Source organism: Zootoca vivipara, chromosome 13, assembly GCF_965207765.1.
Source record: "Zootoca vivipara chromosome 13, rZooViv2.hap1.1, whole genome shotgun sequence".
Taxonomy (NCBI): domain Eukaryota; kingdom Metazoa; phylum Chordata; class Lepidosauria; order Squamata; family Lacertidae; genus Zootoca; species Zootoca vivipara.
In genome coordinates, this window is record NC_142596.1 from 23,610,821 (window position 1) to 23,723,525 (window position 112,705).

The 112,705-nt window shown below is 45.1% G+C and overlaps 1 protein-coding gene, 1 long non-coding RNA gene and 1 other non-coding gene across 13 annotated transcripts; all 3 read right to left on the reverse strand.

Annotated features, from left to right (window-relative positions):
• Positions 1–3,752: 3,752 nt before the first annotated feature.
• On the reverse strand, positions 3,753–71,948 carry CHD2 (chromodomain helicase DNA binding protein 2). 10 transcript variants are annotated; one of them, XM_088656584.1, is made up of 40 exons: positions 71,402–71,948; positions 70,922–71,060; positions 55,293–55,500; positions 54,092–54,178; positions 50,852–50,966; positions 47,327–47,388; positions 44,729–44,854; positions 43,710–43,859; positions 41,664–41,797; positions 40,735–40,960; positions 39,565–39,665; positions 39,255–39,299; positions 38,943–39,118; positions 37,955–38,079; positions 34,910–35,126; positions 33,826–33,915; positions 32,072–32,262; positions 31,003–31,191; positions 29,711–29,873; positions 28,449–28,601; positions 26,766–26,837; positions 25,866–26,015; positions 24,517–24,665; positions 24,272–24,368; positions 21,141–21,233; positions 19,447–19,620; positions 17,781–17,956; positions 17,354–17,395; positions 16,153–16,292; positions 15,859–15,997; positions 14,503–14,653; positions 13,031–13,153; positions 12,423–12,551; positions 11,386–11,526; positions 11,050–11,184; positions 9,996–10,174; positions 8,081–8,180; positions 7,019–7,232; positions 5,764–6,013; positions 3,753–4,524 (listed from the first exon to the last, which is right to left on the reverse strand). In XM_088656584.1, exons 5-40 carry the CDS (start codon positions 50,924–50,926, stop codon positions 4,191–4,193), a joined length of 5,211 nt encoding a protein of 1,736 aa, XP_088512710.1. In that variant the 5' UTR covers positions 50,927–50,966; positions 54,092–54,178; positions 55,293–55,500; positions 70,922–71,060; positions 71,402–71,948; the 3' UTR covers positions 3,753–4,190. The 10 variants fall into 10 exon arrangements, 9 of the variants coding, with proteins under 9 accessions (XP_088512710.1, XP_034987924.2, XP_034987923.2 ...); XM_035132033.3 differs by lacking the exon at positions 50,852–50,966 and adding an exon at positions 53,368–53,433; XM_035132032.3 differs by lacking the exon at positions 70,922–71,060.
• On the reverse strand, positions 57,554–57,627 carry TRNAK-UUU (transfer RNA lysine (anticodon UUU)). The gene has a single exon. It is a non-coding gene; the product is annotated as a tRNA-Lys (tRNA).
• Positions 71,949–74,038: 2,090 nt separating the features above from the next.
• LOC148683652 (uncharacterized) lies at positions 74,039–90,770 on the reverse strand. 2 transcript variants are annotated; one of them, XR_015946778.1, is made up of 5 exons: positions 90,644–90,770; positions 87,816–87,885; positions 87,089–87,157; positions 83,174–83,224; positions 74,039–74,405 (listed from the first exon to the last, which is right to left on the reverse strand). It is a non-coding gene; the product is annotated as an uncharacterized LOC148683652 (long non-coding RNA). The 2 variants fall into 2 exon arrangements; XR_015946779.1 differs by having other exon boundaries at positions 89,398–90,770.
• Between the last annotated feature and the right edge of the window lie 21,935 nt (positions 90,771–112,705).

Sequence of the window (112,705 nt, forward strand, 5' to 3'; positions counted from 1 at the left end):
AATGCCTCCCACAGACCCAACAGGTTTCAGATGAACTCTCCCTCCTTGAATAATACCCCCCCCCCTTCTCTTACAGTTCTGGGCCTCCTTGCGAAACCAGACTGCTCGCCCTTGCCAAGACTCTTGGAATAAATGGCTGAGTCAGTGCTTCCATTATAAAATCTGTCTCTATGGGGAACACGTCTCAGCTGTGAAATTTCACTCCTGGTTCCAGTGCTTACAGGTGTGGAAAATCCTTTGTTCGGCTCTCTCCTCCTGTCCTCTCGCCATGAAGGACCTGCTGCATGAAAATGCTTTTGTTTCTGCTCTTACTCAACTCTGAGGAATCCCAGGGTGTAAGGCAGAGCCCCAGCAGAGGAAGCTTCACGCAAGACGGGAAGCAGCCAGGCAAGTTAAGCACCTGTGTGAGTTGAGCAACAGGGCAAGGCCAGTAAATCCCTTTTGGTCTCAACAAAGCCAGGTTTCCAAGAAAACAAGCCCAACCAACAACCAAACAAAACTGTTTCTGAAGGCAGAAAGCCAGTTAGTTGGAGGTGGAGTTCCCCCATCTGTTGCGCAGAGTGCCCTATGTACAGCTGCCCAAGGGACAGAAGTCAGAGGTGTGTGTTCCGTAAAATGCACTGGCCTGGAGAGGCTAAGTAAGGCAGAAGATTAAAGACCAGGGCTGCCAGGATGTAATCGAGGCATCCTGCACCCCTGCTGAGCGCTGCTCCACTGTCACTTAAGAATGCGTCCTGTTGGATCAGGCCAAAGACCCATCTGGTCCAACATCCTGCCACTAAACCTTAAAGTCTCTGTTACCAAAAGTGATGGGGAAAGACAGTTCTAGCCAGAAAGAACCAACTCCTAAAGCATTCCCTTCCCCTCCAGGCCGTTAATGGCTGCCCCTCTCTAAACCTACATATACTTGTCAATGCAGGGTGACGTTCCATGTTATCTGAAGTAATGATTGATGCAGGAAAGCTAATGCCATAGAGTCACAGAATTGTAGAGTTGGAAAGGACCTCGAGGGTCATCGAGTTCAACCCCCTGCAATGCAGGAATCACAACTCTAGGATCCTTGACAGAAGGCTATCCAACCTCTGCTTGAAAACCTCCAGCGAAAGAGTGTCCACTAAATTCCAGCTTAATGGAAGCCTGGTAGCCAAAGCCCACAAATCTAAATCTAAAACTCTGGAATCTAAAACTCTGAACTGGGACAAGCCAAACAAGTTAAGATTCTAAAATATTGCCATAAGTAGACATACAACATGCCATCATATCATAACTGTCGTCTTCTATATCAACGGATTCATTTATCACATTTTTGGCTGACCCCATGCAGTCATCCAAGCTGTTTTTCAGCCTGAGGGCCGCAATTCTCTAGCCTCAATCCCGGCAGGCAAAAAGCAATGTTAGAATTCAAGCACACAGGCCAGCCAGGCAAAAAAAAAAAAAAACCAGGAAAGCGCAAGGCAGGGCAATTTTGTGTGTGTGTGTGTGCTCACGCACGCACGCTTCAGAGTCCCGAGGGCCATATAGAGATGGACTTGGAGGCCACACTTGGGGCCTAAAGTCGCCCATTCTGACAAGGTTCTCCATCCTGATCTATTGAATTGCAGTGTACCGGTATTTATTTACAGGCCTCTTCAGCATCTGGGAATTGAGCCAGTTTGCTCAGATACTAGCCAGGAGACAACACCCATGCAAGGTCATTTGTCAGGCAAGCTTTATACAGATGTAGCGCTTGCAACACAGACAGTGAGTTGGTGCAGGATCTGATGAAAAGGTCAGATTCAAGAATATTCCGCAGCTTGGAGCTTGAGCACATACAAACAATTTAAGGACCACTTTTAAAGATTCTGGCAGGCAGAATACCCCTTGCTCATCACCCCGCTGTTACATGTGCACATAAAATGAGGGTTTTTAATGAAGTGGTGAGCCTCATTTTGGAAAACGTGTGCCTACATGGTGGGTTCATCCAGAAAAATGTTGTCCTGCGTTTTCTGCACAGGAAGTAGCAGGGAAGACCAAGATTTATATCCTGCCTTTCACGCAAGGAAACAGAGCATTCTCTCCCTCGCTGAGTGCTTCATGGGTGAGAGAATGTATGTGTGTGAGAACATGTGCGCGCGCATGCAGAACTGAATGTGAGAGTGAGTGTGTTTGGACATGTCTGCTGTAGCCTGGAATCAGTCCAGATAAGCCAAACCTCAAAACCGTCCAACAAACCGACACAAGGAACTCATCGCGCAGCAGTAGAATCCCTCTCTTCTTTTTCAAGGGCAGCAAACAGAAAACAAGTAGTCGGTCAGATTTCTGAAAATGTCCATGTCACATTTTAATATACAAGAATCCAAAGTACAGCCTACAATGTAGGAAAATTTTTTAATACATACTCTATAAACAAACATATTTACATCAGAAATCACTAGGACAGTGGCGATTCTTTTTCCCCACAAATATAAATTAATAATAACTGGTTGCTGTTGTTGTTGTTTTTCTTTTAGCCGGTGGGGTAATGTTCTGTTTCTCGCTCCCCCCTCAGAAATCCATAGCTTAGTCCTTCCAGCCTGTAGATATTGGAGAAAATGTGTGGGGGACAATACTGCCATGCAGATGTTGGGAATGGACCCCAGAAATAATATTCCTCCCCCATTCCCAAATCCATCAATAATTCATCCAAACTGGGATCCAAACCCAGCGCTACTTCCTTAATCCTGGCACACACCAGACAATACAGATTCTAACGTGTGCAGTTAATATTCTTTCCTGGGGAAACTAGAAATGAGAAGCGACCTGCAGTGGGGGTGTGTGTGTGAGGGAGTGCATTCCCCCCTGGGGTTTCAGTAACAGGACCTGAACATATGCAAGTCTCGGGCACCTACAGTTGGGGATGTTAAAGTCCTGCAAGTCTCGGGCACCTATGGGTTTGCCCCTGTTGAACGGTGGAGGTTTGATGGCTGCCTGAGGCACAGACAGAGGAAAAAGACTGTATGGCCTCACTGAGGAGATCAAAGTCGTTGGCTGGGATGGAGAATGGGAATGGAGGTGCTGGCCTGAGCGGGTTTGCCCCTGTTGAACGGTGGAGGTTTAGCATAGGGGTGAGGGAGGGGTGGGGGTGGGGAACAAGGGGTGGGGGTGGGGAACGTATGCATCAGTTGGTGATGCCAAAAAATAAACATTTGTCCTTGGGGAGATGCCCTTTGAATGGGCTCAGCGGAGGCTTAGTGAAATGAGGAAGAAACACGGAATTCAACACGCACACAGCCTCACAGCACAGTCACGCAGCCCAAACCCTTTCGAAAAACTGGGACACAATACTTGGAAGTTTCAGTTTCTCAAGATGGCTTTGCTGAGGGATGGTATTTCCAGGTGAGAAATCCTCAGCACTTCACGGCAGAGGAATGGAGAAGAAGCAGAGCAGAAACTATCCCTCAGCAAAGCTATCTTGAGAAACTGAAACTTCCAAGTATTGTGTCCCCGTTTTTGAAAGGGTTTGGGCTGCGTGTCTGTGTGTGAGGCTGTGTGTGTGTTGAATTCCATGTTTCCTCCTCATTTCACTAAGCTTCCCCTGAGTCCACTCAAAGGGCATCCCCCAAAGTACAAATGTTTATTTTTTGGCATCACTAACTGATGCATATGTTCCCCACCCCCCACCCCTTGTTACCCACCCCCACCCCTCCCTCACCCCTATGCTAAACCTCCACCGTTCAACAGGGGCAAACCCACTCAGGCCAGCGCTTCCATTCCCATTCTCCATCCCAGCCAACGACTTGGATCTCGACAGTGAGGCCATACAGGTCTCTTTCCTCCGTCTGTGCCTAACTGGACTCCCACGGACATTTCATGGAAATAGAATCGATTCAAGGTCCATGAAATGTCTGTGGGAGTCCAGTTAGGCCTTGAGACACAGAAAACAAAACAAAAACCCAGGGTGAGTGTGGCCTTTCCCCCGCAACAGGTCACTCAGGTGAAGGGAAGTCAACTCCCCAAACATTTGGCCAGCAGGATTATGGGGGGGGGGGAGATTGGGGCAGAAATCCAGGCAACCCCCCCACGATTGGTCCAGCTCCTATGATCCTTCTGCAAATGTAGGACCCAACAGCAGCAGGTTCAGAGTCTCTGGTTATGAACCACAGCGGCTGCCATTTTAGCACAGGCCAAATTACCTCAGATGAGGTTCTCTCCTGACCTTCCAACCATGAATTCTAAGTTTTCCGGCTGCTCCAGTTATAATCTGGATTGTTCTTCTGTTCTAATGACCTGTCTAGGGGTGACCGGTGATCTAGAGGGGACTTGGTGTCGTGTGGGGATTTCTGTGAGGGTGGGGAGCGAGGGTCCGAGACTTGGGAGTGAGGAGGGGGGAGAAGCTGTTTGTAATCCGGCGATTTGTCCAGGTGGAAAGGCCGGTAATGGTCTGAGGGGCCCTGGCCATGGTAGCCCATGGAAGGCCTGTGGTCAGGCATCCTCCTGAAGTCCTGCTGGTGGTAATTCTGAGACCGGAACTCATCTGATCTCCGTCGCTTCGAATCGTGGTGATGCCTAGGCAGAAGCAAGCACAGAGAGCAGTCAGCTCAGAAGTGGGGACTGAGGAAACATCCCATTCCCAGGTGGCTGGGGCTGGTGGGAGCCATAGGCCAAGATACCTGCAGGGCACCAGGTTGGTTTCTCAACATGGTTTGTTTGGAGAGAAGCAAATCACAGGCCCACGTCCGCATGCAATGACCCACCTGCAGACCATAGGGACCTGGGGCAGTTTGTATGGGAGAAAGCAGTCCCCCTAGTCTCCAACTAGCTCTGCCCTCGCCTCTTTTGGGAAGTGTAGGGAGAAAAGGGGACACAGTCCAAAGGAGGGCTCCATGTCTCCCAAAACACGACTATGTCCAACCCATTCAAATAATCAAGAAAACATTTCGAGTTCCAGCCAATGTTAAGAGACAGTTGCCTTCCCCTGATCTTAGTTGGCCTCACTCTGTAATGGTGTTCAGACTGCCCCCCCCCCCCAGTTCCTCAAGACACAGTAATCGAAAGGAGAAAGCTGAGAGCAGGAGATAATCCTATTGCTGGTCTACACGCAGCACTGCTTCCAGTCCACTGCAGGTCGTCTTCTGCCCAGAACCATGTTATTTGTCTGATTGTGGTGAAATTACACGACTGACGTTATTCCACCCTTCTTGTTTCAATGCAAAGTAAATTCAGTGCATAAAGGGGGGGAAAGTAATCTAATGTTTGTCTTTAGTGACCGGGGGGGGGAGGGATTGTTCCACCAAGTGAGTGCATGTGCTTTTTGCAGTCAGACAAAGAAAACGATGTTACCTTGTACGTTTCTCTACTGCACTGACTGACAGGAAATTAAGAGCCAAGCTTGTGTCTCAAGTCTGTCTTTTTTTCTCTGTTTTGGCTTACAGCTAAACAAAACTGTTCCTACTACTACTACTAATCAACTGCGTATGGTTTGTGAACTGAAAACCAAAACAACAGTGAATACAGATTGTATTTACTGGATTGATTTCTGTCCTGAACGTGGGATGAATAAGCAAACACTGGCCATCTCCACTCCCGTTTCTCCCATTTTTGTTGGAATAATGTGATGTCGCTGCTCAATGCTGGGGCCTGGCTAGAAATTAAGTTGTCACCTCATTCAACCAAGCCAGGCCTCCACCTAGTGGCGAGTCATGGGGGCGAGGAGGACATGAAACAGTTCAGGGCAGAGCTGAAGAGGCCTGGTTGCTGAGTGCAGGGAACTGGCTACCCGAGCAACTTCTGCTGCTGGTGGCTCACCTGTCGTAATAGTCTCTGTGGCCCCGGTGATCTCGGTCGCTGTTGTACTGCTCATAAGGCCGCTTGCGGCTTGGGTTGTTCAGCCTGTAGTTGCGAGGTTCGCCACGAGGCTCGCCACGCGGCCGGCGGTCTCCGTAGTGGTGCTCTTTGTACCAATGCGGTTCATATTGATGATGCCGTTCTCCGCCCCACACTTGGTTGCTGTTGCCGCCGTAGCTGAATTTGCGGTCTCTCTGCCAGTCGCCTCGATCTGCGCAAACGGAAGGGAGGGAAAGGCTCGACTCGGTTTCACGAAACGCCCTTGAATGGTTAGGACAGGATCCCTAGGGGTCCCTGGAAGCTGATGCGTGGTGAGGGTTCTCCACGATCATATCAGTCCTGGGGGGGAATGTCACAATGGACTGTACAAAGCCTGCCTGTCCCTCTGTACAATCCCTTAAGCCAAAATGTTTTATACTTCGTGAAGCACTTATAAGGCTTGTTTTGCATTTAGCGGTATAAGGTTACAGGTAAAGGACCCCTGGACAGTTAAGTCCAGTCAAAGGGGACTATGGGGTTGCGGCGCTCATCTTGCTTTTAGGCTAGCTGGCATTTGTCCACAGACACCTTTCCAGGTCATGTGGCCAACATGACTAAACCGCTTCTGGCACAACAGGACACAGTGACGGAAACCAGAGCGCATGGAAACGCTGTTTACCTTCCCTCCACAATGGTACCTACGGTATTTATCTACTTGTACTGGTGTGCTTTTGAACTGCTAGGTTGGCAGGAGCTGGGACAGAACAATGGGAGCTCAGCCTGTTGCGAGGATTTGAACCGCTGACCTTCTGATCAGCAAGCCCAAGAGGCTCAGTGGTTTAGACCACAGCGCCACCCACTCCCTTAAGCGGTAGACAGCTAAATAAACACAATTTCTGAACTTGAAGGCATCTTTAAAAAATTTAAGGACAATAATAAGCTCAGAGCCTCCTGCCCCTAACAGCATTCTTGCCACGCTATTTCACACTAGTTGCAATTTCCAGACTGCCTTCAAGGGCTGACCTACATAGATTGCATTATAGTAGTCCAGCCTGGAGGCTGATGGTTCCTCCCTGTTAAGTGGCCATACTGGCTGGGGCTGACAGGACTTAAGCAATATCTGGAAGAAGCCAGGTTGGGGAGCAATGGCCGTCCACTCAATCTGGAGGGAGGGAGAAGTTCTACCCAGAGGAGTAAGGAGAAGAGGCTCTTAGTGGGCTCCTGCTTGGCCTCTGACCTGCACTGCTGAAATGCCTCTTGTTTGGGTGGTTGTAGTTCTCCCGCTGGTGCCCGTGCATTTGGGAAGGATGCGGCGATGGAGGCTGGTGGAGCTTCTGAGCATGAGGTCCATGAGGTATCTGAGACATCACGGAATCTCGGCTGGACCCGGATGCCTCCGACCGGAACGGTTTCTTGCCTCCCAGGGCTTCCTCCCTTTTCCTCTGTTCTTGCTGAGGATGACAAAGGGAGCAGTTAATTCACAATAAAAGGCTCCTGGCATTGACTGAGTCACCTGAGGACAGCACAAATGGGCCTTTCCCACACAAATCTCGTCACGAGAACATAGGAAGAACCTGAACTGGATCAGGCCACGGGCCCTTCTAGTACAGGATCCAGTTCTCACAGCAGCCAACCAGAGGCCTCCACGGGAAGCCTCAAAGCTGGACTTCAGTGCCACAGTAGATCTCCCCTCCTGTGAGCCCCAGAGACTAGTATCCAGAGGCATACGGCCTGACTGCGGAGGCAGAGCATAACCATCATTGCTAGTAGCCATTGTCAACCCACAAATTTGCCCAATCCATCCAAGTTGGTGGCCAATCTGCCTCCTGTGGAAGTGAGTTCCACAGTTTAACTATGCTGTTGAAATTTAGCAGGGCAAATTTAGCAGGGGATCAAATACCCCCCCCCCGTCACTGTACATCTGCAGACCAAATCAAGAAAGCTTTGTCCAGGCTCCTTCTGGTTTCTAAGGGTGTATCACAGATTCACAGAACTACAGAGGTGGAAGGGACCCCAAGGGCACTGCCTATTTTCTACAGCAGCATTCACCAACCTGGTGCCCCCTCCAGATGTTTTAGACCACAACTCCCATCAGCCCCAGCATCACAGAGCTAGCTGTCCGGAGTTGTACTCCAAAACATCTTGAAAACGCCAGGTTGGCGAAGCCTGTTCTACAGGACAAATATTCTATGCTTATTTTTTTTAATTAGATTTGTATTCTGCCTTTCAGTGACAAGAGCCAAGCGTGCACTCTCTCTCCCAACCACCAACCACCCCTCTCTCAGTTTTTCAGACTCACCTCCTCATCCTGCGACCGCTTCTTGTGAGCCATCTTGTACAACTTATGCAACTTTCTTGCGTCAAATTCTGTGAACTTGGACACAAATATCCACAGGTTCCTGGAAGGAGGCAAATGGAGTTCATTTTTTCATTTCTCCCCTTTAGTGAACTGACAGAACAGCAATTTGCTTACCCCTTTCCTCTATCAGTCTAGCCCGGATGAGGCCCTATCCCTTGATTCCACGTGAATGCAGTCTATTTGGAGATCACCAAGCTGAGACTGGAGAGGCACACTCTGCATATGCTCAGGAGGCATCTCTTCTCTTTGGGATTACTTTGCACATTCAAGGCCTGAACCATGCAGAACCTCAAAACAAATATAACCCAAGAAATCCAGCCTGCTGTGCTGTGCTGTGCGTGGCAGTAATGTTATAGTTTTTATTCTTATAAAACTAAATCTAAATCACCCCCATCATTTTTATTAAACCTCCAAAATATTCCAGAATGTTATACATTTTTAAAGCTGTTTCTTCTTGACTTCCTACCCTGCCCTTCCCTGATGTTTGTTTGTTTTTTACTCCATTTTATTAGCTGTTTACAACACATGTTTTTACTAACTAAACTCCGGTATCGTTACCACTTTCATTAAAAAAAAACCTAAATCTAAATTCTAAGCCAAAGCAACCGATATTTTGCAACATATTTTGCAATGTAAAAGCTCAGCGGGAGAGCATTTGTTTTGCATGCAGACGGTCCCAGATTCAATGCCCAGCATCTCTACGTAGGGGCATGATGCCCCCTGCCTGAAACCCTGGAGAGCTGCTGCCAATCAGAGAAGATGATGCTTAGCTAGATGGACCAATGGTCTTACTCAGTATAAGGCAACTTCCTACATTTTGCACTACCTATATTCATACCTGCCAAGTCTCTTGCTGAAAAATGCGGGATCAGCAGCGGTGTAGCAGCGGAAGTTGCGTGGAAGCAACTTCCGGGGCCGCTCTGACCATGTGTGGGCACCGGAAATAGGGCAGAGCGGCACCGGAAGTCACTTCTACGCATGCCTGGCGGCCATCTTGGTGGTTGCCGCATGGTGGCGGCCATGTTGGTGACGGCTGCCGCCATGCAGCCACCACCAAGATGGCCGTCGGGCATGCGTAGAAGCGACTTCTGGTCCTGCTCTGCCCTATTTCCGGTTCCCACACATGGTCAGAGCAGCCCCCAAAATGGAGGCTCCGTGGCAGGTAGGAAATCCGGGGGATTTCCGGGATTTTTCTCCATTTGGGAGAACAGCGGGAAACGGATTAAAATCTGGGGGTTTCCCGCGAAAAACGGGATATTTGGCAGCTAAGCCCATATTACGTTTCTGCCAGGGTAGCTTACAGCACAGGGTGCACTGTATATCTTTTCCTTGCTGTAAGTTGCTTGAAGACCTTCAGGTGACGAGCAACTAATAGGTCTAATAAATGAAATGAATAGGAAGATTCTTTATAAAAGCAGCAGACCACTGATCCTTCTACCTGAATATTGCCCACACTGACCGGCAGCAGCTCTCCAGGGCTTTAGAGAGGCAGTCTTTCCAAGCCCTACCAGGAATAGCTGGGGGTTGTACCTGGGGATTTCTGCACACAAATTGGATGCTCTTTCCCCCAAAGGTATAGGGACCGAAGAAACAACCTCATACCAAGTCAGATCTATGCTCCACCAAGGTCCATACGAACCGGCAGATCTCCTAGGGATCAAACCTGGGACCTTCTGCATGAGGGGAGCAGGTGTTCCTTGCAGTGCCGCTGCCAGTCAGGGTAGACAATACACAGCTAGGTGGGTCAAGGCTGTAAGCCAGCTTCCTTAAACCTGACCTCAGTAGCTTATTAGCGTGAGAGCACAGTGGAATGCCTGACAGGCAGGAAGGCAGGCGGGTAGGCGGAGTTGGTTACCTTCTCCAGAGCTTGATGAGCTCCTGGTCTGAGTAGGCTTTCAGGCACTCCGAGATGCGGTCGCCGATCTTCAGCAGGCAGCTCCGCGTGTGCTCCAGCTGTTCCTGCACCGTCAGTCCCTTGTCTGGCTTGTCCAGCTGCTTCAAAGCCTTTTTGACAGGCCTCATCCGCTCTTTGCACTTAGAGGGGAGCAGCAGAGAGAGCAAAGCGACACGTTATTGAGGATTTTTTTACTTCCTTCCTACAGCCAGCCCGGGGGGGGGGGGTGCCCCAGCCATCTTTGGAAAATTGTGAATTCGGGATTATTCGTGCTCATGCCACCACATATGGGACGGAACTTCCAGCATTCATTCTGCCTTTTCAACATTTCCCACAGCTGGTGCTCTCCAGATGTTTCGAACTACAGCTCCCATCAGCCCTGGCCAATGCATGCTGGGAGTTGTAGTCCAAACCACCCGCCATAAACCCAACCTGCTCATACCATTGCCTACTGTGCCCGGCTTAAGGGTTTCTTGAAATACAAAGCAGTATATACAGGTGAAACTCAGAAAATTTGAATATCGTCGAAAAGTGCATTTATTTCAGTAATACAACTTAAACGGTAAAACCAATATATGAGATAGATGCATGACATGCAAAGCAAGATATGTCAAGCCTTTATTTGATGTAATTGTAATTATTTGTCGGTAGGCGGGTCAATTATAAATGCAATGTAATTAATGAAATGTAATAGCGATGTTTATTTTTGTATTTTTGTAACTATTTGTTTTATTACTGTGGAATTTCCAAAAGAAAGCATTTGTAAAAATAAAAATAAAAAATAAGTTGCATTACTGAAATAAATGCACTTTTTGACGATATTCTAATTTTCCGAGTTTCACCTGTAAAATGCTTCTAAATGAATGAATGAAAAGGTACATACTGCTGACTTGAATAAAGTAGCTTGCAAAAATTCTGAAGCCCAAAGATGCAAGAGATCAACTAGTCTAAACCACACGGGGCTGGAATGACGAATGGGACCCCTTCCTCTCTGACCCCATGAGGCAATACTTACTATGCTGAAGGTTTCCTGGTCCAAGTCATCCTCTTCCTCTTCTCCAATGGGGATGGGCTCACTCCCAGCTGTGATGTGGACGGGGCCCTGAGATCTCTTCCCTTTGCCTGCAGTTTTGGCATCGCTGCCTTTGGCCTGCAAAAAGACAAAAGGAGGCATGGCAAACATAAAAACAAAGCACGGCATTTGCAGCAATTTCACACAGGAGAGAGATGAGGCCAGGCTGAAGTTCCTGATACAGTTCTGCGTGCGAAATTATTACTCAGTATCTCACCCAGGGTTGCTAAACTGATTCCTATGTGACTTTTCCTTGTGCGGCAAGACAATCTCCGGTACCTTTTCTCTTTTGCCCTTTGTTTTCCTCCTATCTTTCTCCTCTTCCTTTTCTTTCCGGCTTGCCGTCTGCTTTATCTTGTTTTCTTTGTCCTCTTTCTTCTTCTGCTTCTTTCTCACAGGGCTGCTATCTAAGCCATCCTCCTGCAAGGAAAGGGGGGGGGAATCAAACCCATTTCATTTATTTCAGTGCTGAGGGCCCTCTGCGCCTCTGTATCAGGCCCTAGTGACTCAACCCAGGCCCCTCTTCTACTCCAACCCTCTCTTCCTCACCAGCCCTTAAGTGCAGGCATCCCCAAACTGCGGCCCTCCAGATGTTTTGGCCTACAACTCCCATGATCCCTTGCTAACAGGACCAGTGGTCAGGGATGATGGGAATTGTAGTCCAAAACTTCTGGAGGGCCGAAGTTTGGGGATGCCTGCCTTAAGTGCTTCTACCTAGCTGGAATGAATCCTTCAACTGTTATAACGCCTCTGGCTGTGGATGATGGAAGTTGTAGTCCAAAATATCTGAAGGGCCAATTTATAGTCTATACAAGCCATAATCTGAATGGAACAGCAATGGCATGGATCATCTACATGAGGCTAATGTGCACAGCTATTACGGGTTGGTTTGTTTGTTTTTAAAAAACAAACCTGATTTTCAAAGCTATCTATCATTGTGGGGAGCGGAGAAAGACTACAGAAGGGGCCCTGCTGGCTGTGCTTGAGGTGAGGCATCTGGGAAACATAATCTTAGCCACCGGCTCCTGATGGAATTTTTTTTGGGGGGGAGGGGATACATTTTTAAAGGAATACAAAAATTAGTATCAAATACCTTTTTATCAAAGCTAAATAGCTGATCTAAATAAAAACACAGACCAGAAAAGGAGAGAGAGAGGAAGAGAGAATTGGGGGGGGGGGGACAGAAAAAAGAGAACTTCTGATTCTTCATCTACCAGCTGTATATAAAAAAATTATTCAACACAACAGAATCTTCACATCAGATATTGCACAGGTGGGCATGTGGAATCACAGGAGACCTGCCAAACCGGGCTTACCTTGACCTCTCCTTCTTCTGAGGGGTTGTCTGAGTGTCGAGGAGAGGAGACCTCATTCCCATGCTCATCTCTCCCTTTGAGAGACTTGTTTTCTTTCTTTGCGCGGGGCTTCCTCTTTTTCGCCTTGGTCTAAGGCGAGAGGAGAAGAAGTCCGTCAAGAGCAGGAGAACTGCAACTTTTCAAGGAAAGCTTCACCCCCAGATGACACACAGACAGATATGTAGCGCACGGTGTGTTCTGCTAACCTGGTGCCCCCTTTGTGAGTGCTGGACCAGCTATTACTCACATCAGCCCTAGGCTGCATGATGCTGATGTTAACAGAAGCACAGTTGTGCTGGCTGGGGCTGATGACCTGTGGTCCAAACTAGAAGGCACCTGGTTGGCATATGCTGCCTTAAAACACCTGGGGGTCCTATTCAGCCCTCACTCTGGTTTGGGAGGTTTTGCAAAGCCCCCTCCATGTGTTTCCAAAGCATGCATTTGCCTCCACAGGGACTGGAAAGCTGACCTGTGCACTACTGCAGTGCCAAGTCAGATGTGTGAAATGCACACAGCCTGGTCTAGTGACTCTGCCTTTCCTGCTGCAATTCATCCATGGTGGAACTGACCTCTTCCACCTCTTTCGTTCCGTCCTTTTTCTCCATGTCCTTCTTGAGTAGTTTCAGCAAGTAGTCGGCTCGTGCCTGGAGCTGCTTCCCCTGAGGCTTCTTGTCTGTCTCAACAGGAAGGATCTTTGGGGGTGTGGGGTGGGGGACAGAAATGTTTTTAAGGACATGGGCATAAACGGAAGCAAAGGTCTAACACCAAGAGCCCACACGCATGTACTGCTTTCCAAATATAAGATACAGAAAGCTACAACTAAGAAAATGGGGAAGTGGACTAAGAATTCAAAGTGGGGGGAAATGGGACACCCATCAGTAATCCAAACACTAGAGCAGTGTTTTCTGCTCTAGGAGGCAGCATTCTTTAAGAGGATAAATAAATGGCCAGGTCTGGTGCAATATCTGCCTGCACAAAAGCTCACCCCATGTCATCATCAAAGCAATCAGAAACCCTCCCTCCGCTTCCTATTTCCTTGTTTCTTTTTCTTCTGCCCAGCTTTTCCATGAGCCTTGCAGGGTGTAAAAAAGGTAAAGGGACCCCTGACCATTAGGTCCAGTCGTGACCGACTCTGGGGTTGCGCGCTCATCTCGCATTATTGGCCGAGGGAGCCGGCGTATAGCTTCCAGGTCATGTGGCCAGCATGACAAAGCCACTTCTGGCAAACCAGAGCAGCACATGGAAACGCTGTTTACCTTCCCGCTGTAGCGGTTCCTATTTATCTACTTGCATTTTGACGTGCTTTCGAACTGCTAGGTTGGCAGGAGCTGGGACTGAGCAACGGGAGCTCACCCCGTCACAGGGATTCGAACCGCCGACCTTCTGATCAGCAAGCCCTAGGTTTAACCCACAGTGCCACCTGGGTTGCAGGGTGTAGTCAACAGCAAAATACATTGCCAGTTGAACCACAGAACTTATACCCAGTTTCCCTGAGTACAACAGACTTCCAGAGATGTTGTTTTGCACCATGATTGCCATTGCTTGTTTTGATTTAAGGCTGGTTGCTCAGTGGAGGGTTGGAATTGACTTTGGAGGAAGCCAAACACTTGGCTGCAGACACACACACACTGCCTGCGTTCACACATGGTGGTATGCCATGGTTTGTTCTAGCTGTGGCTCGTTCAACAAACCATGTTCACAGATCTGCAAACAAGGTGCATCTTGTTTCTCCAAAGCTTTCGTTTTCCAGCTAGCTTTGCCTTCACAGCTTAGTGAGCATCTAGTGCGGAGTGGCCTAACAAACCATGGTTAAGCAAGGCTATGGTTTCAAACATAACACTAAACCATAGCCATAACATGTCACAGTTTGTAAGCCAACAGCAAATTGTGGCGTCACGTTGTGGTTTGGCTGGGAGAAAACAAACCTCAGTCAGTCTGTTGGCTGAGTTTACACAGCCAAACGAACCACTCTTTGGCTAAACTAACTGTGGCTTAGTGCTATACATGCAAACCAGGCCTCTGCCTGTGAGGTTTCTTGTACCTTGTCGGTTAATTTCAGTTCTGGGTCCGATTTGATGAGCTCCCAGTTCCCGTAGCCATGTTCATATACTCCCACCAGCAAGCGAGAGTCATCTTCCACACTCCAGTCCACATCAAAATGGGCAGCTTTCACACGGCAAGTCAGGCAGAACCTGCAATTTCATGGGAGAACAGAAAAACAAATAAGAGATTTTGTTGTTTGTTTGTTGCATTTATATCCCACCTTCCTTCCCAAGGAGCTTAAGGTGGTATATATGGTTTTACTCCTTCCCCATTTTATCTTCATAACAACCCTGTGAGGTAGGCTAGGCTGAGGGTGGCTGGCCTATGGTCACTCATGGCTGAGCAGGGATTTGAACACTGGCCTGTCAGGTCTAAATCCAACACTATAACCACTAAACTGCACTGTCTCTCTTCACTTTTTACATCAGAGTTCTTTTTCTATGCCCCTAAAGACAGCAGAAGGGGGACAGGGAAAGAGAGAAAAGGCACAAATGTGTGTCTTTCTCATCTAAACTTTCCAGTGTTTTATGCTTCTTCACCCATCACATTGAGCTGCAAGCTTTCTCCACACATGTACAAGTGCTGGTGTGTGAAAGAGTGTACACTTGTTGAGTGCAGCTCCAATATGGTGCACACAGCTACATGCATTGAATGTTACATGCAAATAACCACGAGTCTACAGCTCAACTATTGTGCACTCCTACTAGCTTGTGTCCAGGGACGCGGGTGGCGCTGTGGGTTAAACCAATCAGAAGGTCAGTGGTTCGAATCCCCGTGACAGGGTGAGCTCATGTTGCTTGGTCCCTGCTCCTGCCAACCTAACAGTTCAAAAACACATCAAAAAGTGCAAGTAGATAAATAGGTACCGCTCCGGCGGGAAGGTAAAGAGTGTTTCCGTGTGCTGCTCTGGTTCGCCAGAAGGGGCTTTGTCATGCTGGCCACATGACCCGGAAGCTGTACGCCGGCTCCCTCGGCCAATAACACGAGATGAGCACCGCAACCCCAGAGTCGGTCACGACTGGACCTAATGGTCAGGGGTCCCTTTACCTTTACTAGCTGTTTCCAGAGATGGTACACTGGTTTGAATGTAACATGCAATGAACACCCCTTCTGAGAGGCAGGGCCTCATTCTGAACCCACCAAGGGCTCCCTTGTGAATATTCTCTTCTGCCTATCTCATTCAAGAAAGGAAAGTGGGCTGGGAGCCTGAAGATGAAGGGTGAGCCAGAAGCTCAATGAGTCCCATTAATTTACAGGTAAACCGAAGCTGCAATCTGGAAAGCAGCTGAAAGTCACGCCACTCTCACCTCCTTGTGCTCTTCTTCCCTGTGTCCCCAGGAACCTTCAAACTCACCTTGCCCTCTCCTCCAGGTCCGTTGGGATGGTCTGGTGCAGCACTGCAAAATCCTCTTCGTGCTGAATGATGGCTTTCACGTTCACCTGGACGCCAGAAATCTTAATGGTGGGGCCTCTTCTCTTCCCTGGCCCTTTGTCTGGGGGGGGGGGAAGAACCACAGAGGCTTCAGCTACAAGCAATGGGGGGGAAGGGGTGAGTTGCTTATCTGAAAAGTATGAGAATCCAAGTGCTTTAACCAATCCTTTTTTCCTGGGTGGCATGGCCAAGGAGGCAAGGCTCTTCCCCACTTACTTTCTGCAGGGTTCTCTTTCAGGTGCTCTTCGTACTCCTGCATGGCCGAAATGCAGCTGTTGTGAAGAAGCTCCCCGAGGCGTTTCAAGTCGGCCACCGATTTGTCGACCAGCTCTGCATCTCGGGCAATGCACTCCAGCCTGGAGGAGGGAGAAGAGGACAATGAAATGAATGGAAACGCAGCTCCCTCGTAGCGGCAGATTGTTTTCATAACCCAGGGCCACACTGGAAATCATCAGAAGTTCCTCTGCCAGAGGCATCGTTTATCAATGTATGGGATGTGGCTTTAACTGAACATCTGGTCAGGCATAGACGTGTAGTCTGGGGCAAAGCCAAATCAGACAGTTTTGATGCAGACAGGTCTCCACTTTTTTAAAAAAATTATATAAATAGGGAGAGCCATAGCTGTACTCCTCCTATGACTCACTCCTGGGCTATCTTGACGCGTCTTAAAAAACTGGCTATATTTAACTGCATCTCTTTAATTTGACTTATATACTGAATATGCTCCATGTATCATTCTGTTATGGTTTGTATCATGTGTTAGTCTGTACCACATGTCTATTGATAAATCAATAAAAATAAAATAATGAAATGAAATGCCACATCCTACAGCTTTCCCCCAAAGAATCCTGGGAGCTGTAGTTTGTTAAGGGTGCGGAGAGTTGTGGGGAAACCCCCATTCTCATCACAGTGTGACAATTCCCAGAGGGGTTTAAATAATCAATCCTTATTCCCAGGGAACTTTGGGAATTACCCTCCTTAGTGTGGTATGTCTGCCTCCATCATTATCAACTCTCAGGCAGATTGGGAAAACATTCCAGTCTACCCAGAAATTTGGTGGCCCACAAATGTTGTGGCAACCTCAAGATCATTGGATGGAAGAATGTTTTTAAATTGCAATTGCTGTTGTTTATAATTTATAAAAAATATTTATATACTGCTATATCGTAAAAAAAATAGTAATCAAGGTGGCTTATAAAAAATAAAAAAGAATGTTTCTAATTGTTTTAACTTGTTTTTTAATTGTTTTTAGAATATTTTAATCTGTTTTGTAATGTTTTTGTTTTAAAAATGTATTGTTTGCTGCCCTGGGCTTCTTGGGGAGGAAAGCCATGATGAGAAATCCAATAAAATAAAAAATAATAACAGTACCCTCAGCGTAATCCCTTGCACCCCAACTAAATAGATCAGCACTTACCGTTCCAGGGGAACTCCAAACTTTTTGTAGGCCTTGATAAACCTGCAGGATTCGAAGAAAAAAATGGGGCAACAGCTGTCAAAAGAGTTCCAGCGAGTGCATTCCTACTTGAATAAACTTGTTCTGTGGAGCTGGTCACATAACTATGGCAAAAGGCAGTCAGGGATCCTGCTAACTCCAGCTCCCAAATCATGATTGTGCCACCATCCCAAGAGTACCACAGTCTCCCTGGAACTCCAAGGGTTATCACAAAACTTTGCTGGGCTGCCAAGTAAATAAGGTAATTCTGGATTGTAAAACAAAAAACAATGGGCTTTTTCGCTTAAATGAAAATGAGTATCGGAACCTGCTCAAGACTCCTGGGCAGGGGGAGGAATAAATGCCGATGAAACCCCACCAGGCAGCTGGAGCGGGGCTCAGTGCTGACCTCCTGATTTCTGTGTCTGTGAAGCCTTCCACCATGTCCTTCCGGACGCTGCGGGGTCGCCCTCTTCGTTTGGGCCTCTTATCATCATCCGAGTCCTCTGTCTCGCTCTCCGAGCCGGACGACCCCTGCAGCTTTTTCTTCATCTCAACATCCGAATCGCTGTCATTGGCCTGAGCCTATGGGGGCAGAAAGGACAACAGATCAGCCAGGCTGCTTGCTTGCAGCAGGAGGTATCTTAGTCCCTGAGCTCTCTTCACTTCAGGGTGCCCCATATATTTTGGCAGATGAGGAGGGTGAAAGGCTTCCAGTGTCCTGCTGGATCTTTGATATGCCAGCTATTGCCTATAAAAGCAGACCCACTTGTTCAGGAAGGGCCATTGTTTGGTGGTAAGCATCTGCTTGCATGCAGAAGGTCCCAGGTTTGAGACCAGCTAGGGCTGGGACTGCCCCCTGCCTGAAACCAGTGCTACCAATGGTCTGACTCAGTTTAAGGCAGCTTCCTTTGCTGCTATTCAAATCAGCCCTTTATTCCGAACCACGAGGAGCGGCACAGCTGCCAAGTCTCCCGTACTCCCCGGGAAACCCCCGTTTTTCCAGCTGTCCCCAGCCAAAAAAACAGATTTTTTTGTTTTTCCCCGGTTTGTTCTGGCGCGGCGGCCATCTTGAAACTGGGCGGAGCATGCTTAGAAGCGACTTTTGATGCTGCTTTGCCCAGTTCCAAAATGGCTGCAGCGTGACTTCTGGTGTGGCGGCCATTTTGGAACAGGGCAGAGCAGCATCAAAAGTAGCTTCTGAGCATGCTCTGCCCAGTTCCAAAATGGCTACAGCGTGACTTTTGGTGTGGTGGCCATTTTGGAACAAGGCAGAGCAACATCAAAAGTAGCTTCTGAGCATGCTCCGCCCAGTTCCAAAATGGCGGCAGCGCTACTTCCGGTCTGCTACTTCCAGTCCAGTCCCTTATTTCTCAGGCCGGAACTTGGCAGCTATGAGGAGCGGAAACTTAATCCTTAAAGGGACGGGACCACAGCTCAGTGGTAAAGCATCTGCTTTGCAGGCAGAAAGTCCCAGGTTCAATCCCAAGGCTCGGAGAGATCAGTCTGAATCCCTGGAGAGCAGCTACCAGCCAGGGTAAGTGATACTGAGCTCGATGGTCTGGCTCAATATGTCAGCCTCCTATGTTCCTTCCCAACGAGGGGCCCTGCTTTGCATTTCAAAAAGCAAGAGTTTGCAAGAGGGAAACTGAAATCTGCAAGGGAACCTATTTAACCCACTCTGCAGTCTCCAATCCTGCATCGCCCTCTCTCACACCTCGTAGTCCAGCCTCCGATGTACCCAACTTCCTAAATTTAGAATGTAAACCCTTTGGGGGAAAGCACCTGCCTTTGCTTATGACCCTCCATCAAGCACCCCACACTGCAAAGAGAGCACAAAGGAAATAATAAATGCCATATGTCCCTCACTGAAGCAGCAGGCTCTGTGTGAATGCCTTAAATGAAGAAAGGATGAGCATTGCTGCACTCAGCTCCAGCATGCAGGCTTCTCCCAAAGGTACCCGAGTGGCTGCAGGGGGACTAGAGGGACTTTTGGCCTGAATGAGTTGGCTCTTCTTACGGCAGTGGTTGGTCTGGGTTCAAATCAAGGAGGACACACCCTGCCCTGGCCATACCTTTTTAGCCGAGCTGCGGATTCTGGGAAGCATGTAGATCTCCTCTAGTTCCTTCTGCCGCTCCTCCTCCTCCGCCTTCTTTCTCTGCTCCTCCGGGATGATATCGTCCCAGTCCTTCTGAGACTTCTCCTCGAGCGGGGCTTCCTCCTCCTCCATCGTTGTAAAGTTGGCTACCTACAAAGGATAAAACACCCACCAGGTTTCATTCCTCATTAGCAGGTTAAAAAATATTTCGAGCCAATCCCATGGACTGTGTGTTTGTGTGTCCTCACAATGACACCGTGTGAGTAGAACCCGCTAAGACAAAGGGAAACTGAGGCTGCGAGTGCATGCCTTCTCCAAGGCCACCGGGACCGTGCAGGAATTTGAACCCGGGTCACAATCATGAGTGTCTGCATAAATTTTTCCGGAGTGAGGTGGGGACGAAGTAAAACACTGAAGTGGGGGAAGGCTAATTTCACATGCACAAAATGGGAAGACTACTGCCTGCATGCTTTGCCCCATATCTCAGGTTCTACAAATGCTAAATTGTTTCTGGGGCCAATCAGCCAATCAGAAACCGTGCCTTGGTTTGCAAATGTTTTGGAAGTCGAACGGACTTCCGGAACGGCTTCCATTCGACAACCAAGGTACAGCTGTAGTGTGCAAATTCTGTTATGTACAATGGACCTTTAAGGAAAACGCAACTCAAGTCCATCCAAAATAAGATGCTGGAGCACTCCAAATAATTTGCTCATGTACATATATGCACATAAGTAAATTAATCTAGCTAAAAGGTGACACATGGAGATATACACCGGTACCTTGGTTTAAGAACAGCTTAGTTTATGAACAACTTGGATTAAGAATGTTGCAAACCCAGAAGTAGGTGTTTTGGTTTGTGAACTTTGCCTTGGAAGCAGAACATGTTCCGCTTCCTATTGGGTGTGTTCCATTTGTAAACTGAGTCCCCTGCTGCTATGGGAAAGCACACCTTGGTTTAAGAACGCTTTGGTTTAAGAACAGACTTCCGGAACGGATCAAGTTCATAAACCAAGGTAACACTGTACACTGGTCCTTTCAATGCACCCCTAATTATTATCACTGCATAACTGTACAATTCTTATTTAAACTAAGGTTGTATAATCTCAGAAAAGGTGTAAAGTGTGACTGTCACAAAGGGACTTCTGAATCTGCCACCACACTAGTGCTTGTTTAATGGATTTGAATGCCAAGGGGCGTGTTTTTTCTGGGGGTGGGGAGAGCATTCTTACAAGGTGGGTGAAGGAGGACTCCAAACCAGCTGAAGTCATTTGGAAATCAAGCCTGAAAACCTGGAGAGACGCTTCCAGTTGATGTGTAGACTGGGGACGGGGACCCTGCAGGAGATGCTCAACTGCAGCTCCCACCTTCCCTGACTATTGCCTATGCTAGCTGGGACAGATGGAAGCTGGAGCCCAACCATTCCAGGTGGGGATGGGGCACAGGTTCCCCACCCATTGGGTAGGCAGCCTTCAGCTAGGTGGACCAATGCTCTCATTCTGCACAAGGTTGTTCCCTACACTGCTAGCCTCTGGCAATAATGCAAACCTCTATAGCCACTGTTTTATCCTCTGCCCCTGGGTTCCTTGGGGAGGAAGGCTGCGATAGAAATTCAATAAATAACTGAAAACATGCTAACTTTTGCTTTCTGCTCCACCCGCACAGGTCCATACCTTGAACTGAGACAGAAGTTCATCTGTGGCGCTCGTGGACGCTTCGTTCTCTCGGGTTTCGGCCAAGCGCAAAATTTCCTCGATGTCCATTTCCTGGAAGGGGTGGGGGAGACAGGAGGGAATCACAGCCCATAAGAAATGAGAGAGAGTCTGCAATAACCGAATGCTGAGTAAGAATGAACTCAGTGGGGTGGGATGTGGGAGAAGTGTGCTCAGTGCTTTAGAGAGATGGAAGGAGATGGGATAGCGTCCAGCATTTCCCAAACTTTCTAAAACCAAAGACACCCAGTTTTTTGCTTCTTTCAAAAAGTACAGTCGTACCTTGGTTCTCGAACAGAATGTGTTCGAGACTCCCGTAACTGTTCAAAAACCAAGGCACAGCTTCCGATTGGCTGCAGGAACGTCCTGCAGCCAATTGGAAGCCACACCGGACGTTCCGTTTCTGAAAATTGTTCAAAAACCAGAACACTCGCTTCCGGTTTTCGGTCGTTCGGGAGCCAAAACGTACAAGTTCCAAGGCGTTTGGCAAGCAAGGTACGACTGTACAGGAATGTGCCCCTTTCAACACCGCATGAGATTCACAACAAATAATTTTTTGCATTGCTCACAGAGCAACTACTACTAAGGCCCCAAATATCTGAAAGATTGTCTCCATCCCTGCCTACAGGCCGTCTCAGGCTACCGGCAGAGGAGTACCTCAGTGTCGCTGCCTCATCTTCAGAAGTGTTGGCAGTTGTAGCCCGGGAGAGGGATTTCTCTGTGATGGCCCCTCAGTTCTAGAACACCCTCCACCCACAGTGCCTGACATCATCGTTCCACAGCCTCCACCCAATGCTGAAGACACACCTCTTTTACCCTGCCCCTTGGGAGTTAAGGTATTTTGTTTTGGGGGATACACTTCTTTTTGTTGAATTTAAAGTCCCCTGTTCCATTTAGAATGGTCTTGGTAGTTTTAAGATCATAAAATGATTCATTTGATTTTATAACTGTATTATTATATCGTCGTAACCTGTCCTGGGACCTTGCGGTGAAAGGGGTAGGTAAGGTAAAGGTAAAGGGACCCCTGACCATTAGGTCCAGTCGTGACCGACTCTGGGGTTGCGCGCTCATCTCGCATTATTGGCCGAGGGAGCCGGTATACAGCTTCCAGGTCATGTGGTCAGCATGACAAAGCTGCTTCTGGAGAACCAGAGCAGCACACGGAAACGCCATTTACCTTCCCGCTGTAGCGGTACCTATTTATCTACTTGCACTTTGACGTGCTTTCAAACTGCTAGGTTAGCAGGAGCTGGGACTGAGCAACGGGAGCTCACCCCGTCGCAGGAATTCGAACTGCCGACCTTCTCATCGGCAAGCTCTAGGCTCTGTGGTTTAACCCACAGCGCCACCTGTGGAATAGAGTAAAGGAATAAAGAATGAAATCAATTTATTCCTTGTGGGACACCAGCTTGGGAACTGGTATGGGGAAGTGTGGGGTTGTTCACCTCTGTTGATATCACAGGAACATACAAGCTTGTATCAAAAATTAATCCTGCTCAAAGTAAACCCACTGAAATTAATGAACACAACTATCTTAGTTCTAATAATTTGAGTACTGGTCATTGACTGTAACAATAAAGATTTGATTTGGGTGCAGTGGGAAATGAAGAACCAGTTCCTGCGGATAAAGGAAAAGAATCCAAAGAAGAGGAAGAAGAAAGAGCCCAACAAGGAGAGAAGACCCACCAAGAAGTACCATGGAACTTTATTATTTTAGAGATGGAAGAACAAGAACTACCTTTGGGATTGATCTTAAGGGAAACCAGGGAAAATGTAATGATTTGGGTCTGGCAAGGGAGAGAACTTTTGCAGTTTGGGGGGGCAGGGGGAGTAGAGGACAAAAATTTGGGTTGCAAAACATGAGAGATTGGGAGTGGGATGAAAAAGGAAATTGTGGTTCTTATAGGGCTGGATAAAAATGGGATTTGAATTCGGGCTACATTATGGAATTTGTTGTATCGACTGGGGGAAAGAAACCGGGGGGGGGGAGGCAGAGAATAAATGGTAAAAATTAAAAAGGTAAAAGTTATATGTGATTTAAGGAATGAGTAATTGTATGAAGTTTTTCTTGGAGGAAATATTAGGCTAGGGAAGGAAAAGTATGATATATGTGGGGGAAAATAGGTAGAAATATGAGGAATTGAGAAATATGTTTAGGATAGCTATATAGAAATTGTATGTTTAGGTAGATGGTTGGGCGGCCCGCTGCCTTTGTCCCCCCTCTTCATCTTGGAGCCTCTTGGTGGCAGGGGGAGGTTCTGGGGGGGAGGTGGGGGGGAGAAGCCTAATCATAAAATGGACCACCTTTGACTGTCTGTTCACCCTGGGGCCTTCTAGTAGCAGGAGGCGGCCTGGGGAGGGGGGATAGGAGGAGGAGGATAGTAAGATAAAGAGAGAGAGAGAGAGAGAGAGAGAGAGAGAGAGAGAGAGAGAGAGAGAGAGAGATGAATGTTTTGGCAATATGAATGGCTGAGAAAATATTGGTTGATTTCGATGATAATGGAATTTAGATACAGTATATGAAAATTGCTAAGGAGCAAAATGATCTCAAAAAATGAAAATCAGAAGGGAGGGATCTGAGGAAGTCCGTAAGACAATGTTAAGCAAAGTATGATAAGTGTTTATTTTTTGTTATTTTTATTTTTGTTTAGTGATGTATATGTTTTGTTGTGTTTTTGTTGTATGATGTCTTATTATAAAATGAATAAAAACTATTGGGGGGGAACAATAAAGATTTGATTTGAATTGATTTATGGGCCTGGTCTGGGTAGGAATACAGTGGCACCTCGGTTTTCGAACGTAATCCGTTCCGGAAGACCATTCGAGTTCCAAAACGTTCAAAAACCGAAAACTCAGTATGGAAGCCTCAAAACAGAAAACTCAATATGGAAGCAGCATTTCCAGTTCAAATTCTGAGGCATGTTTGAAAACCGAAGCATTTACTTCTAGGTTTACGGTGTTCGAAAACCGAAATGTTCGTCAACGGAGATGTTTGAAAACCAAGGTACCACTGTAGCTTTGAATACAACTTTCAGAGGGGGAACCATCTCTAACCAAGTGTGCCAACCAAAAACCCTTCCGGTTGGGCTCACCTGTGGCTCAGATTCTTCCCCTTCCTGCTCTTTGAACAGGTCTTCCGCACCGAACTTCAAGATGGCCGTCAGCTCCTCTTTGTTGAAAGGGTTTGTGCTGCAAGGGAACAAGAAGGAAGTAGACGTTGGACCTACTGGAGGGCAGCATCTCACGGAAGACTGATATACACCCAAGAGATACTAGTTGGTTTGGATCAAGTTAGTCCTCAAGAGAACCTGTCCCCATCCTCCCTCATCCCCCTTACTTGGATCTGCCAGAGTTGTTGTCCAGAACAGTTCGGCCTGTGGTGTCCATGCGCTGTATCACTAGATGGTCTAAAACCATCTTCTTCTTGGCTCTTTCGATAATCTCTTCTTCCACCGTCCCCTTGGTAACCAATCGATAAATATTCACCTGCCCGGGGGGGGGGGGGAGGGTACAGATAAAAGCCCATTTTCCAGAGATTCAGATCACGGTTCCTCTCTTACCCCAGAGCATCTAAGCCAGAAGCTTTTCGTTCTCCCTTAAATGCAACATCTTTTTAATTGGAGAGAGGTCCTTCTGCCTGCCAACTCCTGCCCTGCAAGCCAGAGGAGCTCGAAGGAGGTGCCACATGTAAAAAAAGGTTAGAGGTTTTGTTTCCCCTTAATGCCTTAGAGCTCTATACGACTGTGGCTGCTTCTAAAGTAGAGGTCCGAGCCAACTGTGGAATTACCTCTCTACAAAGGCTCCCTCCCGTCTGCACCATACATTTAAACCCACTATGATACCATTTTAAATGGTCATGGCTTCCCCCAAAGTATCCTGGGAAGTGTAGTTTGGTAAGGGTGCTGAGAGTAGATGGGAGACCCCCTATTCCAGGCATGGCCAAACTTGGTCCTCCAGCTGTTTTGGGACTACAACTCCCATCATCCCTAGCTAACAGGACCAGTGGTCAGGGGTGATGGGAACTGTAGTCCTCAAACAGCTAGAGGGCAAAGTTTGGCCATGCCTGCCCTATTCCCTTTACAGAGCTACATTCCAGGGAGCTTTAACAATCAATCCCTCTTCCCAGAAAACTCTGGGAATATAGCTCTGGGAGAGAAATAGGGGGTCTCCTAGCAAACTGCAGCTCCCAGAATTCTTTTGGGAGAGCCACGACTGTTATTAGATGATTTTCAAATGGTTTTTTTTTTAATTGGTCTTCATATTTTTTTAAAAAAACCATTTAAAAACTCCTCCTCCATGAATCTGTCCGATCCTCTTTTAAACTTTTAGGTGTTTGCCACCCTGGGCATCCTTGGGAGAAAGGACGGGATAGAAATTAAATAATAACAATGAATAACAGCATCTTATTAAACCTCTAAGAAAAATAGCAAATAGGGTCCCATGATTGAAATAGGGCAGAAAAATATCCCTTCTCCCTGGTGTTACCTCAAGTGCTATCTTTCCGTCTCCCTCTCCACCTACGGAATGAAGAAAGCAACCGGCATAGAACTAAGAGGTAACTGTCATGTCTGAAGAAAAACAACGCAGGAAAACGGCCTGCAGGAACTCTGTGGGCATTCCAGAATCTTAGGGGCTGCTGCCCCCCATCCATGGCTGCAACATGAGAGCTTCGGCTCTTTCTCTGACCTGCTTCTTCTGCCCTATCCGGTGAGCCCGGGCCTGAGCCTGCAAGTCATTCTGAGGGTTCCAGTCCGAGTCGAAAATGACCACCGTGTCGGCAGAGGCCAAGTTAATCCCAAGGCCACCAGCTCGTGTGGACAGGAGGAAACAGAAGTCCTGAGGAGGAGACAAAAGGGCCTCAGTGCTAAGCACAGGAATTGCTTCCCTGAGGCATTCCAAAGTGATTTGCAATACAATAACCACACACATAGACACACATATTTTTTTGGAGGGAAGCCCTTTGGGGAACTAGAGGGCAGATTTCTGCACAGTGATGTTTCTGATAAGAGGCTGGAAAAAAGATCTGGCCGGCTAGCCAGGGACAAAGCTTGGATAGAAAGGAAAAGTTTCAATCCCCCCCAAAAAACGCTTTGCAAAATGTTGGCAACGATATCCCCTTTCTTTTTTTCTTCCTATTATTTTTTTTTATTCAGCTTTACAATATGCATTTGAATTTAAACATTAATCATAATCATAAACATATAGGATTCCCTGAACCCTTACGAGTTCCCTCCATGGTTTCCATTGTCAAACTTTTTTTTTACTGCATCTTATAGTATCTCCCTTTGTCTTAAAAATCCTTTTTGTTACTATAATCCCACCAAAGTTTTTAGTTGTTTACAGTGTTCTCTTAGATAACTTCTAAATTGTCCTCATTCCTTGTTAAAAGTTTCTGTCTTCCTGGTTTCTGATATTCCCGGTCATTTTCGCCGTTTCGGCCTAACCCAACATCTTTTATCAGAGACGAATGGCTGATAAAGATGAGGAATATGACACCCCCTTTCTTGTAGTACTCGCTGCGTCTCCTCAGAAGACCCCGCCAGCTGCTGCCCTCCCTCTGAATGGGCAGGTCACAATGATCATTACCTCCGAGCCTTCGGCATTGAAGTGATCCAGCGCCTGCTTTCGGATCTCGCCTTTGATCGAGCCGTCCAGGCGCTGCAAAAAACAACAGTGATTAAATCAAAGGACACTGGTGGAATCAAAACACACACACACACACACACACACACACACTGGGTACTGCTGCAGCGGATGGTTCAGAAACTCAAATCCCTGTCCAGCTTCTACCAGCCTGGAGCAAGGCAACACTTTAAAAATAACAGTGATTAAAAATAACCTTGTTGCCACAGGGGACAGTGGCCGGGAAGCATTAACAGGCACCAGGTGACTCCGCAGCTCCCATTACAAGCCCTGAGCCAGGAACGGCTTGTAGAAGTGCTTACGGTATTTTAAAAAATACATGAGGGGGCATAAGACACGATGCCACGTGGAAAGGGCAAAGCTCAGTGGCAGATTTCAGTGCAGAGCATGTAAGAAGAGCCTGCTGGATCAGGTCCGTGGCCCATCTAGTCCAGCATCCTGTTCACACAGAGGCCAACCAGAGGGCTGTGGGAAGCAGGACCCAAAGCCAAGAGCACTCTCCACCCTGTGGCTTCCAGCGACTGGCTGCTTCTGACCATGGAAGCAGAGCATAGCCCTTGCGGTTCGTAGTCATTGATAGCCTCATCCTCCATGCATTTGTCCAATCCTCTTTTAAGGCCATCTGATCACTGCCTCCAGCGGGTGGCGATCAATGCCTCCAGTGGGAGTGAGTTCCATAGTTTAATGATGTGCTGCATGAAGAATGACTTTCTTCTATCCACCCTGAATATTCCGACATTCAGCATCAGTGGGTGAAGTCCCAGGCCAAACCAGCAAATGTCTCCAGTTAAAAAGTACTTTTGCCAGGCTGAGATGTGCCCCCTGAACAATGTAAGGACTAGAAACTCGCTTGCTTTGAAATATATTCTCAGGAAACCAAACTACACTTTCTCCGTATGCCCGCAGTATCTTAACATGAGAGGGAAGTCCTCTGCAGACCTATGCTTGATGCATAAGGAGTACATGGGTTCTTCGGGGAGGAAGGGTGGGGTATAAATTCAACAACAAAAATACAAAATGCATCATCCCCTCCTTTTCTTTTCATGCACCTTTGATGTCAGGGGATTGTTGCGGCTACTCTTGAGTAAAGACGCTCCAGTCCGCTCTGTCTTTAACAGCTTTATTGTGCATATTATTTACAGTGCAGAGATATCAGAAAACATGGCTGCCTAGTCCGATTCAGAACCCGGCAATGGCTTCCGTCACGTCTTGGACCAGCATAAAAGCCTGGGCACCCCAAAGCACCGCCCCCTAGCCCTGCATGTGGGCGCGCCTCAATTCGGGCGCGGGAAGGGGCTGCATTCCTTCTCCCGTCCTTTGGCTGGAGCGTTGCAGAGGCTCCAACACCTCGCTGCACTGTCCTTCCACCTCTGGCCAGCTGGGTCGGTGTCGAGGCTCTGACACGTCTGAGAGCCCCCTCTCCACTCCGCTCCATTCCTCATTCCCTCCTCCTGACCCGCTGCTAGCGCTATCACTGGGCGAAGTGCTGGTCAGGATGACTGGGGGAGGTTCCCTGTAGGGAGTCCCCCTGACATCCGGTTTCCACATCTGAAGCTTATCTGAGACTGTCCCCTTTGAACCAACCACGCCAGCAGCTCGTGCCTGTTTCACCCCTGGCAGCCTCACCTGGAAAGGGTAGTGCTTGATGGCCAGATACTCTGCCAAGATGTCCAGCATTCTCACCATCTGGGAGAAGATGAGGACTCGGTTCCCCCTCTCGCGCAGCCTGCTCAGCAGTTTGTCCAGGAGGATGAGCTTCCCGCTGCTCCTGATTAAAGACTGAAGGGGACATGGTGGTCATTCGCAAATGGCGCTTCCAACCTGGACTGAGCCCTACAAATCAGGAAGATCCCTCGTTTGAATCTCGCTGAGTCAGCCATGAACTGATATGGGGGGAGGATTCAGGCACGCCGATCTGTCTGCGCCTCAGTGTCTCCATCTGTAATATGGGTGACAATGCTGCTGGCTTAACTTACAGCAGGGGTGGATAACTTAAGAGCCAGGGGCCAAGTATGACCCTCTAAGAAAATCTATCTGGCCCTTAGGACTCGCTCCAGGCCACAGACCTCACATATCCTGCATGGCTGGATATGTACGTCTGTATGGCTGGAAAGCATTCTTGCATTGTGATTCTGCTTGCTTGGATGAAGAAATCAGGTGTGTGGAAAACTCTGGGGTCATGTGGGGCTACTGGATTGTTGCCTAACAGAGCTCTCCCGTGGATTACAGCTAGACAATGCACGTGAAGGATTTCAAACACTTAAAACTGCTATACAAATGTTACACATCTGTACACAGGTGTCCAGAAGCAGTGTGCAACGGGAAACATAAGAAGGGCCTACTGGATCAGGCCGAAGGGCCATTTAGTCCAGCATCCTGTTCTCACAGATTGCCTGTGGGAAACCGTCAACCAGGATTCAAGCACAAGAGCACTCTCCCCGCCCCCCTGTGGTAAGAAGCATGACTGCTGAGCATAGCCGCTATGGCTAGTACCACTCATAAGTCTACTCCTCCATGAATTTGCCCAGTCCTCTTTTAAAGCAATCCAAGTTGGTGACCATCACTTTCTCCTGTGGGAGGGAGTTCCACAGTTTAACTATATGCTGCATATTGTATAAACGTCTATCATGTTGCCTCTTGCTTGTCTTTAAGGTTAAAAAAGCATCCCAAATGCAGCAATCTTTCCTCATAGTGGAGTTGCTCCATGCCCTTGACTGTTTGGGTTTGCCCTTTTCTGACCCTTCTCCAACTCTGCAAGACCTTGCAGAAGTGAAGCTGCTGTGCAGCAAGCTTTCTGAATGCAACCACACCACAGGCTTATGTAACCAGCACATGGGCCAATGTGCTCCCTCCTTCCGCCCCCCCCCCACTCCCTCTATGTTACCCACCAGCAGCAGCTCCTGCCTGTTCTCTCTCTCGTTCTCCTCGGGGGCCTTGATCAGATAGCAGTGGTTGCAACACTTCTTCAGCTCCATCACGATGTTCAGGAAGCCGGACGTGCTCCCGCGAGTGCCTTTAGAGAGCGCTCTGTAGTTGCGCGTTAAAATCCACCTGCAGAGCAAGCGGGGAACGGGGCGTCAGGCGGCCTGAACTCCCAACTGCGCTATTTCCAAGGGTGGATAGCAAGGGGACTTGGGGAGACGATCCTAACCAAGTGGGCATGCTGCGAGTTCAGAGACTGAGCACAAGGGAAGTAAGGAATTCATATGTGAGCACGGGTCCCAAATTCAGCCACAATTGTAGCAATCATGCTCAAAGCAAAGGTATCATCAGGAGGTTTACAAAAGTAAAAAAGATTATACTTAGGAGGAAAACCCTCAAGGGATTTGAGGTGGTGGGGGGAGGACCCTCCAAATGAGAACTATGAAAACAGAACAAGTGCCACAAGCGCAGAAATTTGATGAGCTGTTGGGACGATACAAAGGGGGCAGGGGAGAATGGAATGGAGTATCCTGGAAGAGGGTGTGGCTGACCGGGCACACTCCATGCTGCAACATTTTGCTGCAGATTTCACTTATAACTATGAAAGCCATTCCCTGCTTCCTAATGGTCCTGGAATTTAAAGACACCCACAATGCAGCTTTTTGCCACTTGCAATTTAAACACCCTGACGTTACACAAACCCAGTGTCTTCTAGAAAGCGGAGGGCCTCATTGGTTCTGAATTAAAACTCAAGAGGCCACTCGTAAAGCTGAAAGGGTGTTTGTGCTTCTGTCAACCTGCTGCCCTTCAGACAGTTTGGACCACAGGTGGCTGAAGCTGGTGGAACTTGTGGCCCAAACATCTGGAGGGTGACCAGGCTGGCAAAGAAGGATGCCAGGAGCAAAAACTACTACTATTGGAGGAAGCTGCCTCCTGTGCTCTTACACGAGTCACTGGCCTGGATAGGACTCTGGCAGTGACTCATGCAGAGATGCAACAGGGAACCTCCTGTGGGTAGCTAATGCTACTCTATCTTTGCATCAGGAGGGATACAAATGCTCCAAATCACAGGCAGAGATGGGGAAAGGATAAATCACACAGAGATACATCAGGCAAACACTTCGGGCTGTGGGGTGATCTTGGGGTTCACAGGGGCCTTTATCTAATAACCATATTCCCCATGGTGCATTGAGGCGTACTGAGAATCTTTCTTGCAGCACAGCCTCTGAGAAGTCCTGCCGTGACACCAGGTACCTACTTGTAATACTGTTTCTGCAAGGCAGACATCTCCACCCGCAGGATCTGTTCCACTTTGGCAGGGAGGGACTTCTCCACATCCTTCTTCACCCTGCGCAGGAGAAATGGCTCCAAGACTTTGTGGAGGCTCTGGTAGCCGTTCTCGCGCCCTTTCCCATGGTCGTCTTCAAAATCTTCCCACAACTCAAACCTGGCAGCAAGAACAGGGCACAAAAAAAGGGGCGGTGGAAAGGAGCTGGCAGGAATCCCTCCTCTTCCTCCTCTTTCCGACCCACACACCCTCAAAAAAAGGCTACCCAAATTCTGCACTAGTTTGCAGGTTCAGAACAGAATTGCTTTCAAAACCATCTGCAGCAGATTCTCACTTTGTATTGGCAAGGAAGTGAAGAGGCTGCAGGGTGGAGATGAATGGGGAAGGTGCTGGGTATCCTCCCCAAGTCTGCACACTCGCATATATGCACGCTCGTACTCACAGGCACACACACTTGGGTTCACACTCACTTGGGGACATGCTCTCTCTCACACACACCCATGTCCATGCATGCACTCACACTCAGCTACAAACCCCTATGCCATTTTCTGTGCTTGGAAGAACTGGAGTTCTATTGAGTACATTTGCATCTTTTAAGAAAATCTTATTCTCTATTTTTCTTCTGCTGCTAATCATGGGGGTCAGGGGGCAAGGAGCTCTGTACAGTACCCTGGCCGGTACGGAGCTCCCTGCCCAGCCACGTTAAAGGCTGCACTGGCAATGTCCTTTCAAGCCAACCCCCGCTGCTTTAAGGACTAGAAGCATGGAAGTTCACTTTTGAAGTTAGGTTCTAGAAACCCTTTCCAAAAAAAAAGAAGGAAGGAAGGCAGGCTTAAGAGACTGCTCAGAACACCCATCCCTGCACTTTTGGTGGCTCCCTCTGCAGCATCTCGTAAGGCACCCCCACCCCCACAGCTTCTTCCAAACCCTCATGCTCCTACTGCTCTGCGCCCTTTGTGTATCTTGCCACTGGTCTAAAAGAGACAACCTTTGCCCTGGAGGCAGGCATAACTTTCGATGCACAGTAAGGAGGGCTTACTTCTCTGGCATGATAAAATGCAGCAGGGACCAGAGCTCTTTGAGAGAATTCTGAAGGGGCGTCCCAGTGATGAGCAACCGGTGGTTCGACTTGAAGTCAATCAACGTCTTGTACAGCAAGGAGTCGTCATTCTTCAAGCGATGAGCTTCGTCCACACCGAGGAAGGCCCAGTTAATGCTCCCCAGAACAGTCTAGAGCAACACATCAACAAGGACTTTTTCAAACCTGCTAGCTCTTCCGGCAAGCTCCTTTCTACCATCTGCCAAAGGAACTCTGCACACTGGCCCCATGGAAAATTGCAGGCCCCATCTCCATTTAAAGCACTATGATACCACTTTAAACAGTCTTCCCCAAAGAATCAGGGGAGCCGTAGTTTGTTATGGGTGCTGAGAATTGTGAGGCAACCCCTACTATCCTCACGGAGCTACAATTCCCAGAACGGTTTAACCATCAGTCACTCTTCCCAGGGAACTCTTGAGAACTGTAGCTCTGTGAGGGGACCAGGGGTCTCCTAACAACTCTCAGCACCCTTAAGAGACTGCAGTTCCCAGGGTGCTTTAGGGGGAAGTCCTGACTGTTTAAAGCAGGCATCCCCAAACTGCGGCCCTCCAGATGTTTTGGCCTACAGCTCCCATGATCCCTAGCTAACAGGACCAGTGGTCAGGGATGATGGGAATTGTAGTCCAAAACATCTGGAGGGCTGAAGTTTGGGGGTGCCTGGTTTAAAGGGATAGGATACTGCTTTATAATGCAGGTGAGGCCACAGTGTGTTGCAGAGGATTCTGGGGAAAGTTCTAGGCTACACACTCTGACCACATACCAACAGCAGTTCTATCCTGCTCTGAATTTTCTACTCTGACTGGTAGCAGCTCCTTGTAGTCTTGGGCAGAAGGAGAACTTTCCCATCCCCTGCAACCAGCTTGTATTTTTAACTGCAAATACCAGGAAATTGAGCTGGGGATTTTCTGTACGCAACTCATCTGCTCTGCCGCTGAGACCTGCTGGTCCCCTTCCCATTTCAAGAAAGCTGGAGACCCTCAAGCACATGAGCACTCTCTCCCCTTCCAGCATATTCAGAACTGACCTGCCTCTGACGGCAGCAGCAGAGCAGAGCCCTTGAGGCTAGTTGCCTTATCCTCCATGTCTGAATGGCAACTTCAGAGCAGGGCAAAACTTAAGTGCTGTGTCTTTGGGAGCAAGGAGGAGATCTATGGCTATCTCAAGGTGTCTTGAGGGACACAAAGCAAGCAAGCCGCTTTTTACGGAGGGTACTTGGGCCCCCAAGTATTGCAACCCAGGAAGGAGCTGCATGGAAAGAAGGAAGCTACGTTAACAAATCAGAGTCCCTTGTGGCCCAGAGGGCCGGAAGACCCAGGTTAAAATCCTTGCTCCGCAATTCATTTAACATGCCCTGTTTTTAAGCTGAAGATGTACCATTGAACACAGACGTTTTGCAAGAGGAGAGCCAATAATAATAATTTATTATTTATACCCCGCCCATCTGGCCAGGTCCCCCCGCCACTCTGGGCGGCTTCCAACACACATTAAAATACATTAAAATGTCACAGATTAAAAACTTCCCTAAACAAGGCTGCCTTTAGGTATTTTCTAAATGTCAGGTCGTTGTTTATCTCTCTGACTGGTAGCAGCTCCAGCCCCAGAAAACAAGGAGGAGGTTCTTGTCACCAGTGGTACGAAGGAGTGCCCATTTCCAACGAGAAAGACAAGAGTCCTGCCCTCGCCTATGCAATCACCTTGTCCTTCAGGAGAATCTCGTATGTTGTGATGAGCACGTTGAACTTCAACCGCTTGGTCTGCGCGTGGATCCACTCATACTCACGGATCTGAGGAGGAACCAAAAGTTCAGGCATGAGCTTCATCTGCAAGGCACGTTCTCAGGTGGGGGTCTTTCCTAGCTCTACCCAGAGAGGCCAAGGACTGGAACTGGGATCTTCTGCATGCAAAGCAGCTGCTCCATCAGTGCGAAAGGAAAGCAGTGCTAGCACGATACCGAATTGGCCTGAATATAAGCCACACTTTTTCCCCGAAATTCCGACCACGGAAAGTTAAACTGCAGCTTAAATTTGCAACCTTACAAAAATGGGCTTTTATGATATAGCTGCTGAAACAGACATACAGTAAAATGGAATGTTTTATTGCCGGTTTGAGAGCTTGAAACTGTTGTGCAATTAACCCATGGTATTTTCTTCTACATTTGCCATTTATGGGTGCGAGTGCCTGCAGAATTGTAGCAATTGAATAGCGATTTGCGATTTTAGCGATCGTACGGTAACTTTTGCAGGCTTGCAAGATCAAAGGCTTAAATTGGCTTGGAGTTACAATTCTACCAACCACAGCAATTTTCAACCTGTAACCCAATTTTAAGGGAGCGGCTTATATTCAGGTTATAATTCAAGGGGAAAAATTATAAAGGTGCAGCTTATTTGCGGGTCCGGCTTATAGTCGGGCCAATACGGTAATTAGGAAAACTAATGCAATATTCCCCACATTTGAATGCATGCCAAGATTTCTAGTGGGGCTTCAACACTTTCTTACAACTAAGGAGAAAAGAGAAATAATGATTGCACATCCAATATAGGCTTGCCTTGGGGGGAAGATTCAACATTCACTTTGCATTACTACTTCTTTAGAAAAGCCAAATACATGGACATGAAACAGTTTGTAGTTATTACAAATTTAATTATCTGTTCAATGCACTGGCAGCCCAGTCCTTCAGGAATGCTGAGGATTTTTTACCCTGTGTTTGCAAAACCCACCCCGAGATACGCTCCCATTTGCATGTTCTCTGTTAACCCAGCTTCTTGGGCTGTAGCTTACAGCGTTCCTGCTCATCTGATCTCCGATATAGACGACCACGTTGATCTCCGGCGCCCAGATCTCAAACTCCCTCTGCCACGAGGTCAGCGTCGACAAGGGCACCACGATCACGAAGGGGCCGTACAGCTGGTGCTGATGGAAAAGGTAGGAGAGGAAAGAGATGGTCTGGATGGTCTTCCCTAAGCCCATCTCATCTGCCAGGATGACACTGTTGCTCCTGAAAGGACACAGGAGAGAGGAGGAAACGATCAATGCCCATTACTCGCTGGTCAGCTCACATTTCCAACGCATTTCTGGTATAAGCCAGGAGGTTTATGCTGCTTCTTCATGCATGTCATCCTAATCAAAACATTGTCCTACTTGAGTCCATGAATAACCATAGTTTAGAGGTCCTGGGCCCTAAGGAAGTCACGACTATCCTCCACCAGGGCCAGGGCCTTTTCAGTGATGGCTCCGACCTGGTGGAATGCTCTGTCCCATGAGACTAGGGCCCTACTGGATTTAACCTCCTTCCACAGGGCCTGTAAGACAGAGCTATTCCCTATTTAAACTCAGCCTGATCTTTTATTTCCCTTCTCTTCCCCCCCTCCCCTTTTTATGAAGATTACCTGCTCTGGGACCCCACAGCTAATTCTCCCCTGGCCTCCTTGCTGGCCCAAGTAGGTCTAATTTAGCCAGCTAGCCCTGGTGACTACCTAATGTTTATTGGATGGATTTCCCCCAAATTGATTTTTGAACTTTGAATTTTATTGCTATTTATGCTTTTATACTGTATTTTATGGTGCTTTTATGTTGCATTACAATTAAGTGTTTTAAATTTGTTGTTAGCTGCCCTGAGCCTGGGTTTCTGAACCGGGAAGGGCGGGGTATAGATAAAAAATTATTATTATTATTATTATTATTATTATTATTATTATTATTATTATATTACTTATTTTCCTCTTTTAATTCAGATTTACCGTTTTTGTGGAAAATACAGAACGGGTTTTTTGTTTCGTTTTAACACAACTCTGCAGAAACATTTTGATGAGGACAACATTGTGTGGATGCCACAAGAATCTTGCACACGTGAGTAGCAGCGTAAAAGAATCTGCAATAAATCCACCAACTGATTCCTATGGACCAAGCCAATAGCCCGAGGAGCCATTTCTTGTTTTCCAGGAAAGGGAAAGTGGGAGGGAAGAGATTTTAGCAGGGTCCTGGTGAGGCTTCAAGACCTCCACAAAGTTATATTAAAGATTGCATTGCAAATGCAAAGTATGTTAAGAACATTCTTTTGGAGGATGGATGGCGGCTAACAGATTGAGGTTGAATCCTGACAAGACAGAAGTACTGTTTTGGGGGGACAGGAGGCGGGCAGATGTGGAGGGTTCCCTGGTCTTGAATGGGGTAACTGTACCCCTGAAGGACCAGGTGTGCAGCCTGGGAGTCATTTTGGACTCACAGCTGTCCATGAAGGTGGAGGTCAATTCTGTGTCCAAGGCAGCTGTTCATCAGCTCCATCTGGTACGCAGGCTGAGACCCTACCTGCCCGCAGACTGTCTCACCAGAGTGGTACATGCTCTAGTTATCTCTCGCTTGGACTACTGCAATGCACTCTATGTGGGGCTTACCTTTGAAGGTGACCCGGAAACTACAACTAATCCAGAATGCGGCAGCTAGACTGGTGACTGGGAGCGGCCGCCGAGACCACATAACACCGGTCTTGAAAGACCTACACTGGCTCCCAGTACGTTTCCGAGCACAATTCAAAGTGTTGGTGCTGACCTTTAAAGCCCTAACCAGGCAGAGGGCCTTCTCAGTAGTGGCACCCGCCCTGTGGAATGCCCTCTCACCAGATGTCAAAGAGAAAAAAACTACCAGACTTTTAGAAGACATCTGAAGGCAGCCCTGTTTAGGGAAGCTTTTAATGTTTAATTATTATTGTATTTTGTATTATTGTATTTTAATATTCTGTTGGTAGCTGCCCAGAGTGGCTAGGGAAAACCAGCCAGATGGGCACAGTATAAATAAAATAATAATAAATATATTATTATTATTATTATTATTATTATTATTATTATTATGGAATAGACTGAGTTTCTCATCAGATCAAAATACTGTAGTAGAAACAGTACATTAGTATTACAGATTTGGGGGAAGAGGGCATCTTCCTTTAAGAGCATGTCTCATGCTTACTGTTAAAAAACCTTTTAACAGCTATATAATGTTCTGAGCACAGGTCAAAGTCTCCTTTTCTTTTTTAAGAAAACAGATTTGCACATTTAGCAGGTACATTTAGTTTGTTCATTATTTGCTTTTTTATCCAAACCATCCTGCAAAGAACTCAGGAAATGGCAGACACTTCCCATCCACCTCCAACGATTATATCCAAAAAACAACTCTGCTCAGTGGGCAACTATTAAAAAAAAATTAAATGGGCCCCAGTCACTGAAAATACAGAAGTAGTGTATTTTTTCAGAAACGTACGTGCTTCAGAAGGGTAATCACAAAGGAAGCTGACTCTATCTTGCTCAGCATTTGTCTACACCAGGGATGGGGGATCTTTTTTCAGCTGGAGGGACACATTCCTTCATAGGTAACCTCCCAGAGGCTGAATGCCAGGGGCACAACAAAAGGTGAAGTTACAGTAAGTGGACCATAGGCATGGATAGGAACACATCCCAAATCTCGGCTTTGGCCTGTAGCTCCGTGACAAAGCATCTGCTCTGCATGCAGAAGGTCCCAAGTTCAATCCATGGCATTTTCAGATATGACTGGGAAAGACATACACACACTGTTCGGAAACCCCAGAGAGATGCTGCCAGTCAGTGTAGACAACTCCGAGCTAAATGGAGCAAAGGTCTGACTTGGAATAAGGCAGCCCCCCTCTGTTCTGATGACAACAGAGGATGCCTGTGATTTGCAGGTGAACCACCTCCACCAGCCCAGGTTGAACAACACAAAAGCCAAGGAAAAGGGTCCCGAAAAGATTGGCTTCACTCTCAAGTTCAAACCCAATCATCCCTCCAGCCATCCTGGGCAGGCCGAACTCCTTTCACCTACTTGCACCATGAGTGAGCCAGCCAGTTGAGGCCTTCCAGCTGATAGTCTCGGAGCTCCAGGTTCTCATCACCAATGTAAGGTGGCTGTTTCTTCAAGGCAACAAATCGAGGCCTCTGCTTCAGCACCTAGGAAGGCAAGATCTTGGTCAACTGAATAAAACTGGAGGGTTTGAAAGTTGGAAAGGGCAATCAGGTTCTCCAAGTCTTGATGCTGACCTTTAAAGCCCTAAACGGCCTCGGTCCAGTATACCTGAAAGATCGTCTCCATCCCCATTGTTCTGCCTGGACAGTGAGGTCCAACGCCAAGGGCCTTCTGGCGGTTCCCTCACTGTGAGAAGCCTTCTGTGAGTGGCCTTCTCAGTAGTGGCACACGCCCTGTTGAATGCCCTCCCATACGATGTCAAAGAAATTAACAACTATATGACTTTTAGAAGACATCTGAAGGCTGTTTAGGGAAGCTTTTAATATTCAATGAATTATTGTATTTTAATATTTTGTTGGAAGCCACCCAGAGTGGCTGGGGAAACCCAGCCAGATGGGCGGGGTATAAATAATAAAATTAGTAGTAGTAGTAAAATTTATGAAAGAAACCATGTGGTTTTTCCAGCTGGCGACTGTCCACTGGAGAGAAATCAAATCTATTTTGTGTGTGTGTGTGTGTGTGTGTGTGTGTGTGTGTGTGTGTATACACAGTGGTACCTCTACTTACGAATTTAATGCATTCTGAACACACATTTGTAAGTCGAAAAAAATTGTAAGTCGAATCCCATAGGAATGCATTGGGAGAAAAAATTCGTAAGTAGAAGCAAGCCTATCTAAAAATTCGTAAGTAGAAAAAATCCTATCTGAACCACATCCAAGATGGCGGACGGAGCTCCATTCATAAGTAGAAACATTTGTAAGTAGAGGTACCACTGTATATATATATATATACACACAGAGAGAGAGAGAAAACAAAGACCAGAGAGGCAAAGGAAAAGCAGACAAACCTTGCAATCCCGGGTGGGCATCGTTTTGGAGTTGTTCCTACTGTTGAAGCTGTCAATGCAGTGCTGGAATTTTTTGCTTATCAAGGCCTCATCCTCCCAGCTACAATCTGCATATGAAAGCCCCATCCACTTGCAAAGGTATTCGGGATCGGTGGAGGAGGATTTGCGGTTGTGAGCTACAGGTGTTGAAACAAAACAACAAACCAGGAAAGGCCTGGTGTCATCTTTGAGAGGTGCTACCCTACACGAGGCCCCTTCTGAAAAAACTGGCGTTGTTTTTTCAGTGAAGCCATTAAAAGCGTTAAAAGTTACCTGGAAATTCAGACCCAGGGATTGCCGATTTGCTCGTCTTCACAGCTGCGGATCAAGAACAGAACAGCACCAATAAATACAGCGATGTAGAACCGTGAAGACCATCAAAAGAATGTAATAAGAGCCCTGAAGAGGGATCAGGCCAAAGAGGGACCATCTAGTCCAGCATCCTGTCCTCACAGTGGCTAAAGGCATCCACTGGATGCTCAGAAGCAGGACTCTAGTGCAAGAGGACTCTCTCCCCACCTGCAACTCCTGGTAACTAGCATTCAGTGGCATACCTGGGGCAAACACAGAGCTCTGGACTCACCAATCACTCTCTCCACTATCTGGTACTGTTTGTTCAACTCGGAAGCCAGCTCTTGCTGGCAGTTATAGTATTCCACATCTTCGGGAGTCACCTTTGCCAGCCTGTGCAGGAAAGAGACAGATAAAGGCCCTTTGCAGAGTGCGTGCAGATAAAAGCTAGAACAGGGGGGTGCCAATGTGCTGCCATGAGGTGCCCACATAACTCCTCAGAAATTCACAATGTGAAAGACATTGTTTGCTCTTCCTGCTCAGTTCCTGTTTGCACTGGCTTAAGTCTCTCTTACACTGAACACACCACTCTTAAACATGACCATTTTCTACTGGGTGCCAGTACTGAACGCCCACCCTCTCTTCTATTCTAAACAGAGAAGAGGAGCTCCTTTCTGTAAGAGAAGTGGCTGGCAATAGGTGCCTTTCACCCTCACCAGTGAGTGTGTTTGATTTGGTGGGGGGGGTGTCTTGCACCATTTTGTATCCTTCTCTCCCTTTCTGCTCTTTCAGATGTGGCAGCCATCTTGTGTTATGCCACGATCCCAGAGAAGACATGTTGCGTTATGCCACACCCCTACAGAAGCCATCCTGCATTGTGCCATGCCCCCAACGACAGCCGTCTTGTGTTACGCCACGCACGCTGTGGCTGTCATCTTGTGACTGGCACCCATGGCACTTCAAAACTCCAAATGTGGACATTGGCCCCAAAAGGTTGGCGACCCTTGAGAGCCAGAGAATCCGAGCACTATCCTGCCCATACTATTCCATGAAGATTCTAAAGCCACTTTAAGAGCTGAAGCAGGTTTCAGAGCCTGAATTTCATATCTGGAAGCGGGGGGCAGTGTTACACCCACTTCAGGCATGATACTGATAGCTGATCCCACAATTCCTCCAAAGGGAGCTCACATTGACACACAGGCTCCCCGCCCAATCTCCATTTGATCCTCATTTAACACCCGTGTGAAGCTAAACTAAACTAAGGGTGCGTGACTGGGCCAAGGTCACTCAGAGAGCTCACAGACAAGTGGGGATTTGAACCCTGGTCTCCCAGGTCGTAGTCTAACCACTACACCAACATGGAAGTGGTGTGGGAGCTAGCTCCGTGTGGCTAGACCTGCATCCTGCTTCGTGCAGATGTCCTTCCTAGGGAAGAGGACCCCTTTATACAGAGGAGACGTACCACTGCTTGATCTCATCCTCTTTCTTCTTGAAGTTCTCCAACTTCTTCAGCCCTTTGACCTTCTGCTGCTGCAGGGAATCTTCGCTCTCCCACGTGCTGTGGATGTACGACCAGCCTTTCCACTTAATCAGGTACTGGGGCTCCCCTTCCTCCTTCTCAGGATCAAAGTCGGCACAAGGGTCCCCGTTCACTTCTGTCGCATAGACAGTGGTGGAAGCACCAGTGGCTGTCAAAGAGACAGCAGAAGTTAATCAACGTAGAAGAGCCCGCCGGGTCAGGGCAATGGCCCATCTTTGTCTTGCATCCTATTTTCTCAGGAGTCAATTCAGATCCCTGTGGGAAACCAGCAAGCAGGATGCAGCACAAGACCACTCTTTCCCCACCAACCCCTTTGGTTTGCAGTATCTGGTATTCAGAAGCATTACTGGCTCCAACCACAGCATAGCCGTTGGCTAGTAGCCATAGACACCCTCGTCCTCCGTGCATTTTGCCCAATCCACTTTCAAGGCCATCCAAGTTGGTGGCCATCACTGCCTCCTGTGGAAGTGAGTTTTGCAGTGAGAAAACTTAAAACCTGCAAAAAATGCTTGGGAACTCCCTCCCGTTAAATACCAGACGGGCGCCTTCTCTGTTGTCTGTTTGGCCCCTTCTAAAATCTTTATCCCAGTTTGGTATCTGTGTTTTTTTGGCCAGACACCCCAGCACATTGAACAGTGGTTTTAAGTTCTTGTTTTATAATTCAGTTGCTTAAATAGCTGTGGCACTGTTTTTTGCGTTTATGTTGTTTTATTTCTGAACGCTATTGCATGGGGGGCTTTTTTTGCTATCTGTACCCGTGCATCACCCTGTCGGGAGTTGACCAAGCTTAGCTAAATATACCAAGTGAGACCACTGGCACAAGGCAGGTGCCCCTGCTTATAGACACTCACCTCCTTTCTTGCCCACCCTGCTGTCTATCACTTTCTCGATGGTCTCGCTGTTATCCTGCTGTTCCTCAATCCCTTCTCCTGTCATTTCAATCAGGTCGTCCGAGTCCGTCTCAAAGTCATCGTCTTCCTTGTAACTTCGGGCAGGACCAAAAAGGCAACAGCATAAGTCTCTTTCTTTCTTTATATATATATAAATAAATGTGTTTATATTCTGCTGTGCTGTGGGGCTCCAATCTGTCTTGGAGGGGCGAGGTCACAAGGCAGTGCTGGGTTCAACCCCCATGGCTGCTGACATGTTGGGTCCCCCATCTGACTTAGCATGAGAGCATGGCACCCCAAAATGTGCAAGATCGTGGCTGGACACACGGCCCAAGTGAGACTGTGGTAGCCAAAAACACTCATTTTGGGGGTGTCACGCTCTCGCATGGGAGTACGGCCCAGGTTTGCGCTGAGATGTGTTGGAGGTTATGGAGGCACCATTCACATAACAAAAACTACCAAAATTGTATAAACATCTTCAAAAGCAGGGGGCCCATGGCTTGGCTTTTGAAAAACGGGCTCTGCAGTACTTAGCTAATTGGGAACCACTGATGTAGACAGTACTGAGCTACATGGACTAGTGATTTGACACAGTGTAAGGCACCTTCCGACTTGATACACAAAATGTTCCTGCAAGAGGCCACTCATTTTTTCTTTCTTTTTTTGAAATTTCATTATGCTTTATTATACAACTGTACAACATAAACTTGAGTTCATTGTTACCAATAAACTGATACAAAAAGGAGGGGGAACCTAACATTTTAACATAATTTTTCTTCCAAAGCGTCAGACTTCCCGTCTTTTCCATGTTTTGTTTTGTTGAAACCTATTGCATAGATTTGTCCATTTGTTTAGTAATAAAGTACAGTGGTACCTCGACTTAACGAACAACTCAACAACCGAATTTTTCGACTTACGAATGGGGGTACTGGCCGCACGCTTACGAATGTCTTGACATCCGGAAAAAACCTGCAGTGGTTTTAGATAGGGATTTTTCGACTTATGAATTTTTAGATAGGATTGCTTCAACTTACGAATTTTTCCGTTCCAATACATTCCTATGGGAAATCGTGTTTCCAATGGTGTTTTTTGACTTACAAATTTTTCGACTTACCTTCGGTGACTTCGGAACGGATTAAATTTGTAAGTCGAGGCACCACTGTACAAATAATTATATCATTCTATTTTTGTAAGAATTTATTACAGAGGTTATTCAAAGGCTATTACAGAATTTAAGTCACAGCATCTGTTCTCAAGCTATTTCTTGAGAACTTCCCAATTTGAGATGAATTCCTGCTTTGGCTTATCTTTGATCCTTCCTGAAAGGTTATCTAAGCTCACCATATTCTACAAGTTTCAATAGCCACTCTGATTTGGAGGGGAATTTGTCGCTCTTCCAATGTGTAGCAATAAGTATCCTTGCAGCTACTGAAGCATACAGTGGTACCTCCAATTGCGGACAGGATCCGTCCCGGAGCACCGGTTGGATCCCGAGGTTTCCGCAACTGGAGGGACCGCTTCTGCACATGCACACACGGTGAAACACTTCCAGGTTTTCCGCTTTCACAACCCAAATTTTACTTTACCCTCCGAGGTATAGGAAAACCTTTCTTGCGTTCCGAAGAATGTCAGGGCCTGTTATACTGAGTAGAAATGATTCTGGGTTTTTTAAAGAAGGGGTAGCTTTAACATTTTTTTTTAGTTCCAAATAAATATCATTCCAAAATGTTTTAATCTTTTTACACACCCACCACATATGGGACATACTGGAACCTAGTTCCCCACATCTCCAACCATTATTTGGGACACTGTTGTACATTTTTTATAATTTCCAAGGTGTCAAATGCCATCAATATAACATTTTTTGGGAATTTTCTCAAGAGGCCACCCTTAGTAGAGGACTGAAGACAACACAGGGATTCACATGCAGAAACTGGTCTGCTTCTGCCCGTATACAAATCTAGAAATGGTCGCTCTCCGTGCACCAGGGCTCCTGCCCGCCGTTACCTGACGTTTTTGGCTGCTCTGCGCCGGGTCTGCCTTTTGGGTGCCTCGTCATCTTCGTCATCATCTTCGTCCTCAGATGACTCCGTTTTCCTCCGCCTCTTCCCACGCTGGGGCTTGTGGACCTTTTTCGCAACGGCTCTGCTCGGTGCTCTAAAAAACGAGCATGAAAACAGACCACGGTGTGTATTATACAGACCCTGGGATACAAAGGGAGCAGCCGAGCCAGGACAGCCTTTCCCAACCTTGGTGCCCTCTAGATCAGGGGTAGGCAAACTCTGGCCCTCCAGATGTTTGGGACTACAACTCCCATCATCCCTAGCTAAGAGGACCAGTGGTCAGGGATGATGGGAATTGTAGTCCTAAAACATCTGGAGGGCCGGAGTTTGCCTATGCCTGCTCTAGATGTTATTGGCACTATAACACTCATCACCCCTGGCTATTAACTGTGCTGTCTGGGGCTAATGGGAGTCCAACAATTGTTTCAACCATTTTAAATTTGTGTGGGGTTGTTGTTGTCGGTGGTGGTTTCTATTGAGGGGAGGTGTGTCGGGGAGGAGAGGAGCTGGGGAGAGGAAGGGGGCCCAACTGCGGTGGTTCAGGATAGGGGGAGGTAAGCCCAGTCTTCCCTGGGAGCCTCAAGCCCAGCCATGGAAGGACAGGAAAACTTTCATTTCCTGAAGATATGTAGCTCAGGCTGCTTGTTAAAAAGGGTGTGGACTTGATATCCCACCTTTCACTCCCCTTAAGGAGTCTCAAAGCGGCTAACAATCTCCTTTCCCTTCCTCCCCCACAACGAACACTCTGCGAAGTGAGTGAGGCTGAGAGACTTCAGAGAAGTGTGACTAGCCCAACGTCACCCAGCAGCTGCATGTGGAGGAGCAGGGAAGCGAACCCAGTTCACCAGATTACGAGTCCACCGCTCTTAACCACTACACCATGACCAGAAGCAAAGTCTAAGGGTAGGTGAGGGAAGCATGGCAAACCCAAGGAAGGCAGCACCCCCACGAATCCCTTCTTACCTCCTCAGGACAGGTCTCCGAGCTCTTATTTTCTTCTGCTCTGGTTCGCTTTCTGCGCTGGTGCCTTGTTCCTGTCCATCTTCCTCCTCACCATCGTCCTCAGAGCCCTCCCCCTTCCATCGTTGCCTAGATTTATAAGCAAAACGCCAACAAAGGTTATCATTATAATGTCCGGTTCTGGAGGGAACACACTTTTAAAACAACATACCAGGAGCACAAGCAGCCCTGCAGCTCTAGAGAGGTTGAGTCGGTGACCCAAGGTCTTCCTTGCTTTGCTCCTTTCTACTGTGATGCACAACAAAACATCCTCTTTCTCAAACCTGCCAGGATGATCAGATGCATTTCATGTCCTTTTGCTCCTCTCACATCAAAAGGCATCTATCACTCTCAGTGTGGCCAAGTACTAAGCTGCAGCAAGGAAAAACCCACCAGGAACTGACCCCAGACATTTTGCCTCTTTGGAGTTTGTGATGTGAACAGAGCAAAATGTTGACACTCATTTTATTTCATTCTATGTGCGGGTGGCACTGTGGGTTAAACCGAATCCCCGCGACGGGGTGAGCTCCCGTTGCTCGGTCCCTGCTCCTGCCAACCTAGCAGTTCGAAAGCACGTCAAAGTGCAAGTAGATAAATAGGTACCACTAAGGCGGAAAGGTAAACGGCGTTTCCATGTGCTGCTCTGGTTCGCCAGAAGCGGCTTAGTCATGCTGGCCACATGACCTGGAAGCTATACGCCGGCTCCCTCGGCCAATAGCGCGAGATGAGCGCTGCAACCCCAGAGTCGGTCACGACGGGACCTAATGGTCAGGGGTCCCTTTACCTTTATGCTGTCTTTATTGACTTAATTTTACTCTTTACCCTATTATACACATTAGGATAATGTGCTCTATGTGCCTCTTGATATGATATCATTACACTAAAAAATATCACTGATACAGAGCTTCTGGTCTTCAGCCAGAGGCTCAGCACTCCAAAGCAGGTCACAGCTTGGCGTGGGTGGAAGAGTGCACTGAAGAACATTACCTCCATTCCTTTGGCTAGAACTTCCCCCCTGCCTTTTTCCCCTTTTTAAAACAACAACAACAACAACAACAACAATGGCCCTTTGCTTTTAACAGTTGTGCAGAAGAGGGGGGTTAAGCAGATACAGCTTGCTCCAAAGGAGTGAGGAAAAGTTGCATCATCCAAAATTCTCTCTTCTGTGCAACTGTTACACAGATGTCCCCTTTTGCGTCCTCTAGAGCATGAATGGAGACCTGTAGCCTTCCAGATATTGTTAGACTCCAGCATGGCCAACGGTTGAAAGGATAGTGGGAACTGTAGCCTGAAAACATCTGGAGGGCTATTTGACCCCCCCCTGCCCTGGAGAAGGAGAGAAAGACATATAAGGCCGAAACATTAAAAACATTATAGCCCATGTTATAGGCTATCACACCTAAAAATGCTTGACTGGCGTCCCTGCAGAACAGGGGTGACTAATCTGTAGTTCCCCAGATGTTTCTGAATTCTAATTCCCATCAGCCACAGTCAGCACATCCAATGGCCACGGATGGTGGAAGCTGAAGTCTAACATCTGGAACAGGGTTTCCCAAACTGGGGTTTCCAGCTGTTTTGGACGACGATTCCCATCACCCCTGACCACTGGTCCTGCTAGCTAGGGATGATGGGAGTTGTAGTCCCACAACAGCTGGAGAGGAGACCTAAGTTTGGGAAACACAGGCTAGCCACCTTTGCTCTAGAGCAGGAATAGCCAAAGTGGTGCCCTTCAGTTGTTGATGGGGTGCAACTCCCGCCAGCCTCAGCCTGCATGGCTATTGGTCAGGGATGATGGTAGCTGTAGTCTTACAACATCTGGAGGACCTGGCATTGGCTACCTCTGCTCTAGAATGCCCCAAATGTTGCTCTGAGTAGACACACAATTCATATGTGGGCTGCACAGAGGACACGAAGAATACGGCCATGTGCATTGCAATGCCCTCTGGATGTTGCTGGACTACAATGTCCATCATCCCTGACCACTGGTCATGTTGGTTGGGGCTCATGGGAGTTGGGAGTCCAGCAATATCTGGTGGGTAGAGTTTGAGGGTGGCTGCATTAATCTCAGGGTTGTGGGTTTGAGCGCCCTGTTGGGCAAAAGATTCCTGCATTGCAGGGGGCTGGACTAGATGATCCTTGTGGTCCCTCCCAACTCTACAATTCTATGATTCTACTATGTTCAAGAGGGATTAACATTTCAAGCATAAAAGGTTGGCAAGAGCCCTCCTAAAAAGGGAACTCAGCGAGCACAGTGTTTAGTGTGACCACCCATGTTTTGTGGAACAGCATTCCTGTTGAGATATGACAGCCCACTCCCCGCCTAGCTGTATGGATGTCCCAACAGGTTTTCTCAGCTGGACAAATGGGCCTTTGCAATGAGGATCAATTTGTTAGGGTTTTAGTCTTGTTATAAATGCATTTGTTGTTTTTTGTGTTCTTAACTGTTTTTAATATTCTTATGCGTAAATAACCTTGAGGTGGTGGTTTAGAATGTGAATAATCAATCACTCAATCAGTCATAGTAATAAGGATGCAGAGTTTTGCAGGGCCCTCAAAACTTACGTTCTCTTCATTTGCTTTTGGCCTCTTCTTTTGGGGCTTTCGCTCTCAGAGTCGCTATTTCCCTTAAACGAAAAAGGAGAGAGGAAGGGGAACCATGAACGAGGCCGGTCGCAGGAGGCCAACCTTGCTGCTGCTGAATGCTCACGGCCAGCTAACAGTGGTCGGACATGCAAGTCGTTCACACTCAAACTCCAAAAGCAGCAACACCAAACTACTTGGGACTAAATGCTAGTAAGATGGCTCTCCTTGCCTAAGCAAAAAAATAAAAAATCTGCCATTTGGGCAAGCACCTTAACGCCTGCAGCCCTGACCCAAAAAGAAGGTCCATTCTGCTACAGGTGCACAAATGGGTGAAAAAGGGAGTACATAACAAGGAATAAAAACCCCAAAAGGTAAGGAGACTAAAATGAGTAACAAAACAGAACCAAGTCCACAAGGCAATCTATCAATAACCTTCCTGAAATGCCTGCCGCTGCTATGGCAGTCAGAAAGGGATGGAGTGGGGACATACAAAGCTGTCTTGTACCAAGTCAGATCCCTTGGTCCATCTCATTCAGTATTGTCTGCAATGACTGGCAGCAGCTCTCCATGGTTTGAGGCAGCAAGCATTTCCAGACCTATCTGGAGATACCGGGGATTGAACTTGGGACCTTCTGCATACCAAGCAGATGATCCACCACTGAGCTATGGCCCTTCTCCATGCGTGACTCTGAAAACCTCTCTAAGGGGCATGGGTTTCCATGTCTAAAAAAGTTTGCGACAGGCTAGGCTCTAGATCAGAGCTGGCCCGATTCAGTCTCCCAAGCAATCTGTTTCCATTGCCTCTCTTCCCTTCTCCAGTAAGAACACACCAATTTTGTCAGTGGCAGCAAAAATAAGTGCAAAAAGAGTACTAGGGTAGGCAGAAATATCACCACCCAGTGGAGCACCCTGATTATGCAACTTTACCCCCTCCCCTGTCATGAGATGAATCATTTGATGAGCAAGAGCGAAAAGGAAAAACCCTCCTCAGTTGATCCACAAAGATGAGGAGGGCAGCTGTGTTTCTTGTGTGCTTGTGTGTGAGCTCACATCCATCACTAGCATGTAGCCCCCAAAGGCTTTTCCAAGGCTGAATTTTGTCCCTTGGGAAGAAGAGGGTTAGCCACCCCTCTCCAGAAAGTTCCAACCGTTGTTCTGCAGGACCCCAAAGAAGGGGGCCTGTGTTACATACAAGTGCGAATTGCAATTAAAAGGCAAAGAGAAGTAGCTTTTCAACAATGGGCAAACACACAGCACCATGGCAAGAAAACATCCCTAGTTGCCCCAGTACCGGCAAGATCCTTGAGAAAGCAATCAACAACTGGGGGGGGGGATTGAAGAGGGGCAGAAGCAAGAGCCATAGGACAGGGGATGGGGAGACGGGGGTTGAGAAGGGGGGGTAAGAGCTCAGTGTTGTCTGCACGGGTAGGCAGCAGCTCTCCGGAATTTGAGGCAGGCTTATTCGCCGTCACTTACACCCTCGATTTCGGCGTTGAGCTGCTGGACCCTTGAAGTCCTTTCCAACCCTACAGTTCCACGGCTCTGCGATGTGAACCATTTGCTTACTTTAAGCAACCTTCACCTCCCAAGAACCCCCTAATGCTTGACATGTCAGCCAACCCTAAGCAAGCCCCTTTTTGCAAACACCAACATGCAAAAACATACAGGCCAAGGCTTGTCAACTTCCATGCTCCCTGCCCCAAAACACGAGGCAGTCCCACCTGCCAGCCACCGATCACCACAAAGCTTCTGTGCTGTGCTGGTGGGCATGTCTCACCCTTCGTTGGGACTCTCTGCTGCAGATAAGAGCCTCGTCAACAAAAGCCAGTCTCAGGCGAAGGTTTGCTTCAGGTCCTGGCTGTCTAAGGCAACTCCTATCATGGAGTAGTCATCCAAAATACAGTATCTGGAGGCCAGAGGCTGAACTCAGAGCTTTGTCATCAGGCAAGGAGCCTAGTAGGGCATCTCGTGCCCGATCTGTCCTAAGATGGCACTCGCAGAATCCTGCCAACCGCCAACACCCACACAAAAGTGGAGGGTCACGTCACTATGGGTTGGGCAGGAGAGGAGAGGAGAATAAAGTGGCAGCCATGTGGCAAGTGTGGACCTGAAAACCTTAGAGGTCCTGAGGTCTAATCCAAAACATACCAGCAAAATGAAACCACTGCTAGTGGACATGGAAGAGCCTAGTTTCATTCTGTGGCTTATTTTGGAGAGGGGCCCTGCCCCATTTCCCCCAATATTCGCCTACACATCTGTTGTGTCTATTTCAGACTTTTTCACACCAAAACAAGAGGCCTCGTTTCCACCCGTACGACTCCTCGCCTGCTTGTACGTGTTGTCTCCTTCATTTTTTTTTGGTGTATATTACAATGAAGAAAAGAGCACCTTTTTTAAATGACAGACAAACTAGGTAAGACAGAAAGGGATCTTCTAGGATTACATGGGCAAAACAGCAGCGGGAAATGGACTGGGGGGCAATTTCACTTAGAAAGTTGCCCAAGGGGGGGGGAGGTTTAAGTGCCCCTTTTTGTCCTGCTCCAATCAGATAAGAAGACCATCCTGATAGTGAACCTGGGGGTGGGAGACAGCTAAGAGAAGACTGAATATGTATTCCCCAGCATCTCATCTATGTCCCAGTTAGAAAGAGGTTTCATGACTTTGGGGTTGTGTGCAAATTGATGCAGGTGAAGGTGTTCCTTCGCTGAGTGGTGTTGGTTTAAAAAACATAAAGTGAGACCAAATTCCCAGAACAGCCTAAGAAGAAATGCCTCTTGTTTAGCAACCACAGTGTCCACAGGCAGAAATTTTGCATCAGCTCTGTTTAACTGATTTGAACTCCATCCGTGGCTGAAGGAGGCTGGTGTAACGTACTGGCCTGGTTCCCACACAGTGCTGGGACAAACTATGGCTTAATGTAGGCGAGCAAGCATGCTGGCGCAGAGTGACAAAACTGCAGCCACATCACTACTTGCACAGGTTGGGCTTAGCGCTATGTCCCAACCCGGCACTGGGCTTTGTCTTGCTCCAAACAAACCACAAGTTGCAACCAAGATTTGTTCTCGGCTTACTGCTTGCGTTTCCTTTGAAGTGTGACCAATCACGAAAACCCAGGTTGGGACACAACAGCAAGCCAAACCATCGCTTAGGCAGGAGCGAGGGAGCAGTGAATCTCCCACAGCTTTCTAACTGTGTGCCAGCACAACTTCCCCATTCCTTGATCCATGGAAGGAAGCCTCTGTTCCATGTGGTGAGCTATGGACTTACTCTGCATTTCCACCTCCATTTCAGAAGGGAAGAGGGGCGTTCTTTTTTGGGTTTTACAATATTGTGTGGTATAAGCAAAAGTTTCCTATTGAATGACACATATGTGTGTATTTTTTGTTTGTTTTTTTTTCTTTTTAACTCTTTATCTTACAGCATGGCCAATGGCAATGGAGGAAATGGGCCCAATAGTTACGAGACCACATAATATTGTAAAACAAAAAAAAGGACAGGACTTACCTGAGCCCCTAGAGGGCGCTGCTTTCGTCTGCAGCGGAGATCTGAGGTGGGTGTGACATCACCAGCACAGTGCATGCTGGGCCATCGTTACAGAGAGAGCCTAGTATTTGCAGAACTTGGGGGAAAAGGAAAACAAAAACTGGCATAAATGGCATGCTAACAGCCCGCTGGATCTGACCTCTCTTGGGGGGACGGGAAGGGAGGATCTGTGGATTTTTGTCCATAATGGGGAACCTGGCACCCCCCAGACTTTATTGGAATCTGCCTCCCAGTAGCCCCCACCAATGTGGGTGATGGTCAGGGTTGATTAGAGTTAAGAAGGTAAGAAGAACTCTGGTGGATAGGCCAAAGGCCAATCTAGACCAGCATGCTGTTCTTACAGTGACCTATCAGATGCCTTTGAGAAGCCCACAAGCAGGACCTGGATGGAACAGCCTTCTCCACACTTGAAATTCTCAGTAACTGGTATTCAGAGGCATACTGTGGCATCCTGGCCAGTAGCCACTGGTAGCCATTTCCTCAATTAATCCTCTTTTGAAGCCATCCAGGTTGGTGGCCCTCACTATCTCTTGGGCTAGCAAATCTCATTGTTCACTTATGTCCTGTGTGCATGGCTGGGAGTCTGGCAGCCTCTGAAGGGCCACAGGCAACCTGATCACCCCTAAAGCAAACAACTCCAGTGGTCTGCAAAGTACAGTGGTACCTCGACTTACGAATTTAATGCGTTCCGAACGCACATTCGTAAGTCGAAAAAAATTGTAAGTCGAATCCCATAGGAATGCATTGGGAGAAAAAATTCGTAAGTCCTATCTAAAAATTCGTAAGTAGAAAAAAATCCTATCTAAACCGCATCCAAGATGGCGGATGGAGCTCCGTTCGTAAGTAGAAACATTCGTAAGTAGAGTTATTCGTAAGTAGAGGTACCACTGTATCTCCTGGCTTTCTCATTTCCCATCTCATAATGGAAACTAGGAAGTTTGGGAGATGGAGGAGTTGAAGTGGGGGGGGGACACCATCTATGATAGTGGGATCACTAAGTATCAGGGACAGGAAGGGAGCAACAATCTGGCCACAGAGTACTGCAGAAAAATGGGTGCCATGGGTGAGTAGTATGGAAACGGGGTGCATCTCTTTGCCAGCATCTTGAGAGCTGGCTCAGTATGATGGTTAGGAGACCGAGATTCAAATTCTGCCTCCACCAAGTCTGTTTTCCCTCATCTGTAATATGGGAGATGACAATGGGGGCTTACCATTATTGTGAAAGTTATAAAACAAAACACAGAGGCAGCACTAAGGCTTTGGCACTCGGCAGGCAGCACCCATTGTAAAGGACGCTTGGTTGCTTAATTACTGTTGTGAGTCAGTAAGAGGGAGGGATGTCGGACCACCCACATCTGGGACTTGGGAGCAGCAGAAAAAAGGAGGGGAAGTTGGGTGGACAATAGAGGGGAGCATTTGCTTAAGCACTTTCCTTGCGTCCACACACAAACACACCCCATGCATACTGCTTTTACAGAGTAAAACACAACTGGTATTTGTGGAAAGTGTTGGGTAGTCAAGCGGGAGAAACATTGCAGAATGTTCATTTAAACATATTCTCTGTCTTTTACATATGATAAAACTTTATGTTTAGAGATCTGAACGAACTTTTGTTATAAGGAGAATTATTTTAAGAGGCTAGTTTGTGTGCGTCCAATTGACGCGCAACCGCCAAAACGAACCATGACCTGGAACGCAACTCCCACGCAAACAGGGAATTGCCTGTACTGTACTCCAACACCCATCAGCCCCAATTTGCATGGCCATAGTCAGGGTTGCTGGGAGTTGTAGTCCAGGAGTATATGGAGAGCCACACGCTCCCTATCCCTAACCTGAATAGGCAGATGTGTGTTTGACCACCTTGCGTGTTAGTATGTGAGTTTGTCTTGATGGACAGATCTTAAATCCAGAAGTGCTTATTATAAGAATGTAAACCGCCTGAAGGGTTTTGGCAGGTAGACTGTATAAAAAGGTAGGAAACTAACAAGACAATCTCTGGCCAACTCTGCACCACCTTTTTTATGACTGTAAGAACAGCCTGGCAGCTGGATCAGACCAACAGTCTATCTAGTCCTGCAACATGCTCTCAGAGCGGTCAACCAGATGCATCTGAGAAGCCTGCAAGCAGGATATGGATGCCACAGCACTTTCCCTTGCTTGTGCACCCCAGCAACTGGTCCTCAGATGCCTACCAGCTTTGACCCTGGAGATGCAACACAAGTCAGTGTGCTATCAAGTTGCACACTGAGGAAAACCAAAATCTTATCAAAACTCAGCTGCGAGTTGGCCGCAAGTGGCCAAGAACGATATTACGCATTTTGAGACAAAATGCTCAACCGTGGGTGCCTGATGCTAGGCACCTAAATCCATATATAGGCACCCAAGCATAAATGGACCCATTTTCAGAGGACTCCCGAATGGGAGATGCGGGTGCCGCTTATATTTTCAGGTGCTTGAATATAAATTTAGGTGCCTACCTTTGGATTTCCAACTTGGACATTTTCAGTGTGACTCTGAACTTTCCTGAGCCTCATTTTCTCCATCTGTAAAAAACAGAAGGCGAAACCACTGCTTACCCTCCTTAAAAATTGGTAGGTTGTGGGGGGAATATTGAAGGGGGGCAAGGAAAAAGCAACTCACAAAATGGACAGCAAATAAAAGGTCGCAAGTTCCAGAACGACATTGTTCTTAGCAGAATTTGATGGAAGGCAGGGAAGGAGAGAAATGTCTCAGCCAACAGATGATAAAAACCCCAAACTGAGTTCATTTCATGCACTGAATTCAAGAGATGACTAATTATCTACAGATGCAAAAGGGAGGGAAATGGCTTAGTGAAATGAAACATCATGCAAACAAACACCCCTACATACACACAAAATGAATTCATCTCAATGGTGTTCCCCTGAGGTTCCAAGCACAGCAGTTCCTGCCATCATTTTTCCAGCATTTACATCACAACCACATCAGACTTCCAATTCGGATTGTGCAACTGGAACTTTTTAACCATAAAATTGCAAGTTCAGGGGCATTCCATGGGTGCTGCTTGCTCAGCTCAGACTGCAGGAATGGCGCACGGCACAACCAATGGAAAAATGCAGCTGCCGTGGCGCCACCTCTGTGTTTCAAAGGCAACACTGAACAGAATGGCTTGGCCATTCCCAAGAATGTCTTTCCCCTCCTCTTTATCCTCCCTCCCCTTACCTCTTCATTTATATTAAAGCGTGAGGGCTCCTGCCTGCTTCGGTTCGACCTCCTCACCCCATAAACATCTGGATATTCTTCCCACATCTGCAAAATAAATCATAATCACATTTGTACTGCATCCTTCATCCATGGATTCAGGGCAGTCGACAGATGTTCCCTCTTTCTTATCCTCCCAAGAACTCTGCAAGGCTAGAAGCGAGAATGGCAAGACACCAAAGGCTTCCTCTTGTCACTTACAACCAGTGATCAGTACTCAAAAGAACTTTTTTTTAATTATCTATTGATTTTATATACCACCCTCTACCCACAGGTCTCAGAATATAAAATCGCAAAGTACATAAAATAAAAACAACCACATGGAGGTTCAACTTCACTATCACGGCCAGTAATGACTAACAGACCAAGGCTTTGTGATTTTATCCAATTTGCTTTTAAAGCCATGCAAACCGGTCGCCTGTCATCACTCATATGCTAAATAAATAATGAATAAACAAAATTATCTTGTGGCAGTGAGTTCCACAGACTGATTACAAACTCCTTGCCTCTGCCCCCTATATGGGTATCGTCTGATTCAATGCCGGCACTCAAGGATGGCTTGTGGGCTTCCAAAAGTGGCAAATGCTTGGCTGCTGTCAGAAGAGGACGCTGGATTAGAAAGGCTTTTAGCCTGATCCAGCAGAGAAACCCTTAAATTCCTATCTAACAAAAGTAGGAATAGCATGGAGTGTGTGGATTTTGCAAGACCACCTCTCCTTCAAGATAGAATTTCCTACAGATTATTTCAAATTATGTCTTTTCCCTGCCACTTTTTTATTTTATTTTAACGCATCCATCATGACTAGCTCTTTGCAAACCTTCCAATCAAACTGTCCCTTCTTTTCAAAATTTCCTTCAGCAGTTCAAAGTACCGAAGAGGCAACTCAGCCAAATTCCAACGACACACAAAAGAATCCAGAGGGGTACACAATTCAGGCTTTGCCAAGCCATTGCAGTCCAGATCTTTTGGACTACAACTCCCATCAGCCACTGTCAGCAGGTTGGCAAAGGCAGATGCATATCAGGATATCAAACCATAACCTGAAACCCCGGAAACACAAGACCTTGTAGTAGATGGCAAGAGGCCAGGCTGTGCTTTGCCACCTCCGCCAAAGGCCACTCAGCTGAGTTAGGCATACCCACCAGCAAGGGAACAACATACTTTTTTGACATCGGCTAGCCTTTCCTTCTTGGATGTTGGTTTCTCCTTGGCTTCCAGAGGCGTCTGCTGAGATTTTGAGCCCGTCGAGCCACTTTCGGATTCAGACTGGCTTTCGGAAGTCTCCGAGCTGCTGTTGGATTCGCTGCCATGGTCGCTGTCAGACTGGCTGGCAGAGTCAGACCCCGAGGCCTCTTCTGATGCTGAGTGACTTGTGGAGGAAGAAGAGAGGGTTTCATCATTGTCAACCATCTTGCAAGTTCACACACTTAAGACCTGTTGAAGCTGCCCAGAGCGGTTGGGGCAACCCGGTCAGATGGGCAGGGTACAAATAATAGAGTTATTGTTGTTATTATTCTTAAGCAGGTGTGAGTCACCTAGTGCGCTTCAGATGCTGTTGGACTACCATAAAATATCAATGATTTCCCTTCTTCTCTTTCCATGGTTCATTTCGTGTAACATAAATCCCTGCATATTTTATATAAACTAAACCATTCAGTATTCCATTATTACATCCATCAAAACCTATTTACACTGTTGAATTTATCTTAATGCTGCCAACGTTTTCGGGTGTACACAATTTCCCCCCCATGTATTCATTTTCCAATCTTCTTTAAACGTTATGTTCTTCTTGTTCTCTTATTCTATGAGTTAGGTCCGCAAGCTGCGCATATTTCATCAGTTTAAGTTGCCATTCTTCTTTGGTTGGAACCTCGCTCGTTTTCCATGGGAAAGGCTGTTTTAGATTGTAATCCTGAACTGCTCTAGGTGGCCTTGATTTTTGTTTTGCTAAAGTGGGTATGTGATAGCATAGCATCAAAATATAGTTTTTATTTTGAGAGTACAGATAGATATCTTTTCAAAATCTAACACTGCTATGAGTTGTTTCTTTCCAATGTATTTCTCATCAATAAAAATTTGTTGTGGTACGGTACAAGCAACTTTTTTCTCCTGAAAGTGTGACCCAAAGAGAAAGAACCACTGCTTTGTGCCAACTGCGTTCTTTTGTGTTTTTTTCTTAAGAAAGGGGGAGGGGAGGTTATAAACTAAGAAATACTTCAAATCCAAAATTTGTGGCTAAAATACGAAATGGCTTTAAACTGATATCTGGCACAGAGGTTGGAATGTTATTCCAGGAAGGTTTAATTCAATATTTAAAAAATAAAATACAAGTTGAATTCTTTTCATACGAGAGGGAAAAGGTCAAAAACACAAAATGCATTTCTTTGGGAAGCTGGCAGAGGGCAATATAGAGGTACTCAGGCAGAGAGGTGGCGGGGAGAACAGACACTTAAACAGCTCCAGAGGCAGAGAGCCAGAAGCCATTTTATAAGATTCTCTGTTCCTCTCTCCACCATCTTACAGATCTCCCTGCATTGTTTTCTTCGCCAATAACCCAAAGGGAAGAAGTGTGTTGTGAAAAGCACAATTAAGCAGAAGGGTGTCTAAAAAACACTTGAGAGGATAGAAAGCAAATTTAAGAAGATGATGGTCTCCAGAAAATGTGCAGAGGATTCAGACAACTGCCTGCATCACACTAGTTGCTGAACTGGACAGCAGCTACATATTCACTGCCTGTTTGGGAGCATGGAACAAGGAAGCTGCCTCATACTTTGTCCATCTAGCTCAGGGTTCTCTACACTGACCAACAGAGGCTCTTCAGGGTGCCAGAAGTCCTGACTCCCAGCTGTTTAAACAGAGTGCGTGTGTGTGTGTGTGTTTCCTAGTCTACCTGGAGATGCTGAGAATTGGACCTGCAACTTTCTGCACTCAGAGCAGATGCCCCACCAGTGAACTGCAGCCCCTTCCTAGACAAGAGGAAGCTGCCTTATACCAAGTCAGATCATTGGTCCATCAACTCAATATTGCCCACACAGACTGGCAGCATCTCTCCAGGGTTTCAGACAAGAGGGTGTGCCAGGCACCGAGCCTGGGCTTCGGCATGCAGAGCAGCTGCTCCACCAATGAACTATGGCCCTTCCCTCTGTTATCTCTTTGGGGGACTAGAGAAGGGGATATTCAAACTGCAACAAATATATGTTAATGAGCCCTCCTCCCAAACGGTAAAAGGAATAAAATCCCATTTCCTGGCTATATTGTGATCATCAAGTGTTCTGAACTAACCAGGAGAGTCGCCCCCATGTTTAGTTGCTTAATCCTCAGCCTCTTGACTGATTCAGTTGAGACACAGAATCATAGAATTGTAGAGTTGGAAGGGACCACGGGGGTCATCTAGTCCAACCCTCTGTAATGCAGGAATCTTTTGCCCAAGATGGGGCTTGCACCCATGACCCTGAGATTAAAAGTCTCATGCTCTTTCCACTGAGCTACCCCAGGTCCCTCAAACTCTCCATATGTAAGACTGCTGAGTTTGACATGAAGTCTCGGGGTCTTCGGAGGGAAAGAGTAAAAGAAGCAATGCAGTTGAGCAGTTGAGTGTTGGAACAAGGAGCAAAGCGAGCCGTGTTCAAACTCTCCATAAAGATCCCTGGGTAACATGTACGCCTAACCTACTTCACAGGGTTGCTGTGAGGATGAAACAGGAGCGGGAGTCATGGATACAGGCAGCAAGGCTAAAGGAAGTTACATATCAAAACTGGCAGCAAATAAAACTAGGTCAGGGGCAGCCCATGCAGTGAGCTCCACAATGTTAGCACTGAAATAGAGAAGAAATCCTGATAACTGAGAGAAATGAACAAAACAGTCCGAGGAGATTTTCTTCCTTAGCTCAGGTCTTTTGCATAGAAGGAAGATACTCAACCAAATGTACAGAGGTAAAACTTCCTCAGGACAATACAACCAATCAGGGCACATGCTACCACAGTGAATATCATGCAACTCTACCTGGTTGCTAAGCAACACCTCCGCTGCCACCCCTTGGCTAGTTGACAAATTAACAGAAGTGAATGATCCCTGCCTGCTATTGGACTTCCATGTCCAGATACTATAGGATTCCATCTTCCACCAACCCTGGGCATCATGGCCAGTTGCCAGGGATTATGAACACCTAAGTCCTGCAGCATCTGAAGGTGACATTAGCTATGCCACACCTTAAAAGCCCATCAAAACACAACTGTTCAGTTTCACAAGGGAGAACAGGCTAGGCCTAAATTTTGAAAAGTAGCATGTGCCCAGGCATTGTTTGTTTACCTACAACAGGAGTGGAACAACTGTTTTGAGCCCAAGGGCCGTATTACCTTCTGGGCAACCTTTCAGGGGCCACACGCCAGTGGTGGGTTGGGCAGAGGCTGGTTTCTACACAAAGACATCCCTCTTTGTCTTCCATCCAGACAAGCAAGAGACATTATCAGAGTTCAAACACATTTTCCAACCAGACAGAAGCAGTCACCAAGAGCGTGAAAAAATGGGCCTGTGCTGGGTGCCGCCTGGTGAGAGTTCTGAGGGCCACATAGAGCACCCTGGGGCATGAATTTCACCCTCAGGCCTTTCTTCCTAATCCTAGCTGCAATGCAGGAAGCTATTGATTGCTCAAGTGCGAGGGAAATGCACTCTGCATGTGCCTAGAGGCACTTTTCTGGTGATTATTTTTCTTCAGCACATTGGTGACGTTCCAAATTGGGACAGGGGAGGGCGCGCCAGAATCCCAGTGCCTGAACCACATTCCGCAACAGTGCCCTGCAGGCCTGCATCGCTTTTTTGAGCAGCGTGGAGCCTGCAGGGAGGCGGCGACATAAGCCCCACGCCACCCGAGCCACCGCATCACTCCCAGGAGAAACGTGCGGCTCAGGCACACTGCAGACCCTGTGGTAAGTGCCACCCCCCGCGGTGTGGCGCCCAGTGCCCCCTGCCTCCCCTAGCTATGCCTCTGCTGAAGAGGGTCTGGGAATGCTAGCTCAGAGATCAGTTGGTGCTGCCAACAAACAGTAGAGTAACCAAAGTTTCAGCTGGCACCCTCCTATGCCTTTAGCTGTGAACTGATCTGTAAGAATTACCAGTTTTTCATGGCACAGAGATTAATATCCCCATTTCCCAATTTCTACAAATCAATCTGATACCAAAGGCATAAGAGCAGACCAGAGTATGTGCTTCCTGGGTCAGTGGCAACCCGTGTTAGGGAGAAGTAGGGTAAACGTAAGTAGACTATACATGGGCTATTTTGTGGTAGATCAGTATCTCAATGGGCTACCTAAAATAAATAATCTAGGTCTGCCTAGGTCTGTATTTTCCCGTACATTACCAGGATTTCAAAGGCGGAATTGATGTCCGGGCGGGGGGATTTCCAAAAGGTGGTGCTACAAAATTTGGGGGGGTTTCCAAATTTTGGGGGTTTTTCAACAACTTTCAGGGTGCCTCGGTTTTTACTTTTTGAAATAGGGCAACCCTAAATAAGCCAAAATAGTTATTAGGGCAATACCTTTATTAGACCAACAAGAAACATCACAAAAATAGTGTGCGAATATTTTGAGTATTTTGTGACCATTTGGTTGATCTAATAAAGATCTTGCACTAATAAATGTTTCAGAATTTTTCTTACGGACCAACACGTTTTAAAAGTAAATACAGGAAAACAGACAGCATTTGAAAAGGCTCAACCTCTGCCAAACACAAGAGCCACAGGCAATGAAGCTACTTCTCCTCCCCAGAGAACTCTAAAGGGTTTCCAGCTTCCTAACACAAACCACATACCGAGCAGCCAAAGGACCTGCAAAATTAGCCACACACCCAGTTCTGTGATGCTTCTTTTGGTAGAAAATGAGATTTCCCCTTCAACTGCAGAGAGCTGCTATTAACAAACTTAAAAGCACATGCCTGATCTTTTGAGTGCATTTCATAAACACGTCTCTCAAGCAATTTCATCCACAATAAAGTTGCTCTGTTTATGTATTATTTAACGCAGGTGGCCCTGTGGGTTAAAAAACCACAGAGCCTAGGGCTTGCTGATCAGAAGGTCGGCGGTTCGAATCCCTGCGATGGGGTGAGCTCCCATTGCTCGGTCCCAGCTCCTGCCAACCTAGCAGTTCGAAAGCATGTCAAAATGCAAGTAGACAAATAGGAACCGCTACAGCGGGAAGGTAAACAGCGTTTCCGTGTGCTGCTCTGGTTCGCCAGAAGCGGCTTTGTCATGCTGGCCACATGACCTGGAAGCTGTACGCCGGCTCCCTCGGCCAATAACGCGAGATGAGCGCGCAACCCCCAGAGTTGGTTGAAAATGTAGTACAGTACTAAACTCAAACTTTGGTTGGTAGGGGTAGCCAAAGTGACTCCAACACTCATTGGCCTCAGCCTGCTTGAATGAGGATTATTAATTATTATTATTATTACTACTACTACTATAAAGGAGGTCAGATCCATAACTGACAAAACAAAAATATAAAATGTACTAATGATAATTCCAAAGCAGATGTAGACTGGGATAGACATCTCCACTTAAAAGGTTCGTCTTCAGAGGGTGCAGAAAAGGTAACAGCTACAGCTTCTGTTTGATAATTAACCTGAGGGAATTTCCAAAGGTCAGGTGCCACAAAGCTCAAGGCCTGGTTCCTATATTGTGTGAACAGAACTCCTGCAAAGCTGTTATCTGCAGAGGACAGTGATGATGGCCCTTCTCTCCTCCAAGGACACCTGAAGGCTCTCTCAAAATGGCCATCTTATTCCACAGGTTATTATCCTTTCCAGTGAGATGTGCTTCCAAAGATTTGAAGCCTGGTTTCTTCAAAAGACCCTTCCGTTGCCATATTGCCCCCACCTAGTCCAGTCCTATCGGCAGAGCAAGGGCACATTCACTCCATACATTTAAGGCACCACGACGCGCAGGGCCGTCTTAAGCGCCCCTGGCGCCGTGGAGTGACGGATCCCTCCGGCGCCCCCCCGCCCCGTTTCCCAGCACGGTGGGCGAGCGGGCGCAGCGCACAGCTGCCACAGGTGCTGCTGCGCGGCGGGCAGGCAGGCAGAGCACGGTTGCCGTGGGCACAGCTGCGCGGCGGACCGGCTGGCCAGCGGGCGGATGCAGCTCGCGGCGCCCTCCTGGCGGGCCGGCACCATGGTGCCCTGCACCACCCAGCCTGGCCGTAGGGCCGGCCCTGACGATGCGCCATGGGTTCCCCAAGGAATTCTGGGAACTGTGTATCATGAAGGGAGAGATCAGAGAGCTAGGACTCCCAGAATAACCCAGGAAAAGCAACTGGCTGCTCAAAGCGGTATCACGGTGCTTTAAATGTATTAATGTGGCCTTAGCGTCATGTAGCAAAAACAAGATATTTCTTGCGGAACCTTGAAGACTAAAAAACTTACTATGGCATAACCTTTCAGGAAGTTCCCTTTCTTCCCCATGCGACACACTGTCACAGCACTCTTTTTCTCATTGTTTGCATTGCTTTTAGGAAACTTTCTCATAACTGTTTTCCTCTTTGTGCCTGCCCCCCTACCCCCCCCCAAAAACCCCCTCAAATTCACCCTATTTTTCAGTTTCCTAATACATCACAGAGGCCCGTTCCCAGACAGCCACTGAATGCAAACTGGAGGGGCCCGATTCCCGAGCATACGCCCCCACAGGCTGCTTTTGCTGCAAGGCCACAAGATTTCCGTTGTTCTGGGACATCTGGAGTTACAACATCCAGAGGGGGAGTTGCTTGGATTTAACCCTGTGAATGTGGCCTCCATCAGGGAATAATAGGTTGCCAGGGATACGGATGTTTTACTGAGTGAACAAAAAGTGCAGCGAAGAAAGAGATCAAGCATAATGCGCCATCACCACCACCTATGATTAAAGAGCACCTCCGAGGATAATAGGAAGCCTCTTCCCAGTTCACACTCCCGAAAGAGAGAGGAAAAACCAAAGGCTACTTTAGACTCAAAAGATAAAGTAATTATCCCAGCAATGTGATGGGGGGGGCATCCCAACAGATGAGAGCTTACTTTCAAGTTACACAATACTTTTTTCAGGCATAAGCATGGGGAGGGGGAGATACAGGGTTGCATCCAATTGAAATTAACCGACATTATTAACTTAGGCCCATTAATTTCAGTGGGCCTACTTTTGAGTATAACTTAACTGAATACAACCGAATTTCTGCGTGTGACATAAATTGGATACACTACACTTTTAAAACACTCTCTTTTCCTCAGAGAATTCTGGGCACCTTGGTTTGCTTAAGGGCTGCTAGGAATCGTAACTCTGTGAGGGGTGAACTACAGTGCCCAGAATTCTCTGAGGGTGAAAATTTGTTTTGAATGCACGTTGAAGGTATAGCGTGAACACAGTCTTAGCTGGATAAAACCCAGGCTCAAAGTTACACACACTCAAATTCATGGAAAATGTTAACTTGGTAGAACTTTGTGTTCTTCGAACCCAAACCAAGGAAATCCATCTTTTTAAAAAAATACAGTAGTAATAATCTTGCTTTCAACGACTGCACGGTAAGGAGATTGAGTGTAATTCAGAAACTCACTGCCAGAATCTTGAGCAACTATAATCCTAATTAAAGAAGTCACTTCTTCAAGTTTTTGGTCTGTGGTATCACTGGCCTTGTTAAGACCTTGACCCACCCGCAAACCGCAACTCTTCACAAGAATCTTGCAAACTCTTGTCTTCTTGAACAGGAAGGGAAACCAAATTGAGTAGGGTTAAACATAATCTCTGAAACATGAGCCATCTCTACACACACAGACACACACACACAAAAACACACCTCTCACCCCCTTTAGGAAGCAACACTGGTGTGGGTCACAGCCTACAATCAAGCACTTCTACTGGAAACAGGGTCTGATAGTGTGGAATGGGGGATGGGAATCATTTCACAAGTTAATTAGTGACAAAAAAGGCAAATCAATCTCAAAGAAGCTGAAGGGTAACACGTTTTATTAATGTCTGCTAATAAAAAGCATTGCTATTCAGCATCCTTAAGACAGATCTGCCTTTTTTTGCCATTTTCACTGGATGCTTCCTGTTTTCATGCATGTGGGTGCAAGTATTTTTTAGGAACAATAAATGCACAGTGATTGCAAATACAATACTAGGCAAACTTGTAAGTTTTGCCAAACACTAATAAACTTGCTAAATTGGATCACTTTCTAAAGCATCAAAAGTGTTTCCAATAACAGCTGGAAAATTGCCAACGCAACGTAGCCTAATCAAATTAGACTAATCTGCACAGGACCATTTTCCAATTCATAATTTTCCATTAAACCCACAGGTTTGCTGTAGAATTAAGCCTAACCCTAAACCGTTGCCCATTAACCTGGGAAAGGGTTGTAGCTCAGCAGTGGAACACCTGCTCTGAATGCAGAAGGTCCCTGGTTCAATTCCCAGCATCGCCAGATAGGGCTGGGAGAAGCCGCAGCCTGGAATGCCAGAGAGCTGCTAACAATCATTCTACGCCCCATGATCAGAGTGAACAATACTAAACTAGAGAAACCAAAGTCAGCATAAAGCAGCTTCCTATGTTGCCAGGATGCCTGCTTTGCAAATGCCACAAGGGTCTCCCTGAAGTGAAAACAAGCTAGCTTGGTACTCATACCCAATGTATTGTTGCATGCCACCCCAATCTCAGTAGTGGGTGATTTCAGGTGCCTACCCAGAGTTCAGTTTCCTGTGGCGTATTTAGGACAGGCATAGGGCAAACTCGGCCCTCCAGATGTTTTGAGACTATCAATTCCCATCATCCCTGACCACTGGTCCTGTTAGCTAGGGATGATGGGAACTGTAGTCCCAAAACATCTGGAAGGCAGTTTGCCTATGCCTGATTTAGGATACAGTATATGGTTTATTTTACACACATAAACAACCTAAGCCTATGCTAAAGGTGCTCAGGGCATTAGCACCCCAAGGTGGTCTTGCTTCTCCCATAGCCACAGCGTTGGATTCAAGCAGAAATCAAGCATTTCTCTCAGGCTTCAGCCTGCCTCCTGCTTCCAGCTTCAGCTCTGGCTTCTGTATTTCTAACTACCAGCCAGTTGAAGTGTGGGGGGGGGGGACAACGACACCCATTTCGTATCTGGCACAGAGCCACTTCCTTTGTTACCTTAATGACTCATACTTAGGGAGTCATTACAAAGAAGCTGGCCTGGCTATTCCAACAAATTAATCCTTGCTTAGATTTTAACCCTTGCTGGATCCTGGGATTAGAAGGGACTCAGGCATACCTGTACAGCCTATCTTCCCTCCAAATTCACAATACCTTACCTGCATTCAGACTGAATTCTTCTGTGCTCCCCTGGAGTTCAGCAAGACCAGCACTGGAACTGGGAGTTTGGTTAGCTAGTCTTTTCTTTTCACTGCTGTTTTTGATCTTGCTTTTGCACTTCATTAAAACCTTAAAAGCGGCATCTTAAAGGCTTAACATATTTATTGTGGCACAAGCTTTCACGGACTAGAGTCCATCAGATGCAAATTCCCTTTGAAAATTGCATTTTCTCTCTATTCACTGTAGTGTTGAAGCTGGCTTTTAAACTCTGACCTACAGTATTTGAAACTGTCAGCATGCCTGGTGATTAATTGTTGATTCTTAAAAAAAATATTTATTGTGAGCCGCTGTGGGCATGGTCTGCTAAAGATAATTAAACCTCAAAAAGATGGAAACTACCCAGGTGCCTAGGAAAATATGCCTGGAAAGCAATGAATTATTTGTAGAGCAGCAGCCTACCGCATTTAAGGTGCACATGGACCAATACATCAAAATAGTCCTGATAAGAGTAGACAAACCTACTGAATATCACCAAACTGGCTATTACCATTTCATGTGTGAAGTGCCCACAAGACGGATGAAAATTCACAGAGCAATTAAAAACTCAGGTTTTGGGGTAGGGACAGTTTTGATGACCGAACAATTAAAAATTGAGGCAGGGCTACAGGGCACACAAGTTGAAAATCTGCCAGCCTGCAATCACGTTATTTGTGTACACACAGCAAGGGCTTTTTTGTATTCCTGTACTTGGGTTCATTGGCATAAGAGATAAGTTATGTAGAATGAGGCCATTCCTCTTCTCTTCATTAAACCAGATCCAGTTACTTGGGCTGCTTCTACATTAATTAGTAGCAATTGCTAGCTTGCAAACAGCAAGAATGAGGCCATCTGTGACTCACATCTCAAACAATGGGGAAGTCAGAGGAAGGTGGAAGACAAACACTAAGTCTTGTGACATTCCAGATCTCTTACATCTTTAACTGCATTAAATATCTGAAGAAGTGTGCATGCACACGAAAGCTCATGCCTATGACAAACTTAGCTGGTCTCCAAGATGCTACTGGAATGATTTTTTTATTTTTTGTTTCGACTACGTCAGACCAACACGGCTACCTACCTGAAACTTGCATTAAATATGTTCTTTACAGGCACTCTTCTGACCTATACTCTTCACAAGGTAAACGTCTGGTGTAGAGGAGAGATCGGGGTCAGTTTTGTAATGATTCAGAAAGTTCATTGGAGCACCAGACAGGATCCAAAACAAGAGAGTTTGGGATTAAGTAGAAGTAGTTCACAGAACAGGAAACACAAACTTTTCAGTTCAAAGGTTGCCAAAGCACTACCAGCAGGCTTGAATTGTTAAGGGAAGGACCTAAATCAGAGGTACCGTAGGTTTCAGCCCCATCACCTATTTTGAGGAAATCTGTGTAAAATATTTAGAGTGCATTTCCCTTAACACCTGAGGGAACATCTCCAAAGCTATGAGCTTCCCAGGATAGGCAATGTGGCTTTTCAGCAGCTGTGAATGCAGACACCTATGTCATCATTAAATCTCAATTTGAAACATTTCAGTAAATGTTTGTAAAAGTGATTCACCTGAATTACTGCACAACTGGCCAGGTGCCGGGGGTTATAGTGTATTAACATAACCTTCCTGCTGTGAAATCCCAGCTTAAATTTGATCTAATGTGTGAGGCTGCCCCAAATACAGTAGCAGTCTTCTCCAGTATAAAGGACTGGTGTTCTTTGTTAAATTGCAGCCCAATTAGACATAGTTAAACACACACACACACACACACTGTACCCATTAAAGCAAAATAGATTAGGGAGAAATGGTTGGGTTCTCCCCAGTATTTGAAATATGTTGCTTGAAAAGCCGTTCTCTTGCTATTCTTCCAAAAATGGTTTGAGCACAAGGGGAAGTAGATTACTCAAGGGAAAACCCAACATTTTTAGCAGAATACTCAGACTCGAGGGTTTATTGGTCATGTTGCCACTGCCTATGAAGACACACATCCTTTTTTTGCCATCAGTTTTTGTTTCGTTCTTTAAAAAAGCCTCATGCTTTTTAAGCGCTGCATTGCTCTCAGCCTCTTGCTTTCCAGCACCACCGATGAAGGAGCACGCTGCATGCAAAAGGCTTCTTTCTAATCCGCCCTGGTTGGCTGGAGCAGGCAGAAAGCTGTCTGGCTGTGAGAAATGAGAGTACTCAGTGATGTCACCAGGAAGGCAGAGCTCCTTGCTGACACAGAGCTCTGCCGTTGTTGACCCTCCTGTTTCCAAGTGAGTCGGGAGCCAACCAGAGCTCTCGTCCAGCCCAAGATGGCCTTTGAACTATCCACCAGCAACTTCCTGCTGTGCTTTTTTTTTAAAAAAAGTACACAGTGCAATGCAGTATGTCTGTTAGCTATGCGGCACAAAGGAACAGCCATTTTGTGACAAAGCAGACCTGCAGTAAAATGCTTAGCATTTTCTAATTTTGCTCCGACCCATCTAGCCCATTTATTCTCCCCCAAAATAAATGCTTCGTGCCTCACACCGCAAGAGATATTGATGCCTCCCCTCCCCCGCCAGTAATTCTCTCCCTCTTTCCCCTCCACCCTCATTGCTCATTGTCCCCAGCTAAAAATCCTCATTTTAAATACGAGTGGTGCTTCATAAAATGGCCGCCACTAGCTGAATGTGCTTCTTAACAGAAATCTGCATGATGCAGCTTACAGTTACTGCTTACAGCTTTAATGAGAAATTGCTCTGGAAATAAAGCCCCCAGCTTGCAGAGAGAGTGTTAGCGGGCATAACAAAAATGCTGTATTAACTCTTGTGTAGTCTAACTAGTTTATAGACTGTGGTGCATGAAGGCAAATACAAATGTTGCCATACCGAAGGATTTGCGATGTGAGCATGCATTTCGAATAGCACAAAAGACAAGTCTCAATTTGTAAGAAATCGTAACGTTATGCAGACTCCTCTCATGTGTTATTGAATACCCCAATCCTGTGAACTGTTTACCAGGACTCCATTGGGTACAGCGGAGCTTAATTCCAAGTAACAGCCCAATCCCAACTATGTTTACTTGGAAGCAAGTCTTGTTTAACTTATGCTTAGGGTCAGGTTGTGCAGCCTCATGGAACTTCTTGTGTACATAGGGGGTTCCCAAATGTATGTAGGATTTGTTGCAGGTGCTCCCATCTTAAATATGGTGTAGCTAAGGATCTTACAAGAGGTGCAATTCACCTGTGACCACCCAGAAACTGTTGGGACTCCCAACTCACCGCAGCCCCGGCAGCATGACCAAGGATCAAAGATGACAAAGTACAGAACAGCAACAGCTGGAGAGGCACTGGTGGCCCACCCCAATCAACAGCCTACTTGGGGGTGGCACCCTTGCCAGGAAGATTAATTTGCTATCTTCCTTCCCTAGCTTTCAGGCAGCAACAGGAAACATTTTCATTGCTGAAAAGTGCTTTTCATGAACACAAGACGCCCAACTGTGTCCAACAGAACTTCGTTCCGCATAACATGCATCAGACTGTGACTTAAAAACAGGTTTTAAGAGGGAGTGTGTTTCTCTATTCTTGTTAAAATATTGCATTGTGTTTTGATTTTCTGTTTTTACTGTAAACACTGCAGAACGTTTTTGACATGAAGTGGTATGGGAATTTAAAATGAATGGTTCATGAGCATAATGGGAATCATATGGTTCCATGACAAACCTTGTGCGAAGTTCTTAATAGTTTGGGCTTTGAATTAAATCTTTTTCCAAATGACTGGACGTGTTCCAAGCTGTTTATAACCTAAAACAAAGGTGGGCAACCTTTGGTCCTCCAGATGTTGGGACTAAAAATCCCTTTGGCCCAGTCAGTATGGCCCATTGTCAGGGATGATGGCAATTGTAGGCCAACAAGCATGTGTAAAACCACAGGTTCTCCACCCAACTTAAACCATAACAGGTTTTGTTGCAGAATAAGGTTCCACATACTTGCCCCAAACCACATGAGAATATTCACTGTTCACTCACAGCATTCACTTGTTAGGTTAAGAAGTGTGAAACATTATAATTATGAATAGGATTAAAGGTTATAAAACCAGAGAAACTATAGTAGGCAACCATTGTGCAATGACAAGCTGCATCAGAACATGGACTTGAAGCACACTTGAGTTGTATATTTTTTGGGAGTTTTATCCCATCCAATATAATGGCATATTGAAGAAGAAGAGAACAAGTGACCCTAAAGATCATGAGCCACATAGAATCCCTATTCCAAAACTGTGGAGCAAGTATTAAAAAGCAAAACTTCCTGCAAGAACAAAATGTGTTCTCAAAATATTTCCCAGTAGGAATTGTGTTCTCTGCACAATGTATTCTTGTAGACCAAAGCATAGGAAACACTTAGGGAAAAGAAATATTGAGCCAATTTTTGCAGGGTGTAAGGAGCATGGGACTAGTCCCACCTCTCTGTCTCATATACACATTTACCCACCCTTCAACCAGCACCCCAATCTTATCACCCAATCAAGAGAGGCCTTGATGTATACCATCTATGACACATTCCTTCACCCCAATCAGATACAGAAAGGAAGTTGTAAGTAGGATGTGTGTGTACAATTTCGAGGTGGCCTTCCTAAAAGTACTTTCCCCACAGATACACCTTCTAAATCCAGGAAATAAAAGTACTTTTCACAACATTGAGACAACCAACAGCTCAGAAAATGAACTCCAAGGAGGAATTGTTTACAGTAAATAGTGTTTTTCCATTGGTCCCTGTGAGAAAGTATTGCTAGTACCGGTAGTAAGTATCCTCCTTTGAAGAACTGCAAGGGGAGGGGGAAGAATAGGGATCTTTATTTCAATACAAAAGGTGTTAACATAATGCTTACCAGGAAAGCAAAAGTTCATGTGTGGAGGTTATGCAAATAATATACCCATGGGGAAGAAAAAGGGGGGGGATGTCAAAGGGGTGGTTAATCTAATTTTCTAATTCAATTCACATTTCACAGCTTTTTAAAGGTTTAGTTTGCTGCCTCTCATGATACTAAACCCCTTTGTTCAGTTTATCACATTTATTTATTACTAAAATGCAGTGGATTTCTATCAACGTGGTTTAACCGATTAACCAGCTAATTTCAAAAACAATGTTGTTACCAAGTCAGCAATTTGACTTTCACAACTGCATGTCTGAATTGTGAGTTTCATTGAGATGAAAATTATGCATTCCTAAAAAGAGATCCATGCTTTCTTGTACCTAGGTGTGGGAATCAAATGGCTTTTTCACCCCCATCAAAAATTGCAGCTGCCATCAGTTTTAATCTTCAATTAAATATATCCACATCCACTGCAATATTTTACATTGCTTAAACTTTGAATCTCTTAGTGCATAACATACTGTAGGAAAACACCCACAACCCCTAGGGTTTTTCTACCACATGGTATTAATTCAAATTCTAATAATCTATTGGATTAAAATCTAAACATCACAATATATCATTCATACACTTACAACAAGGCACAGGTTGGTACACAAATTATTTTCAGGATTATAAACACTCAAAAGCTGAAAATGGGATTTTAAGTAACAAAACAAGCTAGGGTCAGTAAATATGTCGCAGAAAATTATTATTAGAATTATCAGGGACACACAGCTAGAATTCCCCTGCTATAGTGTTAAGCAAAAAAGTGACATTCAAATCAAAAATATTTTTATTAGACTTGCCACCCCAACACCTGCAAAAATAAATACACAAAAATCCCAAACATTAAAATTTACTCAAAGTTAAAAAGAAAATAGACAAGATTCCAAGGTGTCCCACTTAGTTCATTTCTCTTTTAAATGGAAGAATCTACTGTACTATCAATGGGGAAATCTGGTTACAGTGTATCAAAATATATTAAAATACCTAAAACAGTATCAAAGTTCTGTAAAGCCAAATTGAATATGAAGCAAAGGGTGTCAACCACACACACACGTTCTGGTTTTTATTATAAAATGATTTCTTTCTCATTCATATAACTTTGTGTAGTTTCTTATTTACAATACTATCAGGCTTCTGTCTGGCCTTCAACTAAAGTTTAGACTTCACAAATTCTTCAAAGGAAAAAAAATCCCTTATATGTAAAATGGTGCAATGCAGCAGTGGCTATACAGGCAAGGTCATTTTTCACAGCACAAAACCCCTCAAAAACACGAAATTCAGAAGCTAAAACTTGCATAATATACAGGAAAAGGTTCCATCTGTAGAAAGGTGCTTTACCTTTTAACTATGGCATGGGGCCTTTCAATCACACCACAACTTCCAGAAATTGCAACCAAAAAAAAGAAAAAAAGAAAATCAGGGTGTGGCATATTAGCAAGCTCAAGGTCACTCCTTAAGAAAAAAAATCAAAAGCATTGAAATATATATTTTGTTTCTCTCCTGGTGGTAACCCAAGGGTGTCAAAAGGTAAACAATGAAATCAGGTTAATAAAAAATAATAAAGTTGAGAGATCATACCTCGAAGCATTGCTGTGGACTGAACCCTCCTCTCCTTGGCTTTTATCCGTATCTCTCATCATCTTTTTATTCTTAAATATTTAAGGGAAAGGTAGAGAGGTGGCTGTGTTTGCTTTGAAGTCCTGTGCCCAGGTATTTACTGTCAAAAGTTGAAAGAAAGGTAAGGTCCCAGTTTGTGCCTATGGCTTTCTATACCAAGAACAAAGTCCTGGCGCTGCAATGGTATTTGTTACAATAATGCAGAACGCTGATCAACACGGGAAAAACGGAGAATATTACACCTTTAAAAAAAAAATACGAGGGTACACAGCCCTGGGGAGCATCCTACAAACTTTCCTAAAGTAACCCTGGAAGCAAGTATTCTCGGTATTTTATTGCGTCATTCCAGGGTCGTTCAAACCGGTCGAGGGGGAAAAAAATCAAAAGTATTCAAAAAGGACAAAAAACCTTCAAAATGGTAATTAATAATCGCCCACCTACCTGATCCAGGCACCGGCGCCAGGTCCAACCCGATATTAGTTTCGGGTCGTGGGAAAACATTAGCTCCAAAATATTTCAGCGGCAACACGGAGAACGAGAGAAAAAAGCCGGATTTCTTTTGAAAAACAATAAAATAAGGCGTTTAATCCCAAACGATCTGCATTCGTTCAATCGCCAGAGGCGATAATTAGAGCCAAAAGATGGGGTAAAAAGGATCCGGAGAAAAAGCTCATTAAGAGAGCGCACCAAAATGGAGGTACGCCATGGCTTCCAAGCTAGGAAAAACAACGACCTGGGCTGCCTCCACGGCTGCTTCTTTCCAACAAGGCGAAGGGAGAGAGCCCCAAAAAGCTGCTTTTCTGCCCGAAAAACGCTCGATGCCCCCTAGGGCAGTCCCCGCGAGAGGCTAGGGGCCGTAGGAGCCCCCTGAGGTAGCCAAAAAGTTGGGCAAAGTTGCGCAAAAGTGGCGGAGGAGGGGGAAAAAAGCAGGGAGGCTCAATGCGCTCTCCAAGGCACAGCCGCCATCTAGAGCTTTCTTCCCAGCTCTGAGCTCTGCCTTTGATTGACACTCTCTACATTTACCCCACAACTCAGGTGATGTACCATAGACCCACCCCTTCATTTCCACCCAAAAAGAGAGGGGGAGCCTCCACCTCAAGGGTGCATACCCCCCACCACTGGCATCTTCATACCCAACTCCAATCTGTGGAGGGGGCAACTTAACCCCATCTGGTTCAGACACCCTTTCCAAGCCAAAAGAGATATTATTGGTTGCTTTTGTTGGAGAGGACTGCCTTAGATCACTGTCCTTGGGCTAAAATTACTTCCTCTTTGGACAGGAAGTTGTGGTGTAGCAAGCCATTTTGAAGGAATGGAAACAAGACTTGTATCCAGTGAGTTGGCACCAGTGGTTCACATGGGAAGGCTAATACCCCCAAAGGGTAATTTTTAAAGCAATTCTTCAAGTAGCTTATTTCTGATAGGCACTGAGACACAAATAGTCCGAAGCCATTAATCGTATAAAAGTAATTCCAATGGGCACAAAAAGAGTTATCTATTAGCCCTTTTGACTCAATAGCGCCACCCTAGTGGTTCTATTTGGAAAGGACAAAATTGTTGTGCTGGAATTCCAATTTGCTGGTTACCAAGACAATGTAAAATAATTCTAACATAGTCATGGTTTTATGACCCATTTCCTGAGCTCTTCATTTCAGCCACACTCCAATGACAAAAGCTTATGTTTCAATCACCAACTATTAACAAAACTATTTGGAACTCCTATGGAAAAGGTGACACAAGAGTTGCTTGTCCAGTGACCATCCCTTTCCTGATTGGGATATTGGGTATTTCTCATAACCCCAAACATTTGGAAAGCATGTTATACCATTGAAAAGTACCATGGATGGACAAATGTCTATCATCCAGTGACAGAGCAGAAGGTCCAAGCAAATGACAAGTTCCATCACTAGAACCAGTCTGTTGCCACTTTCCCACATTATTTCAGCCCAACAAAGATACACGAAATTTGAAGAATTTAGTTGAGAATTCTCTACAATGGAAGAAGGCTATTCTTGAAGGTAGGTTCCAAATCTTCAAACTGATGAACATCTTTGGGTCAAAGTTAGTGGCCACCTGAAATTCTGACTAGTACCTCAAGCAGAATTAAATATCCAAGGAATCACACTAGTCAGAATCTCAGTTGTCTTGCCTAAACCGAAACCACCACTAGGCAAGCCATAGAGAATACACATTAAGAATGGGTAATTGTGCAACTGCCATCTTTACAACATTAATATCAGAAACATGAACATCAAAGCCATCAATAAAAATCTTCAACAGCAATCTGGCAGTTTAGATCCAGTTTCCTCTTAATAATTATTCACAGCAGTATGTCAGAAAGAAAATGGACCTTCTAACCCCAAAATTATGTATCAAGTTACTAAGCTACCAGATCTGAGTTACTTGGTAGACATGAAGTGGCAATAGGTATTCAGTAATACAATAAAATGTATAAGGTTAACTTTAATGGTGTGCATAGGCAATTATTCAACCTGACTTCTTTATCTAGCTAGGGTTGGTTAACCAACATGGCAGAATCATAAACATTACAGATTTGTACAAACAGCAATTCATTTAAAATACTGCTAAGTATGATCAAGAAAATCAGACCCACATACCATACCATAAGGAAATAAAACTATAATTATTTAGAAAAAGAGTCAGTTTTTCAATATGTGTATATTATCCAACTCTAGAGCTGTCATAGGAGACTCTAGGTCATAGTGTGATGGTGAGATAACCACATATTTGTACAATTCTAAGATAGTTGCAACTGTTCTGAAAATGTATTGCTGACATCTACCATCATTTATCCTAGATTAGGCAGACATAAAACCCATAGGAGGATACAACCTTTTGCACCTAGCTAGAGAACACAGAATATAAAGCCCCAACTAAGAATAAGATCCTACTAAAAACAGACAGCAATCTGAAAAGTAACAAGTATTTGAAATATCATTTCACAAAATATTTAATTCTTTCGGTAATCAAACAGTTCTTGTCAACACAACCAGTGACAGGAAAGATCAATGCATTAAGAATCTTTAAGCCTGAAAGACGACAAACAAGATAAAAATGTAAAAAAAACCACTTTTATTTAAGCCATTTAAAAGTAGCACAGCACTTCTGCCAATAAGGGTGGGGGGGAATATGCATACATTCCTGGTTTGGAAATTCAGTCAGCCCATTCCATCCCCAGTGCCAAATAAGCTATATTGGAAGGGTCAGAAATCATTTGAATTTTAAAAAATCAATTTATCAGATGATCATTAGCCCAAATCTTCTCTGGTTTAGATTACACTGAAGTTCATCCTAAAGTGCCCCTCTTGGTTGGACATAATCCGCAATCATGCAATAGTTCATTCCTCAACCTCTCAATCTGTGGAACTGCCATCTTGATATGGAACTCGTTGTCTCCCTTTGAGATTCTTCCTTTGTCTGGACTCTTTATAAAAAAAATTAAAAGAAAAATTCTGTTGGAATACAGGTAATTTTATCCTTAAACTAAACACCAACATTGAATTATCATATCTGAACACATGTTAATGTATTTTCAAATAACAAAAAATGTGAAAATTAGTGGTGTCAGAGGAGCATTTAAAAGGTATTAAGAAAATTACCAAGCATTTTTCAGGATTGCTATAAGGACGTATGCAGAATTTTTTTACTTTAAACCACTAAAACAAGAAAGGAAATGTATTGGTTCTAGACAGTCTTTATGATCATGAGATTCACAACAAAAATACTATAGGGAATATACTTTTTTAAAAAAAATCTATGAAAGAAGAAACATTTTGTTTTGAATTCATAAAGTTTTGATCAATTTCATACAACTCTGTATGGGTACACATTTAATTCATAGGGTGTACAGCTGGTGAATACATCACTTCCCAAACTTTTAAGACTATGGGTTATGCCAGGCATCCCCAAACTGCGGCCCTCCAAATGTTTTGGCCTACAACTCCCATGATCCCTAGCTAACAGGACCAGTAGTCGGGGAAGATGGGAATTGTAGTCCAAAACATCTGGAGGGCCGAAGTTTGGGGATGCCTGGGTTATGCTATATGCCAGTCAGAAGAAAACTGAGTAGACCCATGGCTACCTTATTTTTATCCATTTCAATGTGCCTGCTCTGAGCTAGAACTAGCATGGGACACAGCCCTAAATATTATTTAATTTGTTGAATTTGTGTGCTACCCTTTATCTGAAGATCACAGAACAGTTCACAACATAAAAACACAAATTTAGAAAACAAAATACATAATATTCTCCCATGAACACATTTAAAAGGCCATAAAATGTTAATCAGCCAAAGGCCTGGTTATATGTAGTTCAGTTTAGTGAACTCCCACACCAATGGGCACTACACCTGGATGTTATATAGGCTGTAATAGATGCAACAAAATGAAGATTTCAAATAGCGTAAAACACAAGCAATACAGTACTACTAGGGGACCAAACAAGTTCTGCTGCCCTTACAGATTTAATAAGAACTGAAGAAGTCATGGGAAAGTGTGGGCAGAGAACATTACTAGAAAGTAGGACAGGCTAGATACTAATTTATCTCAGCTTGGTCTTTGGTTATATGACTGGCCCCAAGATCCAAATGTAAAATGGATTTGTTTCATTTTGATCCTTATAAACATAGAATAAACAGAACAGCAAAAATTTATAATCCTGCTACAAATTCCAAGGGGAGTAAGTTTTCTCTTCAAATTAATTCTCCTGATTTAAGCATGATTATTCACTAGGTTCAATTCTATATTGACACCCATGGGCAACCAGGTGTTCTGGCTGGTCTGGTTTTGTAGCCCTTCCACATTTGCCACCTCCTTATTGTGCAGTTCTTAACTGTACCCATCTGTTACACTGGGTGTGACTGTAGTCTCAAGGAACAGCATTTAATGAATGAGACAGCACCAATTATGCTGGAGAGCTCTTCAAGGTTTAAACTGCTTTGAAGTATGTGGGTTTTTTCACCATCAAGCAGTGTATAAATTTTATGAAATAAAATAAAAAAGGATAATTTTAAACTTGCAGCAGATTTGTCAATACAACAGAATGTTGTAATAACATTTTGGCTCTCGGGCAACACATTTTCTTGAAATTACAAATTCAATTTTGAAGAAAACCTCACATCTAAGCTAATTCATGAAATCATGTTGCCACTTCTCACAAAATCATTGTCCAAATATTATCAATGTACAAACAGTAAGATTCTCAATCTCAAGACCAGAGATTTCCTTACTTCAGGTTATAGCATAGAAACCCTACTGTAGCCAAATCTGAAACATGGAACTATTCAAAATTTAGTGAGCAAAAAGTCTAATAATAAAAGTGAGTAGTGAAGCTAGGACTCACGGAACACATGACTGGTTCTCCCAGATATAAAAAAAAACATTTCAAGTGTTTTTTCAGCCCCAGAAAAATTATATCTACCATTACCACATTGTTCTATAGATGCATCAGCATAGTAGAAGACCATAGCCAGACTTATGGTACATCAGTGCTGTCCAAACTTTTTTCAAAGAGGGCCAGATTTGATGAAGTGAAGGACTGTGGAGGCCAACCAAAGGGCCAACCAAAGTTGTTGAGCTTGTTTTAGGATGGAAGTTGTTGAGCTTTTTTTTAGGATTGAAGTTGTTGCCACGGGGGCCAGATTAGGCCACTGAAACGGACTTGGACATGCTTGGGGTACATCCACAAAAACTCAGGGCAGCACTTGTCTCAAAATAGGTTATAGGAAACCTATCTCCATTTCTAGACACTACTATCTGCTTTCTTCATTTAGTGATCCTATTCTCCAATATAGTCTACAATTGTGGCATACAGAGCAGCATACCAATCCTTTGTATCCATTTTTCATTGGGTCATTTCAACAAAAAACTGATCAAATATGAATTCAGCCAAGTCATAACCAAGTATTTAGTGATTACTGACCTGCAATAGGAGAGCAGAGATGAAGAACCTATGGCCTTCCAGATGTGGTGGACTACCATCTCCCATCAGCCCTGAAAAGCATGGCCAATGGTCAGGGATGATGTGAGCTGCAAGTCCCAACAAGAGCAAAGCCAGATGTCTTAAGAGAAAACTAAAAAAAAAGTGTTTTGCCTCAAGATACACTAATATTGCAGTATTGACCTTCTTCCACATTTTACTATTCAGTACTTTCAGAAGGATATACCTCTACAAAGGTTCTGTTAAAATCAGCAACATTGTAAACTGAAGTAAAGGATGCAAAATAAGCTCAGCAGTATTTTAAGTGTGTGCACAGATATTTTAGGAAGCTATGCAGCATATGCAATACTTTGCTTCCTATTAGAAGACTGACAGTTGAAAGTCACATGTAGGGGTCAAGAGAACTAATTAGCAGTGTTTAGCACACATTTAAATTTTTGTCTAACTATAATGTTAAGCTTCAGGTTTGACTCACATGTTGATACTTTGCAAAGTGCCAAGATAAACACACATTTGGGTTATTACTAATTGCTACTAGCAATCCATGTTAGATACAGAACATGGAAAAGTAGAAGAGTAAAGAGACTGATGGTGAACAGTAATCTCTAAGAAACACTTTTGAACTTGTTAGCAACAAAAAGACTTGTGGGGTGAATAATGTAAATAACAGTTAGCAGGAGATCACAAAATAAAGGCTGACTTAGAGCAATGTTCCAAGGAATCCTAGGTTTCCTCAGAAGCATAACAAGATCCAAAATGGTGGGCAAGCTAATTGAAAGGAGGACTGCTAGGTGAAGATAGATAGCAAATTGTGGATATCATATGGCAGAAAACTACCAATATTTTTAGGGGGGGGGCGCTATGGATTTTCTAAGACACCAAAATGTCTTGCACTGCCTCACTCTGGATGCCAATACCAAACTCCCTCCAATGCAACAGGCATAGAGGAATGTTGGGCAGGTTCTAATACATAGATTTATCGGTGTCATTCAGTTAATGCGTGTAGCAGGCTTCATCATTGTCCGTGTTTGATGTTTGTCTACCCTAGAACATGCTCAGAGTCCCATGCAACTTATTGGTTGCTCAGCAGGCATGATGTGGAAAGCCTGCCCTGAAGACAGAAGGTTTGAAGGCACTGGCCTTGACAGAAGTTTACTGAAATTTTGGCACTCAATTCACAGCAACCAATTCTTAATAAATGTCATAGTTTTGGAGTTAAGAATAGCTTGAAAGCATAAAAAATGCTGAATAATAGCACTTTAGTACAGGAAACACTTTCACCCAATGACTTATAGTTTCCAATTATGAATCTAAAATCTACTGCTAAGCAAGGTTGCTGTGCTGAAGTGGAATTTCAAATATACCTGTTTGGAAAATATTGCAGTATGCTTAAGAATATGGCAATATGCTAAAAGAGTTATGCTTAGGAATTAGGAACCTAATAGATGCAAGAGTCAACACAAGGGAGTACCAAACAAACTTGAATGTCCTAAAAAGTGCTGAAGTGGCATGAGGTTGTTGAGCAAATGAAACTTAAGTTCTGGTTGGGTGGCTAATTTGCAGCCCTCCAAATACAGCTTCCATAGTTCCTGACCATTGGTGATAGTGACTGGGGCTGATAAGAGTTGAAGTCCAACAACATCTGGAGGGTCACAGGTTCCCAATCTCTGCTCTGGAGCAAAGCCACACAACACCTCACACCTTAACAGCTATTTTAAATCACACCACATAAGTGGCATCTGTGAAGCAACCCACTCCATGGGGGAGCTACCATATACTGATCTAACACTAGCCTTCTCTATATATAGTGGGTCACTTTAGAAGAATGGCTATCCATATGAAGGCAACGTCCACTGCGTGCTATTTAAAGTGGCTCTCCCACACAAGTGCTACTTGTGTTCAGTATGAGAGTATTTTTTTTTCTATAAGCAGAATCAATTTTTTCTTTTCCAAAGACTGAAAGGTTTCCCACCACTCACAAATTAATTTAAGAAGTTGGTACCCTGGGACAGTGGCATACATTTTTGATCGCCAACCTTTGTGACTAGAGGAACAATAAGGGAGATAAAGCCTGGACTTCCTAAACTTAAAAGAATGTCTAGCATACCCTTCTTTCTGCTTACTGCACAAAAATACGACTGAAAAATATCTTAGAAGTATACAAGCCAGTATGCACAATCAAAAGGTTCAATTTGACAGAAAGTATTCTAGAATTCTTACAGGACCGCAAATATCATAGCATACTTGAGAATTAAGAAATTTATGTCCTATATCTCTCACTAAGACTCACTTTCAGTCCCATAAGGTAGAGTGGCTAACTGATTTAACTACACAATCCAGAGTAGTCTAGAACAGGCAACAATTTTAGTACTCTATGTGCACAACGGATTGCAATTTGCATATCAACACATATGTTAATCATATAAACCAGCCCACAAATCTGAACATTGACAGAATTAAGAAGAGTAAAGCTTTTCCTGGAGCGAACTAATTTGGGCTGCAAGTAGGAAAATCTTGCATTTGAACATCTCCCATGTAAAAAACACCAGCACATATTACAGACTAGCCCAGAGTGCCAGGTTGTCCTTAGTAATTGTTATGTAAGTGTACAAATGTGTAGTTTCTCTCCTTGCAGCCAACAGTGGTTCATTCCAGAACAGGAATAGCCAATGTGGTACCCTTCAGATGTTGCTGGACTACAGAATCCATCAGTCCCAGCCAGCATAGTTAATGGGAAGGGATGATGGAAATTTTAGTTCAAGAACAGTTCAACGCATGGGAGGTGTGCTGTCTTCCAGGTACAAAGATTCACAATGTGACAGAGAAGTTGCTGAGTCTTATAAAGCCCACTGACCACAACCTTCTGATTCATATGGGTACAAACATTACTGCCAAACACAGCCTTTGATGTATAACAAGGGACTATGAGACTCTGGACAGTAACTTGAAAGGTAAGCACTGGTAGTTTTTTTCATCACTCCTTCTTGTTGGAGAGAGGAAAATACTGGAAGTAAACCAATGGCTGCATAGGTGGTGTCATCAGGAAAGGTTTGGCTTCTAAGACCATGGTCTCTGCTTCCTTAAGGAAGGACTTCTGGCAAGAGATAAATTGCACCTCAGTGGTGGGCAATACTGTGTTTGCTAAGAATCTCGCTAAGCTGATCAGGAGAGCTTTAAACTAAATCCTGAAGGTGTGGGAGACAATATTACAGATGTCAGGGGAACATCTGGTACTGGGGATAACAGTGTCATTGATGCACAGGAACCTGAGGTGGCATTACAGAAACCTGCTACTAAAGGGCAGGAAACAACAAGAAGGAAGCAGCTGGAGGCAACGGTTTCAGTTGTCTGTATACTAATACACAGAGGATGGGAAAAAAGCAGGACGAATTTGAGCTCTATACAGAATGGCAAATATGACCCAATAGGCATTACTGAAACCCAGTGGATGAGACTCATGACTGGAATGTAGAAATTGAGGGGTATAACTTGTTCAAAGGGAATAGACCAGGCACCCCCAAACTTCAGCCCTCCAGATGTTTTGAACTACAATTCCCATCTTCCCCAACCACTGGTCCTGTTAGCTAGGGATCATGGGAGTTGTAGGCCAAAACATCTGGAGGGCCGTAGTTTGGGGATGCCTGGAATATACTAAACAGGAAGGAAGGGTGAATAGCATTATATATAAATAATGTGTACACCAGCAAAGAAATCCATAACCTGGAGCATGGAAGGCAGATTGAGAGAAAATGGGCAAAAACTGTAGGAGAGGGAAACAATATTGACCCTACTGTGGGTGTCTGCCACCTCCAAGGTAGACTGAAGACTTGGATGTCTTTCTAGAGCAGATTACCAAACGTTCAAAAAGCAGAGCTATAGTAGTCATGGGAGACTTCAACTACCCCAATATCTGTTGGAACTCAAGCTCTACCAAGAATTTAAGGTCTCACTGACAAATTCCTTCCCCAGATGGTGGAAGAAGTAACAAGGGGATCATCTACCTTGGACCTGATCCTCAAGAACTGCTCAATGAGGTAGAAGTAGTGGAAACCTTGGGGGTAAGTGACCATGTCTTTGTGGGTATCATGATGAAGAGGCAAGGGAAAGTTGAGTGTAGTCCAACATGCACTGTGGGCTTTTAAGGCTGATTTCAAAAAGCTTAAGGAACTACTGGATGAGATACTATAGTCAACTACTCAATGAGAAGTCCAAGTGGATGAGAGTTTCTTAAAGGTGAAATACTGAGGGCACAAGTGCAGACAATTCCAAAAAGAAACAAAAATGGGAGGTATCAAAAGAAGCCAGTGTGGTTGCATAGGGAGCTAACAGATGAGCTGGGATTTAAGGAGGACATGTATAAGAAATGGAAGGATAAATATCAAAGGAAGAGTATAAATGAATACCCAACACTTGCAAGGAGAAGGTCAGGTGAACTAATGCTCAGGCTTGCAAGAGGTTAAAAAGAATAACTAAGTTTTCTTTGGCTATGTTTGAAGAGGAAGAACAGATGGTAGGTCCTTTGCGTGGAAAAGACAAGGAAATGCTATTAGGTGACAGAAAGAAGGCGGAACCACTCAGCAACTATTTTGCCTGAGTTTTCACCAAAAAGGAAAGCAGTGCCCAAGCTGGTGATAACAGAATAAACGATGCAAGAGGGAGTTGCAGCCCAAGATAGGAAGAGGTACTAAGGGAACATCTAGCTACTTTAATGAATTCAAATCTCCAGGGCCTGATAAACTGCATCCAAGGATACTAAAGGATCTTGTAGATGTAATCTCAGAGCCTCTGTCTAACATTTGAGAATCCTTGAAGAACAGGTAAGGTCCCTTCAGATTGGAGGCAGACAAATGTCCCCATCTTCAAAATGGGGGGAAAAGAAGACCCAGATAACTACTGACCAGTCAGCTTGACGTAGATACCAGGAAAGATCCTAGAACAGATAGTTCAACATTTGGTCTGCGAGCTCTTGGAAAAAGATGCTGTGATTACCAAGACCCAGCATGGGTATCTCAAAAACTAGTTATGCCAGATGAATCTTTTTTTGATAGGAGTTACAAGCTTGGTGGATCAGGAGAATGCTGTGGACGTAGTGAATCTTGATTTCAGTAAGGCTTTTGACAAAGTCCCCCATGATATTCTTGCGAGGAAGCTCGTAAAATGTGGGTTGAATGAGGAAACTTAAGCAGAATCGTAGCTGGTTGACCAACAAACCCAAAGAGTGCTAACTAATGACTCATCATCCTGGAAAAAAGTGACAAGTGGGGTGCCACAAAGTTCTGTCCTGGACCCGCTGTCCAACATCTTTATAAAAGACTTGGATGAATGAATTGAATGGATGCTCATCAAGTTTGCAGATAACATCAAATTAGGAAAGATATCTAGTGCCACAGAAGATAGAATTGGGAGAACTGAGCCAAAACTAGCAAAATAAATTTCAATAGAAACAAATTTGAGGTTCTACACTTAAGCAGTAATAACCAGCTACACAAATATAAGATGGGTAACACTTGGCTTACCATTAGCACATATGAAAAGGATCAAGGGGTCCTAGCTTAGCATGAAACCACAATGATATAATGAGTTAAAATGTGGTGCAGCAGCAAAAAAAAAAAAAAATAGCTAATGGTCTTCTAGGCTGCATTAACATAAGTATAGTGTCCAGGTCAAAGGAAGCAATAATACCACTCTATCCTGTCTCCAGTTCTGGGTGCCACTGTTTAAAATCGATGTTGGCAGGCTGCAACGTGTGCAGAGGAGGGCAACCAAGATTATCAAGATTTTCTCCTGCTTTGAAGGATAGGACCTGAACCAATGGATTCAAGTTACAAGAAAAAAGGAGATTCTGGCGAAACAACAGGAAGAAATTTCTGACATTAAGAGCTCTCCGACAGTGGAACTGACGCCCTCAGGTGGTGGACTCTCCTTCCTTGGAGGTTTTTAAGCAGAAGTTGGATGGACATGTCATGGATGCCTTAGTTGAGATTCCTGCATTGTAGGGGGTTGAACGAATGACCGTCTGGGTCCCTTCCAACTCTAGAATTCTATGATTCTGTGAACATCTGAAGAGCACCATGTTGGTTACTGTAGCTCTAGACGTTTTACCAGTTGATTCTACTAATTATCATTGTTGAATGGCTATTTTAATCCAGAGATTAAAATTATGGATCCAGAGAACAATAATTTAAGACATTTCCATAAAAATATCCAACATATATGATTAAAGAAACCTTTTTAAATCACAAGAAAGCAACTTACCAGTGCTTCAATCAGCATCAGATATTTCACACATCCAGATCTTCAACATACCTGGAAATACATATTTCAACATACTAGATTCAATGAATGGATTTTAAATACATCAGCAACATGATTCTGTCAACATCTACAAAGAAGTCAAGCTGTTTGTTTAGTGAGTGTTCTTTCCCTTTAAATTAAGTTCAAAACTGCACCCCAAGCTAAATCCTATCATCTGTTCCCCAAAATTGTACATCCCAATATGTATCAGGTTATAAATAGCAGCCCACAATTTTCACATCATAAGCTTCCTCTGTTAAAATTCATCATTGAATTGACACCACCACAATATAGGATTTATCCTACAAGCTTATTTCCCTGTCCTATTCTTCCATAGCCAAAACTGAAGCATAATACAGCAACAGAAAGAAGCTGAAGAATTTCTGGAAGCAAAACAGAGGAACCTTAACTGTATTATTATGACGTGCAGCAGCACTGGAGTTAGGGTGATGCGGACAGTTCCCCTGCACAAGACACTGAGCCAAAGGGCCAAATAAATAAATAAATAATACCACCACCTCCATTAAAAGCAGCTGTACCAAAAGGAATTATTGTAAAAGAAATATTTTTTGGGGCAGCAAATTCTGCCCTCACTCAGGGCACAACATTACAGTACCAGAATCCTGCCCTGTGTGCAGAACTGCTTAAGATACAAAGTGGCCTTGTGATTGCACTGCCTTTACAGCCTTTTTTCTTCTCTTTTTTTTTGAGGGGGGAGAGGTGAAGCAATTTCAAGTTGCAAATATGCCCTCTAGAAGCTGCTGGGACTCCATCACTCCTGTCCATTGGCCATGCTAGCTCGAGCTGATGGGATTTGGAAGCCAACAATATGTGGAGGGCCAAGAGGTTCCCTATCAACTCTTAAAACCTCATTTCAAAGGTGAAATATACTATAGTTTGTCATCTGTTTTCTAAACACTCAAAGTTGTTAGTAATTAAAATATTCAGCACTTGACTCCCGTTCCTCCTTCATGGGATCTCATTCCACAATCTATTCTGGCTATACTATCCCTCCTTCATGGGATCTCATTCCACAATCTATTCTGGCTATATTATACACGTACACTCTCACAAACACATGTAGCCAAGATTTGGGTCAGCTGAACTGTTTCATGTAAATCTAAAAATAGTATGGGAATTAGCACAGGTTTTGTAAGTATGTTGCCAATTTGTAGCTAAAATATAATACAGCAGAATCCATTTGTTTTGCTGTGTGCCAAAGAAAACACCAGGCTTCTTAGCGAGTTGAATTCAGTTAGAAATCAACCTCAAGTATGAGCGTCCTAGAGTACTTTTTCAAAGCAAATCCCACAAATTCACAGAACTCACTTTCAGACAGCTGTGCTTACAAAAACAGTTTTGGCATATACATTATTAAGTCACTTGACGATTTAGGTTTTTCTCTTATCTGCCATTGTTCAAAAGGCTCTAGTTTTAGAGACTGGAACAGGAATAAGAATGAACAAGAAGTTCCAGACATTATAAAAAATTAATAGTATGATCTCACCATGTAGCAGACCACAATGAGATCCCCTGGCAAACCTTAATTTCAATGTATAAAAGTAGAACATTTCCAAAAATACACATTTGAGGTTTGGCTGTACTGGGAATTTTTAATTTTCTGGAGAAGTTATTGTATTCAGACCAAACAAGCTACTAAGATTATTTCATTCACAAAGTCAGGAATAAAGTGTGGTATGGTATGAAACACATGACACTAAATACATTCAAAGGACAAGATAACTTACGGTAACATTAATTTAATTTTTAAAATTTCAGATGTTAAAAACTTGCTACTTCATTCAGAACTATTTAATAATTACCACAGTCAGGTAATTTCCAATAAGAAAAACTATAAAAGTTAGAAATTGGAGGGAGGGGGGCTGCTTTGGACCAGGTATTTAAATATCCAAATAGCTCCTCAACTGAATCTCTGAATTACATATACAAGCACTTATCTTCCAATTGAACCACAGCTAGACCCTCAAGAGAGCACAGGTGTTTTTCAATGTCCTGTCACATGCCATGGAAATTAATCTAGAATACTACAGTGATTTGAGATTCTATAGGGATTTATGTAAGGTTTTACAGTTGAATCCAGAGCACAGACTAAATCAAATAAACTTTGTGCATTTCCCTCTGAACTTTCAACACTAAAATATCATGGTCTGTGTTCTACGATATTCACCAGAGTGGCAAAGGAAGTGTAAATTTATCTTTTAATTAAAAGCAGATTTGTGAGTGAGTTTTACATCAAAGAATATGTTTTTAGATGTGCTGTAAGCCACCCAGAGTGGCTGAGGAAACCCAGCCAGATGGGCGGGGTATAAATAATAAAATTATTATTATTTTTAAAAATGTGGGTTCTTGTATTATTAAAACTACTATTTAGTTTACAGTATATCATTCCAGTCAGGTGTACTGGACATAGTACAGTACTGACATAACAACCTTGGAAACCTGGGTCACAAAGCTTACTAGGTCACCTTGGGGCACTTATCATTTTGCTTTACAGGGCAACTATGCGGATGAGAGGTGGACATTGACACCCAATTGAGCTCCGCGGGGGAAATAATAAGAAAAAATATGGGACTTCTCTAAAGTGAATAATGTTTATTCAAATAATGTTGAATAACATTCAAGCTGTTCAGTTGAATGTAAAGTCACATACCGGAAAGAACTCTTCTACGAAAGATGTGAGTTTTCAGTTAAGGATTCCCAATTTAAGTCCATTTTATTTAATTACGATTGCAATCCTGTGCACATTCAAGAGTCAAGTCACAACTGAACTCAGTAGAAATTACTTATCTGCAAACATGCATCGAATTCCATTGTTTTACATTAGCATTATATGTTTATTTAACCCAATCTGGTGCCCTTCAGATGTTTTGACCCTAATTCCCATCAGGCTCTGGCAGCACAGGCAATGGTAAGAAAGAGATGAGAACTACCGTATACTCCAGCAACATCTGTAAGGCACCACGTTGGGGAAGACTGCATTATGGGATTAAATTGTACTAAAGATGTTGGTGCATTTTAATAAGAATTTTTTTAATATTAAATAATTATTTCTAAACAAAGCAGCACTGCCTTTTGCTATTATTCAGTCAAAACACGAAAAGCCTTTAAACAAATAAATTTAGTTTGAAAATTGTGTCAACCATCAGACTTTAATTCCAAATTTTGTATTGCATTTGATTTATAGCTTTTTACTGTGCTCTTCAGTTGAAAAGGCTCCACAGCAGCTTACAAATATGTACATTTACTTAATATATTATGCACTGTAACTACCTTGAAACAGCACATTCAAAAATTAGTGATTGAGCAAGACAGAACATAGTTGAGATTACCAAAGTGCAGATATCCAAAAGTAAAGTAACAAGATGTACTTTACTGTGGTGGTCTTCAGTTTTGTATATGACGCAATGCATTAAGAAATGGAATCACTGGAAATCAACATCAGAAAATGGGATCATGGCATGGCTTGAAGTATAGGCTGGGGTGTCTGGTTAAAATCTCTGCTCAACTTTAACGTGTTACGGGTGGCATTAGGCCCCATAATCTGTCCCATGACTTGTTGCATGATTGTGTTAATATATGCAAGTCACTATGAGCACGAAAATGCTAAGCATTTATTCCAAGCTACTTTCATTTGTATTGCTAAAACAATATTTGTATTTTCTAGTACCTCAGTTGTTTAAAAAGACAAATGTATGGTTGATGCCTTCTTTAGAAGATGACATGGGCAATACTACCCAGGGCCTTTGAAGTTATAAGTATTTAATTTAAACAGAAAAACTCTGTAAAAAAAAACTTGCAAGCTGCAAACCGCAGAAGATACAAAATAGCTATTAGAAGTTGGGTTAACTGACATACCTGAAGGACATAACATGTTTTCTTCTGATGCCATCTGAATCTTCCCAGTTACCAGAACCCTGATGCGATCTTTAAAGAAACATAAAATTTGTGTTAAAATAGGAACACAGAACACAGCCAACTGTGCTGTTGAGCATGAGTATTTTATTCCGAAGAATCACAAAATTAAAAACACTTTTTAAACAGTTACAGATAGGTCCTACATTCCAATAACATTCTACTGAGGTGTTTATTGGAATATACTTTAAGTAAATATATGTTGTCTTCTCTAAAGTTACATTACGTATTCAAGGTTGCCCATCCTTTTCTTCTCAATGTATAGATTCATTTTCTTGCCCACTGCATATTCACTTCCTAAAGTTGCAATCTAATTCTAAATTTGTCTAAATTTAGAAGTAAATGCCACTTATTTATCACTGGCTTCCTGAAGCATATCCTATTGCTACCTTCGATGGCGACCATAAGCCACTTACTTAGAAAAAGTCCTGTTGATTTCCAATTGAAAATATTTCCAATTGGGTATTCTCACTATTCATTTTATTAGTCTGAAATCTTAGATTTATTCTTTATTCAATTAAAAATTAAGAAGATAAATAGAAACAACCACACTGTGTTCAATTTTAACAGAATTCATTATGCCATTCTTATTAAGGGAAATTATATACAACTAATCAGTATACTGAAAGCAGTGAACAGGACAAAAAATGAAGTTCAAAACCATCCTTACCTTAACAAACGGGTCTGTACAGGTCATCTGAAACACAGTTGTTACAGAAGTAGTAAACATTCACGAATACCTAAACAAGGAAAAGCATATTTAGGGTTATCTAAAAGTGTTTCATATTTGTTGTAGCGGCATTATTATGTCTGTGCTAGCTGCATTTCTAAAGTTAAGCAATTTTCTAACTTAGCTCATAATAAAGCCATAACAGGCTTTTTGTTCAATTTGCACTTTCATATACAAAATAGTAACAGTATCGTTATGGATGTTTACCCCTAAATGACTGTTCAAGCTAGTGTGAGTACTGTATAACGGAAGGTAAAAGTATTAGTCAAAAGTGCTTACCCTTTATACAGTATTTAATCTCAACATTCTGAGTAGTTACACCAAACAGCAAAACATACTTAATATTTTACTACCACTTTGAAACTCAAAAGTAGACAACCTAAACTGATAATCTTCTAAGCGTTATTTCTGAGTCTCTGTGAAGTCTTCATATTTATCAGTGCAGTGAAGTATCTATAGTCTACTACCTTCATGTTTACACTTGAATTCATCTGTTTTCTTGCATTGGTGTAGAAGTCTTTATGTGACTTGGTCACACTTAACTTTATTCATAACAGCACACTATCAATTTCCTCTTTTTTAGAAGATCACAATTTCAGAAGATACATTAAATTAACCACTGATATTGATTCTTTAAAAAATATATATCTAAAAATAAAACTGAGTTATCTGCATGGCAGATAGTAGTTCTATCATCTTTTAAACTAATCAGCCTCAAAAATATAAATTTGCTAACATGCTAAGATATAGCAACTACTCATTTCATTGATAGAACTGTATTCTCTGATAAATTTCTTATGTCACAGTGTCCAGGCTTACCATTACTAAATGGTAAGCCTGAACAGGAAGATTCTAGAACAAGGACAAAGTAGTTAACACAACACCTGAACAAAATATAATTGCAGTTATTCTACAAACAGAAACCCCAAATTTTAAGGCATAACATCCAAGTATTAGAAGACTCCAGGAAGCCAAGAAAAAGCAATTGCTCAATATTCAATTTTAAGCATTTACTATTAATTCAGGTACGTAAAAGGAAATGGATTTTTTAATTAACTCTGTTAAGAATAACAGAAAATTTGATGCTTCTGAGACATATTGAAACACTTAAAATAAAAAAATCCCCTCTGACTTTTAAACTCCTAATTTCTTATTTTTATCCTACATCCCATTTTATGAAGCTGCACTTTCCATTTATGTATTCCAGTTCTACTTTAGAAATTCACTCAACTGTACAATTGGCACATACCAAAAACCCTTATGTGTTTAAATAAGCTCACTAAATATTTCATCTTAAGCCCAAAGTATAAAAAGGCACCACTGGCACTTTCAGGTTAAAACACATGAACAAATAAACGGATTGTGTATATATATTTTCAACAAATCATTTCAAAGTAAAGTTTTTTCCACAGCCTGTTTTTCTACTGGTAGTTTGGAAAGAGTTAAAAGCCAACACCCTACATACAGAAAAACAAGTTTTATATTTGAGAGAAAGAACAGACATGGCGTCTTTTGTTCTTACCAAAATAGAAATGGATTGTTTCCCCTTTTCAGAAGCAATGGTGAACAACAGCTTCCTTTCAAAGTACTTAGGAGTTTGCAGAAGACATATAAGGCACCTTTGATTTCCCTCCTCCAAATACTGTAAAGGGGTGCCATCTACATTTGGTGCAGACCCCCACCCTATGATGCCCTACACAAATGCTGCATTGGGGTAACAACAAGCTGCATTACAAGATATCTGCCCTTCAGGATTAATTAAAGCAAGAACATAGTTTGCAAAAAAAAACCCACACAGACCTTTTTCAAAGAATATTAAGGGGAAAGTGCATCAAGTCCTTAATGTTGTGGATTGATTAGCCGCTGCCGCCACCCCCCCCCCGCGCAAAATAGAAAAGAAATGGTGCATAAGATGGGGGGAGGCAACAGAGAAGAGAGAAGAAAAACTCTGGCTCAAATGGCGGCTCTGGTTTGACACAAACATCCTTGAAGATCAGGTTCTGCGCCTAGATCGGTAGTCTATAGAGACAGAACCCCTAATTCAATTTAGGAACTCCTTCAAAATGGAGAAGGGGTGCTTTAACACCCATTTAAATTACAAACAAGAACATGCCCAGGAAATAAGGCGAGTAAGAAGCCAGGGTGTTGGCTTCTTTCCACCCCAGCCCTGATTATCAGGTTTTGCCCTTGCCCCCAGAACCCCTCCTGGGCACCCCTTAATTCCGATTAAAAAACCACACATAAAAGTGTGCGTTTTAATACATACCCAAGACTTGACAGGTAAAGGGCGAGGAACCGGGTCTTTTCCCTCCTTCTGCTGCTCTTTTTACGTGGCACCCCCCTCGCCCAACTCCAGCTCCCAAGATGCCCCGAAATGGGGAAGATTAGGAAGGGGGGATCTGGTCTTGCCCTTTTCCTTCCCATAATCATAAAAAAGCCCGGGCGAAGGAGTGAATTGTGTCTTTCCTCCATCGGTTCTCATGTCTTGTCCCAGGAAGCCTTAACACTCAGCACCTTTTCCCCCGCCCCCACCGATTTTAATTGGGAGCTGGGGAGACAAGACCCCCCAACTGGAAGGAGAGCACCCTATATCCGCCTTTGCCCCCTGAGTGAAAAGAGGCGTCGAGGGATGGCTAAAAGTGATGACCGGCGGTTCTTTCCCGACAAACCACCACCTGCCTCTCCCAGGCGGTTCTCCTTTCTCAAGGACAAAGAGACAATGGCGGAGAAGGAGAGTATGGAGGGCTGAAAGGGCGGACGATACTTACCACCCAAAGCGGGAGACGAGGCGGACATACCGAAAGGGGCTCGCCGGCCTCAGCCGCCACCGCCGCTCTCGCCACCGCCGCCCCGAGGACGAGCCGAGCCAGCCCTGCCGCATAGGCGCCTCTCTCTGCGGTTGTTTTTCTGAGGGGTTGGGGGTCGGACAGGCCACCCCCATTTCAGGAGCCTGGGCCCAGCCGGAGAGCCCCCCCCCACTCCTCAAGCGAGCGGCCGCCTCGGGCCAGGGGGGTGGCCGGAGGAACAAGCGGCCGGAACAGGGAGGGAAACGGCAGCAGCAACCAGCGGAGGCTCTTGTCTCCCCGGCCATCTTGTGCCGTATGTGCGTGTGTGTGTGAGGGAGCGAGGGAAGTGAAGTCTGTGCCCGTCTTCATCGCCTCTCAGCGAAGCCTTCCTCTCCTCCCCCTCCCCCACCCGCGCCCCTACCCAGCTTCACAAAATGGCCGCCCTCCGCTCCCTCAGCAACGGCTCTGCGGCAGGGGGGAGGGGGGGAGAAGGGAGGGAGGCGGGGCCCGCGCGCGACGCAGCTCTCCACCCGCCTCCCCTCCATCCAGCTACGCATGCGGGCAAGCCGCTTTTCTATTGGTCTTCCTTCCTCCTCACGCCCATTGGTCGCTCTGCTTTGGCATTCGCCTGTCACAGGGCGGTAGGGTCCCTATTGCTTCGTTTTCTCGCCAACCGCCTTGTTGTCATCTGCTCTCCGACAGCTGCTGCTCCCGCCTCCTCCTCCCCACCCCCCACGAACAGCTACCTATAACTGGCTGAGACGCGAGTCTCTCAGCTGCCTCTTCTTCTTCATTGGCGGGTTTAGGGTTGCTCTCGCGTCGCCCGCCTGCCCCTCGCTCTCTCCCTGCTTCTATGCAACGGTTTTCTCTGTACCTTCCCGGCCCCTTCGATGGCGAAACGCCTCACCGTCCCGCCCCCGCCCCCCGCCCTCTCACGCTTCTTGCAGAGCTACAGAAAATACGCGAAGGGAGGGAAAGCTGCCGAAGCTACTGATGGGGTGGGGGAGGGGGTTGGCGCGGTTATTGCGCGTGCGCGCAGGGTCATCACTCGCCCTTCCCCCCCACGCTCCCTCCATCTGTCAAGTGCATAGCTGTCAAGTTTTCCCTTTTCTCGCGAGGAAGCTTATTCAGCATAAGGGAATTTCCCTTAAAAAAAAGGGAGAACCTGACAGCTATGCAAGTGCGGTGTGTGTCGCTCACACATAAGCCGCATCACAATGTAAATTCGACTAAATAAACAATGCATGCATTGCTTCACATGAATTTGTGTGTGTGTTTGGTGGGACAATACAATCCCTGTACAGTCAAAGTTAATATCAGAAAGTTGGAATCAATGGAAAGTATTCCGACGAGAGTTTTATTTATCTGTAGTATTTATATGCCGCTTTTCAGGTGGACCCCATAAAGCGGTTTACATGAGATTGTTACAATGAGCATAGATTTATACTTTTTAAAAGTGAGAAAAGAATGGAAAAGACAAGGGCAAGGTAGTCCTTCAGTCGCCCCAATAATGGCAGCTGAGGGGAAGCCCACTATGGGCACTGGATGGTAACAGTCCCTCAAGCTCCTTCCTTCAGACCCCTCAGGGCAAGATGGCCCTTAGATGTGGTGCCTGTGCTATTTCACTTGTTCACAAATAAGCTAGAGTTAGTTGGGAGCCAGTGACCAGGTGGCCAACTTTGCTTATGATACTTTGGTTGATTCGATCAACATCCTATGTGGGGTTTTGTCGGGGGGGGGGGGTATTTTGATTATATATTTTGTGGTTTTATATTTTGATTCTTTTATGTGAACCGCCCTGTGACCTCCAGGTACAAGGCGGTATATAAATTCAATAAAGTAATTAAAAACAAAACGGGATCATGAAGAACTCCAAAAGAACCTCTCCAAACAGAGCAAATGGGCAGTAAAATGGCAAATGCAGTTCAGTGTAACTGTAAACAAGTGTAAAGTGATGCATCTTCACCCAAACCTCCCCCCCCCCACACAACTTAATTTCACATATATGATCATGGTTTCAGAAATGGTGGTGTCCAAATGCCTTGGGGATAAAGATGTCAAATTACAATAGTCAGACCTAGGCCAACTTGCCAGTGAGGGCATTGCACAATTGGGGAGGGGACAACAAAGGAGAACCAGAGACTGTGATTTTATAATAATTGCTATTCTTCACAAATAGTCGCTACTTAACCAAGGTTTCTTCAGCGCTTTAACTTAGCTGCTGCAAAACCACATGAGCTCCTGATGATCTTGCTTTAACCCTTTGCCACAAACATGGTGAACCAACATCAGACAGCAGCATGACGTTTCATGCCCAGCCAGCTGAAAAAGTTTATTCACTCTAATAGTGGGGCTGCCCTGTGACCCAAGGAGGACACTAAGAACAAACACCAGAGAATGATGAGGAAACCAAATGTGAAAGTTCAGCTTCTCTAATTCTAAATATTAGTTTGTCAGTAAAATTTTGATAAGTTTTGATAAGTTCATCCATTGAACCAATAGCTGACAGTAGATCACTTAGAAGCCCACAGACTGGGTGCTTTCTGAATTTGAACTTTGATAAATATGAACTTTTATCTTTTCAGGCTGATTGTAAGTTGCACCAAAGTTTAATGCCCTGAGAAGAAACTTGCTTCATAAATTGCACCATGACCAAAAGAGAGTGTCATTCATCTGCAGGTTTAGACACATAGAAAAAGCTTCAAGAAAATGACATGGTTTGTTATAACTGCCTCAACCAAAGAACCTAAGGCACTAACTACAGTACATCAGAATTATTGAATCCTCCTTCCATCGAGCACTGGTGGGTGGTAAGGAAATTTTACCATCAAGAAAGAATCATTAGTGGGCAGTAGGTATAAAAAGGTTGACTCCCCCTGCTTTAGACAAAGAAGGATGGTCATATAGGAATCCTCCAGATGACCTATTTATTCATATGACCTGATTTATTCATATGACCTGATTTGCATACACAAAGCTTACAACATAGTTAGGCTATGTCTGGTCTTTATTGAGCATTTATTTATGATGAAGTTATATGACAATGAGCATTCATTTGATTTTCTTGTGATGTGTTTACATGTTTACATTCCTCTTATTCATTCACCCCACACTTTTCAATGTATTTCGCATTCACTTTCCAAACTGTAAAAAGTCTGTTATTTTAAAAAGTGGATTTGTTTGTTGTGCTAGGATTACAGAGTACAATCCCAAAGTTTGAGTATGCACTTGAATCCCTCTCACAAGATGCTGATGGTCTGGAGGCACCCATAGTTAGTACTGTAGAGAACTGGTACTGTAGTTGGCTATTATACTTTCTCCTCAACGTTTTCTTTGTAATGCATTGGTACACAAATCTATGGAGTTTTTACATTTACATTGTTTCTCTGGAGTTCTTCCCTTGACATTCTAGTCCCCTGATCCTTTCAGGTGTAACTATTTTGCTTCAGTTTTCTCTGCAAGTTACAATTACCCAAAGTGTGATTATGCACGATTTACACAGATTCTCCTTTGTTATTCTGACTTGGCTCTGATACTCTTCTGACAACAACTCTGATAATAACCTCAAACCAGGATCATCTGCCCATGAGGTCTCACACTCATAGAATGTACTAAACAGAGAGCGTAATGGAAAAACCTATTAGGAAAGGCCATAGATCAGTGGTAGAGCATTTGCTTTGCATGCAGATGCTCCCAGCTTAAATCCCCAGCATTTATAGATGGGTCTGGGAAAGTTCCTTGCCTGAATCTCTGGAAACCCACTGCCAGTAGTTGTAGACATGTGGTGGGGAAATATCCTGTATCCTCTTTATCCTTCATCCAGGCAAGCAAGAGGCATTATCAGTGTTCAAGGGTGCAGTCCAGCCAGGCAAAAACAGTAAAGGAGAGTGCAAAGCAGGGCAGGGATGCAGTCTGGGAAGGGTGTGTGGTCTGAGGATAGTCCCAAGCCCTAGACAAAGAGACTTGAAGGAGCACATTTAGCACCCAGGCCTGAGCTTTCCCATCCCTGTTGTGGAAAATACTGAGCTAGATGGACCAATTCCTCATACCTCACCTCTCACATATAAATTTGCACATGCATTACCCATACTGCCTTTCAAAAACCTCTCCAGATCATTGTTCATTTGCATGGTCAATGTGGTGTTTCTGCAGCTTTCAGTCTTAAAAGCACAACAAAAGTAGTGTTCTTATTTGCACTGACTTCACTGTCCTTATTTTAATGTTGAAATTGAAACAGGAAGCCCCCAAACTACAGTGTGCTGAATAAAGAAGTGAAAAAATTATGTGCTGCTGAGTGCTGTCTACATTATTAGCCGCCTGGCCTTTCCCACATCACTCATACTGGGTGTCAGCTGTCAAAAGCAGACTTCCAAACCCAATAGTTTTTCACATAATTTAATCAAGAGCATGCATGGGACTGTTATGCAATTCACAGTGATGTTAAACAAAAATTCTTATCCTCTATTTCTGAGATATAAAAGGACCTGCATGTGTGCTAAATATTGTGCCATGGTGCTACTGAAATGTTCTAGCTGCACTGCACTGCGTCACAAAGTATTCAGTTTCTCAACAGAGGATATGTATTTGCAAGGGTGGGGGATGGGAAAGGAAGTGGCTCTTGTGTCAATAATCTGTCTCAGAAGACTGGAGCTCTGCAGAGACAAGTTAGTATTTGATTTAACTATTCAGCTTCTGGAAAGCTTGGATTTTGAACATGGAATTAAAGAAAACAGTAATAAAGAAAGGCACAATAAATACACTTAACGAGATCTGAAATAAGTGTATTGGAAAACCAAAGGAAGAGAACAACTTGATAAAGATGTAATGTATATCCTCATATAAAGTGAATGAACAAAGCATGGCTATCTCACAATAAAGAAGTAGGGTGCTACCAGCCAACCTCATTACTGAGCATTCATTTTGATTTGCTTGTATGGAGGTTACATTATGTTGCATCAAAGCACACGTTGATCTACACTTTCTAGTCCATTTCCCCTATTGCGAAAAGTCTGATATTTGGGGGGAAGCAGGTTCATTGTGCTAGATGTCCCAATCAACTAAATGTGAAAACTTAATTAGCAAGTATGTGACAGCAACAGCCTCCCTAGAATGCTTCCAGACAAGGGCTTAATATTGTAAAATAGGTCATTGAGGAATCATAAATAGGTTGTTGACAACAGGGTGTTGTTGTTTTTTTAACTTATTGGATTTCAGCCTTGTAAAGGATGAATCTGGATTAAACTTGGGGTGGACAAAGAGTAGAATCTATCACACAACTGTCAGAAAGCACCCCTAGTGTGGAAGCACCCCACATCATAAAGATGCCCTGTAAAAATCGAGTGAACAAAGCATGCTGATAATGTGGTATTATGAAAGCAAATACAGAAGCCAGTTTCTCTGCATTACTCCACTCTTACCCGATTGCCATAAACCAGTCAAACCGGGATGTCACACCCAGAATGGGGAAAAACCAAGTCATAACTGGCTCCTTTGGCAAAGCTTAGATTAGCAGCTAGACTAGCCTTCTGTAACAATCATCTTTAAGAGCATATTTGGTTGCTTCTTGAGCCCAGGATGTTTTGCTGCTTCATGCAGAAAATGCCACCCTGCCTCCTTCGCACCTGCTTCCTTGCCACTGCCACATCCGCCTCCTCTGTGGCCTCCTACACCACACCCATCTGTAGCCTCTCACTGTCACTGCCCCCAAACAAATGCCTTGATTGGGCCCAATTAATCACCTTGCCCTATTGCATCTGTGCACTCCATCTATGCCTATATATAGGATCACTGCTGGAGCATCTTTACAGCAAACATGTATCCTTACAAGTTTTTAGTCCCCTACAACAGGGATCACCAATGTGGTGTCTGTGGGCGTAATTGTGCCCTTGGGTTCTTCTCCCGGTGCCCACAAAGCTTCTGAGACCCCCCTTCACCTCACTGCCCCATTGGCCATGAAATGGTAGCTACTGTTTTCTTCCTTGAAAATTATATAGAGATGAAGCAGGAAGTTGGAAGTGTTGAACTCTTTCTCATCTCTTCATTATGGGCTTTTCAAGGCTCGGTTTAATTTTACTGGACCTGACTTGTACCCAGCGAAAATTGTAAAAAAGAAAGAAAGAAAGAAAGAAAGAAAGAGGAATTGTGGGTGCACATGCTTTCTCTCTTTCTGTCTCCAGAAGTTGCTGGGCTTCCATTGTCTTGGCTGTGGCTGCTGGAAGTTGAGAGTACAACAAGACTGGAGTGGCAGCCAAGACCATATAACACCGGTTCTGAAAGACCTACATTGGCTCCCAGCACATTTCCGATCACAATTCGAAGTGTTGGTGATGACCTTTAAAGCCCTAAACAGCCTCGGCCCAGTATACCTGAAGGAGCATATCCACCCCTATCTTTCAGCCCGGACACTGAGGTCCAGCTCCGATAGCCTTCTCGGTAGTGGCACCCGTCCTGTGGAACACCCTCCCATCAGTTGTCAAGGAAATAAACGACTATCTGACTTTTAGAAGACATCTGAAGGCAGCCCTGTTTAGGGAAGTTTTTAATGTTTGATGTTTGATGTTTTATCGTGTTTTAAATATTCTGTTGGGAGCCGCCCAACAAAATGTTGTTGTTTGTTTGTTTGTTGTCATCATCAATATCTGGAAGGTTCCCCATCTCTAGTCTAAAGAGAGTTGATGGGACAGAGTGACTGGTTAATACTCCTTAATGGAGAAGTGATCTCTCTATGGGATCTTTAAGAAAATGGTTTCTTGATCCAGAAATCATAGGAATCTGCCTTAAACCAAGTCAGAATATTTAGTTCAGTATTATCTGCATTGACTGGCAGCAGTTCTGCAAGGCTGGGGATGAAACTGGGACCTTCTCCATGAAAGAGAAAGAAGTCTGAGCTTTGAGGAAGAGGCATCCTGGGTTGCCAATACCTCTATAAATCTAATGTAGGACAGCGAATCTATCACATGCTAGGAATGCAACACTGTTTGCATTTTACTTGTATTTTTTGTATTTAAATAAAAAATTACCAGACCACCACAAATTTCAAGTGAACTCGCCTGGAATGCCTTGCTTAAGGAAGTGAGGACCTCCTAACAATAAATTTCTCAGATCCATAAGAAGTTCCACTAGTATCAAGCTGCAACTTTAAATTCAGCCACCACCACGCACCCAAAAAATGGGGGAGGGTGCGCTAGGGCAGACAACCTAGCATTACAGGAAGAAACTGAACCACTCCCATTTAGGAGCAATAGAAAGCTCTACAAACCAAATACAGTAACAAGCACCTTCTTGTTTCCACTGCTGCTGCTGCTACCTTCACTAAATATAGCCTGTGTAAAACAGCCACGGGTTTCTCTCTGCCCTTTCCCCTAGCCAATAAAGTCTTTGCAAACAGCGCCCTTCCTCCGCCCACTCTCTAAGGAGAGACTGCTACTGTGCCCTAGTTACAGACGCGAAAACGTATTCTGCATAGATTCCATGCACAGCGCAAGGGGGAAATGCCCCCCTGTGCCACACATTCAGCAGTAGCACAAATTGGGACATGGCAATTAATTGTTATTTATTGGATTTTTATTTTTATTTTATGAGAATTTTATCCATGCTTAATTACCACTGTCTCTAAGACTGGTACAAGTAGTGCAATACAATTTATTGAGCAGCTTCTACAAATTAATTGTTGAAATTTTACCCCGCCTTTCCTCCAGGAGGAACCCAGGATGGCAAGCAGATACACAATTTAAAAGCAAAAACAGTATAAAACAGATGACAGCATTCTAGAATCAATTACAATTTAAAACATTTAAAAGCAGCTACAGTTAAAAACATCCATGCACCCAACCATCTTGGGATGGCCAGACGTAGTCTTGGCTGAGACTACAAAGCAGTTTCAAGGCATTGTACAAGTGATATAAAACAAAGAATCTAAAAACATGACAAAAACAAACAACAATTTTAAGCATACAAAAAAGCACACCATCTCATTAAAATACCAAACAGCATAAGCCTAACCATGTCTACTCAGAAGGAAGCCCTATAGAATTCAATGGAGCTAGGTAAAAGGGGGCTAGGATTACAGCATAAATCAGTGGTTCCCAATCACAGGTCCGCGGTTCCCAGGGGGTTCATGGCCCCACCCCCTGCCTCCCCACCCCCACTATTTTTCTGTCATTTTTGCATGATAATACCTCGAATTTTCTATAGGGACGCGGGTGGCACTGTGGGTTAAGCCTAGGGCTTGCCAATCAGAATCCCCGTGACGGGGTGAGCTCCTGTTGTTCGGTCCCAGCTCCTGCCAACCTAGCAGTTCGAAAGCACGTCAAAGTGCAAGTAGATAAATAGGTACCACTACAGCGGGAAGGTAAACGGCGTTTCTATGTGCTGCTCTGGTTCGCCAGAAGCGGCTTTGTCATGCTGGCCACATGACCAGGAAGCTGTACACCGGCTCCCTCGGCCAGTAAAGCGAGGTCATCGCCGCAACCCCAGAGTTGGTCATGACTGGACCTAATGATTAGGGGTCCCTTTACCTTTACCTCAAATTTTATGGTCTCTTTTAGCACTGTGTTAAATATATTGGCCAAAATCAGTTTTGAAATCACACCGCGATGATGATTTTGTCATGACAATAAGCAGCAATATATTGCTCCTCACGCGAGGGAGAACAGAGCGGACGATTTAAAGGCACTGCCGATATCGCATGATGATCTCAGCCAATACCGCTACTTCACCCCACCCGTGCAATCTCCATGACTGTTCCTTCCCTCATCCCCACACCTGATCTCCAATTTCAGACATTGTGATATATCGGAATATCGCAATGTTTAGCTCCTGATATAGCATGAGGTTGAAAACCAGATATTGCTCAGCCCTTGTCTGTTTTCCTTTGCTTAGTTGGGGCTACCCCACATTTTGTTCAAAAAATTGTTTTGCAGAGGTAACCAACATAGAGTTATCAAAACTGTCAAAACTAGGAGGTACCAGTAAGTGGCTTACCTTTTGACAAATAGGGGGGGGGGGTCCTCACTCATTACCGGTAGCTAATTGAGAACTCAATAATTACCGGTAGCTAATTGAGAACCACTGGCCTAAATTATTACCAGCACAGCTCATCAGATACAAAGGAATGCCTGAGCATAAAGAAACCCTTAAAGCTGGAGCTAAATAGATAGTATAGGTTGGTGGTGACAAGCAGGACTCATTGGGACTGACCCTCAAAAAAATTCTCCATTTGCCACCATCCAAATAGCCATGTTCAAATATATAAAAGGATGTCATATAGAGGAGGGAGAAAGGTTGTTTTCTGCTGCTCCAGAGAAGCGGACACGGAACAATTGACTACAAGAAAGAAGATTCCACCTAAACATTAGAATTTGCTGCCAAGGAGTGTGGTGGAGTCTCCTCCTTTGGAGGTCCTTAAGCAGAGGCTTGACAGCCTTATGTCAGGAATGCTTTGATGGTGTTTCCTGCTTGGCAGGGGGTTGGACTGGATGGCCCTTGTGGTCTCTTCCAACTCTATGATTCTATGATTCTATTCTATGATTCAAACATCTCTTGCAGGAGGGCCTTGGATTAAAACCTCCAAGCCTAGGTAGCTTCGTGTTAGAAGAAGCCTTCCGTCAAGTCTTGGGGTTCTGAGCCACATAAGGCTTTAAGAACACAAGACGAGCCTGCTGGGTTAGGCCAATGACCCATTTAGTCCAGCATCCTGTTCTCACAGGGGCCAACCAAATGCCTGTGGAAAACCTACAAGCAGGGCCTGAGCACAAGAGCCCTCTTCCCTCCTGTTGCTTCCAGCCACTGGTATTCAGAAGCATTACTGTCTCTAAGAGTGGAGGAAGAACATAGCCATCAGTGTTAGTAGCTACGGTATTGACAGCCTTCTCCATGAATCTGCCCTTGGAATCATATTTCAAAGACATCCAAGTTGGTGGCCATCGCTGCTTCTTGTGACACTGAGCTCCATAGTTTAACTACGCACTGTGTGAAGAAGTACTTGTTTTTATCTGACCTGAATCTTAATCTGAAAAGGTTCTCTTGATTCGAAGGATGTGATTTCAGTTGGTCTTCTGTTCCTCCTGAAAGCCTGAACAAAAGCTCTACTTGGATCTTGTCCTGTCTGCTTTGCTCAATGAACTGGTTTGGCTGCTGCATAGCAAAATGATCCTGGTTCTTCAAGACTACTATGTCCTGTGTTTGACTGCAGCTGTTACTGAACTAAATAAAGCGTGCTCATCTCTTCTACGCAGCCATATTCAATGCTTCCTTATCTGGAAGCATGGAAGTGCTATCATGAAACTTGGATGATCTGTAGAGGACAAATGTGCAGCAATGAATGGCTGACCTAGCTGGGCAGTAAAAGAGCTGCTTTTTTTCTTGTTGAAAAAATACTGCTAGCTGAGCACTAAGAAAATACAGCTTCCCAGCAATAAAGATTGATGAACTCAAGTGGAGAAGTGCCAAGCAAAGGCAGGCCACACAATTCTCATAACTGCTGGCCTGCATTGGACTTAGCAGGCCCCAGGGCCTTTTCAAACATTTCAGAAACTTTGTAACTAAGCAAACTTACATGTGGGCTCCTTGCCCTTCCTCATTCCCCCCCCCATGCCTAATTTTTTGATTTCTATTACAGTACCTTGGAGGGAGGGACCTTTCAAACTTGTTCTTTATAAAACACAATATACACTCAGGGACAGGCAGATCAGGACCTCTGGGAAATTTGCAGTAGATCAGGGATTTTGAAGAAAGCCTGGCTAAGGAATACTGTATCTGATTTCTTGAGCACCAATTTGATCACCAAGGTCCTTTGTTGGGGCACTTCTTGTGCTTCTCTCCAAACCCCTGAAGTTGAGTCTGCCTCTGCTAGGAGAGTGTGGCAGGCCCTGCCTTGTGCAACTCCTTGCCAGAAGATGCTCAGCATGAACTGTCTCCGCCGTCTTTTAGAAGTCTCCTAAAAATTGTGTTACTCAGACAAACCTTTGTGCCAGCTAGCATTTGTTTATTTATTATTACTGTTCTTACTGTATTTGTGTGTGATGCACACAGTACCTTTCTGTAGTGGGTTTTTGGTGTTTTTTAAATGGAAGTGTGATTTACAAATATTTAAATAAGCATTTTGTTGTTGTTGTTGTTTAGTCATCTTAGTCGTGTCCGACTCTCCGTGACCCCATGAACCAGAGCATGCCTTGGAAACTCTCACTTTATTCTCCTTTTTAAATGTCCATGGAGTTTTCTTGGCAAAAATACGGGAGTGGTTTGCCTGCTCTTTCTCCAGGTGGATCACATTTAGTCTAAACTCTCGGCTATCACCTGTCCGTCTTGGGTGGCTCTGCCCAGCATAGCTCATAGCTTCTTGGAGTTATTCAAGCCCCTCCACTGCGACAAGGCAGTGATCCATGAAGGGGAAGTAAGCATTAGGACCCATTAAAAAACCAAAGCAGATGAAATATACTCGGGAGTCGAGAGTGAATTTCATGCTCTTTATTCAGCTCATAGTCATCAAGGAGAAGAAGAGAAGAATGGCTCTTTTCCCAAAACCATCTGCTTATATACATTATTTACACAATGGGCCTTGTGTGATTGGCTACTTCAGGGCTACACCTGTGGGCCAATCAGGTTGTGGATTGACTTCTGCCTGCAGCCTGATTGGCTGCTCCTGCAGGCCAATCAGGTTGCAGATTCACTTCCACCTGGAGTTGGATTGGGTAGCTCCTGCGGACCAATCAGACTGCTGATTCTGAATCCTATTGTTCTAGGATTCAGCTCAGTACATAACAGTAGAGAACAAGCTTTTTGAGTTCTCCCAAAGTCTCCCCCATATTGAATGTTAAAACAAATCGGGGTGGGGAATAGTGTGAACTCCATTGTGGTTCAGTGGCTAGTTTGTCTTAATTCATGTTGCAAAACTACAGCGAATTGGGCAATCTTGCATAACAAATCTACTTCCCAAACCCCTAGGCAGTTTGCTGGAAGTAAAGTAAGTAGGAAGAGTGGGATAATTTCCTGGTTGCAATGTCCTACAACCTCCCTGTAAAGAAAGAATGGCCAATGAACAGTGGATGTTTCAATATACCTTGCAGGGGTGTTTTGGAGTTATAGCGGAAGGGGGAAAGTGTGTATACTTCTGCGGGCTTCTTTACAAGAAGGGGTGCAGGCACTTAATTAATAAATGCAATGCCTCAGCCCCCAAAGCCTAGAGTTTGCAAGAAGGTGTTAGGGAACTGTAGTTTGCCAAGGATGATGGGAACTGTAGCATTGTGGATGGTTAATTAGTTCCCAGAATCCTTTGGGGGGAAGTCATGTGCTTTAAATGTATGGTATGGACACAGCCATCATCTTTCTCCCTTTCTTTTTCTGTCTTTCCCAAGCATAGATTTGCTCAAGACTTTGTGACATTTTAGGGGGTCCTAATAAAGACACTCCGTTGCTGCAGCTAAAGAGTTCACACAGGTTTCCTGGCATGCTTCCCTTTTTCCAAGCTTAAGAATGTTATCTAGAAAGAGCTCTCTATCATAGATTTCTTTTTTGCTGTTTTCCTTGCCCACACCAGGCACCAGGAGCACCTCCCAGGAGGAACCTGGCACGCAGCCTGCATACCAAAAGGCGTTGCTAGGCAACTGGCGAAAGGGGATCTGGGCCTGGGCCCCTCCCATCATGCACTGCAGCATGCCTTGCAAATGATTCCTGCCACGTAGGCAAGAGAGTGGAAATTTACTACAGTCTTTTTCCTTAAAGGGCCAGCATCACGCACACCCAACTCGTTATTCAAGCACCCTTATTCAAGTTTCCTAACACAGAAAACATTTTGCAAATACTATTCTGCAAGAAAATCCATGCATCTTTTCCTTTCGGAGCATGGTAAACTGCGTAGCTGAACAGAGGCTTCCTTGATGATCCCCACAATACATTTGGGCTCTTTCTTTTGCTACAATAAACACGTGAAACACAACTGCAAGATCAGCAAAGGGCTTAATAAACAGGAGGCCCTCCAGATTGCTGCATTATTGCAGATGTGCAGGCAAGGGCGTACCCACCACGGGGCAAGTTAGGGCAGCTGCCCTACTCTAGAAGCCAGCTGCCCGCCCCCCCCCAAGCTAAAAAGAAAGAAATCTCAATGCAAAAAGTGGGGTGCGCGGCCCCAGCCAGAAAGAAACAGACCAGCCCTCCCCCCTTTCCATAACCCATCGCACTTTCTCCTCTCCCCCTCCCACTATCGAGCTGCAAAAGCGGTGGGGTGTAAACGTAAGAGACGGAGGGAAACAGCGCACCCGGGGGATGGGGCGAGCTGCCCAGAGGGGCGACCAGTGCCGTGGGCAGGGGGGCAGGAGGGGGCAATTGGCCCCCCCCAGAAGCAAAAGGCTAAGGGGCGCAGCGTGGCAGCCCCAGGCTCCGGCTCCCAGCGCAAAGCTCCAGAGGCGCGAGGGGAGCGTAAGCGGAGGAGCGCTAAGCGGGAGCGGGGAGTGTAAGTGGAGGAGGCAGCCACAGGCTCGCGTTCCCCGCGCACCTCTGGAGCTTCGCGCCGGGAACGGGAGCTTGGGGCCGCCTCCTCGGAAGACCTGGGAGGTGCGGAGGAGGCAGCCCCAGGCTTGCGTTCCCCGCGCGCCTCTGGAGCTTCGCGCCGGGAACAAGAGCCTGGGGCTGCCTCCTCAGAAGAGCTGGGAGGACACAGGCCACGTAGCCCCGCCCATATTCCCACTGTGGCCCCTCCCCTCCCGCCCCTTGCCCCCGCCCCTTCCCCCCCCCTAATTTTGATCCTGGGTACGCCCCTGTGTGCAGGTTCTTGATGCAATAATAGTGCAATAGTGGTGAATTTATTCTGCTTTCCTTTGTTCTGCCATGTTTAGGGTTGCCAGATTCAATAGTGGACAGGACTTCTGTGCCTTTAATTGCCCTGCTCTCTTTTGAGTCTGGAAACCTTAAAGAGAAACCAGCAGATCCTTTGTTTAATTTCCAAGCAAAGGGTCTGCTGGTTTCTCTTTAAGGTTTCCAGACACAAAAGACAGCAGGTCAATTAAATGCACAAAAGTCTTGTCCACTATTGAGTCTGGCAACCCTAGCCATGTTTGTCTCCCTACCCCCACATGCTACCATGTTACTGCTGCTAATGCAACAATCCACCCACCCACAAACATTTATAACCCCTCCAGATGGACCTTTATTGGGGTGGCGCTGTGGGTTGAACCCATAGCTGCCAAGTCTCCCACTGAAAAATGCGGGATCAGCAGCGGCGCGGCACCGGAAGTTGCTTCTATGCATGTCTGGACATGCGTAGAAGCAACTTCCGGTGCCTCCCAATTTCCGGTGCCCAGATATCAAAAGGTCGGCGGTTCAAATCCCTGTGACGGGGTGAGCTCCCGTTACTCGGTCCCAGCTCCTACCAACCTAGCAGTTCGGAAGCACGTCAAAGTGCAAGTAGATAAATAGGTACCAGTACAGTGGGAAGGTAAACGGCCTTTCCATGTGCTGCTCTGGTTCGCCAGAAGCGCCGTTGTCACGCTGGCCACATGACCTGGAAGCTGTACGCTGGCTCCCTTGGCCAATAATGCAAGATGAGCGCCGCAACCCCAGAGTCTGTCATGAATGGACCTAATGGTGAGGGGTCCCTTTACCTTTAAGAGCCTGCTGGATCACGCCAATGACTCATTTAGTCCAGCATCCTGTTCTAAAAGTGGCTAACCACATGCCTGGCAGAAACTTGCAAGCAGGACCTGAGCACAAGAGCATTCTCCAGAGATTATGTACTGCATGAAGCAAGCTCATTTGTGCGCCACGGGGGTCTGTAGGGAGGCACATGAGTCTTTTGTGCAGTATGGTGGCTGCTGAACATCGGGAGTTGGGATTCTGGGTGGCAGTGGAGTTTTTGGGCGGCACATCAGCTACTTGGTTTTTCGGCGTCTGCCCTAAACAACTTTGATTTCTCTAAAAAAGCTAATTGAAGTGGTCAAGCAGGACATCCATTTCATCACTATCCTCTTTTAAAGCCATTCAAGTTGGTGGTCATCAGCACCTCATGTGGGAGTGAGTTCCACAGTTTAACAATACTCTGCAGGAAGGTTCTTTTCCCTGTCCTGAATCTTCCAACAATCAGTTTCATTGGATGTCCCCAAATTCTAGCATTATGAGAGAGGGAGAAAAACATCTCTCTCCCCACTCTCTCCATGCCATGCATAATTTTACAAACTTCTGTCATGTCTCCTCTTACCCACATTTCCCCTAAATTAACCCCCCTCCCCAATGTTGCACCCTTTCCTCATTGGACGGTTGTCATAGGTTTCTACCCTCTCGTCTCTCCCCACCCCACCCCCGGCCGCCAATCTCTCCAACCTCCATCTTGGGCATGCAAGAAGCATCCCCACACTTCCAAGACACCTTCCACCCAGAGAAAAGCATTTGGGGAGGACGCAGAGCAAGGCTGGTCTGTGGACAGAGAGGCCTCTAGGTCCAAGGCTCTCAACCCCTGATCTTGAAGCGACTGGCAGTGGGTTTCCAGGCAGAATCCTGTCTCAAGTCTCTGGCATGGGGACTCCAACTCCCATCAGCTCCTCCAGCCAACATGGTCAGGAATGAGTCAGGAGTTCGAGTCCACAGCTTCCCTGCTCCTGTGCTTAAAAAAAAACCACCTTTTTACAAAATTTAAACCTGGGACTTTCTGCATGCAGGATGGAGGAATGATCTTGCACATGTTGCTTCCTGGGATTGCTTGCACAGAGTGCCAGATAAGACAGAGCGGGATCAGATCTGGCAAGACATTCCAAACATTCTTAAGCAATTGGGCACACCCAACTCCAGCTCCATATACTGCAGTAGCCTAGATTGATAGCAAGCAGTCAAACCTCTCCATGTTTCTAGCACCTGCCACAGACAGCAGCACTGCGCTTCTCAACTTCTGAGCATTTGAGCTTATAGGGAGGAATAACACAATATAAATAAAGCATCAATGCAGTGGCATGCCCAAGCGCTGTAGCTGAAATATTCACCCGTCTACACTTTGAAATCAATTAGGCCTATGTTTTCCCCTTTGTAGAAATGATTGCTGCTTGTTGCACAGCAATCACCAAAACATGCTCAAAACCAGTCAGTTGTGTCTTGTGCCTTTTTTTTGCTTTCTTGATGTTGCGCAATCGGGGCCAAGCTATGCTCTGTGTTATTCTAGCTTTCTCCCCTTCAAAGGATGCTCAAGCAGGGCGTTTTTCATTCTGAAGGAAAAGCAGCTGGCGGTCCCTGAACCAAAACATGCACTTGATCCAGATTGAAGGTTCATGTGCGGGGACTGCTTTCCCTTCAAATTAAAGGTCCATTTTAAGCATGATTAACTGGATTCTGCATGCTTTTTAAAAAAGCATGAGTAATGAAACATCCAACCTGGCCCTTGCCATTCCAGACTATAGCATTAGCATTTCTTTCCTTTTTGCTTCTGACACAGCTACTGTGCCTTTGGGCTCCTCCAAACTGTAGTAGTACCGGTGGTAGTAGTGGTAGTAGTAGTAGTAGTAGTAATAAGGCTAACACCAAATATAAATGAGGTTGCCAGACTCAATAGAGGACAGGACTTCTGTGCCTTTAATTGCCCTGCTCTCTTTTGAGTCTGGAAACCTTAAAGAGAAACCAGCAGACCCTTTGTTAAATTTCCAAGCAAAGGGTCTGCTGGTTTCTCTTTAAGGTTTCCAGACTCAAAAGAGAGCAGGGCAATTAAAGGCACAGAAGTCCTGTCCTCTACTGAGTCTGGCAACCCTAGTTAAAATACAATTCAACAACAAGACTAAATACATTAGAATTAAAATTAAAAAATTAAAAATGCAGCCTCACACAAAAGGGAAAAAGAAAGGGAGAATGGGGGAGGGGATCAGGTTGCCTCCAGGCCAAATGCCAGGCAGAACAACTCTGTCTTACATTCAACTGCATATTGAAAAACTCAGGTTGCACAACTGAAGCAGACCTGGTGCTCTTGCGGAACAAATCCACATACGCCCTTCCAAAAAATAAAATAAAACTTTTTGAGATTAGGAAATGGTTGGGGAAATGCACTGGGCCATGTGGGTGATTTTTGCTTGAAACAATGTTGTCTAATCTCCCTGCAAAAGGAATCAGGATGACCAGTCAACAAATAGACGACGTCCTGATTTCCCAGCATGGTGTTTGCTGTTGAGCAAGATCTCCCAGTCAACTAAAACTGGGCAACTTGAATTTGCTGCTATGCAAGGAATCCCATCCCCAAATAGTGACAGTCTAGAAGTTCCCCAAGACACAAACATTTTGAAAGGAAGAAAGCAAAACCTGTTTTTAGCTGGTTTTTGGATCAGTCTCAGCAAGCTCTGCTTTGAGAGTATGAGAATAGAATGTGGGGTGTTTCCTTCCTCAGAGGATGCCTGCCACGGGCTGCTTTTAAATAAGATGATGCCCAATTAATTGATGGGGTTTGGGTTATTGTTGGCATCCATCTGTCTCAAGAGACAATGGTGAAGTCAAACAGCTGCACTGGCAACACCAAAGTGTGCAAAGCACCTAGGCGGGGCGCAATCCTGGGCGGTGTGCTTGGAGGTCCAGGGCTGCCCAGACAAGACCTTCTTCTCGGCCTCACTGATGTGGTCCAAAGGAAAGCAGAGCAATACTTTTGGCACCAGTCTGGCTGTCGGAATTGCCAAAAGGAGGTGTACAAGGCGCCGCCCAAACATCTTAAGGACTCCGCTCTGGATTTGTGCAGGGTTTACTCCTTAGCCTTTTCTTCTTCCGAAGATATCCCACAAGGCAGCAGCGGTTTAAGATCAGAGTTTCCCTTCTCTTAGATGGGCTCTGTTCCCAGGAGCCCCATCTGCCCCAAGATGATGATGTCTGGGTAGCTGATTAAAAACCCATCTATTGAGGCAGGAGGGGGCAGACTTTGAGCTTCACAGATCTACTTCAAAGATCTCTCGCCCAGCTCTACCTAGAGATGCTGGAGATGGAAACTGGGACATTTTGCATGCAAAGCAGATGTCCCACCGCTGAAGCTACAGCCCTCCCTGCACCCCCAACAGCCTGCAACATTATTTTAACAAGGCGGCCTCATATTACAGAAAAATAAACAGGAGGCTCCTCCAAGGGACCCATTGGATTGAGTGCTCATCCTGATTTGCTTGCACAAAGCTTTATGTGGAGGTTAGTTTTATGTTGTAGCTTCACATCTTCCTGCTAATCATTCCTTCATCCCTCAGTGCATCCCCCCCCACCATTTTATTAACCGCAAAAAGTCCACAGTGTGTGTTTGCTTTTTTAAAGTGGAATTTGTTGTGTGGGTCAGGTCGGCAGATCTCTGTCATCTGCTTTAATTGCACAAACCTAAATGTTTGGTATGCGCTTGAGTTCCCCATCCCCCACTGCAAAAATTCTGACAGTCTGGAGCAGGGATGGGTCAGCAAACTTTTTCAGCAGGGGGCCAGTCCACTGTCCCTCAGACCTTGGGTGTGTGTGTGTGGCTGGACTATATTTGGGCGGGGGGAATGAACGAATTCCTATGCCCCACAAATAACCCAGAGATGCATTTTTAAATAAAAGGGCACATTCTACTCATGTAGAAACACACTGATTCCCGGACCATCTGGGGGCCGGATTTAGAAGGCGATTGGGTTGGATCCGGCCCCCGGGCCTTAGGTTGCCTACCCATAGTCTGGAGCGAGAAAGAAGGACGTAACCAGGAGATAAATTAAGAACCGTCTCTCATCAGTAGGGGCAACCTGGAGCACATGTACTCAATAGGCAGAATAATGTGCTTACAAAGTCCGATCCAGATAAATGACTGCTCCTTTTCTGCTCCAGCACCTCTTTTGTCGGAGAAAGCGGCCATGCGCTCCTTGCCTTTCCTGCCTTGGAGATGACGTAACCCCTCTGGCTTGTTGCTATAGCAACCATGGCACTGCGGCTTGGCAGGCAGGCAGGCAGGCATGCTGCTGCTGCAGCAGGGAACGCCCTTCAGGAGAAGGAGGTGCTTCCACCTAGTGGAAAGCAAGGGCAGAGAAATCTCCTCCACCCTCCCAGCAGCAGCTGGGCCACATTTTGCTTGGAGTCTCAGAGAGCAGCCATTTTCGAGAACCTCTCTCAAATGCACGCATTGTGTGTGCGTGTACTTTTAATCGTGCAACTGAATAACAGGTTGAATGACACCTGAAATGGTGGCAGTCTGGAGGCCTGCTAAGGAAGAAAACGATTATAAATTATACTTCATGCATTTATAATTTATGTACGATAAAAAAAAGCCACCTCCTGCTTATAAAGAACTTACTTACATTTCCCCGCCCCCCTGCACATTCCCCAACAGTTGATGGCGGTTCCAAATCGCCAACTGTAACTGCCTTGAGGGTGTTTGGCTGTATTTGTACATAATAATAATTTGTACATAAATAATATGGCTCTAGATTAAAAAAAAATAAAAATCAGTAGAACAAAAGCTAATCCGTATAAATATATAACGGAGCAGTTAGATTTGTAGGGGCTGCTCTAAAATCATGAGAGAGGTTTGCCGAGGTAGATTTCAAGAAGGAGAGAATGAATTGTGTATTGCAGTACTTTACATCTGTGTACATGCTATACAACCCATATCATTGGGAAGACAGGTGAACTAATGCCAGTGTCCTGGGAGAAGCAAAGATTACCAGTGTTGAGGCAATGATTCTTCAACATCAACTTTGTTGGACTGGTCATGTTGTGCGGATGCCTGATGAATTTCTCTTCCAAAGCAAATACTATATTCCCAACTTAAGAATGGAAAATGCAGGTGGACAACAAGAAAGGTTCAAAGACACTCTCAAGGCAAATCTTTAAAAATGTAGTATAAAGGGACCCCTGACTGTTATGTCCAGTTGCGGACGACTCTGGGGTTGCGGCGCTCATCTTACTTTATTGGCCAAGGGAGCTGGCGTAGCTACAGCTTCCGGGTCATGTGGCCAGCATGACTAAGCTGCTTCTGGCGAACCAGAGCAGCGCACGGAAACGCCGTTTACCTTCCCACCGGAGCGGTACCCATTTATCTACTTGCACTTTGAACGTGCTTTCGAACTGCTAGGTGGGCAGGAGCAGGGACCCAGCAACGGGAGCTCACCCTGTCGCAGGGATTTGAACCGCTGACCTTCCGATCGGCAAGCCCTAGGCTCTGTGGTTTAACCCACAGCGCCACCCGCACCCCCCAAAATGTAGTATAAACACCGACAACTGGGGAACACTGGCCTGCAAGCGCTCCAGTTGGAGAACAGCCTTTCCCAAAGGTGTCATGGGCTTTGAAATGCTTCAACTCAAGACGAAAGGGAGAAACATGCTAAGAGGAAGGCATGTTTGGCAAATCCTCCCCACGATTAATTCCCACCCAGAAACCTATGTCCTCAATGTGAAAGGACATGTGGATTCAGAATTGACCTCCACAGTTACTTACGGACCCACTGTTACGACCGTGTTAATGGAAGACAATCTTACTCGGCTACAAGTGATCGCCAAAGAAGAAGAAGATATAACCTTCAGGGCACGTTCAAAGCACATTTCCCCCCTCGAAGAATTCTGGGCACTGCAGTTCACTCCTCACAGAGCTACAATTCTCAGCAGCCTTTAAACTGCAGCGCCCCCAATTCTTTGAGAAGAAAAAATAAGCCTCAAGTGTTGCTTTAAAAGCATCTTTCTCACACAGCCTTTGTGCTCCTCTTTAAACGTGAGCACAGAGCATACCGCTGTCGGTCCTGGGATACTCCGTAGGTGCTGCTGGGATCATGTTCTTTACTGAAGGATTTCTGCATAATGGAACGACGACCATAAATGGCTGGAGCGATAGCAACAAAGCACTGGTGCAGAACAGCCTTGGGAGGAGGTAGAGAAAAAGGAATGGGTAAGCCCTCTGGTGGTTAAAATATGCCATTACAGTTTTGGGTTCCACCCACCCACCCTTTGTTGTGTGTGTTTTTGTGGGTATTGTGGTGGCAGTATAAAAGGATTGCGGATGCTCCGTAATGAGAGCAGGCAGCTCTAGGGCTGGGGAGGAGTGTGTAATTTTGCCCCACCTATTAATGTAATCTTAATTTGGGAAGAGAGCAGCAGGAATGAGAAGTTCCAGCTTTCCAAACTTTTCATGTTGGTGGCACACTTTTTAAACATGCATTGTTTTGCGACACAGTAATTCAGTTTTACTAGCAAACCGGCACATAACTAACCCCTTTCCAGCCCTGGGAGGAACACAGGGAGCGTTTGCGCGACACGCCTATCCACTGCAGTCCACACACAAATGCGCCACAACACAAACTTTGGAAAGCTCTGCTATCAATGTGTGCAACTGATGTTTAGACTGTGTGTGCGGCTTCTGCTGTATTTCTGTGTTTTGGATCTGCGAGTAGCACTGGTAGTTAAGGTTCCCATGTGCTAGTTGTTTTAGTTCACCCTGAAGTTTATGGTTAGCTTATCTAAAATTATTGTTGTTGCTGTTGTAACGTGGGGTTTGTGATTTCAGCTCTCTTGACAAAACATGCTGGAGACAGTTCTCTAGTAACAGCTCTTTATTAAAGTGAACAAGACTGACTGTGAGGGCAGGAAGGCTACATTTATAGGGACAGGGAACTAGCTAGAAGGGGATACATTTTGGAGGGAACAATATCAGGCAATCACCGTGCTGCCTTTTGGAGGGAACCAATAAGACAGAGGATCCAAATACAGCAGCTTAAATGAACCAATAGTAGCTGTACCCTCTGGAACCAAAAGGCAGTTACTTTATCCTAATGCAAATACAGACAATAATAATACAGAGATAAAATCCTTTGACTCAATACACAACACCCCTCCCCCCCTAGTGAGCACAGCAGACGTAATCCCTCAGGTACTGTGGGGTCCTACAACTTCTACTTGATCTCCTGACAACAGGTGTTGCAGGTTCTGGATTGGGTGTTACCTGTGGTGGAGGGGCTGCTATAGGGGTTTCGTCAGGAACAGATGGAGTCCCAGACATCTCAGGGTCCCCTACCTGTACCTCGTCATCCTGAGGACTAGCAGACCCTGGTTCATTTGCTGAAGCCCCTGGTGACTGCACCTCTGGGCCATCTTCACTCTGGTCTCGCA

What these genes read in the sequence shown, in the direction of transcription:
- CHD2 (XM_035132033.3), bottom strand. Translation starts at nt 70,983, where the DNA reads ATGATGAGAGATACGGATAAAAGCCAAGGAGAGGAGGGTTCAGTCCAC. An exon ending in GAGGATGAGATCAAGCAGTG is followed by an intron (nt 39,666 to 40,734) that starts GTACGTCTCCTC and finishes TTTCCTGCACAG; the next exon opens with GCTGGCAAAGGTGACTCCCG. An exon ending in ATCAGATGAGCAGGAACGCT is followed by an intron (nt 33,916 to 34,909) that starts GTAAGCTACAGC and finishes GTTCCTCCTCAG; the next exon opens with ATCCGTGAGTATGAGTGGAT.